The following is a 144179-nucleotide window of genomic DNA, read 5'->3' as shown; positions in this document are numbered from 1 at the left end:
ACACTCTTGTGCTATTCTGACTGAAACCAAGCTCTTTCAATCCCCATCTAGTGATTTTCCTTGCTAAATAAAAAAAGATTTCCCATTATAAAATATACTAAATTTAATAAACTAAAGAGAAATGGAAAGAATATAATATCAACCCTTGTCCTGCTTTCCAGAGGCCACTGCTGCTAGCGGTTGGATACCTCACTCCAGGTTTTCACATAGCTGTTGCACCACAGTGGTCACCTCTTTGGACAGAATTAGGGGCAGGACGACAATGGGAAGAAGAAGAGAAGAAGAAACAGGAGCACATAACTCATCCAGCGTGTGTCGGGGCTGTGGGGGCCAGGAGAAATCAGTCCAGAGAGGAAGTGAGTGTTTATTCATCCCTTTGAGGAAACTTTTTCCTTTTTGAGTTCCAAGTACCTGCTCTGTGGGAACACAGATCCTATCATAAAACAGAGAGTGGGAGGAAGATAAATCAACAGACCATTTCAACTCTGTGTGATAAATGTTAAAACAACAGGAAGCCTGGGGAGCTGAAGAAAGCAGAGGATAGGGTGGGTGTCAGAGCGGGCTCCCCGGGAGGGTGACACCTGAGCTGAACCTTGACCCACCACCTGTAGGGTCAGTCCAGGTGATGAGCGAAGGAGGCATTGTCATGGAGAAAGGGGTTGCAGAATTAGAGATTGCAACAGGAGCGGCAAGAGACAGGAAGGGACAGGTGTGGAATATGAAAGGAATTTTGGCTTCATCTTGAGGGTAACATGAAGCTCTTGAAAGTCTCAAAGCAGGAAACTGACAAAATTGGATTTGCACTCTGATAGGGGCCAAGTCTGGCTGCTGGTGGGGAATACATCAGGAGCAGCCATGGCAGCGGGGAGTCTGGAGCCTGGAAAACTAGGTAGGGCACCGCGGCACACGTCCAGGTGAGAGAACATGGTGACATGAACAAAGACTGTGGTGACCCTAAGGATGGAGAGACCTGGGTGGGTTTTAAAGAGGTTATGGATGTAGATTTAGTGACTGACTGGGGATTAAATGGCTCCCAGACTGAGACTTAGGCATTTTTTCTTTCTTTCTTTCTTTCTTTTTTTAAGATTTTATTTATTTATTTGAGAGATAGAGAGAGGGAGGGAGCACCAGTAGGGGAAGGGAGAGGGAGAAGCAGACTCCCCGCTGAGCAGGGAGCCTGATGTGGGGCTCAGTCCCAGGACCCTGAGATCATGACCTGAGCTGAAGGCAGACGCTTCACCAACTGAGCCACCCAGGTGTCCCAAGACTTGGGCATTTCTTGACTCAAAATTCTGTTCTGGCTCAACATTTTTCTAGAAAAATATTTAGGCTGCTGAGCTTGGCATGCACACCCTCAATGACCTCATTTCAACCTTCCTTTGTAATTCTCTCTCTGTCGCTCTCTCAACTTGTACTTGAGCCATAGCAGAGTGCTGGTGATTCCCCCAGCATGCCCTCCCTTCGCCCAATAGGTGGGTCCTTCTCTACCATCTGGACTTCCGGAAGCCCATCTCATCTTTCAAGCCCAGCTCAATGCCACCTCCTCCAAAATGCCTTCCCAGACCTGCCCTTCCCTTCTTCCCTCTACTCGTTTGGAACAAATCTAGGCTCCAGTAGCACTTTGTTCTCCGTCTGCTGAAACACCACATTCTACATTTCAGTTTTTGCAGAAGTATCTTCTTTGCACTACAAAGTTGTTTTTTGTTTTTGTTTTTTTTTAAGATTTTAGTTATCTATTTGAGAGAGAAAGAGAGAGCAAGCTGGTGAAGGGGCAGAGACAGAGGGAGAAGCAGGCTCCCTGTTGAGTAGGGACCCAGACGCCGGGCTCAATCCCAGGACCGCGAGATCATGACCTGAGCCAAAGGCAGACACTTAACTAACTGAGCCACCCTGGTGCCCCCAAAGTTAAAAGCTTCTTGAAGGCAAGAACCACAACCCCCTTGGAAGCTCAAGGAATGTCTGTTCAATTCAAATGAGCACATACTGGGAAAGTTCAGAGTCAAGATTTGTGAACTAAAGGAGAATCAGTCAGGCACAGGGGATCCATTTGGGTAAACAGAGTCAAACCTATAAGAAGGCTCCAGATACAGGTAGGTTAGGCAAAAACATAGTTAATGTGAAGGCCAAGATCTCAGGCCCAGGACGGAGGCTGATGCCCTGGTTTTAGGTTCCCTCCTTCCACCAAGAAGCAGAGATTCACAAACGTTAGTAGACCTGAATAGAGCAGGACCAGGGGACCAGGTTTTTGGGAGGTGCTTGGAGTCAGACCCCAGCCCCATGGTTTCAGGAAATGCTCTGCTGTAATTCAATACTCTGCCCATCCCTTTCCCAGAATACGAACATGCTCTTTTCTCTTACTCTCCTTGAGAGCTTACTGTCAACTTCTATGACTTATGGGAGCCTACAGTGACCATAGGCCAGACTGCCATGGCCTGGGGCTCCCATAACTCGGTCTCAAAGCAACTCTTTCTAGTTCACCATTTCTTTTTGAAAATCAGGGTGGAGGGTGGGGGAGAGGAAGTGTCCTGAGGACATTCCTGGCTTGAGCAAGGTGCAATGCTTTGAATGCCACCTTATGTGCACGTCCTCAGAGACCAAGGTATAAGTTCTCCCCAGATTGCACCTTCTGATTGAAACAATGAAGGACCAAACAGGAGGAAAAAAGAAGTTCCACAAGATTGTCTCTCAAAGACAAGAGGAGAAGGCAGGTTTGGGAGCTCCATTCTTAAGAGTAAGTACATTCTAGATAAGAAGTCTCAACGGGTTCCAGGAACTCTGCCTCTGGAGGTCTAAGGAACTGCAGACCAGCTGGAGAATTTTGGAACCTTCCATGCATGTTACTTGGCCATCTCCAGAGCATCCCTGGCTGGAGCCCCTCACTCTGTGTGTGGTGTGCTGGGCTGTGAGAAGAATAGTAGAGGAAAGGAGGGGAGTGATTAGTAGAAAACTTGAGAGAAAGAAACAAAGGGCAGGAAGGAGCTTCAGTGCAGTTTGAAGTTGCTCAGTAGTGGAGAAGAGGAAGCAAGACCACTAAAAGAACAACCAATTCTTTAGTCTCTCATTTATTCACTCACTCAAGCACTTAGTGAGGGACAGGCATGGGGGCGGGGGCGGACACAGACAACACCCCCGAGGAGTTGCCCGTCTGCTGTGTGGGAAAGGAGAAACCCACAGAGCTGTAATACAAATGCCATAATAAAGGTGGGAAAGGCCACTGCAGGATTTCCAGTCAAGAGCTTTTAACTCGGGTGGAAGAGATCAGAGAAGATGGCATCGTTGTTGAGCTTTGAAGAATGAGCAAACTTTTGATCTGAAGAGGCTGGGAGAATAATATGAAGAGATCGGAAGGAAGGAGACCGGTAAGGAGGCCAAAGCAACCATCTACAAAAGAGGTTAAGCATTAAAGCAGGAAGAGTAGAAACGAGGGGACAGAGACCTTGTTTGGGAAAACTTCAGCCTTTTCTGAACTAAGACATCCAAGCAAGACTCAGGAGATGGGTGCTGCCTAAGGTAGAACTTGAGGAGATGGTGGAAATGGGCCCCAAGGGTCAGAGGAGGGGGATTTTGTAGCGTCTGATACGCTGTAGGGGCACATCACAGTGGGGGCGGCTCAGGGGTTGGGAAACTCCACCAGAGACCCCCGGACTCTCTTCTCCATTCCTGGAGTTTTCGGTGCAGGCAAAGGTGGGTCCTCCCTCGTAAACCAGCTGCCTCTGAGGCATCCACTGTTCTGTTGCCTCTCAGACTCAGAGACAGGACAGGACAGAGGCTGAACACACCTAAACCCCAGCCCTGTGAAACCTGCCCCTGGGCTTAGTCTGCAGCCCGCCTCCCCCCAAGCTGTGTTAATACCAGCCAGGTTGGCCCAGAGATTTTAGGTTAGCTGCTCAAGGCCTCACAGCTTGTAGGAAGTAGAAGTCAGTTTCGAACACAGGCCAGAGTCTGATGACGTAGTTGATAGTCTTTCCACATATCCTACACCTTTTGATCAGAGCAGGGGAGGCAAACGGGGAGTGGAAGGCCAGCAACCCTGTAGCCAGTCAATTCTCAGGTCTGCCACACACATGCTGGTGACCTTGTGCAAATTACTCACCTGTCCTAAACCTCAGTTCAAGCACTTGCAAAAAAGGGATAATGAGAACCACTTCAAAAGGTTGTTTTGAGATTTACATTATTTTTTAAATCCAGGAGAAAAAAATACAGGTAACCTATCACAGATCCTGGCGCATAGTAGATACTCAGTTAAATTTAGCTTATTCCCTCTTGCTTTTCTGCTTCAGATAATTCTCAGTACCTCCTTTGAGAAAGAGCGTGGAGGAAGAAAGGTGGGAAGAATATCTACTGGTTAGCATTCTGGGTAGTATGCACAGGGGCCAGTTCCAGAGAGCAGAGAATCCTGGAATTCTGGAGGAGAGCTCCTTCACAGGTGAAGAGATGGGAACCCAGGAAAGAGTAAGATTGTTGCTAAGTGCCACATTGTCAGTCAAGGCAGAGTGGGACCACACATCCATCAAACGCCTGTGGTCACTGAGCCTCTTCCATGTGCCGAGGTCCTCTGCAGCTCCGGCCATGCAGGATGGTCCCGACAGATGAGGTATCTGCCCCGAAGGAGCTCACACTTCGGCAGGGAAACTAATTACAAAGAAATAACTGCTGAGCTAAGGAACCCTGGGAGAGAAGGGGGCTCCCATCAAGAAGGTGAGTTGAAGACTTAGAAATGAGAAGGGATCCAGAACATAGGACAGATGAGAAAGGGAACACCCTCCTCACTGCAAGAAAGAGAAGTGTAGTGGACGTGGCAGCACCTAGGACTGCAGGTTTGGGGCCTAGGGACTGAGGGAACCTCCATCTGATGCCTTTTCTGTTTGCTGTGGTCAATTTTCTCTAGCTCAGGGGAAGCTGCTCTTTGTTCCTGTGGTTGCCTCTTGACGCCATTCATCCATGTTGCCGCACACAGTTGTCTTGATCATTGACTGCTTTCAATGAATACAACTTTCATTGCATTTCTTCCATGAATATACCACTTACCCATTCTGTTGTCGATGGACATTTGGGTTCTTTCTAGTCTCGAGCGATTTCAAATAATGCTATGTACATTCATATACATCGTTTTCTTTTCTATGAGCATATTTCAGGGCAGGGTATATATCTAGGAGTAGAATTGCTGAGTCACAGGGTATGAGGATTTTCAATTTTAGGCGACTGCCACAATTTCCCAAAGGGTTTGTTGCAATTTATTCCCACCAGTAATGCATAAAATTTTCATTCTGGAATAGTCAGTTTCTAAAATTTTAGCCATTCTGGCTGGTGGGTGAGTAGTGGTATAATATTGTGATTTAAGTTCTTCTTTTCCTAATTACTAATGAGGTTGAGCATCATCTCAAATGTTTACTGAACATCTGGATTTATGCTTTTGTAAAGTTCAGTCTCTTGCCAATTTTTCTGTTAGGTTATCTGTCCTTTTCTTATTGATTCACAGTACTTCTTTCAATATTCTAGATTTAAGCTCCTTTGTCAGATACAAGGGTAGTTCTCCCAGTCTGTGGCTAGCCTTTTGTACTCTCTTTATAGTATCTTTTCATCAACAGAAGTTCTGAATTTTAAGGTACACAGATGTATCAATATTTTAAAGGAATTTTAGTATTAATGCAAGGTCATGAAGATATTCTGCTATGTTTTATTCTAAAATTTTCATTGCTTTGCCTTTCATATTTAGTCGACAACCTGAATGGGACTGACTTTTATGTACAGTATGAGGTAAGAGCAGAGTTCCATTTTTTCCTTCTGGATGACCAGTTGTTCTGGGATCATTTATTTATAAGTGAATCTTTTCCCACTGCTTTGCAGTGACACTTTTGTCAAAACCTGTATTTGTGTATATTCCAGGATCTGTTTCTGGGATCTCTAGTCTATTCTACTACTAAATACCTATACAATATTGACTTAATGTATAATTTTTTTAAAAAGATTTTATTTATTTATTTGACAGGGAGAGACACAGCGAGAGAGGGAACACAAGCAGGGGGAGTGGGAGAGGGAGAAGCAGGCTTCCCGCGGAGCAGGGAGCCGGTGTTTGTCCTTCTAGCCCTGGAAGGCTGTCGCAATGCTGTTCAGCTACTCAGCCACCTCTTCTGGGCCAGCAAATGTCTTCTCAGCAAAAGCAGTCACAAATGCTAGACTCAATTCTCTGGATTCCTATTTCATCTTGGATCTTATCCTTATAACTTTCCACTATCTTTTTAGTTCCTTGATGTTTTTAGAAAGATTTTTGGGGGCTCCTGGGTGGCTCAGTCAGTTAAGCGTTTGCCTTCGGCTCAGGTCATGATCCCGGGGTCCTGGGATCGAGCCCCACATTGGGTTCTCTGATCAGCTGGGAGCCTGCTTCTCCCTCTCCCTGTGCTGCTCCCTCTGCTCACTTGGGATCTCTCTCTCGCTCTCAAATAAATAAAATATTTTTTAAAAGATTTAAAAAAAATATGTTGTCTAACTTTTTTGCTGGCTTCAACAAGATTGGGGTATTAGGTTGTTCAACTCACACCTAATAGTAGAAGAGAGCCTTTATTTATCCTTTACTGAAAACAAAGTCTTGAACCATGAACCATCTGTAGGCTTAGCTCATACTCCAGAGCATCATTTCCCCCAGGAAGCTGTCTTCGAGCACCCACCTTCACCTTCCATAAAAACCTGTGCATTTTTAATGATCCATTTAATCCTATCAGACTATGAGTTACTTGAAGGCAAGAACGGTTTCATATTTATTCTTCATATCCTTGCTATCATGGCGCCTTGCCCATGGGAGGTGGGCAATAACTGTTACAGGATTGAAGGAATGATTAATCATGGCTTGGTTCTAATTTCTTAAATTTTTGACATTTCCTCCAAAATGCTGATCTTATCCTTGGGAGCAAGAGTTCAATCTGTTCTTCAACAACTGAATATTAAAGGAGAGCTAAGAAACTTGCTCAGGCTTGCTATAGACTCCTGTCTTTCTTCCTTTTTCTCATAGAGCTAATCTCTGCTCCACTGAGAGCTTTTCTTTCCAGGTATTCATGTTTCAGCAAGTCAGAAGGCAAATGATTAGACATTAACTTGGCATCAAAAAGAAAGCAGCCTGGGATCACAAAGTGGATTTTTAAAAAATCCACACACAGAGAATTAATTTACTTTAAAGTGCTTTAATTTTCTTTAAAGTATTTTGGCAAGGACAATATGTAAATGTGTGTGAGTGTGTGTGGGGGGGGCAGTGTTTAAGATGCATGTAAGCAGAAGTCAGTTTCTTTAATCAGGAAACTTGCTCTTCAAAAGCGGTCAACTAACATTTAACCTAATAGCCACACAGCAGAGTCAGCTACTACAAAAACTTCACTACACATATATGCTTTTTTCCCCTGGATTTTTTTTCTCTCTTTTATATATATCTTGATCAATAGCAGAGTCTTTTTTTTTACTAGAAAAATGAATGTCATATATAGGTTTTCATTTGTAAAATTTCTAAACAATATGATGGGGGACATCTGGCTGGCTCAGTCAGTAGACCATGTGACTCTTGATCTTGAGGTCATGAGTTCAAGCCTCATGTTGGTGTAGAGCTTACTTTAAAAAAAATAATAAATAAAACAAAATAAACAATAAGATGGATATCAGAAGTGGGCTCTTTCCCCACAAAGAAAACTTCAAGCCCAGTTTGTTTTATAGGCAAGTCTGCCTATTTGAAGAATAGATCATTCTAATTTATAAAGACTTTTTTAGAGAATGAAGAAGAAAGATTACTCTCCAACTCATTTCATGAGACAAATATAGCTTTGAATTTTTTAAAAAAAATAGTAGGAATAGTACCCTTTAAAGTCAGAAAGGAGAGAAAGATGCCCACGATCACCAGGTCCATTCAACATGTCCCAGCCAGCACAATAAGGAAATTCAAGTCATAAGCACTAAAAGGGAGGAAAGAAAATTAGAATATTTTATGATGATACTTGTCTTCATAGAAAACTGAAAGGAATTAACAAATTACTAGATATAACAGGAGAAAGTTTGGCAAGCTGATAGATATCAGCATATAAACAGTAGTTCCATTTTATTCAGTGGCAACGACCGATTAGAAAATTGAACTTTTAAGAAAACACCATCTCATAGTAACAAAAACCTAGAAATAAATCTAATGAAAGATATGCAAACCCTGTACAAAGTAAATTATACAACTTTATTGAAAATCTTTTAAAAAGACCCAAATAAAGAGAATGATAGTATGTTTACGGTCAGGAAAGTTTAACTTGAAAGAGTCATGCTTCACATACTGATCTATGGACTTAATGCAACTCCCATCAAAATCCACAACAGAGTTTACGTGTTTGTTTTTGTAAAACATGACAAGTGTGTGAGGAAGAGCAAATGTATATTCTAAAATGTGTAAGGAAGAGCACTTCAGAATATCCATAACTCTTCTGAAAAGAAGAGGAAACAGAAGAGCTTAGTTCTGCCAGATATAAAGACTTATGAGAAAGCTACAGTAATTAAGACCAGGATGTCACTGGCACAGAGACAAAGCAACCAATAGAATGAAACAGAGAGCCCAGAAACAGATCTATACATATGAGGGGCATTAATATATGACCAGGGGGTCATGGCAAATCCTCAGGGGAAAGGAAAACTACTCAATGACAGAAAACAGGTTATCCATCTGGAAAAAAAAGGAACATGGATCCTTACCATAAAAACAAATCCTGAATAGATTAAGAACTTGAATGTCAATAGAAAGAAAATGTAACGTTTAGAAGAAACCATAGGTGACTTTTTCTAACCTCAGAGTAAAGCATAATTTTAAAGTAAGCCCTACTCTACAAAATACTTGACCAGTACTCCTCACAACTGTCAGGGTGCAAAAAGCAAAGAAAGACTGAAAAAACTGTCCTATACCAGAGACTAGGGAGACATGACAACTAAATGCATTGCGGTTTCCTGTATAAGACCCTGGAAGAGGAAAAGGGCATTACTGGGAAAACTGGCAAAATCTATCTAAAGTCTGGAGCTTAGTTAATAGTAACATTCCAGTGTTGGTTTCTCCACGTTAACATGGTACCGCGATAAGATAGGATAATGGAAGGGAAAATCGACACTGGTCAGGGGGGTACAGGAAATCGCTACTCATCCCTGAAACTCCTCTGTAAATCTAAAATTATCCCAAAAGAAAAATTCTATTTAAAAAATAAATAAGACCCAAGAATCTCTAATGATAAAACAAAATATTGATGAACTTGACATCGATAAACTTAATAACATTTTTTTACCCAAAATATTCAAATCACTCATTGATAACTGTTAACAAGTGGTGTATTATTAAGCTTTGGGTACTGGGGATTCATTATATTATACTTCAGACTTTCACGTGTTTAAAATTTTCCATAATAAAAAATAAAAACACACAACTAAAAAAACAAACAAAAAAGATCCCCTAAAGAAAGTAAAAAGAAAATTATATACTGGAAGAAGGTATTTGCAGTATACATCACTGACAAAAGATTACTACCAAATATACATAAAGATCTCCTAAAAATCAATAAGTGAGAAAACACAACCCAATAGAAAATAGGCAAAGGGTAAGAACAGGCATTCAGAGAGAAGGAAACACGTGGGAGCCAGTTATGAACGAGGGATTGCCATTCCTAGTGCAGGCCCAGGCAAACATTCTAAACTTTCGGGAGGAAGAGCTTCCTTGTCAAAACGAACTCCCTAGCCCCAATTTCTAAAACAAGTCCCTGACCTAGAACATGTCCCAGCCACATTAAAATGTAAATATCTGTTTGAGATGGGAGATTTGAGGTTGCTTCCTGGGCCAGGCTTCCTGGAAGGGGGTGATCTGCTGGCAGAGGCTCTGCTCCCATAGGACACGGACCTGTGACCAAGGAGACAGACAGTCCTGAGGACAGCAACTTCCACAAAGCTGGGCTTGTTTCCTGTGGGTGCCAGGATGCTGCAGCTCGATGCCTGAGAGTGCTCCAGGGCAGAGTCGGCTGCTGTCCCTGCCCAGGAACCTGTCTCCCTGGGGCCAGATTACACCAGATTTCTCAAGAGAAGGATGGTCTGGTCCAGGGATGACCAAACTGACTCTAGGGTCCCTCTAGCCCACAATTCAGGCCCATGAGAGCTCTTGGACCACAGTTAAGGGAGGTGTATTTAACTGGCTGTTGAAAACCCACCCCAAGCCAAATTATTTTCTAAAATTAAATCAAAGCACCCTAGATCTGCTAGCTTGTATATTCCCCACATTAGGAAAGTACCTGCATGATGAGTCTGAGTCATTTATGGGTCTGTTGACTCAGCTCATTCTCTATAGTTGTGTCTTGCAGTAACGCCATTTGGGCATATCAGACTCGGTTTTACCCTTGGCTTTCTCTTTGTTCTTTTCAAATATAACTGGAAACCTCTAAGCCAACATGAGAATTTGAGTCCCAGTGCAATGATTAGGAAAAAAGGCCAGATCTTCTCTTAGTATAAGTGGCTGGTCCTAGGGCTAAACTCAGAAAGTACAGATGAGATTGAAACATCTTGTTGTCCCAGAAAATAAAGAAAATAAAGAAGTGCTCTAAAAAGGGGAACATGTCAAAAAGACACAGAGACCAGTTTGGAGGAATTCAGCCTGGCCAAATCTGGGATAATTTGAGCATCCAAATAAATGCTAATAATGAATTATAATCCTTTGAATAGAATAGGAAACCACAAGTCCATGCTGATATAAGTAAGGGAATAAATAAAGGGTCGGTGAGAAACAGGGTATTTACGTAGTTTCAAAACACCTGCCCATAACATGCTTTCTAATTCCGAAGGGAAAGGAGTAACCCTACAGCCTGGGAAATACCACCTGCCTCTGTCAACTCAGGCTGCTGCAACAAAACAACCATGTTTAAGTGGCTTATAAACAACAGAAATTCATTTGTCACAGTTCTGGAGGCTGGAGGTCTAAGATCAAGGTGCCAATACAGTCAGGTTCTGTTGAGAACCCTCTTCTGGGTTGCAGACTGCTGACTTTTCATTGTATCCTCATATAGTGGAATGCAAAGAGATGATGTAAAGTCTCTTGTGACCCTCATGAAGGCACCAACCCCATTCATGAGGGCTCCACCGTCATGACCTCATTTAATCCTAATTACCTCCCAAAGGCCCCAACTCCTAATACTATCACATTGGAGGTAGCATTCAACATAAACCTGGGGAGTGGGGGCGGGGAACACGAACATTCAATCCATAACACCATGTTAACATAGTGATCAAAGGCAATGTCACCTGTTATGGGACAAATCAGAATTATAGGCCACCTGATGGGATGCCATGAGGAAAATGTGACATCACTTGTGCAACACTCCTACCAAAGATACACCATAACCAAAGTTACATCAAATGAGAAGGAAACATCAGACACACCCAGACTGAAGAGCATTCAGTAACTGAATAACTGACCCAATAATCTTCAAAAGTGTCAAGGATTTAAAAGTCAAGGGAAGACTGAGAAACTATTTCAAATTGAAAGAGACAATAAAGACATGGCAGCTTAATGCCCCAAGTGATCCTGACCTGGATCTTTTTGTTATAAAGGACATAACTGGAGCAATGGGTCATTCTTAAATGGAGTTTGAGGATTAGGTGGTAGTAACATGTAATGTCAATTTCCTAATTTCCAGGGGTTTATTGAGGTTGTATAGGGAAATATCCTCATTCATGGGAAACACATGCTAAAGTATTTAGAGGTAACTCTAAATAATTAGAGGTAACAGGTCAGCAACATACTTTCAAATTATTGAGGAAAAAAAAGAGGTTTTTGTACTGTATTCAGCTTTCCTGTAAATTTGAGATTGCTTCAAATAAATGAAAAAGAAAGGAAGAAAGAAGGAAAGCCAGACAGATCACAATGCTCCACCACCGTGAATGGGAACAAGGGACAAAAAGGAAAACAATGTCCACATATCACGCTTAGCATATAATTTGTTGTTGTTTTTTTTAAAGATTTTATTTATTTATTTTGAGAGAGAGAATGAGATAGATAGAGCACAAGAGGGGGGAGTCAGAGGGAGGAGCAGACTCCCTGCTGAGCAGGGAGCCCGATGCAGGACTCGATCCCAGGACTCCAGGATCATGACCTGAGCCGAAGGCAGTTGCTTAACCAACTGAGCCACCCAGGCTCCCACACTTAGCATATAATTTGTAATTACCACGTTTTGCCTCACATTTTAAGCCAAGGTGTGACATTAACTAATGGGACTATTGAAGGTCATTCCCCTATTTATCGTGTTCATCTTCCAGTAGTTACCACATGAGTAAAAGCAAAGAGTTAACCGCTCCAGACGACTGACAGAGGAGAATGGAGGAAGAAATGTTCCTGATTCCTGGAAGCTTATCTGGGAAGTGATGGGACTTACAGCAAGGAGTGACAAGTCCTCCTAGTGGCAGGGTCAGGGGTCCCTGGGCTTGGACTGAGGCAGCTGAGGGAGGGTTCCTAAGCCTGCACTGCAGGGGGCTGCTGGTTCCGCCCAGGGCCCCTGTTGTCCCCTGGGATGGCTCTTCCCTGCACAAGTTCCAGTGGTTCTGGCTGTTGGCTGGGTGGGGGGGGGGGGGGGGGGGGGCAGGTGGGCTAGCTGTTCCTGACTAGCAGGAAAGAGGGGGGACAAAAGAATTGCCAGCTGAGATCTGCACCATCTCCCCTCTTTCATCAGCTGCCTTTGCAAACGAGGGTGGGAGGGCTGAGGAACAGACTGGCCAGCCAGGAAACCTGATGCTGGGCCTGGGGAGCCCCCTGCTTCGGGTCCTCCCCAAGTGATATGCCATCCTGGTGAAACTCATTTCTTGAAACTTCCCCTTACTCAGGGTGGGGCACTGGGTGGTTCTCAGTGCCCAGCTGTCTAGGAAACTTACCTGGGCAGTGCTCACTGTTTTCTTCTCCTGCTAAAGGGACGAAGATTCGAAAGAGGTGTTTTCAGATTCTCAAGTCCCTGAAAACACAGACTACACCGAATATTGTTTTTAAGGTCAGTTTCATCCTCATTGGAAACTGTACAAACAAGTCTGGTGTTACTGGGCCTAAGACCACAGTCCCTTTCAGAAGTCAGGCCTTACACCTTTCTGTGAATCCAAAATTTGAATCAATCACAGCATCGGGGACAGCAGTATTGCTGCAACAAAGAAACTGAGCAGCTAGGCTATGCATTAGGCAGAGTCTGCATCCAGAGTCATTATTGCAAGAAATCAAGCTTACCAGTGGATGACAGGTTAATGAGTAACAGGATATTTGACATGGTCTTAGAGTATATCCCCACAAATTGCTTCTTAATTACAAAGGGAAAAATAATAACTAGAGTGGAGAAGCCTGGCAGACCCCACCTTAACCTGAATCTAATCATGAGGAAACATCAAACAAGCCCCAGTTGAGGGGGTCGATGCCCTGCATCAAAGTCTGACAGGAGCATGTCTGTGATTGAATGAGCTGGCTCTCGTCCTAGTCTGGGTGAGGGAGAGTGCACACTCTGTGATGTGGGGCTCTCAGTCAGAGGGTGTTAGCACTTCTAGGACTTGGGCCCTGATAGGGTGGTTTGGAGGAGGGCTTAAGGAAGCAGGGCTTTGCTTTGGATTGGATACTATCAAGAAGCAGGAGTGAGTTGTAACTGGGCATCTTAACAATCTTGTTTATAAGGAGGGCAGGCTAAAGCTGTAATTGGTAAGGCAGCAGTCCTTCATACTGGCCAGAGAGGGAGGTACTTGGTGCTTTGTGGTTTTGACAATGGTCATGTTTTGTCTGTGTTCAGACATGATTATAGGCTAGTTTTGTTTTAGTCATAATCCAGCACGGTCACAGAGTGGCCTCGGTGCTGTGGGTGTTCTGTGAGGTTGCTGGTGTTCAACAGGAGAACACCAAGACCTTCTGGTGAGTGCCCCACCAGCCCAGAACACCACTGGGGCCTAATGACAGTAGCCAGCCAGCGCCTGGTTATCAGGGGCTCCGTTTCTCCTTCTCAGAGACATCCACCAAACTGCCTACTACTCTTCAAGAATATGGTCAAGAAAGACAAAGAAATGTTGAGACATGTTTCCAGATTAAAATAGACTTAACAGAAATGATAGTATATGATCTGGACTTTGATTCTGGATGAGAAAAGTATCAAATTTGAATATGGATTTCTTAATAGTAGTATGTAAATGTTAAATTTCCGGCTTCTGATTATTGTTCCATGAGAGAGAATACACTGAAGTATTTGGGGAGAGGGATAATGTCGGCAACTTATTCTCAATCTGTTCCGGAGGAAAATGTTTACATAAAATGAATAATAAGGCAAATTGGGCAAAATGTAAATAATTGGTGTATCTGAGAGAGGGGCATCACAGGGTTCCCTATACTATGCTCACATTTTTGCATGTTTGAAATTATAAGAAGATAAAAAGTCATTGAAAAAGGGTAAACCTTGAACAAATGATCATTTTTCTTAATTTTCTTCCCTCAAAGGGAGCTAGATCACAACAAAAATATAACTCATCATTTAGAGCCCTGGAGTCTTTTCTTCCCTGGAATGTGGAGGATTCAGGGTGATGGTTTCTCTACTAGGTCAGGGAAGAGAACAGAGCTGGAATCTTTGACCAAGTTTCTATGTTGCTTTGCTGCTTTCCAGCTTGGTAAGTCAGCCAGAAGTGGGATTTTAATCACTCCGTGTGTCTGCGGGGGTCACATAGACCATATTCTTTTTATTTTACAAACATGAAAAAATGAGGAGCAGCATAGTTGAAGTTTGTTCTTTTTTTTTCTTCAATTTTTATTTTTTAAAATTTTTTAAAGATTTTTTTTTTATTTTTTTAAAGATTTTTTTTTTAATTTATTTATTCGACACAGAGAGAGACAGCAAGAGAGGGAACACAAGCAGGGGGAGTGGGAGAAGGAGAAGCAGCCCTCCTGCTGAGCAGGGTGCCCGATGTGGGACTCAATCCCAGGACTCTGAGATTATGACCTGAGCCAAAGGCAGACGCTCAACGACTGAGCCACCCAGGTGCCCCTGTTCTTTTTTATTTTTTTAAAGATTTTATTTATTTGAGAGAGAGAATGAGTGAGAGAGAGAGAGCATGAGAGGGGGGAGGGTCAGAGGGAGAAGCAGACTCCCCGCTGAGCAGGGAGCCTGATGCTGGACTCGATCCCGGGACTCCAGGATCATGACCTGAGCCAAAGGCAGTCACTTAACCAACTGAGGCTACCCAGGCGCCCTGAAGTTTGTTCTTTAACTGACTTCACAGAGATGTGAGAACAAAGTAAGATGATGTTTCTGAAAGAGTTTTGAAAAGAAAGTATGACCATGAAAGTATAAGATATCAAGAGTCGACACGGATTTTTTGTTAGTTTTTGTTTTGATTTTTGTTTTTAGCTCAGATAAATTTGGTATCATTACACTCAAGTACAGTTTTCTTTCATTCTATTCCTATTTTATTCCGGGTTTTTAAGACAATAAATACTGATTATTATCAAATGACTTTCAGCAACTATTGACATTATTATGGAGATTTTTATTCTTTACTTTGTGATTGGATTATATCAATAGGTTTCCTGATATTGAGTCAACCTTGCATTACTAGTCAAAATTTATTATTTTTGATATGCTTTTTGATTGAATTCGCTAATATTTTATTCAGTAGTTTTTGTATCTGTATTCATAAAGGAGATTGATATGTAGTTTCATTCTTTGATTTGTCTATCAGACTTTGATGTAAATTATACAAGATTCATGAACAAATGAATGAATTAGTTTTAATGGCCTGGAATAGTTTAAATAAAATTAGAATGAACTCTTCTTTAAAGATTAGATAGAACTCAATTGTGAAAGCATGTGTGAGTGGCAGATTGTCAATCAGCTCTCCAATTTTTTCTATAGTAATTGTTCCATTTTTCTTGTATAAATTTTGACAATTGTATTTTTCCTAAGAAAACATCCATTGCCTCTAAGTTTTCAATTTTGTCAAAGAATTGCAAGCAATATTCTCTTCAAATTATTTTAATATCTGTGTATATGTGGTTGTCTTTTTCCTTTCTCAACTTGTAATCAGGCTCATGAGGGATTTCTCCAATATTGAGTTATTCAAATAGTCTTAGGATTTATTTGTCCTTGTAAAAATAATTTGGTTTTCTATTTTATTGACTTAAGCTTTAATGTTTTTAATTCATTTTTTGCACTTTCTTTTAATTTTATTGTTCTTTATAAGAATGAGAGCTAAGTTATTTTTTATTTTTGTTTTTTATTCTTCAATAATGAAGGCATTTAAAGTTATAATTTTTCTTTGGGATATAGTATTAACTGTGTCCTATATATTTTGGCACAAAGTGTTCTAGAATTTTTAATTTTGATTTTTATTTCTTTTTTGATCCAAAGGTTATTTCAGAGGATGTTCCTCTTTATTTTTTAATTTACCTAGTAAAATTCATTCTTTTTCACATACACTCTTTTTCTAGGCATTTTAACAACCACACAATGGAGATACAGAACAGTTAATCACACTACCCTCTCTCCCAGGTAATTCCTTTGTGATACCACTTTGCAGTCAACACCCCTCCCAACACACACACACCAAGTCTTAAACCCTAGCAATCATTGATCTCTTCTCCATCCCTACAGTTTTGCCTTTTCCAGAATGTCATTTAAATGGAATCATATAGTATGTGGGCTTTGAGTCTGGTTTCTTTTACTTAACATAATACATTCAAGATTCATCCACATTGCTTCTTGTATCAATAGTTCATTTATTTTTTTTGCTAAGTAGTATTCCGTTGCATGGATGTACCGCAGTTTGTTTATCCACTCAGCTGTTGATGGACATTTGAGTTGTTTCCAGGTTTTGGCAATTACTTTTTTTTCAGGTTTTGGCAATTATTAATAAAGCAGCTAGAATTATTCCCATAGAGGTCTCTGTGTGAACATAGGTTTTCATTTCACTTCGGTAAATACCCAGAAGTGGGTCATAGGGTAACTATGTGTTCAACTTTATAAGAAACTGCCAAAAAGTTTTCCATAATGTCTGTGCCAGTTTACATTCCCACCAGCAATGTATGAGAGTTCCAGTAGCTCTGCATGCTCACCAGCATTTAGTATTATTAGATCACTGTGGTGGGAAGTGTTTCTTAATTTCCAAGTTTTTAAGATGACATTAGACATCTTTGTATTATCTATTTTTATTATTATCTAATTGGATTGCTATGGTTAGATAACATAGCCAGTAAATTTTCCATTAAAAATTTATCTGAGAGGGCACGTACTGAATGGAGCACTGGGTGTTATATGCAAACAATGAATCATGGACACTACATCAAAGACTAATGATGTAATGTATGGTGATTAACATAACATAATAAAAAATGTCTTTTATCTGAATATAGTTCACACACAATGTTACATTAGTTTCAGATGTACAACATAATGATTCGACAAGGTTATATGTTATGCTCTGCTCACCACAGGTGTAGCTACCATCTGTCACCATACAATGCTATTAAATGTTCCATATTTTTAGTTAAGCTTTTCTCTATTATCAATCTTTCTCATATATATATTTAACTTTTTATTTGAGATATGTTTCATATACAATAAAGTTGAGATATATTTCACATACCATAAAATATATAATTAAATGGTTTTTAATATCTTCACAATGTTGCACAACTAACACCCTTACCTATGAAGATTTTTTAATCTCTCAAAAAAATCCCTCCAAACCCATTAGCAATTGCCCCACATTCCCCCTCCGCCCAGCCCATAATAACTACTTATCTGCTTTCTGTCACTATGGATGTGTTTATTCTGGACATTTCACATAAATAGAATCATAATGTGGCTTTTTGTAACTGTCCTCTTTCACTTAGCATAATGTTTTCAAGGTTTATCCACGTGGTAGCATGTGTTAGAATTTCATTCCTTTGTGTGGCTGAATAATATTCTACTGTATGGATATACTACATTTTATTTATCCATTTTTCAGTTAATGGATGTTTGGGTTGTTGCCCCTTTTTTTGTGGTATGAATTCATAATACTGCTGCTATGAACATTTGTGTGCAAGTTATTGTATGACTATAAGTTTTCAGTTCTCTTGGGTATATGTCCACGAGGGAATTGCTGGGTCACATGGTAATTCCATCTTTAAATGGAATTTAAACCAATAAATTTTCCAGATCAGCCGCACCATTTTACATTTCTACAAGCTAAGGGTTCCTATCACTCCACATCTGCACTGACGTTTGCTATCATAGCCATCCTAGTGGGGAGAAGTGCTATCCCATCTCACTGATTTGCATTTACCTACTGACTAATGATACCGAACATCTTTTCATGTACTGGCTGGGCAGAGGGGGAATGTGGGGCAATTGCTAATGGGTTTGGAGGGATTTTGAGAGATTAAAAAATCTTCATAGGTAAGGGTGATAGTTGTGCAACATTGTGAATATATTAAAAACATTTAATATTTGTATTAATATACAAATATGCCATTTGTATATTTTCTTTGGAGAAATGTCTGTTCAAATATTGTGCCCTTTTTAAATTGGGCTAGTAGTCTTTTTATTATTGAGTTATAAGAATTCTTTATAAATATAAAAATATTTTTGATAATAGACCTTTATCTGATATATGAGTCACAAGTATTTTCTCTCATTCTGTGATGTAACCCTATACTTTTAAATTAAGTTTTTAAATTTTAATTCCAATATTGTAAACATACAGTGTTATATTAATTTCAGGTGTAAAATATAGTGATTCAACAATTCTATACATTACTCAGCACTCATCATGGTAAGTGTACTCTTAATCTACTTCACCCATTTCACCCATATCCCCACCCACCTTCCCTCGGTAACCATGTTTGTTCTCTATACTTAAGAGTTTGTTTCTTGGTTTGTCTCTTTTTCCTTTGCTCATTTGTTTTTTCTTTTTTTTTTTTTTTTAAAGATTTTATGTATTTATTTGAGAGACAGAGAGAATAAGAGAGAAAGCACATGAGATGGGGGGAGGGTCAGAGGGAGAAGCAGGCTCCCTGCTGAGCAGGGAGCCCAATGCGGGACTCGATCCAGGGACTCCAGGATCATGACCCGAGCCGAAGGCAGTCACTTAACCAACTGAGCCACCCAGGCGCCCTCATTTGTTTTTTTTTCTTAAATTCCATGTATGAGTGAAATCATACAGTAGTTGTCTTTCTGTGACTGACTTATTTTGCTTACCATTATACTCTTTAGGTCCATTCATGTTGTTGCAAATAGCAAGATTTTATTCTTTTTTATGACTGAATAATATTTTGTACATATATACCACTCCTTTTTTTTTTTAATATACCATTTCTTTATCTATTCATCTATCTGTGGATACTTGGACTGCTTCCATAATTTGGCCATTGTAAATAATGCTACAATAAGCATAGGGGGTGCATGTATCCATGTTTTTGTATTTTGGGGGTAAATACCCAGTAGTGCAATCACTGGATCTTATGGTAGTTTTATTTTTAAATTTTTGAGGAAACTCCACACTGTTTTCCACAGAGACTGCACCAGTTTGCATTCCCATCAACCATGCAGGAAGGTTCCTTTTTTCTCCACATCCTAGCCAACACTTCTTGTGTTTTTTTAAATTTTATTTTACACATTCTGCGTGGAGCACTGGGTGTTATGCACAAACAATGAATCATGGAACACTACATCAAAAACTAATGATGTATAGTGATTAACATAACAATAAAAAATTTTAAAAAAGGAAGAAAAAAAATTTTATTTCAGCATGTGAGATGATATCTCATTATAGTTTTGATTTGCATTTCTGTGATGATGAGTGATGTTGAGCATCTTTTTATATGTCTGTTGGCCATCTGAATGTCTTCTTTGGAGAAATGTCTGTTCATGTCTTCTACCCATTTTTAATTGTATTATTTGTTTTTTGGGTGTTGTGTAAATTCTTTATATATTTTGGATACTCTTTATTGGATATGTCATTTGTAGATATCATCTCCCATTCAAGAGGTTGCCTTTTAGTTTTGTCGATTGTTTCCTTCACTGTGCAGAAACTTTTTATTTTGATGTCGTCCCAATAGGTTATTTTTGCTTTTATGTCCCTTGCCTCAGGAAACATATCTAGAAAAATGTTGCTATGGCTGATGTCAGAGACATTACCACCTGTGCTGTCTTCTAGGATTTTTATGGTTTTCAGGTCTTACATTTAGGTCTTTAATCCATTTTTTTTTTTAACTAAAACAATGGTTTTTAATGGGAACCAGAGGTATGGTTACAATTACATAGTCCGACACAAAAAACCCGTGGGTGATCAGGAGTTGAAAGGTTACAAAATAATGAGGGTAACACTGGGTACAAGAAGAAAAGCTGTTGCAGAACCTCAGGAGCCAAGCTAATACGGCCTCTCCCTGCGATCCTGTCTGTGCTCACCTCTGGAGTCCATCTTGCCAGGGCCAAAGCCACCTCTGTCCCCACCACCAGCCCCCTTTGAAGCCCCCACGGTCCCCGCCTCAGCCTCGGTAGCCACCCCGATCATAGCCTCCTCTGCCACCACGACGATCATCTCCATAGTTATCCCCCATATGAGAGCCTCCCGGTCCCCCTCCTGGGCCATCTGGTTTAGGGGCCTTACATTGGTTGCATTCATTCCTCCAAGAGAAATTCATGTTCTCACATATAGGATTAGGACACTTCTAGTCACCAGCTCGCTGCTGGCCACCACCACCACCTCCTCCACTAGGGAATCCTCCCCGGCCACCGCCACCACTGCCACCACCTCCATAGCCTCCACGGCCCATGGGTCCTCCTCGCCCTCAGCCTCCATGACCATTGCCACAACCCCGATTGAAGTCTGCTCGCTGAGTAGCAAGTGAGACCTTGATGGGATTCCCAGAGAATTCTTTACCATCAAACCAGTCAATAGCTGCTTTAGCAGAAGGTGGGTCATCAAACGACACTGTTGCCTCTCCCTTCAGCTTGCCGGTTTCCCTGTCTGTGTACAGATTAATCGTGGGCTGTCCTGTTTTCTTATTTGTCTTAATAATACCAATCTGCTTGAAGTAATCAGCCACAGACTCAATTGTAACATTTTCGCCCAAGCCTTGCACGAAGATGGTGTTGTTGTCTGAATTATCCTGTTCAGAGTCATGACGTGATCCCTGGTCCCGAGGGCCACCAAATTTATTGAAGCCATCACGGTCACTTCCGCCCATGTCGCCTCTGCCTCCACGGCCACCTCCACGACCTCTGGGTGCATAGCCACCGCTGCTGTGGTTGTAACCACCGCCACCGCCCCGGCCGCGGCCCCCACGGTCCTGCTGGCCTCCCCCGTAGCCACCGCCTCCACCACTCTGGTCCTGATTGCCATAACCGCCGCCACCACCACTCATGGAGGACTGATCTTGGCCATTGTTACCTCCACCACCCCCTCCGCCACCACCTCCACTGCTACTGTTGTACTGGTTCTGCTGTCCATAGCCTTGAGGGGGATTATAGGAGCTTTGCTGCTGTCCATAGCCTGGCTGCTGTCCACTATAGGTAGACTGCTGGCCATAGCCCCCACTCTGGGGCTGCCCGTAGCCGCTGCTCTGAGAACCACTACCGTAACTTCCCGAAGTGCTGCTAGGAGCTGGCTGCTGGCCATAGCCAGGATAAGAGGACTGTTGCCCATAAGATGACTGAGAACTCTGGCTACTGCCATAGCCACCGGTTGAGCCATATCCCTGGGGACCTGACTGAGTGCCATAGCTGTTCTGGGTCTATCTGTAAGAAGAACCATAGCTGCTCTGGCCATAGCCTGAAGTGTCTGCTGACTGGCCATAACCACTGTAACTCTGCTGTCCATAGGGCTGACTGCTCTGCTGGGAATAGCCCTGTCCAGGCTGGGTGGGGTAGGCCCCATAGCTTTGTGTTGCTTGTTGGGTATAGTCTTTTGAGGCCATGTCCGCGCACGCGCGCACAGGCCGACAAGCAACAAGATTCCAACACCATGGAGCACCGACGCCTGGAGGACCGGTCTTCAATCCATTTTGAGTTTATTTTTGGGTATGGTGGGAGAAAGTGGTTCAGTTTCATTCTTTTACCTGTAGCTGTCCAGTTTTCCCAACACCAATTGTTGAAGAGACTTTTTCCCATTGTGTATTCTTTCCTCTTTTGTCAAAGATTAATTGACCATACAATTGTGAGTTTATTTCTGGATTTTCTATTCTGTTCAACTGATCTATTTATCTGTTTTTATGCCAGCACCGTACTGTTTTGATTACCACAGCTTTGTAATATAACTTGAAGTCTGGAATTATGATAACTCCGATTTTGTTTTTGTTTTTCAAGATTGCTTTGACTATTTGGGGTCTTGTCTGGTTCCACACAAATTCTAGAATTGTTTGTTCTAGTTCTGTGAAAAATGCTATTGGTATTTTGATAGGGATTGCATTAAATCTGTAGATAGATTTGTAAGATATAGACTTTTAAAAGATATTTGTTCTTCCAATCCATGAGCATGTAATGTCTTTCTATTTCTTCGTGTCATCTTCAATTTCTTTCATCGATATTTTATAGTTTTCAGAGTACAGGTCTTTCACCTCTTTGTTTAAGTTTATTCCTAGATTTTTTTTTCTTTTTTGGTGCAGTTGTAAATGGGATTGTTTTCCTAACTTCACCTTCTGCTGCTTCATTATTAGTGTATAGAAATGCAACAGATTTCTGTACATTGAATTTGTATCCTATTACTTTACTGAATTGATTTATCAGTTCTAGTAGTTTTTGGTGGAGTGGTTAGGGTTTTCTATATAAAGTAACATCATCTGCAAACAGTGAAAACTGAAAAGTTTTACTTCTTCCTTACCAATTTGGATGCCTTTTATTTCTTTTTGTTGTCTAATTGCTGTGGCTAGGACTTCCAGTATTATGTTGAATAAAACTGGTGAGAGTGGACATCCTTGACTTGTTCCTGACCTTAGGGGAAAAGCTCTCAGTTTTTCCCCATTGAGTATGATGTTCACTGTGGATTTTTTACATAAGGTCTTTATTGGGCCTTTGTTGAGGGTTTTTATCATGAATAGATGTACTTTGTCAAATGCTTTTTCTGCATCCATTGAAAAGATCATATGTTTTTTATGTCTTTTATTAATGAGATGAATCATGTTGATTGATTTGTGAATAATGAATACCCTTGCATCCCAGGAATAAATCCGTTAATCATGATGGATGATTTTTCAATGTATTTTTGGATTCAGTTTGCTAGTATTTTGTTGAGGAATTTTGCATCCATGTTCAGCAGAGATACTGTCCTGTAGTTCTCCTTTTGCGTGTGTCTTTTCTGGTTTTGGTATCAGGGTGATAGTGGTCTCATAGAATGAATTTGGAATTTTTCTATTTTTTTTTTGAATACTTTGAAAAGAATGGGTATTAATTCTTCTTTAATGTTTGGTAGAATTCACCTATGAAGCCATCTGGTCCTGGACTTTTGTTTTTTGGGAGTTTTTTGATTACTGATTCAATTTCTTTGCTGGTTATTGGTCTGTTCAAATTTCCTATTTCTTCCTGCTTCAGTTTTGGTAGTTTATGTTTCTAGGAATTTATCCATTTCTTCTAGGTTGTCCAACTTGTTGGCATATACTTTTTCATTATATTTTCTTATAGTTTGTATTTCTGTGGTGTTGGTTGTTATTTCTCCTTCATTAGTGATTTTGTTTATTTGGGTTCTCTCTCTCTCTTCTTTTTCATGAGTCTGGCTAGAAGTTGATCTTTTGAAAGAAACAGCTCCTGTTTTCATTGATCTGTTCTATTGTTTTTTCAGTTTCTATATTATTTATTTCTGCTCTAATCTTTATTATTTCCTTCCTTCTGCTGGTTTAGGGATTTGTTTGTTCTTTTTCTAGTTCCCTTAGTTTCAGTTGTTTATTGGAGATTTTTCTTGCTTCTTGAGGTAGGCCTGTATTGCTATAAAATTGCCCCTTAGAACCATTTCTGCTGCATCTCTAAGATCTTGGACCATTGTGTTTTTATTTTCATTTGTCTCCATGTAATTTTTCATTTCTTCTTTGATTTCTTGGCTGACCCATTCATTGCTTAGTAGTATGTTATTTAAGTCCCATTATTTATGCACTTTTCTGACTTTTTCTTGTGGTTGATATCTAGTTTCATACTGTAGTGGCCAGAAAAGATGCACAGTAAGACTTTGATCTTCTTGAATTTGTTGAGACATGTTTTGTGGCCTAATATGTGATCTATTCAGGAGAATGTTCTTTGTGCATTGAAAAGAATGTGTATTCTGCTGTTTTGGGATGGAATGTTATTTTATTTTATATTATGTTATTTGATTTATTTTTAAAGATCTTATTTATTTATTTATTTGAGAGAGAGAATGAGAGAGAGAGAGCATGAGAGGGGGGAGGGCCAGAGGGAGAAGCAAACTCCCTGCCGAGCAGGGAGCCCGATGCGGGACTCGATCCCAGGACTCCAAGATCATGACCTGAGCTGAAGGCAGTCACCCAACCAACTGAGCCACCCAGGCGCCCCCCTATATTATGTTATTTTATTAAGTAATCTCTAAACCCAGCATGGGGCTCAAACTCACAGCTTCAAGATCAAGAGTCATGTGTTCCACTGACTGAGCCAGTCAGGTGCCCCCTAGGACGGAATGTTCTGAATATATCTGTTAAATCTACCTGGGCCAGTGTGTCATTCAAAGTCACTGTTTCCTTGTTGATTTTCTGTTTGAATGATCTGTCCATTGATGTAAGCGGGGTGTTAAAGTCCCCTACTCTTATTGTATTATTATCAATTAGGTCTTTTATGTTTGTTATTAACTGTTTTATGTATTTGGGTGCTCCCGTGTTGGGTGAATAAATATTTACCATTGTTATATCTTTTTATTGGATTGTCCCTTTGTTATTATTATATAGTGTCTTTCTTTGTCTCTTGTGTAGTCTTTGTTTAAAGTCTATTTTGTCTGATGGGGCGCCTGGGTGGCTCAGTCGGTTAAGTGCCCAACTCTTGATGTTGGCTCAGGTCATGATCTCAGGGTTGTGAGATTGACCCTGGAGTTGGGATCCATGCTGGGTGCTAGGTGTGGAGCATGCTTAAGATTCTCTCTCTCCCTGTCCCTCTGCCCCTACCTCTTCCCTCCCTAAAAAATTAAAATAAATAAGTAAAGTATTTTGTCCAAGATAAGTATTGTTACTCTGGCTTTCTTCTGATACCCATTTGCATGGATATCAAGAAATATTAAAGACATGGAGAAAGAAAGAAACATGTAGTTTCTCCATCCCCTCACTTTCAAATCTGCAGGTGTCTTTAGATCTGAAATGAGTTTCTTGTAGGCAGCATATAGATGGGTCTTGTTTTTGTATCTGTCACCTTATGTATTTTGTTTTTTAAGATTTTATTTATTTGTCAGAGAGAAAGAGAGAGTGCACACAAGCAGGGGGAGCAGCAGGCAGAGGGAGAAGCAGGCTCCCTGTTGAGCGGGAGCCCGATGCAAGATTTGATCCCACGCCCCTGGGATCATGACCTGAGCCAAAGGCAGACACTTAACTGACTGAGCCCCCCAGGTGTCTCCTTTATGTCTTTTGATTGATGCATTTAGTCCATTTACATTCAAAGTAATTATTGATATGTATTTATTGCCATTTTGTTACTTGTTTTATGGTTGTTTTTGTAGTTTTTCTCTGATCCTTTCTTCTTGCTCTCTTTCATGGTTTGCTGGCTTTTCTTAGTGATATACTTGGATTCCTTTCTCTTTATTCTTTGCATATCTGTTACTGGTTTTTGATTTGTGGTTACCATTCAGTTTGTATATAACATCTTCTGCATATAGCAGTCTATATTAAGTTAATGGTCACTTAAGTTTGAACCCATTCTTTACTCTCCACCCCAGCGTTTTAGGTATATGGTGTCATATCTTACATCTTTTATTTTATGAATCCTTTGACTTTTTTTTATAGAAATACTATTACTTCTTTTGTGTCTTTTACTTTTCGTACTCTCACTTATGGTCTTTCCACTCAAAGAGTTACCTTTAATATTTCTTGTAGGGCTGGTTTAGTGGTCATGAACTTCTTTAGCTTTTGTTTGGGAAACTCTTTATCTCTCCTTCTATTCTGAATGATAGCCTTGCTGGATAGAGTTTTTTTGGCTGCAGATTTTTTCCCTTTCAGCACTTTGAATATATCATGTCACTCCCTTCTGGCCTGCAAAGTTTCTGCTGAAAAGTTGCTGATAGCCTTATGGAGTTTCCCTTGTATGTAGCTGTCTTCTTTTCTCTTGCCGCTTTTATTTTTTCCTTTATCACTGCTTTTTGCCATTTTAATTAATGTGTGTTTTGGTGTGGACCTCCTTGGGTTGATTTTTTTTGGGATCTCTGTGCGTCCTGGATCTGAATATCTGTTTCCTTCTCCAGATTAGGACATTTTTCAACTATTAATCCTTCAAATAGTTTTTCTCCTCCCTTATCTCCCTTATCTCCTCTTCTTAATCTGGGCCGCCTATCATGCAAGTGTTTTTATGCATGATGGAGTCACTGAGTTCCCTAAGTCTATTCTGATTAATTTCCATTACTCTGTCTTCCAGGTCATTAATTTATTCCTACTCCTCTAGCCTGCTATTTATTCCATCAAGTGTATTTTTAATTTCATTTATTGTGTTCTTAATTTCTGATTGTTTTTTTTTTAATCTCTTTGTTAAGGATCTCACTGATGGCCTCTACTCTTTTCTCAAGTCCAGTATCTTTATGATCATTACTTTGAATTTCTATCATGTGTATTACTTATATTCATTTGACTTAGGTCTCTTGATGTGGTGTGGTCCTGTTCTTTCATTTGGAACATATTCCTCTGTTCTCATTTTGCCTAACTCTCTGTGTCCATTCTCTGTGTTAAGAAATGTCAGCTAAGTCTCCTGCTCTTGAATGTCCTTATGAAGATGTCCTGTAGTGCCCTACAGTGCAGTGTCCCATTCCCTAGGACCTGGCACTTCAGGAAGTGTCTCCTATGTGTGCTGTATATGCCCTACTGTTGAGTCCTAGCTGATTTTTCCTTCAGTTCATTCATCTGCAGAGGCTCTTTCTGCCTGTTTTGGGCAGTGTTTGGTACCTGGCTGGGTGGGGCAAATTTTAAAAAGGTGTGCACTGGTCTGCTTGCTAAATGAGACCTGATGCCACCACTGTTAGAACTGAGGCCCCACAAAAGTCATGGGTCAGGAAACCCATTGCTGGTGAGGTTTGCACCAGTCTTCTCTGAGAGGGGCCCCACAGTGCCGGGATGGAGGCAAGCATGACTGGGAAGGGAGAATTCAATGAAGCATAGGGGTAGGGCTTGGTGTAAGCAAGTTAGGCAGCAAGTGTGGGCACTGTGGTGGTTCTTGCAGGTGGCCGTGTGTTTATGTTGGGGGGTGGGAGAGGGAAATGGCATCTGTCAGCTCCTTTGTTCCTGGGCGGGGGGGGGGGGGGTATTCTCATGATCCGTCTCTCTGGGACATGCTTTGAGATGAGCAAATCACTCTCCCTCCTGTGTGATCCAGGCATTTTTCAAATTGCTCCTTCTACACGGTAATTCTGCTGACTCTATATCATGCTGTCTCTTTAAGGGTAGGACTCCACTTCCTAATGCCCTCTGGACTCTCCTAGATTGAGCACACCAATTTTTTTAGAATTCCAGCCTTTAAATCCTGCTGGTTTTAAGAACTTACAAAATTCAGCCCTTCTCACTATCAAAGCCAAATGTTATGGGGATTCATCTTCCCCATATGGGCTCCCCAGTGTGACAGTCTGTTTCTTGCCCTTCGCTGTGACCCTAGTTCCCTCCTGCCACAGATGCCCATAATTCATTTTGTTCCTAAACAGTGTCTCTGCCCTTCCTACCGTCTTCTATATGGCCTCTTCTCTACCTTTAGTTGTGGAGTTTGTTCTGCCAGTCTTTGAGTCAGTTTTGGGGTTATTTGCACTGACATGAGTGCTACCTAGTTGTATCCATGGGATGAGCCGAGCTTAGGGTCTTCCTGCTAAACCATTTTCCTTAATTACATCTTTTATCAACTTACACTTAAAAAAATTTATTTATTTATTTATTTGAGAGAGAAAGCATGAGTGGGGGAGGGGCAGGGGGAAAAGTACACTCCCCACTGAGCAGAGAGCTCAATGTGGGACTTGATCCCAGTACCCTGGGATCATGACCCGAGCAGAAGGCAGGTGCTTAACCCACTGAGCCACCCAGGCACCCCTACACTTTCTTGATAGTGTTGTTTGACAGAGAAGTTTTAAATTTTGATGAAATCCAATTTATTTTTTTGTTGGTTGCTTATGCTTTTGGTGTCCTATCAAAACAAACAAACAAACAAAAAACACCTGTTGCTTAATCCAGGGTCATAAAGATTTACCCGATTTTTTTTTCTAAGAGTTTTATACTTTAAGTTCATACATTTACATCTTTGATCCATTTTGAGTTAATTTTTGTATATGGTATGAGGTAGGGGTCCAAATTCATTCATTTGCATATGGATATCCAGTTCTCCTAACACCATTTGCTTGGAAGACTATCATTTCTGCATTGAATAATCTTGGCACTCTTGTCAAAAATCAATTGACCATAAAATGTAAGGGTTTCTCTCTGGACTGTCAAGTCTACTCTATTTTTTTTTTTTAAAGATTTTATTTATTTATTTGAGAGAGAGAATGAGAGAGAGAGAGCACGTGAGAGGAGGGAGGGTCAGAGGGAGAAGCAGACTCCCTGCTGAGCAGGGAGCCCGATGTGGGACTCGATCCCGGGACTCCAGGATCATGACCTGAGCCGAAGGCAGTCACTTAACCAACTGAGCCACCCAGGCGCCCTCAAGTCTACTCTATTAATCTATATGTCTATCTGTATGCCAGCAACATACTGTCTTAATTACTGTACCTTTGTAATAAGGTTTAAATTTGGGAACAATGAGTTCCTCAACTTTGTTCTTTTTCAAGATTGTTTTAGTTATTCTGGATCCATATGAATTTGGGTTGGCTTTTTCATTTCTGAAAAAAAAAAAGGCTGTTGAAATCTTGATAGAGTTTGTGTTAAATCTACATATTGCTTTGGGGAGTATTGCCATCTTAAAAATACTATCTTCCAATCCATGAACATAGGATGCTTTTCCACTTATTTAGGTCTTCTTTACTTTTTTTTCAGCAATGTTTTGTAGTTTCCAGTGTACAAGTCTTTCACCTCCTTGGTTAAATTTATTCCTAAGTATTTTATTATTTTTGATGCTATTATAAATTGAATTATTTTCTTAATTTCATTTTGTAATTGATCTTTGTTAAACCACAGGCATACTCTTATTCCAAAACACACACACACATACACACAACTTGTTGAATGCAAAATTCTCTGTATATGAAACTGCATATCTATTAAACTATATTAATTATCTTGTTCAATTTCTCTCCGTTTTTACTTGCTGTTTTATCTAACAGGCCATTCTGAGAAAGATACATTAAAGTCTCTTATAATGTTAATAATCTTTGAAGCTGGGTGATGAAAACATTGGAAAACATAGTCATTACACTAGTCTTTCCTCTTTTATGTATGTTTAGAAATTTCCATACAGAGTTTATTTCTTAGATTTCCAATACAATCATATTTTTACTACATTCTCTTTGCATTTCTAATTATTCTTTGGCTTTATACATTTAGCTACTGTGGTTTGGTGGATACAGATTTATACCAGTTCTATCTTTTTCATAAAGTCTGTCTTTATTATAAGGCCACTTTCTATTTTATTTTCTATTTTTAACCTTAAATACTACTTTGTCTAAGGTTAAGTGGCAACTTTGCACCACCCTTCCCCCACCCGTGCATTTGCCAAGGATAACTTTGCCTATTCCTTTATTTTCACCCTACATTTACTACTTTAAGTGTGTGCATGTGTTTTAGTAGAATGCACATTTTTTTATTTTTTTTAAAGATTTATTTATTTGAGGGCAGGAGGGACAGAAGGAGAGACTCTTCAAACAGACTCCCTGCTGAGCGTGGAGCCTGATGTGGGGCTCAATATCACCACCTACGAGTTCATGACCTAAGCTGAAAACAAGAGTCGGATGCTTAAGTGACTGAGCCACCCAGGTCCCCCTTAAGTATGTTTCTTATAAACAACATATAAGTTACAATGTCTGTCTTCCAATATAATAGGGAATTCAGTCTTATCACATTTAGTGTAACAAAGATTATAGAGTAAGAGTACTTGATTTTAATCCATTCATACTACTGTTTACTCTTTATTTTATATTGTTGTTTCCTTTCCTTGAATTTGCTGATGTGATCACATTCTCCTTTCTCATCTCCCCTTTTTTTCTTGTTAATTTGGAGATTTGCAGGCAAGTCGTGCTCCAGCTGAAAGAATGCTGGTGTGTGTGTGGGGGCTATTGGGGATACATGGGCACTGACTCTGGTCCTAAGGCAAGGACTTGATGGTTCTGATTTTGGTTCAAAAACCAGCAGACCTTCACTTGTATTCATTCATGAAATAGAAGTATTAGGGTTGTTTGTATAAATTATTCCTGAACAGGATTGCAAGTCCTAAAAATAAAGGGTTGTAAGGTATCATAGAATTGAGCCTCTCATATTAAGCAAGATTTTAGCTGCACTGAAATGCACAACTTCTCTGGTTCTGTAAGGTCTCTTCACTATGTTAAGTTTCTGTATTCTTGGCCAAGGAAATGAAGAATTTCCAGTGTATGAATATGGGACTGGGGAGTGGGGATGGAGCAACAAACAGCTGTGTCTTTCTGCCATTCCTTAGCTACCTGAGAGATGCCAAATTTTACTCTAATTTTCCATTCCACTAGGGTAACCATCCTACACCTAGTACACATAAACAAATATTTACTATTCCATGTAAAACCAAAAACACCGTACAAACTACTTCCCTACACCAAGGTCCTCCTTTCACTCACTAATAAGATGAAATCTTGAGAATGCTCTAAGTACCCTATTTCCCCTTTGCCCCAAATGGGACACATGTGTGGGCCATGGCTCTGATCAGATAGTTTAGTACTTCTAGTTTCTGGCTATTATTGGGGTTTTCCTTATAGAATCATTTCTGTTTCAATATCCTTATTTAGCACTCTGTGACCCATTCCTAGTCACTCTTATCATCTTACCCTATATTACACCACAAACACACACACACCAACACACACCAGTTGCCATGAAAACATGACACTCTAGTTGGAGGGACAAAACTTCATGTCCCAAAATAGTAAAAACTCATCCCAATAATTGAATGTCTGAGTTTCTTGCAAAGAATGCCTCTATTTGCCAGAACTCAAACCACCAAAGGGAGATAAAGATCTCTAGCAGAGCACCATGGGAAACGTTTGTTTCCCCAATTCCTGCTTCCTCCCAGTGTCCCTGCCTTTTTCTGACAGTCTCTTGGGCTGATCCTCCCACCTCCAGAACTCTTCAGATGGTCTCCTTCCAACCACAGCTCAAGATTTGTGACCTGACTCCTTTAGGCAGACAGACATATAACCTGTTGGGTTCATCTGGTGGAAAAGCAGAGGCATTCTAAACGCGTGAGCCCTCCCAGAAAACCAGTTCGCACAATAACCAGGAATTTTGACTCAAATCCAAAGGAGTCTTGAATAGAGAAATTTTAGACACTGAGGTGAGGGTGATGTTTGGAAGGTGTTTTTGGTCAGAGATTTTTCCAGACCCCTCAATTCACAGTGGCATAGAAACCTTAATACTTCTTCAATTCTAGAAGAGCAGATTTTTGGTTGTCCAAGCAATTTCAGCCTGGTGTCAAGAAAAAGGCCCTCAGTCTTTTCCTTTCTAGGAAAAAGAAACCAAATCAGGCAGCATTTGTTGTCTCTCGTGTTACCAATTCTTCTGGAGATTCTGGAGGTTCCTTTCATTTGGTTCACAAAGGGAACATCTAGAATGTTTACTCTAACCTGGAGAACTGGAGGTGTCTCCTTGGGTATTTCTGCTGCACATGAAAGACAAAGCTATTCCATTTAAGCCAAAAACATATGGAAGGGGCTTTTTCAGTATGAGGTTTAACTATTTGACTGTTAAGCTCCAACCTAACGCTGTGCATTAATCCTACTGGGGCCCATAAGACACAAGCCTGGGAACTATCATCTCTAGGTCCTCAGTACATACACTCAACTGTCTGTCCTTCTTGTTTGGAATCAGAGTGTATCAGAAACAAATTTCCTTGGTAATCTTGTTAGAATGTGTTAGGCCAGCTTTACTATCACCCCAGTATCTCACAGTCTCTCCAAACTGGGGCCTCTTGACCTCCTTTGCAGGTGTAGCCCCATTCCAGCCTCCAGACCAAATCCCTGCAGGAGAAGAGATATATAGTCCAGCACTGCTAGTTCAGGCTTGTCTGGTGTCCATTTCTGGTGAGTGAACTTCTTCCTATTTCTGAGACCTTTAGGCTGGCTCCACTTGGGTTAACTGAGGTTTTGTATTGCTTCTTGTACATGATCTCTGTTATAAAAAATGCTGGGTCTTGGCTTGCACATTCCCAGACTCATAGCTGGGCCCTGATATCTGCTGACTCCTTTGCTGATGCAGGTTCTGCTTGTCCATACTGCTGAGTGTCCCTTGCCTCCAGTCATGCTGATATGCTTATCTACAGCCTACCCCTTGATACACAGATCTGCTGCTCTGCCAGAATACTGTCATTGTCTCTGGTGCAATCCATCTGCCATTTTCTGAATATGCTCTGAATGCAGAGTCAACAAGTGGGATATGAGAGATAGAGTAAAGGAAACTCTAAGGTTTGGCCTGGGAAACTAGAAGGAGTTGCCATCAATGGAGATGGGAAAGGCTATAAGTAGAACACGTACGGGGTTGCAGAAGACCAGAAGTTTAGTTTTGGGTATGCTAACATAGATACGTTCATTAGCCATCCAACTATGGAGATTGAGTTGGTCATTGGACATACACTTCTGAAGAATGTGGGAGAGAGGCCTGGACTGGAGGTTATTTTGGATGTCACTAGTATGTAGAGAGAATTTAAGCCATTGCACTGGGCGAGATCACCAAAAAAGGTTGATGTAGATAGAAAAAGTCCAAGGACTGAACCAAGAGACACTCCTACATTAGAGAACATGACCATAGATGCATGCTAGGATCTAACCAGAGTTTTTTCTGTTTCTTCACAGTATGTGCCACACTTCACACACAAATAGGATGCTACATACCATTGGCTGAGGCCTTTTTTGTATAGTTCTTACCATGGACTTGGGTTTGCTCCAAGTCTTCCTCATTTTCTCCTGATATGTGTGGGATCAGTAATATGATTTCCATGGAGATGCAGCAGAAGTGATGACTCTGTCCAGAGAGCAGTACAGTTTATAGGTTCACATCAGATTGAATACAAGGTTTAACTACCCAAATATGCTAACCAATCATACCTGCAGGAGAGCATTTGGCTTTTTGTGTACATATTCATCATCTGGTAAATGGTGATTCTTGGGGAACTATTTTCTCTATGTCTTTTTAAGGAAAAACTGGAAAATTTTATGTTTCGTTGGCTTTTATATGAAAGTGTAATCTCCTAACTAAAATATAAACTATTTAAAATATTAAAAGCCCAGAAAAAAATTTTAAACAAACCCATTGAAAAAATGTATAAAGGGAACTGTATTAGTTTTCTAGGGCTGCCATAGGAAAGCACCATAAACTTGGTGGCTTGAAACAACAAAATTTATTCACTCACAATTCTAGAGGCTAAGAAGTCCAAAACCAAGATGTTGGTGCTCTCTTCCTTGTCTGTTTCTGGTGGTCCCCAGCAATCCCTGGTGTTCTTGGCTTGTTGCTTCACATTCCAATCTCTGCCTCTGTCTTCACATGGTCTTCTTTCCTGTGTCTGTGTCCAAATTTCCATTTAATTAGAAGGACACCAGTCAATATATTAGGGCCCACACTAACCCAGGATGGCCTCACTTTAACTTAATTACAAATGCAAAGACCCTACTGACAAAGAAGGTCACATTCACAGATTCTGGGGGAATATGAATTTGGGGGGTGGGGGGGCACTATCCAACCCAGTAAAGTAAGAGTAAACTTACTCAATATGTAGCTAAATACATTATATCATTCTCATAAAAATGAACATACATGTCCACAGCAAATAGTTAACAAAGTAAACACTTAACAGAAGAGGACTTACCCTAACTCCCAGTTCATATCACACTTCGTTGTTTCTCTAGTGTATTTTCGGAAACCATAGCACTCTACTACTGTGCTCCACTGTGTTCCATGAGATTCCTTAGTTGGCCACTTACTTGCCCTTTTATGAGTCATTCGTGATGGGTTTGATAGTCTACTAGGGACAAAAATGAATCAGGTAGCTCTTTGGTTCTTCCTTTATCTCTGCTTCACAGAGAATCCCAGATTAGTTGCCTCAAGCTCTTCCCCCAGGTCTCCAAACTTTTGGATCTAATCAGATTGGATTTATTTTTATTTTATTTTTAAAGATTTTATTTATTTGACAGAGAGAGACACAGCGAGAGAGGGAACACAAGCAGGGGGAGTGGCAGAGGGAGAAGCAGGCTTCCCGCGGAGCAGGGAGCCTGATGCGGGGCTCGATCCCAGGACCCTGGGATCACGACCTGATCCGAAGGCAGACGCTTAACGACTGAGGCACCCAGGCGCCCCTCAGATTGGAAATTAAATTACTGGGCCAGCAGTGAGCCTTACTTCTTCAGAGCTAGTATTGGCCTCCTAAAGGGACAATCTCCTGTGTAATGCATACTGGCTCCCTCCATTCAGACATGGGTCAGTGCAAGTGAAAGCACAAAAAAGTTGGGGTGTTAGGCTATGGACACCTCTTCCTTACTCTGAGTGCCACTCTTCCCTGTTTTGTGGAGCAGTGGACAAGGTGGCCCCAAACAGGGTCAAGCACATAGTTTACAAGTGGGGAGAGCATGCACCTGATTTCTTCTCATACCATATATTTCCAATTTACCAAGTGGCTGGAGATCTTCATCCTGACTGTCAACATGTAGAGATGGTTATTTTAAAATATACAATCTAAACAAGGAATCTCAGATATTTACTTCATAGCACAGATTTAAATTTTGTCGCTTCATCACTATATAAACTAAAACACTAAAACAGCTTTTTTTTTCTATTCAGCATTCAACTTTTCCTTTAATGTCTGAATATTTCTGCTGTATCAGTGGCCTCCTTGGGCCAAATATTAGTTACAATTTATGCTAAGCCAGTTTACTACTACTAAAAGAAGATCTTTGCTTATCATGTCTGTCCTTTCTTCCCTAAGAGACAAATAGGTAAAACCCACCCACTTTAAGAAGTTGAGGCTCTCAGCAGATGACTGAGTGCAGTGTTAGGGGTAGTCTCATGAGCTAGTTGATAAAACCAGAAATTTTTCATCTTTTCCCTACACCACCAAAGTTCTTCCAAGGAAAATATCAATTTGGCTAACCCACTAACTTTACCTGCTCCCAGGACTGCTAACTTAACACAAGCTGTAATTCTTCAACTACTGTAACTATAAATAGTAAGCTACTAACAATGGAGAAAAATAATAAACAAAAATGGAAAAACCCTTCCTTTCATGCTCAAGTTCTTTCCCACAAGTTGGTTCCCAAAGGTTCCTTCTTTTTGCTGAAAAATGGTATCGTTAAGCTTGTCAGGAGAATGCAAAACACTGATATATTTCTCCCTCAAGGGCAGTGTGTAACCAGTAGCTGACAGAGATTTGTGAATATAAGAAATAATCATATGGCAGATTAACTTTTGGCTCAATTACCCCACTGCCATAAATGTGTCCTTGCCTCAAAGTGGGATAACAAAGACCACCCACCGAAGTACAGAAAGACAAATCCTAGAATGGGTATAAACTTCTAAATATTCTCATCCCTTTTCATTCTTGTTTTTATGATTCAAAATGTATGTAATACATTTGTTTGGCAATAAATGTTTATCTCTAACCACATTTAACCTGGACATTGTTGAATTCATGGCAAGAGTCAAGGAAATGAGAATGGATCAAAAAGCCTCAAGGGAATGGTTTCCAAGATTCAGGGCAGGAGCCTCTACAAAGTGGTTTGAGGCTGTAGAACCAACTGCCTGTTCCCTTCGGTTATCTCAAAAGCACATCAGATGCAAGGTGTTATACCCAAGCTCATTATGTTCCTCCCCCATCCTCGTCCTGTTCCAGGCTTCCTCTAACTCACTAAGTTGCATGAGTTGTGAAAGCCAAAAATCTACAAGCCATCTTTGACTCATCCCTTTCGTCATTCACCCGAGCCCAACGCATTACGAAGACATGTCAGCTTCATCTACTTTATCGCTCTGGAGATGGCCACTGCCACCACCACCGTAACTGCTCACCTCGCGGTGGTCTCCTAGGATCCACACTATCCATCATCAGCCCTCTAGAATCTGTTCTTCACATTAACGCAGGTTACCCATTTTCCACTGAAATGTGCAAACAGTACTTTGAAATAGTTCACAAACACTAAAGAAAAAATATAAATATGTACACTATAAAGCATAATAAAATGAATATTCATGCACCTACCACCCAACTTTTTTTTTGCCCTGCATAAAAGCCACGTATTTTAGCCATACAGGTACTTTGGTTCTTAGGTTACGGCTGCTGCTTCTTACCTCAGGATCTTTGCTGTTACTATTTAGAATATGCTCTCCCGCTTTTTCTGCCCTTCTAACTTCTCTTATGTAACTCTCCTTAAGGTACCCAGGGTTTTCCTTCGCAAGCACTTACATTAGAAATGGCATATTTATGACTGATTGTTACAAGTCTAAAAGCTCCATGTTGGCACAGACCATATCTTTTTTGCTTGTCATTGCAACGATTGTATCCATGTAATACCGTGGCACATCCACGTAATACCGTGGCACCAGTACATGTTTGTTAGATGATGAAAGGTGAATTGGCTCAACTATGGACGGAGAGCAGGGGAAGGAAAGATCCTTAGAATTTCCTGTGTTGTATAGTCACTATATATGAAAGGGGCTTTTCTCCCCATCAGTGAATCCTACCTTAATGAATTCTAGCCCATGGGGTAGTATATCTCACATAAGAATTGCCTAATTTAATTGCCTCAGCTTTACATACGCTTCATGAACTTCAACCAGTGGGCCTCTCCATATTATTTCTACTCATTTAGTTACAGTCTATGTACAGCTGCCCTTAGGACTAGTACTTTAAAAGTTCACATCTTTACTTTGACCTTGCTCAACCAAGAATGTGTACTAGAAACCAAAATTAAGAGCTTAATAAATTATCTATTGCTACTACATAGTTGGAGAAATTTTAACTGAACACACGTTTGCATTAAGTATATATACTTGAAATAAATGTTCTATAGCTGTACATGTGAATGTAAGATATTAAATTTGCAAGTACCCTTTGCCACGAATCAGCTATAAGCTGTTTAACAATGTATATATACTTCTTAAATAAGTATCTTAAGAAACTAAAATAGGAAGCGTTGATTCTCACAAATCACCTAGAAACAAATTTTTATTCTTTAAAGTCAGGAAAAACTATTCTTTATGTAAAAACTGAAGTTACTTCTATCTTATATGCTATTTTATATATATAGAGAGAGAGAGAGAGAAGGAGAGAGAGAGAGAGACTGCATTTATTAGGTCCACAATTTTGACTGGGATTTAAATTCAGGTTCTGCAGTTTCTGGCAATGACTCCTGGAAAACCCCTAATTTAGTTTCCTCATCTAGGAGAGAGGAGCATTGCCTGGTTAACAGGATTATCTGAAGTTCAAACGAAATAACATATGAGGAAGCACCAGTCACAGTCTGTACTCAGTAAAGGTTAAAAAAATTAACAGAAACTTTATAGCATTGTAGCATATACAGGTTATAAAATCCTATAAAGGTAGTAAGTTATAAATAAAGCAAAACACAAACCCGAGAAGTATCTCTTCTCTTGTTTATAGTAAAGCAAACTGTCATAAAATCTTGGACTAAACCCCTAGAATAAACCTACAGCAGCAATTAAAATAATCCGGTTTCAAAGAGGACAGAGTGTGAACAAAAGTTGCATGCTGTCTGGCTGAAAAATGTTATCACTGACTCACTGTGTTAACTATCTCAGTATTAATAATAATTTTTTAAAAGCTTCTGAAAGTTTTGCTCACATTATTTTTGTTCCAAGATCAAGCACAGAGAAGCCTTTCCTCTCCTTCCTCTTCTTTCCCTTTTTCAGCTCTGACCCCCTCTGCCCACAGGGCCTGCCAGGTTAGTGCTCTGGGCCATGTGCTAGGGTCTTCTGCAGTAATGACTTCAAATGCTTGACCTAACTTGACCAGACTGTAACCTTCCCTTCACTCTCCTCAGCGGAAGGTGTGTGCTAGACTTCATTTGAAACACTGCTCCCTTTCAGATGGAGACTTGGTCAAATGTGTCTGGCCTCTTCTTCCTCACACACAAGTGTATCTTTAATGTTTCCTTTCAGGTAAAATGAGAAAAAGATGTGAAGAAAACTCTTGCCAGTCATTTCTGTAGACCTCAGCACAAGTATTTTGTCCATTTTTCAATATATTTTCTTGACGATTTAGATATCAAGATAAGACTTAATTTAACATTTATAAATACTAAAAAAAAAGGAATCAATTTGGAAACTTTATCAACAAGTTATCAAAACAAAGGTTTGTTTTCTGACAGTGAATGTACAATATTAATATGGTTTGCCATTACTTCCTCTCTAGGAAGAAAGGTAAAATGAGAAATACAGTATATAAGTAAGTCATCGGAAGTTCAGTAGATTTTTTTCAACACTTAAAGAGACAGGAGTCAGAAAAAGTGCAATCAAACCAACCAACTGTAGAAGCCATTTTGCAACAAATTTGAATATGGACCACATATTAGATGATACTAAGTAATTATTGTTAGGTGTAATAATGCCATTATAGTTGTGTTTTTGTTGTTTTTAAAAAAGATCTTATTGGTCAGAGACACAAACTGAAGTACTGTAAGTAAAATGATTCATGTGGGATATGCATTAAAACATTCCAGCTTAAAAAAATTACATTATGTGTATCATAGTGGTGGTGGAATAGATAGATAATACAATAGACCAGAGTATTCTAATACTGCTGTTAATATATATATATATATATATATAATAAACAAAATAGTGGAATTTCATGTCCATATGTAAGTGGCACCTGGTGTAATGCACCATACAGACAAAAAAAAAAGGTATTTAGGTTATGCAGTGCTAAGCGCACCTATGACTTGTGAGAGTGAATCTAGTGTCAAAATGTTAGGGTGTGTAAGGGTAATATATAGGTAGGAGAATGGAAAGAATACACTGGTATCACAGGATCTCCTATAACCCAGAGAAAGGTAGAAAGGGAGGTATTTGAGAGAGTTGGGGTATTTGTCTATATTAGAATTAATGTATTATGAAAACAGAAGACAACTTTTGAATGAGAAACTCTTTCTATGCTAGACTTGAGGCCACCACATATTCTCCTCGTCCTTTATTTCTGTGGTGTAAGCCTATCACCAGAAACTCTTGATAGAATTAAATCCTCAACATTCAAAACGCTCATAATCCAACACAGTTCCAATCCATAAAAATAAAACATTCTTTATGTTGAATGCATTATTATGCATTCAAGAACAATAATCTAGACATTTTTCACGTAGGACTTAAGTAGGAGTAAAAGTGAATTAAACCATTTGGATAAAAATGCAACTAAAGCTGCATTAGCTGCTTTGATGACTCATGAACATTTATATATATACTATTATGTGTGATACTCCATCCACATAAAAAAAGGCATTCTATTTCTTTATTTTTTTTATTTGACAAGCAGCATTATCATGTTTGTCATTTTAATGTAGATACAATTATTAGGTTATCTGTCATATTACAATATTTAAGTTTTTTATTTTATGTCCTTTAAGATACATTAAAAAAAAAAAAAAACACATCAACTGCAAACGTGAAGGGAGAAAAAGCATGGTACCCAACCAAATTTCCACATTTCAGCAATACTTCACTCATTCTTTTAATAAAGTTTTAAGAAATGTCATAATGACATGAGCTTGAAATATCTCTAGGCATTTTCTCTGACGCTCATGACGTGGCACTGGTGATGTTGTAAACAGCAGAAAAACAGGGGCTGCCAAATGACCAAATTATGGAGGCACAGGCCTGCTTTTTCCCACAGGAACACACCAAATGGTGATGGCAATGATCTTCTCACACCCACACTAGAGGAGAGCGACATCACGCTACGTAACTGTATTCATCTGCTGACGCTTGGCTGCGTTCGATGTACTGTTTGTCTATGAGAACTTCAATACACTTCTTAATCATGCTGATACTAGGATTAAACCTAGCTCTTGACTGGCTAATCACCTGTGTGAGAGAGACATGGATGTCAAACTACTGCTAATCAGTCAGCTATAAATAATTACTTTTAACCAATCAGCTGTGAAGTGCCTCAAATGTACTGAGGTTCCATTAAACAGACTTAATCCATATGGGAAAAAAATACTTAAAGTAGTTACAAAATCGTATTAATTAAAATGACTAAAATCATTCTAAATGGATGGATGTGATACATCAAGCAAGTGAATGCCATGAACATTATTAAATTTTTTAAGCTCAGATGTCAGTGCACAAGGAGAGAGGAAACAATTAGATCAATGGTGATGACAAAAAAAATTTAATGCAAAATAAGGAAAAGGCCTAATGTTTCTGTTGTGAAGGAATTACAAAACAGAACACAGATATAGCAAAATCCAATAATATTCATAAATAACTAAATTAAACTATAAATTAATTCATCTATCTAAATACGCATCCATACTCCCCAGCTTCTATTTAAACTTCACTCACCTTCCAAGTCCTAGCCTTCTCAAGAAAGCTTTCCCCAACATCCCCTAAGTCAGTACTTTTGTGTACATTCTCATACTACTGTAGCTCTTTTCCAGTGCATGTTAATGTAATTTTATATTTTGCTTGCATACTATTTCAATAATGTATTTCTTCCCTATTAGAAGGTGAACTCTGAAAGGGCAGGAACCACATCTTGGGTTGCTCTGCATCACATCCCTAATGACTAGCACAGCACTCTATCACATGTAGACACTCATATATTTATGGAATGAAGATTTGAAATCATCGATTTCCTTCAATAACTGGACAGAAGGCTCAAAATATTGGTGAACTTTAGACCTCTAAATCTAAGCCAAAGCAAACCTGAATTTAATACTGAAATTATAAGTGAGTAACTGTTTTCATTAAGTAATGAGGCACTTCTATACGCTATCTGGGAATCCTATTATTTATGTATCATTTTGACAAAGAAACACTCCTAATCCATTCATTGATAATACCCGTTACCACAAAAAACCTTGAGGGCTTCTCCTCCTTTTACCTCTTGAATAAGGGCATTATGACGAAGTACTTTTCGTGCTTTCATGATACGAACTATAGCAGCCTGGAGATACATTTTCCGGTCCTCATCTACAGCACTTCTCGTCTGCTCCATTTCCTGTTTCACAGGGGGAGGAAAAAAATTAAATGAGACATTAAGTCACTGAACCTTTCATAATTGATTTTATCAGTGAGTTTACATAAATTTCCAATCAATACCGAGCATCAAATTACACAGTTATCATGTGCCCAGTATCACATAACCATTACCAAACGAATACCTACAGTCAATTATTTATAATTTCTTGGGTTAAAGTTGGAAGGTTATTAAAAAAATTAACACTATTGTAAAATGTATTTAATGTAAACAGGCAATAAAGTAGAACTTAAATGACACAGAGCAGTGATTTTCAAGACTTCTACTTGAGATTCTCTCTCGCTCTCCCTCTGCCCCTCTTCCCCTCAAATAAATAAATATCTTTCAAAAAATAAAAGATAAACTATAATCCAAATATTACAAATTATTATTCATTACTCCAGAGAAAAATGGGATCGCAAACATTTTAGGGTTTAAATTTAATTAGCAATTAACTAACCCATCAGTCTCCCCATGGGGGAGTAATTCCTGGAGAGGGCCTAACATTTTTTTTTAATTTTTTATTGTTATGTTAATCACCATATATTACATCATAAAGGGCCTAACATTTTATATAACTTTGCATCCTGCCCCATGCCAAGGATAGGGTGGCACATATAAGGTAATCAAGAAATTTAAGAGACATTACCAGGCTATCCCATAACAAAGCAATAAGCATTAGTGAGTTAAAAGAATCAACAGTAGATGTTCACCTTGCAAACCAGCTCATCTGGTAGTCTGAACCTCACTCCAGACCTATTAGATTACACTGTGAGTATCAACAAGATCCCAAGTGGTTCATTTGCACATGAAATTTTGAGAAATATTTCTAACAACTTTTCTTTGAATAAAATGTTATAAAGCTTTCCCTTATTTTACAAATGAAAAATGTGAGAGATTATATTACTATTCAAGGTAGGAATTTTTGTGAAGAATGCAAGCAATGCTCCACATTTTAATATAGTCTAAAAGTAAGTATGACTATACTGCAACACCTTTTTCCTTAGATACCCATTATATTACTATTTTTACAATCTAAAATACTGGCAGCGGTTTTGTTTGCAAGATTCATAAATTCAGAGAATAAACCAGCAAAAAATGTACCACATTATCAATTTTGATGTGCAAAGTTTTGCATTATCTCAGTTACCACGTGTCAAGTTCAATGCTTAAATATTTCCAAAAGAAATGACATTAAAAATCACTTACCTGTGGTGTGTCTTTCTGCATTGATGTAGTAATTTTAAATTTTGTTCTTTTACTGCTAAAGTTCATATTTAATGAAAATGAAGATTCTGCATCAATGTCTTCCTACAATTAAAAATAATTCATTTATACTTATAAAAAGTAAAATCATTGGAGTTGTGCAAATAATATGCCATAAAATTAAATGACCAAAGAAGACTTAAATTCTCATCATTTTACATTATAAAGATTATTTAAGAGAAAAGTACCTGTCTTCTGTCAAAGAAAGAAAGAAGCAAAAAACAATTCTAATTTTACACTTGAATTTTAATCTGTTTAGATTTAGAAATAAGCTATCTCGTGGCCCAACTATTATTAACCACTGGATAAACAGTCAAAAGCTCATTGGCTTAAACAGAATTTAACATTTTAATTCTTATGAACTACTAGGCTCAGTGTTTTTCTATCACCCCATTTTGAAAAAGTGAGCAACCAAATGTCTTTTAAAGTGTTGCAGTAACATGGAACGCCTGGGTGGCTCAGTTGTTAAGCGTCTGCCTTCGGCTCAGGTCATGATCCCAGGGTCCTGGGATGGAGCCCTGCATCGGGCTCCCTGCTCAGCGGGAAGCCTGCTTCTCCCTCTCTCCCACTCCCCCTACTTGTGTTCTCTCTCTCACTGTCTCTCTATGTCAAATAAATAAATAAAATCTTTAAAAAATTGTTTAAAAAACAGTGTTGCAGTAACAAAATACAGATTATAAATAACTGGATGACAGAAGCAAGTAGTTTCCAGCGCACACATGACCCTGGTGTGGTTCTGATGAAGTTTACCCTTGAACTCATGTTTTATTCAGTCTACCTGAAGCAAGTGGCCTTTTCTCAAGTGTTAAGTTAAGCCAATTTTTATATTCATAACTTCTCTATCAGGCTTAAAAAAGCCACTCTGATCATACAGTGAGTTTTCTCATCAGCAGGATCAAAAAGCACTTGGCAAATGAACTCATTCTCAATACTAAGCTAAGAAGTTCTGCTAAGGAATGTCAGATTCATAATTAAAATTTAACGTGCAAACAAGCAAACTATATTTTGTACATTCCTGGGCAGCAAAAGTAATACATTTTAGAAAACTATACAACTTCTTAAGCCCTTAAAATTTAGCTTGCAAATTTAAACTTAAACTTTAGGTTTTAAAAAATTCATGCTTAACTTACAATTAATTAATTGACTTAATTAAAATCTTAAGAATTTAGTATTTTGTTAGGATGCTGAAGTCAGAAAAATCAATTATTTCTCAGTATTAAGAAAAGCTTCATTTGAATTTCAGAATATATGCCATTTAAAGCTATTCAATTACAAGCTACAAAATATCATCAATTAGGGGTGCCTGGATGGCACAATTAAGCATCTGACTCTTGGTTTCAGCTTAGGTCATGATCTCAGAGTCATGAGATTGAGCCCCATGTTGGGCTTTGCACTCAGTCGGGAGTCTGCTTAGGATTCTCTTCTCCCTCTGCCCCTCCCGCCTCTCAAACATCAATTAAATGAATTGATGACAGAAATAGGTTATTAACTTCACCAAAATAAAAATTATACCTCATTTACAAGAATTTTTTCTTATAGGCACAATCTGAATTAGATTTAACTCACATCTATTGCTTTTGAACCACTTAAATATCCAAGATATACTGTAATAATAACAAAAATTTGTTACTAGGAAAAAAATCTAAAAAGAAAAGAAGTATATTACTGGCTTGCTATTCTTGTGACAGATAGTACAACCATATGGTGGTTATTAGTTGAGTCCTGGAATGAAGGGCCAGGAGACTGAGAGCATTTAGGATGGTCACACAAGCCAAATATGCATACAAATAATATCAATAGGTGGTCATTTCCTATTACAGAACCATGTAATTAAATAAATATCAATTAAACACATGAAAAAAAAAATACGCTACAGTTCTTAACCTCAAATAACCAGAATCCACCTGATAGCAATTCTTTCACAATTTTCAGTACACTGTCACAGTATGGGACAAATGAAATCAAACTATAAAGGGCACATAGGCACCAACTTCTCTGTGATTCCAGAAGCTCATAGTTGTAAGGAGCCTGTAGCATTGTTAGCTGACTCAAGTGCTTTCCAAAATACAAAGGACATTACCAATTACTATCTTACTTTAAAAAACTGCAAACATCTTATGAAAAAGATATATTTATAATGCTTAAATTCCTTGAAATACTACCCCATACCTTTTCTGAATCATGGTTAATCATTTTCACATCAAGTAATGATTTGATTGTTTTTGTCAGTTCCTTTTCATTCATCTGAGTGCTGTCCTGAAGCTCTTTATAGCTGACGGTTTCACTGTTGTTAAAGGCGAGAAGAACTGCCATTTGGTATGTGGTAACCATGGCTACATATGGTTTGCCCAAATAGTTCATTTTAACTTCACCTACAATTAAAACAAAATTGTTGATAATAAACTGATCATTCAAAGAAACATTTCAAAATTACTTGAGTAATAATTGTTTATTTCAGCTACTTTCTCCTGGGAGAATGAACCAAGGATTTATTAAATTGCTATGAAGCCATTCTTGCTAGCAGTGTAATCAGTTTGTTTGTTTGGGGGGCTGGAGGGAGAGCTATTAGTTTTGAGTATGCAGTATAAATCACAATTAAATGATCATACCTCTACCAGTAAGTAACAATGTCTTTAAATGTTACTAGAAAAGCTATGACTTGGGCAAGAAAAAGCAGTTATGAGGAGGTGAGGGTAGGAGGAGAAATGGACAGATAGACAGACAAAGGGAGAGAATGACAGCTTGTGACAAATAACCGCCTCATGTGCTGTCTCCATCTGGCAACGTTCAAGCACTCAGGGAGGTCTACAAGTATACAGGCGATGCTTCTCCAATGGCTCTGTCTAACCCACAGTTTCTGCTAAAATTTAACAATGCTATTTTGTCTCATATACAAACATTATTCTTCCAAGTAACTTCCTAGGGGCAAACAAATGGAAGGAGAGACAAAAAAGACAGATTCATTATTTTGCTGAAATAATTGATAGAATAAAAAAGTTATAGATTCTACACTACCCTGAAAGCTATAAATGATACAGCAGGTTTAGGCACACTATGGTTCTGCAACATCCCAAGGAGAGAGCACACTGAAAAGTTTGTAACAAACAGTATGACAAACATGTATGCACTACATAACATGTAAAATAAAAAGCTAATGCAAGTCAACAAACTGTTTCCTAAAGCATAAAGCTGTGGTTTAGTGACGGTATTTCTTTATCTGTGTCTCTCATACACACACACCCTGAATTATTTGATTGTTAACAGATTATAAAATAAACCACTACAAGATCTGGTTTTAGAGCTCTACATTTTAACTCAAGGAAGCTGTATTTCACATGAACTTACCCTAGAGGCTACATTCTTTCTCCCTATTAGTGGTAATTAGTAACTCTGATGAAGATTTTGTGCTTTGATTTATACATATATAATTAAAAAATTTTAAAGGATATGAAGTCAATTCTCCAACTAACTTATTATCACAGAGATGCCTATTCTAATTTTCATTCTGCCTCAGTCTATTTCAGAAACAAGTTACTCAGATAATTATTTGGAAACACCTTAAGAAAAAATTTGTCTCTGAATCTTCATGAAAGAAGGTTTAATATATTAATTAGAATAATCAATTCGCACAAAGAGTTTAAGTAAAAAGTTAACATCAGGAGTATCCTGCCAACAGTACAAAGAATACTTTAAGGACTCTCATCTCAACATTTAAGTTTGGGAAATGTGGTGAAAAGCAAAATATCACATAAATTGTATCATTTGTGCAAGGACTATTTAATCATATGTCAGAAACAAGTATGAAACAATGCGTCAAGCAAGTAGATGATGAAGTAGGACCATCAGGCCACACATCCAGTGATGTATATATCAGATCCAGTACTATAATATACTGTCATGGGTTGGGACCCAGAATGAGCTTCTTGCCACACCAAATAGTCTTTCATCACCACCAGAACCAAGAAGCATTAGGAGACAATGCCAGTAAAGGGTCAAAGTGTCATTTAGTTATTAAGTTCATTCTGCAACACCAGGAAAACTAGTTAGTACCATATTAAGGCCCTTTCCCCGCCCCTCCTATTTTTTAATTGTTGGCATTAGGGGTATCTGGGCCTCTTGCCCCCCTTTCAGCACCATTTTATTAGCTCACAGTTGAACAGACTGGGATAAGGGTAGAGGGCACATGTGGGGCAGGGAAAGACATCTCTAATTTGATGATTCACTTAATTACTGCCATGTAAACAGAAAAGGAAAATGACAAAACAGGTCATTTAACCTGCAGAATAGGTTGGCAAACTCGATGAAACTCCAAACTAGAATAAAGCATTCTGATACACACTTACTTCAAAAAATACACCAAACATAACTGAAGAGATATTTACAACTACAGGAAGTAATGAGTAGGCAGAACTCACAATAGTTTCACCCAAATTACTCTCCTATTACGGACAGCTCCTTAGTCTCTAAGGGAAAGCCTTTCTTTACAGAAGAATGTCAGTTACTAAATGCCAAATGAATGATATAGTATCACCAATTTGCAGCCAGTAATGGAATAACTGATTCAGGCCATGATCATCAGTGGGTGCCAAAGCCATTAGGTAAGGTTGTTCCTGAAAAAGGGTATTCATATGGGACCTCGGTATCACCCCTTGGATCAACTGTTCATTGAAAAGGGGAAAAGAGTATTTTTACAATAAAGAGATCTGGTGGTCACCACCTTACCAACTTTAGTTCTCTAATAGTGGACAATCTGACATTACATGCCTTCAGATGTAATGCATTACGAAGTATACAGGACTGCCATTTAAAAAGTATTCTTGCTGGGCGCCTGGGTGGCTCAGATGGTTAAGCGACTGCCTTCGACTCGGGTCATGGTCCTGGAGTCCCGGGATCAAGTCCCACATCGGGCTCCCTGCTCGGCAGGGAGTCTGCTTCTCCCTCTGACCCTCTTCCCTCTCGTGCTCTCTCTCTCTCATTCTCTCTCTCTCAAATAAATAAAATCTTTAAAAAAAAAATTAAAAAAAATAAATAAATAAAAAGTATTCTTGCTGACAATATGTAATTTGAATAGAATCAAACTTTTGGACCTAATTTAGAAATACTAATTTAGAGAAGTACACGCAATAGAAAACAAATAAAATACATCACAAGTAAATAATGTGACAAATCCAAACACTGTCTGGTCTTTTTAAAAAAGTATGTCAAGAGGGCTAAAAGGGGTTAGAAAAGAAGTGGTAGGGAAAAGAAGCGGGAAAACACTATAACCAAGCGCAATTAGTGACCTCTGATTACATTAAAAACAGGCAATAAAGTCTCTCTGGGGACAGTCAGGGAAATCTACATATGGACTGGACATTGGATAATGTAAAAAGCCCTCACAATTTTAGCTGTTAAAGTACTTGAAATCAATAATGAAAAGAATTCAGTCAAGGATAGAATAGAACCTTTTAAGGTATGCGCAACAATATGGTGTGACTTTCATTTTGGCAAATAACACTTATAGGACACAGTTCACTAATTGCTAGTGCGATCTAATTATATGTATTATTTATATATTATCTACATATTTATGTATTAACCAAGGAAGTGTTACCTTCCTTGAATTCATTTCTCAACTTCTCTCTCAGCAGCTGACAGGATTCCTACAAAATCTTGATGTGCCGTAAATAAAACTTATTTATATCCAGACAGTGTAAATTTCTGGGTTCCGTATTTATTTCTTCATCCAGTTTTTCTCTCAGAATAATTCTATCCAATATCCTAGTCATAAATCCAATGGAATTTTCATCGTTCTCTCATTCAGTAGCTCTGTCACATCTCCTAGCATAGTTGCTTACTTCTTAAAATTCTTACCTCTGTTGGTAATATGCTCTCAACATCCTTCTTTGCCTATCTTGGCTAAGTCCTATTCACACTTGAAAACCAAGTTTAGATGTTATTTACTCAGAAGCTTTCCTTTACCAGTGGCTGTCTGCTACCACCAATCCAAGGGAAACTAATACCCTGGGCTTGCCTCTCTATTACAACAGTCAAAACATTTATCATAATTATCTACTTGTCTGTCCTCCCATTAGATGTGAGCTTTTTGAGGGCTGGGCCTCTGTATTTTATCTGTACTTAACATACAGCAGTACTAGGAACAAAGAAGATGATTCTCTGAATTGATAAATGAATTTTACAAAGATAAAGATGAAAAAATGGGCTCAGAGAAGTTAAGTAATTTGCTCAAGGTTACAGACGTAATAGGCTAATAACCCTACATGTTCTGATTCTAACTTCCTCCAAATACCACTTGATACCCCATCTCCAACCATTTGTAAAGACCCTTGGATTACAATACAAAAAATACCTGGAAATGTGGAAATGGACTAGGAAAGAGTAATTCTGATTACATGTGTAAATATGAACGATAGGGGTTCTCGAGAAACAGAACTCTGAGTGATCAGTCCAGAATCAGAGCCAATGTTTTAAAGGAGCCCTGGAGCCTCATGACAAATGTGGCGACACCAGAACAAGCATCTTAAAGGTGGATGGTGTTTGAGAACTTTTTGTTAATGAGAAACAAAACCAAAATAAAACCTTAGCCAATGGCTTCACTGATAGATCTCAGGTATTTTCAGTGCTTTCAGTGATTCAAAACAAGAAATGAATTTACAAGGCTAACATCTCTTTTCCAAAGGAATAAGCTCTTTGGCTTTAATTAAGACACATGTACACAACACTACAGACAGACCAAAAAAAAAGAACAAATGAGCTCCAAAAATCTGGTTATTATGGACCAGCTTGGGAATTTAGTACAGTTCAAAAACAGGAAAAGAATGTTGATCTCCTTCCTATTTAAGGTGTTACTGATAACACTTTTCAGGTCAAATTCCAATGGCAAAAACTATGTATATAGTTTTTTCTTTATTTCTATATACAATTAGTTGCTGAACACCAAAAAAGTGAGCCCCTCATTAAAATACTTTAGGAGACAGGCTGATTATTGCTGAGGTAATTAGAAAAACAAAGAGAGTAAACTCCACAAGACATTCAGGGGAAGTAAAACTAAATTAAATTCAAGTACATTAAGTTATATTAGAAATTCTTTTAGTTATCTAGAACACTGGTTGAGTGGGGCACTTGGGTGGTGCAGTCAGTTAAGTGTCCAACTCTTGGTTTCGGATCAGATCATGACCTCAGGGTTGTGAGATCGAGCCCTGTGTCGGGCTCCCTGCTCGCGGGGAGTCTGCTTGAGATTCTCTCTCCCTCTGCCCCTCCCACTTGTGCACTCTCTCTCGCTCTAATAAATAAATCTTTAAAAATAAATAAATAAATAAAAATAAAACACTGGTTGAGCAATTTTTTCCCCTTAAAACCAATTATATTTACTAAATGAAAATAGAAAAAATTCATAACAGATGTAAAACTAAAGGCCAAGTACAAACTGACCACTTATTAAGAATATCGTATCTCTTTATTTCACAAACTGCTGAAAAAAATGTAAATGCCCAATTTAATAAAGATAAACTTGTATAAGTATATATTACATGTACCAATTATGTACTAATATGTACTAACATAATGAGACATTATATTACAAATATAAAGTGGTCAAATAAATGGCACTTAAAAGAAATTATTTAGATGAAGTTTCTCTTAATGAAATTTCTCTTATGTGAGTGAAAGAATTTCCTAACAAAGGTTACGGCACCTGACTGATCAAATATTCTCATGCCATTCCTAGGAGATATATACCCTTTCCTTATACAAAAGGAAAGTTGATTCAATGTACTTTCAAAGCATAGCTTTAATGAAAGTAGAGAGAATTTGAGTGTTTGCTTTGGCTAACATCTTCAGGCAACTCAGAGCAACTGCACAGTCTACAATCATTCAGGTATTAATCCTACTATCAAATAAATGGACCCCACTGTTCCAAAAAGAAGCAAAGGACTGGATTCTGACTAAACTTTTCTAAAACTGAAACTACTGGAAATTAATTGCGACATTTTGCAAAAAGCATTTATTACTGCAGTTCACTACAGTACCACAAATAAAAATCAAATGGTTAAATATCCTTATGATGCTATAATGGTTAAAGAAATTTCTGAGGATTTCTGACATATTTAGAGAAAACAGTTTTTTAGGTGTATCTGACCTGTCAAGTCTTGGTTTCTAGATAAAATTTCTAATGTCTAGATAAACTGGTGTGTTACAGAAATGTAATAAACTATTATAAAATTCAGAAACTTTCTTAATAAGCAATAATAATATAAGCAGCATAAATTTATAAAGCACTATTAAAAAAGTGCTGCCCCGTGGCTCAGTTGGTTAAGCGTCTGCCTTCAGCTTGGGTCATGATCCCAGGGTCCTGGGATTGAGCCCTGTGTCAGGCTTCCTGCTCTGTGGGGAGTCTGCTTCTCCCTCTCCTTCTGCCCCTCCCCCTGCGTGTGCTCTTTCTCAAATAAATAAATAAAAATCTTAAAAAAAAAGTGCTGCACTTAAACTTCATTAATAGTTGCTTTAATGATAACCAGCAGGGTAGACAGAGGAAAAGAGGTTAAAAGCCATCATTAGGGAAAAAAACTATCATTAGGCTATAAGAAATCTTTTCCTAAATTATTAAGATACTTTTATCAGGTAAATTTTACTACACTAGATATAATTAAATGCATGTTACCTGTACAGAGATAATGTAACCATGTCAGTTTCCTTCCACTGAAATGCTGGCTGTAAAATAATTCAAACTGTAAAAAAGAAAAAAAAGTATTTTCAGCTACTATAACATAACTTACTTAGCTATTACTACACAAAAGAAATTGATGTTAGAGAAGACATTATAACCCATCTGGTACACTTACTCATTTTATAGATGAGAAAGCATATCCATGCAAGTCCCTGACCAAGATCATACAAATATTAGTGCAGCTCTTTTCACTTACAACTTTGTCCAGGGTTCTCTCCACTAAACCACAGCCCTCCACATTTGACTTTTTGTATAAATTCAGAAATGAGATAGTCAATGATTATCAGTTTTGAATGATAGCAATTTGGACTTTATAAATACTAATTACTGACCAAAAACACCATCATATAAATTTCAATATGAAAATGCAAATCATACCTTCATTTCTATTTTCCTATTTGCCAACATATGCCCTTGCTGAAGTGACAGGTTAATATTTCTGTGGTTACCTATAAGGTGGTATCTACAATTTAACTTCCACATCCAGCCAAACACTAATACAAACAAAACTTCAAAGTACTCATCTTTGTATCTTTTGTTGATATTACTGTAAACAATTTAACATTCTATTAACGTTGCTTTGAAATTTAAAAAACTCTTTCCCTGAATTGAATGTGTAATTGAAGGACATCAATCCAAAAAATATCTTTTAAAGAGTCAGAACATAAATATATAGTGAGAAAATGATACTGAAATGTAAAAAAAACAAAACAAAACCCGAAACACTCAATTTCATTATTAAACTGAAAAATAAGCAAACACATCAAATCACAATTCAGAATTGTGGACATACTTTCAGCATAATGTGCCACATGTAATATTTACACCTAAAGCTTTTAATTGTATCAAACTTAACCTTCTGTACTCCCAAAACAAAGTTTCAATAAAGCAATCAGCAATGTTTGACCTGCCAGCCAAGAAAATTAGTGCATTTTTTCAGCAGTCTATTCCAAGTTTGCTTAGTCCTGGTAAGCTAACTTGCTGAGCATGCCTTCCCTCCAATGGTGCAAATCCACCAAGTCCCTGGCATGATAGATAGGAAATAACTAACAATTGAAATACTTAGGATTTTCTGCCTGGATCTAATCTAGACAAATGAAAGTCAAAATAATGTCATGAAAGGATCCCAGAAGTAGGCTTTGACTAATTAATAACCTTCAAAGGTGTCAATAAAATTCAATTACTATTATATAACTCCTAATTTAATTATGAAACATTTATAATGACTTTGTGGACAAAAGCAAAATAAAACATTCTGAAATTGAGAAAACCAAACTTTAAAATGTTCTAAATTATTTAAGTGCAAGGATGTATATTTCAGGGATCGAGCCCTGCATCGGGATGTATATTCCAAGCTCTGAAGGCAATGTTTTGCCTCTTTCTACTCCTAACAACTAGTACTATCAATAAAGTTTTATTGATAATGATAACAGATATGCCAACAGAAAACATTCCTTTACCCTTAAATTTAAAATCTGATTAAAGATTTTCATAAATAACTAGTCAAGAACAAAAAGATTGAGTACCAAATGGAAACATTATAAATTCATCTGGTATTCAAAGACAAAAGTTATAAAACCTTGCTTCATTATATCATTAAACAATTATGCTACCAAAGTTTATTAGTAAAAAATATATCTTGCCTAAACTTCTCATTTTAAAATAAATAATAGTCAGGCTAGGACACCATTCTTTAAATACCATTTGAGAGTATTAATTAGAACTCAAAGGGCCTTAAAAATAAACAATTCATATTTACTTCTAATAAAGAGCTGCATTAATACACACTACTTTATATTTCTTCGGTATTATTCAGATTTGTAGACCAGGTACAAAAGAAATACAACAATGAAGATTATTGGTCTAATATGCAAAATAAACTACTTTTAATTAAAGCTTCATTTCCATAGTTTTAAGATTCATATGTGTAAAATGAAAGTCATTTTTGATAAACTGCTATATTTAAGATTAAGATATAAAACATAAATGATCACTAAGGCAAGATGAATTAATTTATATGTGAAAATGTACAGTGTTAAGTACACAGATGAATTTTGAGTCCTATGTAACTGAACACTTGGATTTACTAGGAAAAAAATAGAAGGACAAACTCCCTCTACTGGTAATTAGAAAAAATCCAAATGGAGAGGACAATATTCTTGGAATCATAATTTTATAGTCAGAAAAGAACCCACTTCCTGTTTGCAAATGAAGAAACTGAAACCTGATGAAGGTTATACATTAATAAAAGTTGAAGGGGTTAAAAAACTGTTAATGGAAAATGATTAACTCAAGGGGAGAGAGAACCACAACATAAAATTAGAAGGAAACTATTTCTGGCAGCACCTATTCTCTGCCTTAATTGCAATTCAAAAACTCAGGTTCTTTTAAGAAGTAAGTTTTAGTACTGTTAAAGATGAGTACATCAAAATGTCTTACCTGGCTACCCCATCTCCTGCCCCTAGCTTGCATCTATCCTTTTTACAAAATCCATAATAACCTGCCCACCCAAATGAATGCTTTTCTTCATACAGTTTTTAAGATGGTTGTGCTATCATGCCTTTCTAAAGAAGACTCAAGAAGTTCTTAAGTTAGACTCCTAGTCTGAAAGTCTACCTTATGTTTGGTATCTTGAAATCTACCTGGTTGTTTATACTCTGCTATTATCACTACTACTATAACTATTACTTCTTCTATATCAGCTACCATTTATTGAGTACTTACTATACACCAGGCTAAGCGCTTTACATTATTTCATTTTATCTTCATATCAACACTCTGAGTAGTCCTAACATCAGAAATATCAGAAAGTTATTTGCCCAAAGTCACAGAGCATAGTAAATGGCAGGGCATATGAAACCAGAAATTATGATTCCAGAGCCTACACTGTGTTATTGTCTTTATAATCCTTTTTTTGAAAGAAACAAAAGACACATTTACTTTAAAAAAATGACTCAAATTACCCATTGCAAACATCTGTAGGGAATAGTGTAATGAAATACCATTTTCAACCTCAAGTTACTGCCCAAATGCAATAATGAAGATTTCTCTAGAAAAAAATGCTACCCAAACTTACATCCAGTCAAGAGATAAGAAACCTCTTTTGATGAGTTAGGAAATTAAAAAGGGTTAGTTTCAAGAGAAATGAAAACATGTCCACTCAAAAACTTGTACATGAATGTTCACAGTAGCATTTTCATATACCAAAAAGGTGGACACAACCCAAATGTCCATCAACTGATGAATGGACAAATAAAATTTGGTATATCCATACAATAGAATATTATTTGGCAATAAAAAGGAATTAACTATTGATACATGCTACAACATGGGATAAGCCCTGACATTATGCTGAGTGAATGAAGTTAGTCACAAATGGTAAGACTTTGAGATGTCCAGAAGAGGCAAATCTATAGAGAAAGAAAGTAGATCGCCTAGGGCTGGGAGGAGTGGGGAAGGGAGTTGGGGGAAAATGGGGAATGACTATTAATAGGTAGGAGGTTTTAGAGAGAGAGTTCTGGGGCAATAAGAATGTTCTGAAATTGTGTGGTGGTTGCACAACTGTGAATATACTAAAAATCACTGAAATTATATACTTTGAATGAATGAATTATATAGTGCTATGGTTTGAACATTTGTGTCCCTCTCAAATTCATATACTAAATCCTAATGCCCAGTATGATAGTATTAGGAGGTGAGGCCTTTGGGAGGTGCTCAAATCATGAGGATGGAGCCCTCATGAATGGGATTAGTGCTTACTATAAAAGAGACCCCACAGCCCGTTCTACCATGTGAGGACACAAGAAGTCTGTGACCTTGAGAGGGCCCTCAAGTGACCACGCTGGCACCCTGATCTCAGGTGTCCAGCCTCCAGAACTGTGAGCAATATACTTCTGTTGTTTATAAGCTACCCAGTCTGTGGTATTTTATTATAGGAACCTGAACAGGCTAGGACATATGGTATATTAATTATATCCCAATAAAGCTGTAAAGATATAGTCTCTTTAAAAGCTTTTTGGTAAGCGTTGTAAGGTTTATATTCAGTCACACTTTAAAGCATTTTTTCTAGATTATTTCACATTCCAATACTTACCTAAATTACAGCCCAGAAATAAAAATAACTATTATAGGGGATAAATGTGGGGGCACAAAATTGGCTCCAAATTCAAATGAAAAGTTAGAAAATGACTATTTTAAGTACTGGGTTCTAAATTTTCTTCTAATACCAAAATTTCTGTAATTTAAAACTGCTTAAGAGCAGATAACTGATTTAATAAAAATAAGAGATACACTTTGATAAAGAACCATATGACACACCCTTAGCATTTTAGTTTTAATATTAGGAACTACACTAACTTAACACTTCCTACAGGCAGACAAACTATCATTTGTGCATATACTTTTATATCATATGAGGCCTTAAGACTTTGAAAAAATATTTAAAGTAATATAACATGAAGACAATTATTAAAGTTTCTTTGGTCTTATAACATATTTCCTGCAAACTTACCATCTGTACACTTTTTTCCAATTCCTGGGGAATTGCAAATGTAGATGAAGGAGCCTGAGTAAGAGGCCATGCACCAGCCTAGAAGGAAAGAAGTTAAACAAATAAATACCTAACTTAAAAATAAAAATTTGTAAAATGATTTAAGTGACTAAAGCGCCTTTTTGTTTTACCTTCCTCAAAATGTTGATAAAACCCATCAACACTTCTATCATGACACATTTCATTCCAATTCAATATAACACGTTAACTTTAGAAGCTACCTACCATCCACTGATTGAAAGAAATGTAATCAGGCATCCATACATTAATCCTTTGCATCAGAATATTTGAAGTGGTAAAAAAATGCCCACAATGGAACACATACTCATACCTGCAGAACATATATTTGGAAACTAATTCCCAAATCTATTACTGTGTCTTGATTTTTGATAAAATTGTTAAATTTATTGTTGAGATCGGCACTGACGCTCATATCTGTATACATCCGATGTAGCTTGCTGGTAAACTCATAACCACAGGCTTGCTGTAAAAGAAAAAGTTTTTAAAAATATAAGATTTAAAAAGAAAAATAAAAAACCATACTGATTATTAAGAATGTGTTTCTACTGGGGCGCCTGGGTGGCTCAGTCGTTAAGCGTCTGCCTTTGGCTCGGGTCATGATCCCAGGGTTCTGGGATCGAGCCCCACATCGGGCTCCCTGCTCCGCGGGAAGCCTGTTTCTCCCTCTCCCACTCCCCCTGCTTGTGTTCCTTCTCTAGCTGTGTCTCTCTCTGTCAAATAAATAAAATAAAAAAAAAAAAAAAAAAAAGAATGTGTTTCTACTGATAGGTCTATGGTCAAAGGTCCTGCTTATATATTTACTCCAAAGGCCTTTATTATTCATAATCCAAAGCAGCTATTCAAAGCAAAACCTTTCAAAGATTTTTTCCTTTTCAATGCAGAATAAATGAAAATACAGATTTATAAAACAATAAATTTCCCTTTAAAATAAAAACTTTTCTATAAATCCATGTATCTTATTTCAACACTACAAAATGCTCCATTACTGTATGTAAGATACCTTATAAAATACACATGAAAGATGACTAGGCATATTTGAGTCAGTAGTCAGTTTAAAAAGGAGGGTACTTAGGCATATTTTTAATACCATCTACTGAATAATGAAGAAATCCACTTCCTTGAAATTATTCAAAACTCTGTCATCACCAGTTCAGAACATTTGGATCTCTAATCCTGGGATATAAAATGCTTTGTGTTTACATTATTTTTAAAAATCAAAAGATAACTATTGACTGGTATGTTTAAAAAGGACCACATGGTATATTCAATGTCTACTATGTAGAAATTATCAACTACTAACTCATGATAAATATGAATCAGCTATTTATCTCATCAGTGTGTATGCTAAAATGACATAAAAATGACCTGAAATTCAACTGCACTCCAAAACTTGTACTTAAAGGAATACTTTAGCTGTATTCATTCATTAAGTAATACAAATCTTTTGTAAAGTTAACACTGTTTATATCTTGTGGATGATTCTAAATCAATATAGAGAGATTCTGTCTTTTCAATACAGTATTTGCATATCCCACCACATGAATATACATTCTATATTTTTTAACCAGTCTCCTATTGATGAAATATTTCATTACTACATATAATGCTCCAATGAATATCTTTATGTGCTCATGGAATAATTTCTAGGACATTATCAGATCAAAGGCTTAAATTACCTTTAATTTATTGATCATGGCTTCTTCAGAATCCATAGACATAGATAACCCATGAATTAAACGTTTTGCCAGCATTCTTGCGTAGAACTGTATTAAAAAATATTTTTAAAGATTACTTTCTTTCTGATGATTTGAAGTTCCAAATCAAATCAAAGCTGACTAAAACACAAATAAAGCTTCTCTATTAACAACTTACCTTTTGAAAAACATCCTTATCATCGATATACTTGAAAACGGTAATGAAGCTCGTGAGTTTGTCCTCTACTTCATTCTCGGTCATCCCCTTCGCTGACTTCTTTAATAAGTTGTCACAGTACTTAGCAAGCTCAAGTAGAAATTGACAGTAAATCTTAGATAGGGCCCTTCTGTACATATCATGCCTCAAAGGAGGCAAAGTGGCAACAATACAAAATAAGATCAATGGGTAAGGTCTTTGCCATCCTAAAGCTTATGTCTTAAAAATTATGAATATGCCCCAAAGAACTTAAAATATATTCCATAAGGTTAAAAAAAAAAACTAGAAATAAGTAAAAAAGATCTAATCAACATGTAGAGCCCAATAAAGCACTGATATAAGTAATAAAAGTTTCAAAAGAATATCTAGATGAGTTTTGAGAGGCTCTGGTATTTTTTACATTAAACAAGTACTTTTCAAAAATCTTACAACAACCTTGGTAAGCAAATTTCCTGTAAAGGCTAACAAAAATTTACCATACAACTTCCTTTAGATTTCAGATAAAACAAAATCCCTATGAGAAGTAATGCAAATTATTCCAAAGCACACATGCTTTAAATGCCAAACGTTGTGAAATGGAGTATTTTCCCTGTCAGTTATTCCTTTAAAAAAAGGCTTTAATACATGGCCGATTGCATTCCTTAAATAAATGGCAAATTATAAACAATATACATAATCATTTTTATTTTTAATAATTTAATTTCATCTATTTTTTTGAAAGATACTATAAAACCAAATTAATGTGATGCTTTCCTCAGTTTTCTTTCTCTAATAATGATTGTCTGTAAGATTACTTTTAAGCAACCATCAAAACTTACCAGTTCAGGTGCTTTGCAAACAGACTTGGGTTCTCTGTAATTTACAACTGATGTAAGGGCCTAAATAAGAAAACAGACCAGTAATTAGCCCCCAGTAATGGGGTAAAAGTGCAGCTGGTTCAATATAGTATGCTATAATCTGTACATCCAAAAATTACTGCCTCACACAAAACACGGCATTCTGATGGTAGTGTGTTCCTGCTTTCATATTTAACACAGGGTAAATTTCTAACTGTAACCCTCATGATAATTATATAAAAAATTATATATACTCTTCCTACTGAAAGATATTCTCTATAATTCATTACTGGTTTTTGGACACAGATAAAATAAGACTACATTTTTAAAAATCTTATAATAACCATGTAAACAAATTTCCTTTAAAGGTTACCAAAATCCAAAAGTTTGTAAAACATACTTATTTTTATTTCAAATATTATTCAGTATAGTACCTTAGTATTATATTTAAAGGAAAAATCAGCACTAAAGGATATTAAAATTACACATGCATTTTTTTAGAAGATACTAGTTTATTAGCAATTCCCCCATGTAGCATACTCATGGGAAATTCAATTCCCATATAATTCAAGCATTCAATTTAACCACTCAGTTATTAATCTGAAAGTTGTATTTCTATTTTGACTTTGTCTAGATTAGAAATCACATACACAATCAATTAGGAGCCCTAATTCTGAAACTGCCTAAAGAATGGTGATTAAATAAATTATATATATACATATTAAAAAGTTACCTTATCCAATGCACTCATAAAGTGCTGATCACCATTTAAAACAGTGTTGATAAGTTGAACAAATTTACCATGTACTTCCAAAACTGACTCCACAAATAGTGTTGGCATCTAAAAATGTGAAATACAAAGTACAAAAATCACATTTTAAGAAGTTCAAGGATAAAATGAGGCTTACTAAAAAATTGTTTAATTACGTGTAAAGTTTTCCCCAAGCAAATTAATATTACACACACACACACACACACACACACACACACACACACACACACAAACCCTCAAAAATGTTTTTAGCTAAGATAACCTTAAAAATCTAGAACTTTAATATTGAAATTAGCTTGTCATTCAACCCTAGAGAAATGCAGGACTGGAGTTCTTCTGCCAGAAGAACCCACTAAAAACACTCCTCTCTGTGTTGGAATACCGTATCTTCAGGGTAACATGATACAGCCTCTGAACTACCAGGCCTATCACTTTCATAGAGGATTATATAAACAAAAACTGCCTTCAAAGCTACTGAAGGCCGAGAGAAAAAGAAGAGTTAAAAAGCCAGAGTCTGTGAAAACAGAGACCCCTGAACTAAGCAGTACAATTCCCCCACATCTGAGATGGAAGAAGTATCCAGCAGTGCAAAAGTGAGTTTTTGAACTTAATGGAGGGAACTACGTCAGCTAAAATGATTTGGGTCTCCTACAGATGTATTCTCTTACACTTCCATCCCCGTCCTTGACACCGCACCCTATGGCTCTTTGCCCAATATCATTCAACACCCTGAATCTAAAAGACTAATAATATAAACTAATGGTTTTACTTAATGCATTACTGTGGCAGAACATAAAATCACTGAAGTGATCAGCATTTAATAAATGCTTCTGAATGATGATGTCCATATAAAAATTATTGCAAATGAAGAGCCAAAGCTCTACTTCAGGAAGAGAAATAACTTTTCATATGATGTCTATCTTATTGGTTAAGCCATCACTAAGTAATAACAAAGAAGTTGATCCAACAAGACTTGATGATAGTAACACACTTTGAGAGGAAAGACACCTTGCTGTAAATAGTCATTTGGTTGGCAGGGAACTCTTCAGAAAGATAAGTATTAGAGACATGAGGATCACTGCTGGATATTTTGGGTAGCAAGCATATATTTAGAGAAGACTGTCTTAATTTAAATTTGCTTCTTGGGCTACCAAATTCAGAGCGTATACAAAGAAAGCAAATTGTAACTTGCCTATATTACTACTGATTAATACCATTACCACTACAACTATTAATGCCAATTACACAGAAACACAATCATTTAGAAACAGCAAACATATTTTTCTGTGAGAAGTTAATTAACAACTGCTAAATGAACACATCAATATGACTATGAAGAAGCCTATTTCATTCAATGATTTTCTAATAATACGATAATTCCAGAAGGAGGCCAACAAACTACAGGTTTAAAACATTTTAATAAAGATGTTTCATTTGTTATCATGGACTTTTTTGTCATTGTTTAAAACAGTAAAGTCGTAAGAGAAACTCCATGATAATCTGATTAAGAGAAAAATATCCAGTTCCTTATATAACTCACATTTTCCTGAGTAAGGTTACTGGTTGCTCTAAGGCCCTCATCATGGATATGATTTTGCAGCTCCTGAATCATATGAGGTAAACCAGTGGACACAGCACGAAGTAAGACATACATATTTGCCATGTCTGAAGAGAAAAAAAAATTTTGATTATTAAATTTCCAAAGAGTTCAAAAAATATTTTAATGTATTTGGTAATGTATGGTTCAAAATGCAGAATTATAAGAGAATGCAAAGAAAGTCCCCTACACCCATCTCCCAACCATCCACAGGAAAGCAATATTGTAGTTAATAACAGTTCAAAGATGTTTCATGCACATTCAAACAAATACATATAGTCTTCCCTCTGCCTCTTTTTACACAAATAGGGTAGCATATTTTATGTATTATTTGCAACTGCAGAACACAACATTTTAACTTAGAGATCTTTTTATATCATTACATAAAGGTTATTTTACAATTGCATAGCACCCCCATTATATAGCTATATTATAATTTCTTAAAAATTGATGAAAACTTGGTTGTTTCTAATCTCTTGATATTACAGTATTACAATTAATAATCCTGTATATAGGCAAGAATATCTGTAGTATAAATCCCTGGAAGTGGGACTATTGTGCCAGAGCTTCATCTTATAGACAGATCCTTCTAACACAGCTCCCAGTAGCAGTAAGTTCCCTTGCCAACAACGTGTTATCAACGTTTTGATCTTTCCCGTTGAAAATGATGTCTCAGTGCAGTGCTTTCTATTTTAAACTTTTTATTGAAATATAACACATATACAAAAAGTGTACAAACCATAAGTATATATCTCAATGAATTATCACAAGTGAACACATACACACCCACGACATCACCCCCCAGGGTAAGAAACAGACATTCCCTACACCTAGAAGTTCCCTTCATACCTCCTCCCAAACACTATTCCTCTTGCTCTTCTGCAAAGGTAACTGCTATCATGACTACCAACCCACAGATTAGTTTTGCCTGTTTTGAACTATTTATAAAAATGGAATCATACAATTCCTTCATGTTTGGTTTCTTTCGTTCAACATGTTTATAAGGCTCATCTACATTTTGTATGTAGCTGTAATTGTTCATTTTCACTTCTCTAATAATATTCCATTATAGGAGTATACTGTACTTTATTCTACTGTTAGTGGACATTTGAGTTATTTCTGGTTTGGAGCTAATACAGGTAATGCTGCTATGAACATTGTTTTACCTTTTTGTATTTATTTGCATGCAGTTTGGGCAGGGGATTATATATCTGGGATTGGAAGGGCTGAATCAGAAGATATGCATACATTCAGCCTTAAGAGTCAATGTCAGTTTTTCAAAGTAGTTGCATCAATTTATACTCCGAGCCCAGGGTATATAACAAATTCTTGCTCCTCTACACACTTCCCAACACATACTATATTTGGTCTTTTATTTTTTTCCCCCCAGAATCTCTTGCTTTATTTAACACTATCTAAATTTCAACAATCTCTCCAGTTTTACCCTAGTATTTTTTTTTATGTTATGTTAATCACCATACAATACATCATTAGTTTTTAATGTGGTGATCCACAATTCATTGTTTTCGTCTAACACCCAGTGCTCCACGCAGTACGTGCCCTCCTTAATACCCATCACTGGGCTAACCCATCCCCCACCCCCTCCCCTCTAATGGTCTTTTAAATTTTATATCAAAATGTGAGTTCTCTGATATCTTAGTGTGGATTTTAATTTGCATTCCTCTATTTTAATAAGATTGAGGGCCTCTGTATGTGTTTACTGGCCACTTGGATATCCTCTACTCTGCAGTACCTGTTCAAATTTCTTGACCGTTTTATATTTTGGACATAATCCTTCTTCAGTGATTGCAAATATATTATCCTATGATTGTCTTTTGATGCTCTTAATGGTCTTTTAATGATCCAAAGGTTTTTTTTAAATGCAGTCCACTTGATCAATCTTTCCTTTGTGGTTAGTGTTTTTTGTGTCTCATTTAAAAATATCTTTCCTTACTTCAAGGTCATTAAGTTATTTTCCTGTATTATCTTCTCGAAGTGCTACTGTTTTACATGTAGGTCAAAAGCCTACAATGTATTGACTGATTCTGTATACGGTATCTGAGACAAAGATCAAACGTTACTTTTTCCCAAGTGAATATCCAATGGACTCAGCACCGTGTGTTAAAAAGACTATCTTTCACCTACTGCTCTACTGTGTCACCTTGGTCTTAAATCAAGTATCTATATATGCAAGGGTTATTCTAGGCTATTTTATTCCATTGGTCTATTTGTTTACCCTCGCACCAATGTCTCATTGTCCTAATTACTGTGGTTTTATCATAAGTCATGTTATCCTGCAAAGTCTTCCCATGATGGTCTTCAAGACTGTCTTGACTTTTCTTAGTCTAAGAGTTTAACTTTCACAATTAAAACAAACAAACCAAAAAAACCACTGCAGTTTTGAGTAGATTCTCCTGGATCTATAAATCAATGTTGCTTTCAACAATGTTTCATTTCCTGTGTGGGTCTGGCATGTATCTTGTTATGTTTATTCCCTGTTATTTGAAAATTTTTAGTGCTATTTTCTCCTTTAAAAAAATTCCATTTTGGGACACCTGGGTGGCTCAGCTGGTTAAGCGCCTGCCTTCGGCTCAGGTCATGATCCCAGGGTCTTGAGGTAGAGCCCCACATTGGGCTCCTTGCTCAGTGGGGAGTCTGCTTCTCCCTCTGCCTGCCACTCCCCCTGCTTGTGCTCTCTCTCTCTCTAATAAATAAATAAAATCTTAAAAAAATTCCATTTTTTATTGCTTATTACTAGTATCTCATATCTTTATTTTGTATTTTCTTCTATTTTAAATGAGATTGAGCATCTGCATATATTTAAAATCTATTTATATTTCCTTTTCATCTGTGCTTTTTTTCCTGCTGTTTATTAGAAACTCTTAATGTATTAAGGAAATTAGCCCTTGTGATATGTAAAAATGTGCAAACACCTTTTCCTAGTTTTTCTTTTGACTTTGGAATACACTTTGAAAACATACCTTTCCAAAATAGTCCTTTTAAAGATTAAGAATTGGTAAAAAGGCATATCAAATATTTTAGATTATTACTAAAAATGTCTGAAATCTAAGGAGGCTTGGAGATGATGTAGAAAGTGGGTTTATAATTTAATTTCTATTCACATTCACTGTTTCATATCACTTACCATTTTTTTTCTCTTGTCGGATGATATTATGACATTCTGCATGTAGGAACTGTAAGTGGTCTGCTACCATTCGTTGCTGACATTCATGAATCACTTTAGTATATGAACTTGGATGCAAGTATTTTCGACATCGAATTTCTTCATCTTTTAATCTACCTAGAACCTTTAGAAATATATTCTTACAGTCATGACCTACTATGAGGAAAAACCTGTAATATCAGTAAGTAACTTAGGTAGCCTAATTTTAATGGCTCAATTAAAGATGGCCAGGTAACAAATAAGGATTACATAACCAATTTAAACCCACATTCCATAAATCATTTCAAATTTTTATTTAGGCTATTAGCTATCCCCTACATTTTACCAAAATCTTACGAACACGAACTAAAGTTAAGTGGTCTGCATTTTGTCTTCATTTACTGACCCTGATCATCCTATTATATAGGAAACCTTACATGCAACAGGAAAAGTGAGTAAAAATTATTAAAAACCAGAACAGGTGGTCACTCTATGAATATTCAACTATCAAACTAAAAAATAGTTTATATCAATTGGATCAAGTAGATTAACCTAATTATTTTATGTTGGTCCCTCTTCTTATAAAAAGTAAATGTAATCAGTATATACATGATAATTACCAAATTAAAGATTTCATTAAAATTTTTCAAAGTCAATTATATTTAGTCATACTTAACTATGTCAATCAAGAGCTTTAGTAAAGCTTATCCTATATAAGAAACACTGGGCTACCAACAATACACTGATTAATATTAACAAGAACCAGCTAATAAAGATAAAAGCTAAAGAATCTGGCTAATTTCTACCTCAAAAGAAAACTACATTCGCAATTAAAATCATGCTAGCATAGCACATACACACACAAATGTTTAGACTTTGAAAACATTCTACTATATGAAGCTATGTACCTAGAGTTTCTGAACTTAACTGGTCCCAGAGAACTATATACAGTGAAGCCTTTGGAGAGTACTGCTGACTTTGCCTGGACATAAGAAGGTAATACTGGGAAGGAAGGTGATGTTGAAAGGGGAAATAACACATCATTCCTGGATACCTCTCAGATACCTTTTGATGAAAATGAGGCAAAGACTGAAGAGAGAGGGCGCCTGGGTGGCTCAGTTGGTTAAGCGACTGCCTTCGGCTCGAGTCATGATCCTGGAGTCCTGGGATCGAGTCCCGCATCGGGCTCCCTGCTCAGCAGGGAGTCTGCTTCTCCCTCTGACCCTCTTCCCTCTCGTGCTATCTCTCATTCTCTCTCTCAAATAAGTAAATAAAATCTTTAAAAAAAAAAAAGACTGAAGAGAGAGACTCAAGGTCCTATCTTTCCTACTATGCTCCCTGGTGGGGCCAGAAGTCTAGGGAAAAGTCACAGAAACCAAAAGTAGGCAAGAAGGTACCTGGACTAAAAGATGTTCAGTGCCTATTTACCCAACTAAGAAAGTCATTTTTGTCAAAAAGTTTTTCTTTTAAAAAAGAACTATCCCTTAAAAGGATTATGCCTGTTAGTCATTATAGCGTACTGTAACTTTAATGTTTATCGATTAACTAAATGCAACAGGAATTAGAGTCAGGAGGTGAGGGAGGATGAGAAAAGGGAAAAAATTAATGATAATGGCAGGGGAGGGGTGCACATCAAAAGAAAGGAAGGCAAGAGTGGAGTGTCTCAATGGGGGGCTTCAAAGAGTTATAAAACCACTTACAGCTGGGGAGAAAAGGCCAAAACTACAGGTAAAATAGAGAAAGAGAAGCAGGAAGGCTACATTAGTCTGTTAATTAAATGAGCTAATCTTATAAATGCTACTTCCCAAACGTAATTTCCAATGGCCCTCATTTTAACAGTTTGAGATATAATTTACTTATTGTATGATTTACCCACTTAAAATTATAATTCAATGGTTTGGGGTGTATTACATTAGTGTTTTCAAAATTGTGGTAAAATACATGTAACATAAAATATGCCATTTTAACCATTTTTGAGTGTGCTATTCAGTGGCATTAATTACACTCACAATGTTGTGCAACTATTTCTAAAACTTTTTCATCACACCCAACAAAAACTTTGTAACCATTACAAAATAATTCCTCATTCTCTCCTCCCAATAACTTCTCATCTACTTTCTGTCTCTATGAATTTACCTATTCTAGATATTCCATATTCTAGACAGTGTATGGCTCTATATAAGTGGAACATACAATATTTTTGTCAAGGGCCTCTTTTTGAGAGCCAAATATAACAAGGAGTATATGTATCACTGATAATCCGTGTGCACTTTTCAGGATTGGATCTAGAACCTTTAACGAGAGTTTAAGAAGCATAAAGGGCTTAAAGCTAAGAGCCACTGACTTGGTATAACCTGTACTTAATTAATAGATGGAGAAAATGTCCTAGAAGGCTTAGTTGAGGTCCTAGAGCTAATCAGTTTCAACAGCAGGAAGAGAATTGAACAGCTCAGACTTCCAGACCTGGGCTTTGTGGAATTTATAACAATGTACTGGTATTTCTTGACCTGTGATCTACGGAGGCCACTCTACAGCTATTCCACTTGCAACACATTATCTTCTTGGCTAAACAAACTAACAAAAATCATCGGATAATAAAACGCTTGGAATTCAGTACTGCAAATGAAAAAACCCGGCTAAAAATTTAATACATCTTATATGATGACTGACTTTGTAACACGACTATTCCTTTACTAAAAAAAAGTACACATGGGATTTTAAAAATAGTAATCAATACGTGTTGGTTTAAGGATTAATTAAAATTTCTTGTGGAGTTTTTCTCAGTCTTCCAAAAACTGAACACATCAAAAGAGTAACCTATCTGAGTATCTAGAATTATTATATTTTTCCTTCCGTTGTAAAGAAGGAAAAGATAAAAACCCAAACACCTAGCTTCTAAGCTTATCCTATTCCTCAAACATCTACTAAACACAAATATAATTTATTCTTTTGCCAAGAATGTGACTATTAATTGTAAAGACAAGCAAATCAAGCAATCAGGATTTATCAAGAAGCATCAACCATGATGAAAACTGGATAGAACTTTTCCTCATGGAGAATGCCACAGCAAGAACAATGATTTATCAATAGGTACTGTATATTAACTATAACTCAGAGCGATGATCAAACAAAAAAAACCCTTTTTCCACCAAAAAAATATATTAACTAAGAAAACAAATGTTAAATAAAACCATGCCTGATATATAACAGATGATGCATTTAACATAATATGTTCTTTCTTACCTTTTCCATATACTGTGAGCAGTTTGATTCTTGTAATAAATTTGAAGCTTCTTGTTTGTAATACTCTCCTGTTTCAGTCAGAAAGGGAGACTCAAAGATTTCCTGATAAAACTAAATAAACCAATTAAAATCATATTTAATAAAAAATAAAAAATAAATAAATCATATTTAAAAAATTAGAACAAGCAGTTTAAGAAATTAAAGGTCTGATTATGTTTTTAAAGGAGGCTTTTTACCTTTAAGGGGAATTTTTTCTTATACTGTTCAACATGAACAAAGGAGTTAATAACCCCATGGATTACTTTCTGGTTTGGGTCTTCTCCACCACGATCACTAAAACAAGATATAACAAAAAAATATTGAGAATACAAATTATCTGTGGAAAAATACCAGAGTATGCCAAAATATGGCTGCTTATTTTATTGGCCTAATCAAATTATAAAGCATTTTAAAGGTCAATGCATGCTTGATGCTTAAAAGTAATTTTTTCATATCATAGCTGAATCAATGTTATGATAGTTAATGTACTCATCAGATGTCATTTCAATAAAAGCTTTGATTGTTACATTGATACATTTGATTACATTGACACTAAAATGATACTTCTTTAATTTTAGAGTAGACATGAGCCCATTAAGACTTTAATTATGCTGGTTAAGAATATTTGAATTTCACTTACCACAAACTCTATTACAAGTAGGCCAATTGTGATCTGAGAGTACACATTCCTCAAAGGTACACTTTATATATTATCACTCACTGAAGGGACTAATAGCTGTTGTTCTTTAAGAGATCTGCTAGAGCCACTGAGTTGCTTTCCATTCAAACACAAAGGTATTTTTCTTTTTAGAAATTTAGTGAGATATGTTTTTGTAAGGAATCTAAAATCATCTCAATTATTCATGTGACATTTGGTAAGTTCCTACTTAGCCAAGGCACTATGTGTAATGCAAGTTTTAATCACTATAAGAAATGTACCTGAGTATCAGGCTTTCTAATTACAGAAAGAGGAAAATGAAATCGAAAAAAATAGTTTGCCTAAAGCCAGTCTGGCCCCAAGTTGGGAATTTCTGACTCCAGTACTAATGCTCTAATCAAACCATTATGCAGTCATTTACATTCCTACTGGTAATCTTTCACCTCACTTTAAAATGTTTTTTTTCCTCTGAATTAATGATTATTTTACAAAGAGAGCTACAGGAAGTATATTATCATCATTCCACTGTAAAAGTTTCTTGTTCTTTATAGTAGGATATAGACTTCCAAGCACTGTCCCTCCCTGCCTCCGTATCATCCCGCTAATCCTCTTTCATTTTTCAATTATCTGGGTAATCTGGGAAAAGTTTTTTGTACATGAATTAATATGGGTACAGTAATTCTGTCAGTCATAGAATCTCAGATACAAAGTCTACATTTTGATATTACTAATAAAAACAGTGAGTTTCTCTAAGGTCACACAGAGTGAGCACATTTCCTCTACTCACCTTCCATTAGTTCCTTCCCAAACACAAATTAAATCTGGTAAAATAATGATCTAACCGAGCTTATCTATTTGAAACACACTGTTTTTTTTTTTCTTTTAACTTTGCCTAGGATCAAATAAAAATCAGTCAAGAATGAGAAACATCTGAATATTTGGAAAATCAGGTTACCTAGAATTCTTTTCATGACCAAATCCTATTCTCCTTGCTCTGCACCAGGAAAACTTGCACTACTGATACTCTCAACACTCCTGCCATTTGTTTCTGATCCCAAAAGGCCCAGACAAACTGGAATCAGGCAACATACCGTCTGGAAGAAACACTGATAGTCCCAGTGTTTAGTAACTAAGTTGTCCTCCCTAAAAAGGTAACAACTGAACACAGAAATTCTGAGGCATAATTATTCAATCTTTAAGATCACCACAAATTTTTATAACTGCACAAAAACATTATAAATATACAGCATTTGTATTAGGCTGACAGATAATGAAAATAAACTGAAGGGATGATGCTGTTAGTAATATACAAAAGCACTGACTAAACTGGTCATCTGAATAAACTCTAGTTTAATCTAAGAACAGTGGTCCCAAGAGATAAACCTTGAGAAAAGAATATGAAGAATTTTAGAAATATGGCTTATTATTTGATCCTAAGAGGACTGTGTGGAAAATGCCTAGAGCAATCATAATGAAATTGCCAATATAATGAAACCACTCAGCTGGGATGATGGGGACTAATAGGAATATTTAGCATAGACCTTAAGGCCAGGATTTTGGAGTCAGACTGCCTGGGTTTGAGTTCTGGCTGCATTAATTGTCACCTTGGACAAGCATTTCTTAACCTCTTAGTACTCAGATTTCCTCGTCTGTAAAGTGGGGATAATAAAAGTACCTAAACCTCATGGATGCAAGGATGTGGTAAAGATTAAGCATAATCCAAGAGCATGTAACACAGTCCCTGGTACCTGAGTAAACAATAAACATCACCTATTATTTTAAGTACTGACAGGAGCAAAATGGAACCATTTTTAATATATCATAGAGGAGAATAAAGCAAGAGACCGAAAGAGACCACAATCACTGACTGTGATTTTAAAATCAAGGCTTTTAAAGAAAACTAAATGAGCTTTTAACTCAAATAGCAGGCCAGATTTGTGATAGTCATCAAAAAAGGCTGGAACTCTGAAAAGTCCTGATACTGAAATATGACAATGGACAACTTAATCTGTTAGTGAAACCTTCCCTTACCCTTAGGTTTAAAATGAGACTAGGGTCCCAGGAACTAAATGCAGTCTCCTGCTCCCACTCTAAATCTGAGAAATGACAGGAAAGGATACTTTTCAACACCCCTTTGTTGGCAATAGCCCTTGGATTTACAGAAACTGAAAAAAGATGGAAAGAAGACTGCGTAACATAGGAAAATAAAACTACACACCAAAACACACAAGAGAAGGCTACAAGGAGAGGGTGGGAAGACAGTGGAGGAAGACAGGCCGAGAAGTGGCCGAGCCGGAAAGCTGGATGGCGCACAAAGGATGAGAAAAGCAGCGAGGTCACCAGGAGCACAAGTCAGGCTGTGCAGCGAGGCAACGAGCAGCAGCTGTGTCCACGTCCCTGCTGGAACCGTAGGCGGTGCGTGAGGCAGCGGAGCCCAACAGAAGGGAAACCTCTGCAACCAGACCACTTGCTGCAGCCCTCACCGGAGAACACCTCCTACTCTCCCCTGTTTCCACGCCAGAAGGCACTGGAAAATCAAGGGAATGTTTTCCCTTCAGAGTGGCAAGACTTCATAAGAGCAAGATTGCTGACTGGTAGAGAAAAAGGCATTCTCAGACTCTGCTTATGGAAGAACAAGCACTTCAGAGGGCAAACTGGCAAAATTCTAAATATACATACTCTGTGACTCCAAACAAACATCTGCATTTTGTGCACAGAAAAAGCAAGAGTTGTATTAGTGGAAAAACTGGAAACAACCTCATGAGAAGAGTTTAATAAAATGAGGTGGAACCATATCAAATATTTTTTTAAAGATTTTATTTATTTATTCATGAGAGAGAGAGAGAGAGAGAGGGGCAGAGGGAGAAGCAGGCTCCCAAGGAGCAGGGAGCCCGATGCAGGACTCGATCCCAGGACCCTGGGATCATGACCTGAGTGAGCCGAAGGCAGATGCTTAACCATCTGAGCCACCCAGGCACTCTCAAATATTTTTTTAATAAGATTTTTATTTATTTATCTGACACAGAGAGACACAGTGGGAGAGGGAACACAAGCAGGGGGAGTGGGAGAGGGAGAAGCAGGCTTCCTGCCAAGCAGGGAGCCTGATGCGGGGCTCGATCCCAGGACCCTGGGACCATGACCTGAGCTGAAGGCAGAGGCTCAATGACTGAGCCACCCAGGCGCCACCATATCAAATATTAAGTAGCAGTTTAAAAAGAATGCACTATGTACTAACAAAAAAATTATCAAGATATATAATTGAATAAAAAAAGTACAAGTTATCATTTATGACTGTCAAAAGTTAGAAAAAATCACATGAAAAAGAAAACGATCTCTATATTTTACTTATTTCTGTTTGTAAATATAAAAATTCATAGGAAAGGGTATGTAAAGACAGTTAACCAAATAGTAACAGAGATTACCTCTGGGTAGAGGAAGACTGAGGGAAGAATCTTGTTCATTCAAAGTTTTCCAAGAATGCATCCATGTGTCACCTGTGTATTTAAAACTAAGTTGTTTTTTTTTTTAAAAAGGGGGGGGCACCTGGGTGGCTCAGTCGTTAAGCGTCTGCCTTCGGCTCAGGTCATGATCCCAGGATCCTGGGATCGAGTCCCACATCGGGCTCCCTGCTCAGTGGGGAGCCTGCTTCTCCCTCTGCCTGCTGCCCCTGCTTGTGCTCTCTCTCACATGTTCTCTCTCTCTCAAATAAATAAAATCTTTAAAAAAATTAAAAAATAAAACTAAGTTTTTCATTGAGTAGCTAGCTAATTACAAGGTCCAAGGAAGAAAATGTACAAGATAAGTCTGGAACATCCTGGCACACTAGATAGCAAGGATGACTAGGGTCATATCAAAAAGACCAACTAACTAAAGAGAGGCAATTTATTTCATTTTTTTTTAAATTTTATTTATTTATTTATTTGAGAGAGTGAGAATGAAAGACGGAGAGAGAGCACATGAGAGGGGGGAGGGTCAGAGGGAGAAGCAGAGCAGGGAGCCTGACGCAGGACTCGATCCTGGGACTCCAGGATCATGACCTGAGCTGAAGGCAGTGGCTTAACCAACTGAGCCACCCAGGCGCCCCAAAGAGGCAATTTAAACTTTAATAAAACAGTGAAGAGAAATGAATCAAATGTATTTAGGTTTATAAGTTTATCACAATATAATGAAAAAAAAAGCTAACTGGTCACTTTCTGAGGATCACAGCAAACCAACTAATTGCCTTGACAAGTGAGTAAAGGAAAGAAACAAGCAGTTATTTTATCCTCCCTATATGACTTTTTACCATTGGGTAACCAAATAGTAGAGGAGAGGGAAGCATGTCTTTATAAGATTATTCCAGGTAAAAATGAAAACAAAATGAGAGAATTAAAGTGACAGTTTTACAAACTTCAATAAACAAAAAGATGTCGGTGTTCAACATCAGCGGCTGCTTACATCCAAAAAAGTGAAAAAAACAGACACTATGGAAGAGTATCTATAGTCTTGCCAGAGGGAACCAATGAGTTTGAGTAAGCCTCTGGTCTGCCAATTTGCGGGAAATACAGAGGACAAAGGAACATATTTAAATGTGCCTCATGCAATCAGCAAAATCCAGACAATAGGAAAGTCTAAAAGATCAACTGGCCAGGGTTCATCAACAAAGTACAAGGGGGAAGAAAAGAGTGCAAAAGCAACCTGTTGATTAAAAGACTTAAAAGACATGTAAAGTTCTTTTGGATGGACAAGACTAAACTCTTAGAGACTCTCAGAATACACGTGTGGGTGATAAAACCATAAGAAAAAGAAGAAAGGAATTACCTTGAGAGTCAGGATAGTGGTAAACTTTTGGAGAAAGGGAAGGGATGGGACACAATCAAAGGTTTCAGGGGTGGCTGGCATGGTTCTATTACTTGACTCGGGTGGTAGTAACAAGAATATTCACCTTATAATAATTCATTAGGCTGTACAACTGTGCCGTACAACTGTGCTGTACAGTTTTCTGTATCTTGTATTTTACACTAAAAAAGTTAAACAACAACACACACACACCAAAACCCTCAAAAGTACAAAGAAAACTGATACAACAATATTAGTATGTGCCACAATAAAGAAAAAGTACAAGATGGACAAAAATACTACATAACAATAAAAATAACCATGAAGATGACAATCCTAATATTTATTCAACAACAGAGGTATGAAACAAAAATGAACAATTGCAAGGAAAAAAGTTAATAAATCTAAAAATGAGCTGGGAAATTTTAAAACATATCTCTCAGGAATTGAGAGATACAAAAGAATAAAGACTACTAAGTTAAGATTTTATCTTTATCTAAGACTGTATTTTTCCTCAATGAAATCTCCAACATCTACACAATTTAGAAATAGAATAACACATGGCTATATCAGAGAAAACACAAATCAGCCATAGCAGCCTATGTTACAGTGTTCCAAATTCAAAGGGGAAGAATTTCATTTTAATTTTTACTTTTGTTCAAAGAGTACTCAACATTAGAAAGTTAACTACAGAATTACTGGAGAAAAGAAACACAATTTTGAATTCTTTTAACATTAAAAACTCAAGGGTTTTCAACAGTATCCTTAAACATCTAAGCAATTCTTTTTACCAGCATTTAAAAATATATCTATTTTGTCTGTTTTTATAATTTCATATATCCAGTTTTAATTTTAAAGATTTATTTATTATTTGAGAAAAGGAGGGGGAACATGTGCAGGGGAGGGCGGGGAGAGGGGGAGAGAGACTCTCAAGCAGACTTCACGCTGAGCACGGAGCCTCACATGAGGCTCAATCCCATGACCCTGAGGATCAATGACCTGAGCCAAAATCAAGAGTCGGAAGCTTAACGGATGAAGCCACCCAGGCACCCCTCCAATTTTAATTTTAAAGTAAAACTAAAGTTCTTGCAGAAAATTTATACCATAATATTTATGTTTCCAATTACTTGGTTATGCTTGCCTTTTTATATATCACTGAAAATATTCAAATCTTACACTGTGACATTTAGATACATGAAGTTACAATTTTTATTTATTAAAATTATAAACAACTTTAGGTTGTTACTGCACTGAAAGTCCAGTTGGCAAGTCTACTATATTAATATAAAAGATAGATAAGTTAGCATATGAATAAAATTCATCCTTCCAAGTGAACTAAACACTGAAAAATATGCAGATATACAATCTATGGTCACATCAGGTGTTTTCTTCCTCATATAAGAGGAACACATTTACTTAAGGACTCATCAATTGTATTTTGTGTGTACAGATTTCGTGTTACCATGAAAAAAATTTTTAACCATTGTTTCATCGAATCTCTTAACAAAAAAAAAAAATTTACAACCTACATTTCACTTGTAAATCTAGTATTTCTATAAAACACTTTTTTTTTTCAAAACGCATGAAACTGGGATTATTCCTATAGTGTTTACATATCTCAAGAGAAGCCATCTTTTACAAGAACACAATTAAGCAAAAAGAGACCAGTCCTAGTTTATATCTTAAAAAAGCAGATGATGCACGATCCTTAAGCCATGAGCTCCTCCTTCTCTCCCTTTACATCATTTTATATTGCTGTCTTTTCTGTCTGTGTTCTTTAGACCTTCTTCTTGTCTTTCCTACAGAAATCTCACTGCATCCAATTACAACTTTTCTCCAAAAGTCATGAAATACTAACTGCAGTTTACTAAGTATTTCAGCATTCATGCTCCATAAGAATTTTCACTTAGGAGAAGATACTGATTTCACAAGGAAAAATCCTCCATTAGCCTGACAGATAACTTCTTTAAAGGCTGAAATAGTGCTCAATTTTCTGAAATCTTCCAAGAAAGTACTTTGGGGTTGGGAAATCTTTATGATCTATATATTTCTCTTATAATAAGGAAATTAAGATAGTTCTATGCACAATCATATGCAAAAATTCCTAGAGATATAGGTGGTGGTATAGCATAAAATACACCTAATACACCTTCACATAACCAAACTTACATTAGGAAGTCAGCTTTTCTTTAATGGTACCAACCAAATTAATTCATCTACTGATGAGTTTAAGACTACACAGCTGAAAGAGGGAGAAAGTACATTACTTTGGTTAAAAAAATTATGATCATTATAAAATTAACTGAGGTAGAGATTAATCCAAATTGTAGGAAAACAGCTATCCCCTTAGTATCAGATAACTACCTATGCAGTAGAAGCAAGCATTTTAGCTAAAGGACAGTGCTTAAGGGCTAAAATGAAATGTAGACAGCTGCTGGAACACAGTTTTAAAGTACCAGTACTTAGTAAATGTTGAATATCTAAGTGCAAACAATATACTAAGTATGTAAGAATTAAGAAAGACATGTTCTTTTCTTTTAGCAACTCTTGGCCACTGTGCTAAAAATAACCTTCAAACTACATTAAATAATTTTTGCACTACTAAGTGAGAGCCATCTAAGCAGGAAAAAACTACAGTTCTACCAATCAAGGATTGCTTGCTCGTTATTACTGTCTACTCTGCAGTCTTTTCACTGTATAATCTTCTCTTCAGTTCCATTCATTTTTTTTTCAAACTGTGTTTCCTTGTGCTCTCAGCAATTTACCAGTCTCTTGTCACAGAATATTATCATGTTTTCTCATCATCCTATTTATGACAGTTTAAATCTAATTAGACCTCATATAAAACCAGATATTGCAAAACAGAAATTTCAAGTTGAAAGGGGCCTCCAAAGTCAGCTGATCCAACCTTCCCTATTTTACAGGTAAGGAATCCAAAGAAGTAATTTACTCAGGAAACAGAGTATGTGGACGAAATCAGAATGCCCTGATTACCAATATGTCTGTTGTTCATACAAATGATTCAGAGAGGGCTGCTTAAAATTTAAAAGGAGGTGGGGGTCAAGGAATCAAGAAAGAGTAAGACCATGAAGGCTGAGAATCATTTTTCTGAATATATCTATGAATATTTTGTCAAGAATTTGGGAAGTAAAACAGAGTAACTCCCAAGAGTGAGAAAAAAAATTGATCCAAAAGGCATTTCAACCTGATAAATACATTACAAATTTGAGGTGCCTGGGTGGCTCAGTTGGTTAAGCATCTGCCTTCAGCTCAGGTCATGATCCCAGAGGTCATGATCCCAGGTTCCTGGGACTGAGCCCTGCATTAGGCTCCCTGCTCAGCTGGGAGTCTGCTTCTCCCTCTCCCTCTGCTGCTCCCCCTGCTTGTGCTATCTTGCCCTCTGTCTCTATCAAATAAATAAAATCTTAAAAATATATATATTACAGATTTGAAGAATAGATATAAGTTATCTGCATTCATTAGCAAGTTGTAAGAGGTTAAGCTGTCTTGACAAGCTTTACATAAGAACCTGTTTAAAGAAGAATATCTACATAAGTTGGACTGCTTTAGGGAGTTATAAAAAGTTTTCACTTGGATGTTAATTTTGCTGACACTTATTGTATCTTATTATGCCTCAGGCACTGTAGTAAATACTTTATACAAATCATCTCATTTCAACAACAGCAATATAAAATGGGTATTGTTAACACTCTCTTTTAGGAACCTGATTTAGACAAAATTTTTTGGCATCAAAGGGAAAATAGCAGCTAAAACACAGAAGTGTGTAAAGATATTCCCTGGGGAATAAATTACTCCACGCTGGTATTTGGTAAACTTGTAATTTTCAATCAATTTTCATTTTATTTTACTTCTTACTCCTAATTGCTCATTTTAAAAAATAAATTTCATTATTTTTTAAAATAAATTTCATTATTTACAGTAGGAAATATGGGGAGTTATGCAACTAATATTTCTTATTGTTATTCTTAAATATTTTTAAAAATTAATGGAGTTCTAAGTAATTAAAATAAGCTACAATAAGCTAAGTAAACTATTAATGTCTTCGTTTCCTTAACTGAGATTACCACGTAGAAAATAATTTTTAAATATCCAGAATTCTAAATATTGTCTCACATTAGGAACCCTTCCTCAACCTCCATACTATATATTCATATCTCAACTGAATGAATACCACAAATTACAGTAAAAAATATACTTTGGTTAAAGATTTTGAAGTCTCCCCCTCACCAAAGATTCTACATCCATTTCAGCCCAATCTAAAAACACTCTTGTCTCCCAGAAGAAGGAAAGGAAAGAAAAATAAGAATGGAATAATAAAAGAGAAAGATACAATAGGGAAGATCAATAAGACAAAATTGATTCTCTGAAAAAAATGCAACAAAATACACAAACCTTTCACAAAAGTCATCAAGAAAAGATGCACATAAGCAATATTATGAAAGAAAACATTATTCCAGATGGGGATTAAAAAGAAAATAATACATTAACCAAGTGATTAAAGTTTATCACAAGTAAAAAAAAAAGTACTGTTGATATTCTCTACCTCTTTGATATTTATATGACGAGAAGGAACTATATATCACCATGTGGAATTCTTCCCCCAAACCCATAATCTCAGTCTAATCATGACAAAATATCAGAGAAATCAAAGTTGACAGACATACTACAAAATACCTGATCACCCTAATTTTTTTAAAAAGTGTCAACTCATGAGACACAAGGAAAGGCTAAAAAATTCTCCACCAAGTAGAGGAGACCAAAAGAGACGTGAGAGCTAAATGTAGTGCTGTGGTTTAGACTGGATCTTGGGGCAGAATGAACACGTCAGTGAAAACACTGGGGAAATGCAAATACAATCTGTAGTTTAGTTAACAGTTTTGTACTAATGTTCATAAATACACCATGGGTTGTCAGATGATGATATTATGAAAACAGGAGTATACAGGAACTTTCTGCACTAGCTTTGCAACTCTTCTGTAAATTTAAAGTTCTTTCAAATAAAAAGTTTTTTTTAAAGAAAATACTGTCAACAGCTACTTCCAGTAATTTTGAAAAAAATAATTCACAACTGACTTAGAAGAAATAAATATCTTACTGAAAAAACTACTACAGGCAGTGTAAAAATCTTATTTAAAAAATTCTGAGACAACTGCTTTGGAATCCAGCACTCCTAGAGACTGGAAAGATGGCAGAGTAGGAGGATCATGAGCTCACCTCATCCCATGGACAGACACACCAAGGCAACAACTACATCTACACAACTAACTCTGAAAATAATCTGAAGACTGGAAGAACAAATCTTCCACAGCTAGTTGTAGAGGAAGCCACATCAAAAAAGGTGGGAGGGACGGAGATGCAGTCTAGAACCAAACCTAATCAACTAACTACAAGGTAGGAGAAACATGACAAGCAAGGAGTGAGGGGATCCGACCCTACAGCAGGCACTCCCAGCCCTGGGGACCCACACTAGTAAAACGGGTCCCCATAATGTATGGCTTTGAAAATTATCCAGCTTAACTTCAGGAGCATTAAAAATCAGCAGAGCTTAACCCCTGGAGAGCTGGAGGGTAAAAGGAAATTGAGTCCCTGCCCTTAAAGAACCAGCACTCTAAATAACTTGGCAGAAACATAGCAGAGAAGCAGCAGTTTGAAAAGTGCTTGGGATATATGTGAAGATTTATTGACTAATCTTAGAACATGTGCTGGAGGGGCAGTGATCCACAGGAGATTTCTCAAGGAACTACACTGTTGGTGGGTACCATTTCTATTCTACTCCCTGGTCTAGATAACTGACACAGTTCTAACATTCTCCCATCTACACTGCTTCCACAGCAGGTCCTCCCTGCCCCAGTGCTCCCCTATAGATCTGCTCCACCCAATAAACCCACCTCAGCAGACATCCCTCCAAAGTGGCTCTTGCCCTGTCACACCAATCAAGCTGCCCCTGCCAAGGCCGGTGCCACTCCAAAGTGACTTCTGCCCTGAGAAGTTGGGAGACAACACAATACACTAGCCCACCCCCAGTTCCTACAGCCAGTCCTCTTAGCTGGCTGCACACAGAGCAAGCCCTTGCCCTTCAACGCGCTTGCAGCGGTGGCAGAGGCTAACTGCGGACAACTAGGCTGAGTGCTGGCCCCAACCACCAGTTGCAGCTGGGCCTCTCAACAGTGTGGGGAGCAAATTCTGCCCAGTGTCCCAACAGCAGGCAAAGTGGGTTATAGCAGACAGTTGCCCATAGCAACTATGGCTCAGCCACAATAGGAAGGCACATACAGCTCACACAGGGAATACCAATGGAGCACCTGGTTCTGGTGACCGGGGGTGATTGTGCTACAGGGCAACACAGGACTTCTTCTACACAAGGCTACTACTTTCAAGACCGTGACACAGCTAACCTAACTGATACACAGAAACAGAGAGAGTTAAACAAAATGAAAAGGCAGAGGAGTACATCCCAAATGAAAGAACAAGACAAAGTAACAGAAAAAGAGCCAAGTAAAAATGGAGATCAACAATATTTTTTAGAGTTCAAAGTAATGGTCATAAAGATACCTGCCCTGACAGAAGAGTGGATGAACTTAGTAAAAACTTCAACAAAGAGATACAAAATATTAAAAAAAAGAGTTGAAGAACACAATAACTGAAATGAAAAATATACTAGAGGGAATCAACAGCAGACTAGAAAATGCAGAAGAATGGATCAGTGATCTGGAAGACAGGGTAATGGAAAGCAACCAAGCTGAACAGAAAAAAAAAAAAAAAAGGAAAAAAGAAAAAAAATAGGTTAAGAGAACTCTGCAACATCATCAAATAGTAATAACATTCATATGATAGGAATCCCTGAAAAAAAGGAGAGAGAAGGGGCTGGAAAATTTATTTGAAGAAACAATAGCTGAAAATTTCCCTGATCTGAGAAAGAAAGCAGACATCCAGGTCCAGGAAGCACAGACAACCCTTAACAAGACAAACCTAAGGAGATCCACACCAAGATACATAATTCAAATGGCAAAAGTAATAATAGAGAATTTTAAAAGCAGCAAGAGTAAGGATACCTGGGTGGCTCAGTCGGTTAAGTGTTTGACTTTTGGTTTTGGCTCAGGTCACAATCTCATGGGTCATGAGATCAAGTCCTGGGTCAGGCTCTGCACTCAGCGGAGAGGCTGCTTGAATATTCTCTCCCTCTGCCCCTCCCTCCAACTCACATGCTCTCTCACTCTCTCAAATAAATAATCTTAAAAAAATAAATAAAAGCAGCAAGAGAAAATACTTATATACAAGGGAAATACTTTAAGACTATCAGCTGATATTTTAGCAGAAATTTTGCAAGCCAGAAGAAAGTGGCATGGTATATTTGAAGTACTGACAGGAAAAAGCTACAACCAAAATACCCTGCCTGACAAGGTTATCATTCAGAATTGAAGGAGAGAGAGATTCCTAGACAAAAGTTAAAAGGAGTTTATCAGCACTAACCCAGCCTTACAAGAAATGTTAAAGGGACTTCATTAAGTGGAAAGAAAGGGCATAACTAGAAGAAAATAATAAAAGGTATTTAATTACACAAATAAAAACAAACATATAGTAAATATAGTACATTAATTACTTATAAAACCAGTATGGAGGTTAAAACACAAAAGTAGTAAAATCAGTTATACCTACAAAAATCAGTCTAGAGATAAACAAATTAAAAAGATGTAATATATGACATCATATACGTAAAATGTGGAGGGAGGGTGTAGAAATTTAATGCTTTCAGAATGTATTCGAACTTGAACAACCATCAACTTAATATAGCCTGCTATACACATAGGATGTTATATATGAACCCAATGGTAACCACAAATTGAACACCTATACTAGATACACAAAAAATAAAGAGAAAAGAATCTAAGCATAACACTAAAGAAAGCCATCAAACTACAAGGGAAGAGAACAAAGAAGAACAGAGAACTACAAAAACAACCAGAAAACAATGAACAAAATAATATGTAATAAGTATATACTTATCAGTAATTACTTTAAATATTCAAGGACTAAATGCTCTAATCAAAAGACATAGGGTGATGTGGATAAAAAAAGAAGACCCATCTATATGCTGCTTATAAGACACTCACTTCAGACCTAAAGACACATACAGACTAAAAGTGAAGGGATGGAAAAAAATATTCCATGCAAATGGAAATGAAAATAAAAGCTAGAGTAGAAATACATACATCAGACAAAATAGACTTTAAAACAAAGACTGTAGCAAGAGACAAAGATCATTACATGATGCTAAAAGGATCAACCCAAAAGGAGAATAGAACAATTATTAAGTATCTATGCACCCAACATAGGAGCATCTAAATATATAAAGGAAAAATTAACAGACATAGGGTGCCTGGGTGGCTCAGATGGTTAGGCGTCTGCCTTTGGCTCGGGTCATGATCCCAGGGTCCTGGGATAGAGTCCCACATCGGGCTCCCTGCTCCTTGGGAGCCTGCTTCTCCCTCTGCCTCTCTCTCTCTCTCTGTCTCTCATGAATGAATAAATAAAATCTTTAAAAAAAAATTAACAGACATAAAGGGAGATAGTAACAGTAGTACATTAATAGTAAGGAATTTTAACAACCCCACTTATATCAGTGAGTAGAGAGATCATCACATGTTAGGGTACAAAACAAGTCTCAATAAATTTAAGAAGACTGAAGTCATATCAAGCATCTTTTCTAATCTCAACAGTAAGAAACTAGAAATCAATTACAAGGAAAAAAAATTGGAAAAAAACACAAACACATGTAGGCTAAAAAAACAGGCTACTAAACAACCAATGGGTGAACAAAGAAATCAAAGAGGAACTCAAAAAATAAATGGAGACAAATGAGAATGAAAATATAATAGTCCCAAATCTTTGGGACACAGAAAAGAAGTTCGAAGAGAGAAGTACACATTGATACAGACCTACCTCAAGAAACAAGAATATTGCAAATAATCAAACCTTACAAAAAAACAAAAACAAAAACAAAACCTTACACTGAAAAGAACAAAAAAATATGAACAAAGCCTAATGTTAGAAGGAAGAAAATAATAAAGATTACAGCAGAAACAAATGAATTAGAGACTAAAAAAAAAAAAAAAAAAACCAATGAAACCAAGAGCTGGTTCTCTGAAAGATAAAACTGATAAACATTTAGACTCATCCAAAACAAAAAAACAAAAAAAAGGACTCAAATAAATAAAATCAGAAATGGGGGAGAAATAACAACCCACATCACAGAAATACAAAGAGTAAGAAACTACTACTAATAATTACATGCCAACAAACTGGACAACCTAGATGAAATGGATAAATTCCCAGAAACATATAATCTTCTAAAATTGAATCAGGAAGAAATAGAAACTTTGAACAGACCAATTACTAGTAATGAAAATGAACTGGTAATCAAAAAACTCCCAACAATAAAAAAGTCCAGGACTGGATGGCTTCATAGGCGAATTCTATCAAACCTTTAAAGAAGGCTTAATACTGACCCTTCTCAAACTATTCCAAGAAACTTAGAAGAGGAGGGAAAACGTCCAAATTCATTCTACAAAGCCAGCATTACCCTGATATCAAACCAAGACAAAGACACACACGCACACAAAAGAAAAAACAAACAAAACTACAGGCCAATATCCCTGATGAACACAGATGCAAATTTCCTCAACAAAAATATTAGCAAACCCCATTCAACAATGCATTAAAAGGATCATTCACCACAATCACCATGATCACCACGATCTAATGGGATTTACTCCAGGGATGCGAGAGCGGTTCAATAACTCACAAGTCAATGTGATACCTTGCATTAATAAGAACAAAGACAAAAACCATTTGATCATCTCAACAGAGGCAGAAAAAGCATCTGACAAAATACATTCATTCATGATAAAAACTCCCCAACAAAGTGGATTTAGAGAAACATATAACAAAGGCCATATATGAAAAACCAACGGCTAACATCATATTCAGTGATGAAAAACTGAAAGCTTTTCCTCTAAGATCAGGAACAAGACAAAAATGTCCACTCTTACAACTTTCATTCAACATAGTACTAGAAGTCCTAGCTGCAGCAATCAAACACAAAAAAAGAAAGAAAAGGCATCCAAATTGGTAAGAAAGAAGTAAAACCATCACTATTTGCAGATGACATGATACTAAATACAGAAAACCCTAAAGACTCCATCAAAAAACTATTAGAATAAATGAATTCAGTAAGCTTGCTGGATACAAAATTAATATACAGAAATGCTGTGTTTCTATACACTAATAATAAAGAAGCAGAAAAAGAAATTTTTAAAAAAAATCACACTTACAATTGCACCAAAATAAAATGCCTAGGAATAAATTAACCAAGAAGGTGAAAGACCTACACTCTGAAAACTATAAAATATTGATGAAAGGAACTGAAAATGCACAAACAGTGCTTGTGAATTGGAAAAATCACTATCATTAAAATGTCCATACTACCCAAAGGAATCTAGCAATTGAATGTAATTACTACCAAAATACCAATAGCATTTTTCACAGAACTAGAACAAATAATCCTAAAATTTGTATGGAACCACAAAAGACCTTGAATAGCCAAAGCAATCTTGAGAAAGAACAAAGCTCAAGGTATCACAATCCCAGATTTCAAGATATCCTACAAAGCTGTAGTAATCAGGGAGCCTGGGTGGGTCAGTCAGTTAAGCATCTGACTCTTGATTTCAGCTCAGATCATGATCTCAGGGTCCTGGGATCGAGCCCCACATCAGGCTCCCCACTCAGTGGGGAGTCTGCTTATCTCCTCTTCCCTCTACCCTTTCCCTCACTTGCACTCTCTCTCTCTCCCTCTGAAATAAATAAATAAATCTTAAAAAAAAAGGGCAGCGGAAATCAAAACAGTATGGTACTGGCACAAAAACAGACACATAGATATATAGAACACAACAGAGAACCCACACTTCTATGGTCAATTAATCTATGTCAAAGGAAGCTAGAATATACAACGGGGAAAAGACAGTCTCTTCAATAAATGGTGTTGGGAAAACTCAACGGTTATATGCAAATTAATGAAACCGGACCAGTTTCTTACACTATACACAAAAATAAACTCAGAATGGATTAAAGATCTAAATGTGAGACCTGAAAGCATAAGATGCTTAAAAGAAAACATAGGTAGCCTTAGCCTTAGCAACAGTTTTATGGATATGTCCTCAGGAAAGGAAACAAAAGCAATAATAAACTATTGGGACTACACCAAAATAAAAAGCTTTTGCACAGCAAAGGAGACCATTAATAAAACAAAAAGGTAACCCAGTGAATGGGAGAAAATATTTGCAAATGGCATCTAATAAGGGGTTAATATCCAGAATACATAAAGAACTTACACAAACAACAAAAAAACCAAACAATTTAATTAAGAAATGAACCAAGGACCTGAATAGACATTTTTCCAAAGAGATACAAATGGCCGAGAGACACATGAAGAGATGCTCAAATCACTAATCATCAGGGAAATGCAAATCAAAACCACAATGAGTTATCACCTCACGTTAGTCAGAATGGCTAGTATCAAAAAGACAAGAAATAACAAGTGTTGGTGAGGATGTGGAAGGGAACCCCCATGCATTGTTGGTGGGAATGTAAACTGATGCAATCACTGTGGAAAACAGAATGGATGTTCCTCAAAAAAATGAAAAACAGAAATATCCTATAATGTAGTAATTCCACTACTGGGTACTTATCCAGAGAAAATGAAAACATAAATTCACAAAGATATATGTACCCCTGCAATTATTGCAGCATTATTTACTAGAGCCAAAAGAGGGAAGCAACCACAGTATCTGACAGAATGAATGGATAAAGATGCAGTATACATATACAATGGAATATTACTCAGACATTAAAAATGAGATCTTGCCATTTGCAACATGGATGGACCTAGAGGGTATTATGCTAAGTGAAATAAGTCAGACAGAAAAAGACAATGCTACATGATTTCACTTACATATATAATCTATAAAACAAAACAAATAACAACAAAAAAAACACAGACTCTTAAATACAGAGAACAAACTGGTGGCTGCTGGAGGGGATGTGAGTAGGGCAGGGATAGGCAAAATAGGTGAAGGCATTAAGACATATAAACTTCCAGTTGTAAAATAAATAAGTCATGGAAATGGAAAGTACAGCATAGGAAAGATAGTCAATAATATTAATAATGTATGGTTACAGATGGTGACTACACTTAATCGTGGTGAGCACTGAGTAATGTATAAAACTGTTAAATCATTATGTTGTACACCAGAAACGAATATAACATAGTATGTCAGCTATACTTCAATCATAGAAAATAAAGGCAAAGGTTAATTTGTAAATGTGAAAAAAAAATTCTTCTTACAAACTCTAGACCCAGATGGTTTTGCAGGATGTTTTACTAAATACTCCAAAAAATGATCACCCCATGAACATTAAAGAGGGCACGTGATGTAATGAGCACTGGGTGTTATAGAAGACTGATGAGTCACTGAACTCTTCCTCTGAAACTAGTAATACAATATATGTTAATTAACTGAATTTAAATAAATTTAAAAAAATGATCACTCCAGTTTTATACACTCTTTCACTCAAAAGAAAAAGAGGGAATAGCCCCTAATCCATCCTACAAGGATGAGCCTGATACCAAACCCAAAGACATTATGAGAAAGAATATTTATAGGCCCATGAATGGATATAGATTCAAAATTCTAAATAAAATATTATTTAGCAAATCAAATGCAAAAGTGTTATAAAAATTATTACAGACAACAACCAACCTGGGTTTTATTCTAGTTATATAAGGATAGTTTAATATTAAAAAATCCATAAATGTAACCTACCATACTAACAGATTAATAGAAAAAAACCATGATCACTCAATACAAACAGAAATCATTTTATAAAATTCAATACCAAATTCAAATTAATTTCATCATTCTGATAAAGAGTATCTAATAAAAAAACTAGAGGAAGCATCATTTTAACAGAGGAAATGGTACATGTGTAACCTTTAAAATGAGGAAAGAGACAAAAGATGCTCATTATCCATCACTCCTATTCAACACTGCTGTGGAGGTCCTGGTCATTGAGGTGTGTGTGTGTGCACAGCAAGTGTATGTGCCCACACACAAAAAGGAAACATAACTATCATTTACAGATTATGACAGCTTACATACATAGCACAAAAATAACCACAAATTTTTAGAAATGACATTTTTTTTTCTTGGAGAAGAAGCTAGAAATGATGGAATTTAACAAAGTGGCTGAATTTAAGATTTATATATTAAGAGTACTGTATTTCAATACACTAGCAGAAAACAAATAGAATGGAAAATTATACAAACTTTTTGTATCAGTATCAGAGAATATGAAGTATCTTGAAACAAATCAAACAAAAAGAATGAAGAACCTTTACAAATAAATTTATAAAAATTTTTTTCCATTTGTCACTTAATTCTTGCCTTTGTTTATGATTATATAACAGAGAGAGGATGCTAAAATCATGACTGCTTTGCTGCTGAGTTACAATTTCAGAATAAATAAAAACTTTTCCAATTCAACAAATATTAAGCATAGAGACTTATTTCAGATTACAATTTGCCAAATGATTCTCTTGGGGATAAAGAAGTCCACCATGTAAATTCTAAGGCAGTAATTCTGATCCTATGAATCCATAAACCTTCTAAAAAGTATGTAAAGTTTTATGTGCATATGTATATTCAGTATCTTTATGGGGGGGAGGCTCCAGAGCTTGCAGCATCTTCTTAAAGGAATATAAAGATTCCACACAGAAAAAAAACAAATAAAAACCACTGTACTTAAATAAACAAATATTTAGGTAAAACCATCATCAGTAGTTACTTGGGAAGAGAAGAAAGTTGCAGCTAAAAAAAAACAGGGATATTCACATTTTATGTGCCAGTTAAACTTAAAAAATTTATTTTTTAATTTTGAAATAATTATAGATTCACAGGAAGTTGCAAACATAATGTAGAGTGGTCCTGAAAACAGTCATCTGGTTTTCTCCAGTGGTAACAACTTACGTAATTATGATACAACATCAATCACAAGAAATCAACATTGATTCAACCTACAGACCTTATTCAGATTTTTGACCTTATTCAGTTTTTACGCGCAATTATTTGTGTTTGTATATATGTAATTCTATGCAATTTTATCACATATCCAGATTCATGTTACTGCCACTATATTCAAGATATACAACTACTTTATCACCATAAAGCAACTAACTCCCTCATACTACCACTTTATAGTCTCACAACCACCACTAATCTGTTCTAATTTTTAAGAAAAATATATTTTAAGTATTCTTAATCCTTATGTAAACTCCCCGAGTGCAAGTACATATGTATGTGTGTATATGTAATATATATGAGTGTAGATATATACATATGCACATCCATATAAATGCATGTACACACATGTATATGTGCACACATACAATCTTAAATGCATGGAGAATTTCTATTAGAAAATACTTTAAATCCTTAATAGTGGTTTGCTTCAATTAACAGAACTGAAGGCATCAGGGGAAAAGTGAAAGTCTTTTAATTTCTCTTTTTAACCTTCTTTACATTTTTAAATGTGTACAATCAACATATTTTACTTTTATAATTTTTTTGTAGAAAGTTAATGCTTTTAAACATCCCTTGTGTAAGGCTGATTTTCAGTGGCCAGACTTGTGAAACCATGTTCACAATAATGCCCTTTAGAAACTTGTAGAAAACATCTAGGAACCTAGGGATGATTACAGGGGAAGGAAATTGTGAATAAGTTGACAGGAAATCAAACTTGTAATATGCTCTGCTAGATCTGAAAAGATTTTATTCTGTAAGTTTCCTGCAGCTCTTTCCACAAAGAAGTTGTAGGTACACATAATAAAATACTTCTTTGTTAGCAGCAATGGCAATGAGATGCAACTTCAGCAAACTACTGCTAAGAATATGTAATATATGGGTAAAACCACAGACTCAAGGACCAGAATGACCTAACTTCTGATCCTACCTTCTGATTCTCATTAAGCCATATACTAGATACGTGACCTAAGTTGACTATCCTCTCAAGCCTCATTTTCCCCATTTGTAAAATGAGCCTATGATAATATTCACCATCACATCCCATTATAAGGCTCAGATAAGTTTACCAATGGGGAATACCTACCACAGCCACTTGTCCTTGTAATGGAAGTTATGATATCTGGCCATATTATCTCAAACGACAATGGATAAATAGAATATTAAAGCAATGCAGTGGAAATACCAAAACTGGAAGTTTGTAGGCATGGAGTCTCTTTCCTTAGCTATTTCAAATTCAATAAATCATTTCTACTTACTGAAGTTCAATTTACTTACTTATAAATAAAACTTGCCCTGCCTCCTTTAAGATCAAGTAAAGAACTATGTGTGAAATTACTAGAATATTCAAAGCATTATAAAACTAAAATGTATATAAAAGCTAAAGTACTAGAACTAGGAATGAAAGAAATATTCTGTGAATTTAAAAGATAGGCATAATAGATTTAGAGTTAGCAGAATCCATATTTGAATCCCTGGAATTAAGAAGATAGGGGCTGGACTCAAATCAGCTGTGTTAGAGTACCACCACTGACATCTTCATTTGTAAAAACCGGAATGCAAGTAGTATCAACATCCCAGAGTTAGGAGGATTAAATGGGATAATGCAAGTAAAGCTTTTAGAACACTTCTTGGCACATAGCTCCCATATTTTATTATTATTGTTGTTGTTGTTATGCCTTAGTTTCCTTAGCTGTAAAATGTGGGACTAAAATGTGGGACAACACCTACTTAATAGAGTACACATGAAAAATAAATGAGGTATTAGTAGAGCATGTCAAATAATACTTTCATGGAAGCTGATTATAACAACAAAATTAAGACAAGTTGGCCTAATATCTCTAACCAAATAATCTCTATGTCTTTTCCAGAATAACCTGTATTGTATTATTTTTTAATTTTTATTATTGTTTTATTACTATTGTACTATTTTTCATATACAGTTAGATTTTCTTTCATTTCTCATTAAATTCATTCTTAACAAGCTAACAATCACACTTAAGAAAATTTACTAGGTTGGGACAAACATTAAAAGAGATTTCAAAAAACTACATTTAGAAAATTAAAACAGTATTTTCTTTTTTTTTTTATAAAACAGTATTTTCAATAAACTTTATCTAAAATAGCTGAATTCCAAGTCAAGAAACAAGTTAATATTTCATAGCAAAATAAATACATTAGAACCTACAAATATTGTTGGGAGTGTTCTTTTAGTTAATTATGGTTTAGTAGAGAAAAGAGAAAGAAAAAGAATTTTCCCACCCTACTCCTTCACTATCCTTTTCTCTCCATCTCCCTATCTTTGGAAAAAAATGGAATCATTAAAAGGGTGAGTGACAGTTTTTTAAAACAAAGTTACTAATTGCTACCATCTACTTTCTACTATTTAGCATTAACATTAAATTCTAAAATATTCCCTTATCCTCTTTGGCGGCTTGTTTTTTGTTTGTTTATTTGTTTGGTTTTTTTTTAATGTCCTATGAAGAGCCCATAGAAGGAATAATGCTTTCCTTTTCTTTCCCCTCACATAAAAAAACTCATATTTGGGTATTCTTAAAGAAAGCATTTTCAGACGGAGTAGCCATCATCACACTGCAATTCACTGGTCTAGATAATTCCTACAACATCAGTTCCAGTAAAATGAAATTTATTATACACACATCTGTATGACTGACTTTTAGTGCTTCTGATTCCCCAAAACTGAAGTCTAGTAAGAATTTTTTAGGCCAGGGGCGCCTGGGTGGCTCAGTCGGTTGAGCGTCTGCCTTCGGCTCAGGTCATGATCCCAGGGTTCTGGGATCGAACCCTGCATTAGGCTCCCTGCTCTGCGGGAAGCCTGCTTCTCCTTCTCCCACTCCCCCTGCTTGTGTTCCCTCTCTCGCTGTCTCTCTCTATCAAATAAATAAATAAAATCTTAAAAAAAAAAAAAAAAGAATTTTTTAGGCCAGAGCTGACCCAAGGATCTTCTATTCTGGACTCCACAGGAAAACTTACTCTCTTAAATTCTATTCACACAGCAGCTAGGTAAAGAGTCCACCATGCTGGCCCATGAGTAGAGTGGGAAGCCATTTTCCTACAAACTAACCTCACATATAGACAAGTTATGAATTTAACACTGGGGCTAAGAGGTAACCAACTACCTAGAAAAATTTGTGTTCTCAAATAGGTATGTTATCCTTTCAAGATTTAAACTGAGAGAATATTCAGTTCAATATTCAATATTCAGTTCAATTCAGCTATGCTCTGGAAGATCCAAGAGGTATCAGGCTTGCAACAACAAATGACAGGTCAATTCATGGAAATCAATGAGAACGAAAACACATCGGTCCAAAACCTATGGGATATTGCAAAGGCAGTCCTAAGGGGGAAATACCCATCCAAGCCTCACTCAAAAAAACCAGAAAAACCCCGAATTCACCAGCTAACTTTACACCTTAAAGAACTAGAGAAAAAGCAACAAATGATGCCTAAGCCACGCATTAGAAGAGAAATTAAGATTAGGGCAGAGATCAATGAATTAGAAACCAGAAACACAGTAGATCAGATCAACGAAACTTAGAAGCTAGTTCTTTGAAAGAATTGGTAAGATCGATAAACCACTGGCCAGACTTATCCAAAAGAAATGAGAAAGGACCCAAATTAATAAAATTATGAATGAAAGGGGAGAGATCACGACTAACACCAAGGAAATAGAAACAATTATTAGAAATTATTATCAACAACTATATGCCAAGAAATCGAGCAACCTGGATGAAATGTATGCCTTTCTGGAAACCTATAAATTCCCAAGACTGAAACAGGAAGAAACTGACAACCTGAATAGGCCAATAACCAGTAACAAAATTGAAGCAGTGATCAAAAACCTCCCAAAAAACAAGAGTCCGGGGCCTGACGGATTACCGGGGGAATTCTACCAAACATTCAAAGAAGAAATAATACCTATTCTCCTGAAGCTGTTTCAAAAAGCAGAAACAGAAGGAAAGCTTCCATACTCATTTTTGAGGCCAGCATTACCTTAATCCCTAAACCAGGCAAAGACTCCATCAAAAAGGAGAATTTCACACCGATATCCCTGATGAATATGGATTCCAAAATCCTCAACAAAATCCTAGCTAGTAAGATCCAACAATACATTAAAAGGATCATCCACCACAACCAAGTGGGATTTATCCCCGGGATGCAAGGGTGGTTCAACATTCGCAAATCAATCAATGTGACAGAACACATTAGTAAGAAGAGAGAGAAGAACCATATGGTCCTCTCAATTGATGCAGAAAAAAATATATGACAAAATACAGCATCCTTTCCTGATTAAAACTCTTCAGAGTATAGGGATAGAGGGAACATTCCTCAAGTTCATAAAATCCATCTATGAAAAACCCACAGCGAATATCATCCTCAATGGCGAAAAGCTGAGTGCCTTTCCCTTAAGATCAGGAACACAACAAAGATGCCCACTCTCGCCACTACTGTTCAACGTAGTACTAGAAATCCTATCAACAGCAATCAGACAACAAAAAGAAATAAAAGGTATTCAAATTGGCAAAGAAGTCAAACTTTCTCTCTTCACAGATGACATGATACTTTATGTGGAAAATCCAAAAGACTCCACCCCCAAATTACTAGAACTCATACAGCAATTCACTCATGTGGCAGGATACAAAATCAATGCACAGAAATCTGTTGCTTTCTTACACACTAACAACACAACTGTAGAAAGAGAAATTAAAAGAAATGATTCCATTTACAACAGCACCAAAAACCATAAGATACCTTGGAATAAACCTAACCAAAGAAGCAAAGGATCTATACTCTAGGAACTACAGAACACTCATGAAAGAAACTGAAGAAGACACAAAAAGATGGAAAAACATTTCACGCTCATGGATCAGAAGAATAAACACTGTTAAAATGTCTACGCTACCCAGAACAATCTATACTATACCTTCAATGCCATCCCGATCAAATTTCCAATGACATTTTTTGAAGTGCTGGAACAAACAATCCTAAAATTTGTATGGAATCAGAAAAGACCCCGAATCACCAAGGAAATGTTGAAAAAGAAAAACAAAGCTGGAGGCATCATGTTGCCTGATTTCAAGCTATATTACAAAGCAGTGATCACCAAGACAACATGGTACTGGCATAAAAACAGACATATAGACCAATGGAACAGAATAGAGAGGCCACATATGGACCCTCAACTCTATGGTCAAATAATCTTCAACAAAGCAGGAAAAAATATGCAATGGAAAAAAGACAGTCTCTTCAATAAATGGTGCTGGGAAAATTGGACAGCCACGTGCAGAAGAAAGAAACTCGACCATTCTCTAACACCATACACAAAGATAAACTCAAAATGGATGAAAGACCTCAATGTGAGACAGGAATCCATCAAAATCCTAGAGGAGAACATAGGCAGTAACCTCTTTGACATCGGCCACAGCAACCTCTTTCAAGATACATCTCCAAAGGCTAGTGAAGCAAAAGCAAAAATGAATTTTTGGGACTTCATCAAGATAAAAAGCTTCTGCACAGCAAAGGAAACAGTCAACAAAACAAAGAGGCGACCCACAGAATGGGAGAAGATATTTGCAAATGACACTAGAGACAAAGCACTGATTTCCAAGATCTATAAAGAACTTCTCAAACTCAACACCCAAAAAACAAATAATCAAGTCCAAAAATGGGCAGAAGACATGAACAGACACTTCTCCAAAGAAGACATACAAATGGCTAACAGACACATGAAAAAATGTTCATCATCATTAGCCATCAGGAAAATTCAAATCAAAACCACATTGAGATACCACCTTACACCAGTTAGAATGGCAAAAATTGACAAGGCAAGAAACAACAAATGTTGGAGAGGTTGTGGAGAAAGGGATACCCTTCTACACTGTTGGTGGGAATGCAAGTTGGTAGAGCCACTTTGGAAAACAGTGTGGAGGTGCCTCAAAAAATTAAAAATAGAGCTACCCTATGACCCAGCAATTGCACTACTGGGTATTTATCCCAAAGACACAGATGTAGTGAAAAGAAGGGCCATATGCACCCCAATGTTCACAGCAGCAATGTCCACAATAGCCAAACTGTGGAAAGAGCCGAGATGCCCTTCAACAGATGAATGGATAAAGAAGATGTGGTCCATATATACAAGGGAATATTACTCAGCCATCAGAAAGGATGAATACCCAACTTTTATATCAACATGGATGGGACTGGAAGAGATTATGCTAAGTGAAATAAGCCAAGCAGAGAAAGTCAATTATCATATGATTTCACTTATTTGTGGAACATTAAGGAATAACATGGAGGACATTAGGAGAAGGAAGGGAAAAATGAAGGGGGGGAAATTGGGAGGGAGAGATGAACCATGAGAGACTATGGACTCTAAGAAACAAACTGAGGGTGTTAGAGGGGAAGGGGCTGGGGCGATGGGCTACCCCGGTAATGGGTATTAAGGAGGGCATGTACTGCATGGAACAGTAGGTGTTATACGAAAACAATGAAGTGTGGACCACTACATCAAAAACTAATGATGTATTGTATGGTGACTAACATAACATAATAAAATAAAATTAAAAAAAAAAAAAGAATTTTTTAGGCCAGAGCTGACCCAAGGATCTTCTATTCTGGACTCCACAGGAAAACTTACTCTCTTAAATTCTATTCACACAGCAATTAGGTAAATTCTATTCACACAGCAATTAGGTGAACTCATGCTGGCCCATGAGTAGAGTGGGAAGCCATTTTCCCACAAACTAAGCTCACATATAGACAAGTTACGAATTTAACACTGGAGCTAAGAGGTAACCAACTACCTAGAAAAATTTGTATTCTTGAATAGGTATGTTATCCTTTCAAGATTTAAACGGAGAGAGTATGTTCAAACAATTCAGCTATGCCCTGGAAGATCCAAGAGGTATCAGGCTTGCAACAACAAATGACAGGTCACTTCCTTCAGGGACTTACTTATTTACTAAGCATATTGGGCTAAAGACCAAAGACCTATCAAAAAAAGATTATAAAACAATTTTAAAATATTGGCATTAAGATGGAAAATGAGGCTTGTTTAAGTAAACCAAGGCCTATGTCTAGTTAACAGCCACACAACTGTACACTATTTGAAACCATTTCAAACAACAAATTAAAATTGATTCAAGAAGACAAATATCAGTACTCACTTTTTTATTTCTCGGAGCAACATTCGGATAAGGATGGTCTGAAGTGGTTCAACCATCAATTTCCTCCACATATCTAATGCTAGCTGCCGGGAAAAATAAAAATTATCAAGGATAAATTACCCAGTACTTGTTTTCAACATTTATTAAAATGTTAAAAGACTTTACACATCAAGTATTTACAACTAATATTTCAAAGGTCAAGTGAAAATTGAATATACATAAAAAAATGAATTTCTAATTTAAATTGAAAATGAGTATCAGATTTGTATAAAGAACAATTAAGGCTTGAATTAATTGAAATTGAATTGAATTCAACTGAATAAACTGAAAATCTTTAAGAAATAATTGATTTGATTTTTATAAACTATAACTTATTGATTGTTAAATGCCTGGTATCACGGAAAGGCTGTATAAATGTCAAGACTAAGAGAAACAAAGGAATTACGTTAAAGTGATTTGGCCGTTGGCTGATTTTTAAAATTACAAAACCTCTCATACAAACATAAAGCATAAGTCAATTAAAAGAATAATAAAATAGAATATCCCTGTATTCACCACCCAGTTTAAGAAACACAACTTCCCCATTAGTGTTGCTCCAAATGTCCTACTTTCCCCTCAGAAGTTACAACCCTGAATTTTGTGTTAAATCATTCCCTTGCCTATAGTTCTAGCAAATGTGTACATATCCCATTTTTTTTAATATTAAGTCCAGTATAGTTAATATACAGTGTTATTTAGTTTCAGGTGTACAATATAGTGATTTAGCAGTTCTATGTATTACTCAGCGCTCATCAAGATAAATGTACTCTTAATCCCCTTCATCTACTTCACCCATCCCCTCACCCACCTCCCCTCTGGTAACCATCAGTTTGTTCTCCATAGTTAAGTCTGTTTATTTTGTTTATGTTTTTTTCTCTGACTGACTTATTTCACTTGGCATTATACTCTCTAGATCTATCCATGTTGTTGTAAATTACAAGATTTCATTCTTTTTTATGGCTGAGTAATATTCCTTTGTATAATACAGACCACATCTTCTTTATCCATACATCTATCAACGGACACCTGGGCTACTTCCATAATTTGGCTATTGTAAATAAGGGCACAATATACACAGGAGTGCATATGTCTTTTTAAATTTGTGTTTTCATTTTCTTTGGGTAAATACCCAGTAGTGGAATTACTAATTATAGGATATTTCTGTTTTTCATTTTTTGAGGAACCACAGTTTTGTTTTCCATAGTCATTGCATCAATTTACATTCCCACCAACAGTGCATGGGGGTTCCCTTCCACATCCTCACCAACACTTGCTAGTTCTTGTCTTTTTGATAATAGCCATTCTGACTAGGGTGAGGTGAGATCTCATTGTGGTTTTGATTTGCATTTCCCTGGTGATTAGTGATTTGAGCATCTCTTCATGTGTCTGTCGGCCATTTGTATCTCTTCTTTGGAAAAATATCTATTCAGGACCTTGGTTCATTTCTTAATTAAATTGTTTGTTTTTTTGATGTTGATTGTGTAAGTTCTTTATGTATTCTGGATATTAATCCCTTATTAGATGCCATTTGCAAATATTTTCTCCCATTCACTGGGTTGCCTTTTTGTCTTGTTGATGGTCTCCTTTGCTGTGCAAAAGCTTTATTTTGGTGTAGTCCCAATAGTTTATTATTGCTTTTGTTTCCCTTGCCTGAGGAAACATATCCATAAATACGTTGCTAAAAACAATGTCCAAGGGAATACTACCTACGTTTTCTTTTAGGCATTAAATTGTTCAGGTCTCATGTTTAGATCTTTAACCCACTTTATTTTTGTGTATGGTATAAGAAAGGGGTTTTTCCATTCATCTGCATGTAGCTGTGCAGTTTTCCCAGCACCATTTATTGAAGAGACTCTTTTCTCTATTGCATATTCTAGCCCCCTTTGTCATAGATTAATTGACCATAGAAGTGTGGGTTTGTATGCATGGGTCTTTTATCCTGTTCCACTGATCTATGTGTCTATTTCTGTTAGTACCATTCTGTTTTGATTACTACAGCTATGTAAGATAGTTTGAAATCTGGGATTATGATACCTTCAGTTTTGTTCTTTCTCAAGATTGCTTTGGCTAGGGGCGCCTGGGTGGCTCAGTCGTTAAGTGTCCGCCTTCGGCTCAGGTCATGATCCCAGGGTCCTGGGATCAAGCCCTGCATTGGGCTCCCTGCTCGGCTGGAAGCCTGCTTCTCCCTCTCCCACTCCCCCTGCTTGTGTTCCCTCTCTCGCTGTGTCTCTGTCAAATAAATAAAATCTTAAAAAAAAAAAAAAAAGGATCGCTTTGGCTATTTGGGGTCTTTGGTGGTTCTATACAAATTTCAGGATTATTTGTTCTAGTTCTGTGAAAAATGCTATTGGTATTTTGATAGGGATTACACTGAATTTGTAGATTATTTTGGTAAATCCTTGTGGTTTTAACTGGCATCTTCTTGTGTGAGGCTGGGCATCTTTTTGTATGTTTATTGTACATCTTAGTTTTTTTCTGTGAAATGCCAATTCATCTCTTTTGCCCACTATTCCATAGTATTTATCTTGTTCTTAATAAAAACTAGAAGTTTTTTATATATTGTAGAAATTAATCCCTTGACAGTTTTATATATTGCAGTCATAGTTTGTGACTTAACTTTTGAGTTCCTTTAGTGTTTTTTAGTAAAAATAGATTATACTTTAATGTCTCAAAGTTATCCATCTTTTCCTTTATTGTTTGTATTTTTCTTGTCTTTTAAGAGCTTTCTTACTCTAATGTCAGGGATATGTGTGCTCTTTTATTGCCATCCAAAAGTTTTCAAGTCTTGCTTTTCATATTTAAACTCCAATGTATTTTTCCCATAAAGAGTACAAATTATTCCAGTATCAAAAATTGATTGCTCCTCTGTTGCCAATATAATTGCATCTACACAGCCATTATTCTGGTTTTAGCCCCTCTATTCTATTTCCCTGGGGTAACTTTATCCTATTTCAAATAAGTAAAAGCATCCGCCATCCCACAAGGACCATTCTTCAAGTTTCCCCTTATTTTTTGCTTTTTAAATAGCACAAACAGGGAAAAAGGGTGATAAAGAAAATGAGATGTTATAAGCTATGATAGGAGAACAAACTATGAAGCCTTTTGAAAGCAAGCTGGAGGAGCTATCAAAATTCAGGGTGTGCTTAAGACCCAGAAAATCCACTTTCAGGTACCCACTCTAAGAAAATGTCTGCTTGTGTACAAAGAGATAAATACATAAATGTTAACTCCCTAAGTGTAAGATCTGTGTCTACTTTGTTCACTACTCTATTCTTAGTATATACAAAAGTGCCTGGCACACAGAGGGGTTCAAAAAATTTTTAATAAATGAATAAATGAACAATGATATTCACAGCAGAATTGTTCAAAGCAACAAAGAACTAAAAACTAGGTAGAATAGTTTAATAAATGATTAATAAATTATTCTATATCCCTATTATAGAATACTGAGCTCTCACAAAAATAAACTTATGTGCAAAGAACTAGACACATTAACCAAAAAACAAGCAAGAAATACAAGCTGCAAGATATATGGTATGCTATCATTATGTGTACATACGATACCATTAATGTTTAAAATACAAAATTAAACCATCATGTGCATAGTGTAAGTATTTATATGCAAATGCACAGGTAAAAGTCAGGAAAGACATATTGTTTAGGGTGACTTCCTCTGGGAGGAAGAGTGAGCTTGATGGTATTGGTGATAAGGGACAATTATTAAAATACTCACTAATAGTCCTACGAACTAAAGCAACTACTATTTCCCACTAATCTGTTACTCTACATCCTTTTCCCCCTACAGTTTTATTCCTATTAAACATATAATGTGTCTAAATTTTTTCATGAAATATTTTCCCCTTTATTAAAGTTTCTATGAACTGTTTTCTACTACTAATTTATCTCTTTGCCTTCATAACAAAATCTTACTGTACATACTCATCTATGTATGGTTTTTACTGTTGGATATTAGACATTTAGATGGTCTATCTGTTGGTCATCCTTATTAACAATAATTATTTATTTTGGTGTAGTCCCAATAGTTTATTATTGCTTTTTAGGCATTAATTAAATTGTTCAGGTCTCGTGTTTAGATTTTTAACCCACTTTAAGTTTATTTTTGTGTATGGTATAAGAAAGGGGTTGTTCAATAATATTTCATTTTTAAAGATTTTATTTATTTATTTATTTGACACAGAGAGAGAGTATGAGTATAATAAGCAGGGGGGGCAGCAGGCAGGGGGAGACAGAGAAGCAGGCTCCCTGCTGAGCAGGGAGCCAGATGCGGGGCTCAATCCCAGGATCCTGGGATCATGACCTGAGCTGAAGGCAGACGCTTAATGACTGAGCCACCCAGGCGCCCCACAAGGAACACTTTTAAATATTTAAACTTTTTTCCTGTTATTTATTATTTTCACAGTACAGATTACCAGACATGGGATTATCTGGTTAACAGATATTGCACATTTTAAAGTCTACTGAAAGACAATGACAAATTTCTTTCCAAAAGGATTATTCTAAATAAAATTTCTACTAATGCTGCATCTTAGCTGTTTACTTTTTTCATTAACACTCACCACAATTTCACATTAATTTCTATACTTATTTGGCATTGCTTCCCCATGAGGACAGAGACCTTCTGTTTGTTCACCATTGTATCACCAGTACCTGGCTACTCAATAAATACATATTACATGAATAAACAAACATTGTACTAGAGTATTTCTTTCACAGTGAATATATGCTTTATGTAATTTTCCACATTTAAATTTGTACTGTACCTCAAGAATCTGAAAGAACTACTTGACCTCCACACTTCATTGTTTTACTCTGAACTTCTTTAACTACTTTTTAAAGTTAAATTTGTTATATCCATAAATCTGTATTTCCTCTCTTTTAGGATCTTTTAAGCCTATGACCTTTGCACTTTATTTTTTTTATAGAGAAGGAGCATGCATGCACGTTAGGTGGGGGTAGGGGCCGAAGGAGAGGGAGCGAGAGAAAGAATCCTATGCAGGCTCCACACCCAGCACAGAGCCTGACACAGAGCTCAACCCCACAACCCTGAGATCATGACCTAAGCTGAAATCAAGAGTCAGATGCTCAACTAACTGAGTCACCCAGGCACCTTGACTTTTGCACTTTTTAACTACAAGAATCTCAAGAGTATTTTCTAAATACTCTTACAAAGTATTTTCCAAAAGACTTTTTGTGAGCTTTTTCACACAGTGGAACTATTAACCTGTCATTTATTCATCCATCAACTTAATTATTAAAATAATACTAATCATATCTCTTCTGTTCTCATCTATATGAAGATTCTTAGGAAATCATTGCAGTGTTTTATTAACTTAACATTTAAGATGTTTTAAATCTTGACAATGTTAAGATAGTCAACATGGTGTCCTTAAAAAAAAGGACAGTGAATCAAATTCCCTCAATATATACAAAAACACTCTCATGTTTGCCAGTCATTTAAAGAATTTCCTACCTCTCCTATTTCCATAAGTGGTTCATTCATATCTACACCACCATAGCCATACTGAAGGTCAGCTTCTGTCAATTTATTCTTTTTAATAAACTGGGTGTTGAGATACCTGAAAAACAAATACAGTACCATTGGACACTATGTTAAAATCAGTAGGAAAACAAATAACTTGCAACTTGAAAATAATAATTTTAGGGTTATAAATCAACTACAGAAGAGTGTGGCAATATATCCAAAGAAATTCTGCAGAAGTTAGAAATATAATTTAAAAGGATCAAAGGTATCAGCCGAAGGCTTTAAGAGTGAAAGAATAACCTCTAGAGTAGGGAGAAAAAAACCCTATTACCTCAGTCTCACTTTAAAAAACTCAAGGGTTTTGCTCTAAAAATTTCCAATACTCATACAGCCCAACAGCTCCTACCTAAGGAGCTTCTACAATCCTTCTACAATTTGCTCATTCCCAGGTTCTTCTTAGAAAGTCAGGATAAGTTCACTGTGCAAAGAATTAAACCAAAAAATAGTTAAAAGATAAAACTCAGGTCAGTCCTTCAATTTATATCTATCACCAGGAAAAGATGTAACTTTTCATTTTTAAACAACAAAAAGAGATCAAATTAGTAGGTAAGAAAATGAAATAGACTATTATAGACAGTAAGAAGTATGGGCAAAACTGAGAAACGTAAGATCACTTTGTCTACCAGAAGAAAACAGCTTTATAATGTTTCAACATATTCTAAGACTAGTAACTGTAATGAACTCTACAAATTACTAAGATGAATACAGATTTCTTTAAAGTAAATAAAATGTGTAGAAAGGGCTCAAAATGTTCTAGCACTCACTTTTCACAATCTTAGATTTCAATATAATTCCTATAATGCTCACCACCTAAAAGTACTCACTTGAAAGGCTCTGCCATGTGTAACTAGCTATAGACAACACGAATAGGCAATAGCCACGAAATCTCTATAGTAAAACACACACTTTCTAGTGTTCACTGCATCAAAATGAAAAGTCCACTTCACGTTTACAAATGAAACTGAAAACAAAGACAACAAAAATTTCAACTGCATAACTCCACCAACAACTCTAGGAGACAATGAAAAACACAATTCCTGGAATTAACTCCAAAGCTGTATAGATACAACCATTTACAAAAGTTGCACTCCCACACTAACTACAAGCCTCTAGACTCCAAGGCTTAAAACCTTGGTGCTCTCTTTGACATTTAAGTCTCCTCTACCCACATGTTAAAATGTCCTATTATATTTTTCTTCAAAATGCCATTTCACCCTTCCTTCCATTCTCTCTAGTAGTATAACCTCCTAATTTCATGCTGGCTTTTCAACCATGCCTTCCAACTGAAGAAAAGGTAATAGGACTGAAAGAGACAGAAGAAAGAGGTAGAGAGAGAACATCTGGGATATATGGCCTGAAATAGGGATATATAAAGTGGAGAGATCTTTTAACCTCTGGCCCCTGTCATCAGGCTCAAACACACTTCTCTCAGGCCTGATCTGATACCAATCCAAATGAACTTTAACTTCCCATCCCATTAAAGTAATCACACGCAACTGTTTTATATTTTTCACGGTACTTACTACTTTGTGAAATAATTCAATTCTTTTATTTGCTTACTTACTCTGTACATGTGTTGCCTCTCTAAAATGTAGGAACTACAAAGCAAGGACCCTGCTTACACAGCATCCAGAACCCGCGGCAGGTAAATATGAAGTCCTCAAAAAATACCTCCTTGATGAACGACTGAATACATAAATGGACAGCATTCCCAGACAGCAGGGAGAGCAAAAGCTAGTATTAGATTACAAACTTAGAAAAGCAGCCTGGAGCCAGATCATAAAAGCCACAAACGCCAGGAAATAAAAGTAATCACTAACATTTACTGAGCTCGTGTCATGTGTCAGGCATACCCCTAAGCGTTTTAGGCGGCCGAATACTATGAAGTAGGTATATGTGGTACTACTACGACCCTCCTTTTATATGTACGAAAACTGCAGCTTAGCTTAAAGAACTCGCCAAGGGTCAATCTGCTAGTGGGTGACAGAGCGGGCACAGAAATTTCACAAGCTCTCCCTCTCTCGTTCAGCAAGTATTGACCAAGTATGGGCTCCAAATCAGGCAGTGTGCCAGGCCCCAGGGACAGAAAGATGAAAAACAAAAATGTGGGTTTCCCGCACAGAGTTTACACATCTGGTAGAATATACAAACATAAACAAATGCAATATTTCAACAGTAACATGTGCTCCCTGAGTAGTGGGAATTTAATTGTCATATCTTTACCATTTATATGTGCCTTCCTATAGGGATCCTTTGCACCAAACCAGTTTCTTTTTTGGTCTGTGGTACCATGGCCATCCCAGTAATCCCACTAAAAGATTAGAAACATTTATCTCTCATCCTTCCCTTTTACTACTTTAATCAGCTGCTCTTCACGTCCTCCTAAACTACTCATCATCCTCTCCCATTACTTTCCTTCTCTCTTCCAATGCCTTTTGTTTAATCTCTGCTTCGATCATGTGCAACACTCCCATGACTGGTCTTTATTTCCTGTTTCTGCCATCTCTAATTCATCTAAAAATTACTCACCTATTCAGAATACTAAGTAGCTCCTTTATACCTATAGAGTAAGTATAAACTTCTTAGGATAGCGGTTTGTTAATGCTGAACAACCAGCTGCTAGATCTGCAGAGATCTGGAATCACTATTCTGTTTCAAAGATCTGTATGTATATTCTTGAGCCAGCATACTGCTTTAGTGGAGCTTTATGTTTTATATCTGATAGGACAAGTCACTATTCTCTTTACCTCATGGAAAGAACTTGAACTTACGTTAACTGTATCTTTCTCATTCCAGATTTCTACTCCTGATGTTAAGTTTAAGCCTGATAGACAAGCTTTTAAAATAATTTAAAGATATAACTTAAAATGTAAACAGTGCAATTTTTCATTTTGATGTGGATACAATTCTTAATTTCTAAGTCATTAGAGTATTTTACAGTCAATTTTATTCATCACACATTTGTTTTTAAATAAAGACATATGTTCTAGGAAATCATAAAAGAATCAGGTCCCAATAATTTCTTAAAATATTTTATACTCTACCACACAGGCAATACCTGGCTGTTCTGCTCACATATAATGCAATAGTTTTTATAATTTTTATAATGTTTTTATAATTTATTTCAGCAACAAAGTGTTTCATAAGTATCCTTTGCTTTCCTGGAATATTAGCACTGACACAATTAAAAATAGTACTTGACAATAATGACTAGCGAAAATTTTGAAGCCTCCAAGAAACCAAGCACTTCAATCTGTCTTAGGAAATTCCATTACAAAAATTGTTCTCATGCTAATACCTACTGGATTTCAAGAGTTGTTAGTTCTCCAGCTAATATCTTACGTACTCCACTTCAAGAGCCAGCAGGGTCTAAAGAGATATGTAGTACTGGGAAACGTGACGCAGGAATATCATTATTTTCTTTAAAGTAGAATCCTTAAATTACCTATGCTAATGCATATCCATCTTATAAATCAATCAGAATAAAGAAGAGGGTAGAAATTACTTCATAAAAATATTAAAAAATACTTTTAAAACAAAATTGAATCTTTCCTTTCTATTTCTTTACACAGATTTCCTTACAGAGTATGACTAAAAATGATTAGCTAGCCTGGATAACCTCAGTACCCCACAATTAAAAACTACCATTAAGCAGTTTTCATCTAATTATTGCCAACTATATCCTCTATGAAAAGGATTTTACCATCTATTCTACCAATATAATTAAATAAATGATGATCAGCCACATGATGCCAACATCACAGTGGTCAAATAAAATTCTCTATAAGTGAATCCCATGAGCCATTAGTTCTAAGTCTTTGCTACAGAGAGTGGAAGGTTACTACGTGATTTCAGAGAGTGATCAGATTTGCATGTTAGAAAAAAATAACATGAGTTCAATAAATAGAATAAATCTGAAATAAAAGGCCAGAAGACTGGTTATAGGGACTTTAATAGTTCAGGTGAGAAATGATAAAAAGCTTGCAATGCAAAGGAAATAATGAATTTAAGAGACGTGTGAAGGACCTGACCCATAGGGATCAGGTAGAGAGGACAACTGTAAGTGAAGAAAGGATAACTGAGACTTCCGGCATCTATGTCTGGATGTACAGTATTACTACCAATTAAAATTGGTAATACTGGGGTGCCTGCGTGGCTCAATTGGTTAAGTGTCTGACTCTTGATCTCAGCTTGGGTCTGAATCTCAGGGTCGTGAGTTCAAGCCTTGCACTGGACTCCATGCTGGGCATGGAACCTACTTAAAAAAATAAATAAATAAATAAATAAAAATAATACTGGGGATAGTGTGTATGTAAAAGATAACAAGCTCAGTTTTGAAATCTGCAGTACTACAATGTACCCATGGAATACCCTGAAGGTATAGGCAGGCTAGGTAAAAAAATACTCCTCTGAAACTTAGACCACCTGGGATAAACACGTATTTTGGTGGTTAGCAACATATAGGTTGTAGCTAAAACTAGGAGTAACTGAAATCATTTTAGAAAGAATGCATAGTGTAAGATAAGGGATGAGAACAGAATCTACCTAAATGACTAAAAGAGTGTATCCAGAATGAGACTAAAGTAGAACGAAGAAGTGAAATGGGTTTAATTGGACTGATCTGGGTTTAAATTGTGGGTTTTTTTGTAGCTGAGTGACCTTGAGCAAAGTCTTAAATGACCTCTCTGAGAGCCTGGTTTCCTCAGCTGAAAATTTGGAGACACCAACTACCTCATATGGTTTATATACACACATACATTTGTGTATATAGCATATATATTTAATAAAGTTCACTAACAGTACCAATTTAGTATTAATATTAGTATTAATTTAAATAGTACCAAATTATTGATTTTGATGCAGGAGAAGCTAGAAAACTAAAAAAAGAAAGAAAGAAAGAAAAACAATTTAAATCTTTACTAAAATGTCTCAGCTCAAGAGGGAACCCACAGCACACAACATACTGTATTGGCATATAGTCTAAATACTCATTAAGTCATCTATATACCAGTGGCCCAAGCATGTGGCCAACATCACACATGTGCTCTCACTCTTATCCTTAAAATTCCTCTAATTCACCTCCACAGTTTAGCTAGGGAATTCTTAAAAGTTCTATTTATGACTATCTTACTTTGGTGGATGAGGTAAAAAAACAACCATGAAATGTCAGGATGTTTTATGTATGGCAAACACTGTTTTATAAAAGCCAAAGCCACGGTAAACCTTGTGCTTGTCAGCAACTGCTAGCTTCTGATTTTATTACATTTGGCTCTTCTAAGAAGAAATAAAAGCTAATGGAGGTTGAAATAAGCTCCAGTTTCTAACAGAGGCAACTTACAGTAAGTAAACTCCAGTGTTGTTATAAAAACAGGAACATGAACCAGTGACAAAGGACAAACACGCCAAGAGAACCAAGCCCTGGCCTCGGTGTGGTAGTCCAGCAATGCATGAAATAACTGTACAGATAATACTCTGACACCGAGCTTCGCTCCTCGGTTTCTCACTGGGGAGAACTGAGGACCTGAGGAGTTTCTCCCCAGTGAGAAACTGAGGCAGGGGTCCATCTCTGCCCATGCCACAATGCACAGGCCAAAATTATCACCACCTCCATCACAGGCCACAACCATTTCAAGAGCAGACACTCTCATTCCAAGGGTCAAAGGCCCAGGTGACTTAATGACCCTATTCCTTATTTATCTACTATTCTTCAGTAAATAGGTTTCTGCCTTATGTCCCCAGGAATTTATCTCCATTGTCTATGTGAATGGGTTAGAAAGGATCAGCGCAGAGTACCACAGGAACATGCAGGAGTGACAGTTAACACCAAAGATCTAAGTAGGAGACTGGGTAGAACAAGGAAGAGGGAAGTTCAGAGACAGAATGGTGGAGAAACACATCAGAATTCGTCATTCAGAGAAAGGAGGACAAGCAATCCAGACAGATACAACAGCACAAGGAGAGGCAGGAAAATGTGAGAGATCACAGGACATTGTGACACTGTAGGTAATTTAATATAATGCCTAAAGGATAAGGTAGAACTTCAAGGGAACAACTGCTGAGTGCTTTAACTAATAGTGTTTCCATGAAACATAAAATACTGGATCTTAGAGTCAAATAAGAGCATACGGGAGGGGAACATGGGCTTGGATTTACTCCACCAAGTTTCATCCAAGCTGAAGTTGCACTTTGGAACTCTGTCAAGATCTAACATGTGCCATATATATATATAGAGAGAGAGTCCCAGACAATACGAAAAAAAATGAACTATGAAATTAAATATAGTTTTAGTTTTCAGAGAATAACTTTCCATACACTGCCTGGCTCCCAAAGACTCACATGACCCAGACTACAGACCTTCCCCCATAGCAGACAAAGTCGATTGACTACAGAATGCTTTAGGTTTGTTCATTCATTTAAAAATTTAAAAACAAAAAGCCAAAACCCAAAACTCCTTCAATCACTGAATACAGGCAACACTGTTTAGGTTGTCAAAGAGTTTAAAGGCATACTTACCTATACAAGCAGTCCATATAGTCTGCACCTTTGCTATATTCCTCCCAATACCTATGATACATAACAAGTACTTGCTCTTCAGACTCCAGAACTCTCTATATAAAAGAAGAAATATATTTTTACTTGGAAAGCACTAATGATTTTCATTTGTAAGCTATGAAATTTGTCAAAAATGAGTGTTCTAAAAAGTAGTCTAAATTACATTTACAAATTACATTCTAATTTAACTGCTTTTAGTAAAACTGAAACGACCAGAAAAAAGTGTGTCTTAGATATGAAAATAAAGCATCCATACTAGAGAGTAAACAGTTTCATTCTCTAAAAGGATAAAATGTGATGGTGTGAGGTTGTCTTTGGGCTAGAATATCATATGAAGATCAGTTTAAAAGAGGATGTAATTCTACTGCCACATATCTGTGTGCTTCCTCAAATCCCTCACTTTTGATCATCTGCTAGTTATAAAAATATATCATTACTCTGAATTATTCACTTATGTCAATAAGACTATTTATGAAAATTGACACCTTTTCTATATTCCCCAAATAAGTTGTTTTATATTTACTTAACAGAAATCTATTACTTTTTGAAAAACAAAAATCAAGCTTAAACCTGAGATCTAACTTTTTTAAAAGTTATTTTTGAAGGAAATCTAGTCTAACAGTAAAAATACACTGGACTGATATTCAAAAGATATTAGGTTCTTCTATCTCAGTTCTTTCATTAACTCTCCATATGACTTTAAGCAAGTCATGACCTCAATATCCATCTAATTAATTCTCTGCTGAAATGCTATGCTTTTAAACTTGGAATTGTAATAATTAAGGCTCAAGAGACAGAAATAACCTATAAATAGTATCTTTTTTGCCTGTCATATTAATAAATTAATTAAAAATAGCAACTACTATTAATAATGCTGGGGGGAAAAGCACACTTAGAAACTGCTGCTGCTGGGTGAATAAATATAAGAACAATTTGTTACTGTATGTCAAATCAATAAAAAATGTTCATGACCTATGGCTTAATAATTCTATATCTAGGTATTTATCCTATAAGAAACTCAGCTACACAAAAATAATTTAGCTACCAGGATAGTCACAGAAGCACTCATTGTTTATAAAAACAAATTATATATATTGCAAATAATCCATATGCCCAGCAGTATGACAATATTTAAACAAATTGTAGTATCTCCACACAATGAAAAATTTTACAATCATTGCCAGGATTATAAAAGTCCATTTAATGACAAAGAAAGAGACTTATATTATTATTAAAATCAAAAAGATTATAAAGTGTATAATATGATTCCATTTTCTAATAAAAATGGACGTCTACACAAAGCAAAAATATGCTAAGGACAAATATCAAATTTTATATATATATATAGACATATGCCAAAACAGATGTATTTTAAGTATAGATAATCAAAAATATAGTAGTTAATACTGTAAGTATGTTATGAGTATTGTTTCAGTGATGATTTTCTTCTTTTTGCTTATCTGTATGTTCTAAATTATCTAAAACGGCAATGCCGGGATGCCTGAGTGGCTCAGTCGGTTAAGTGGCTGCCTTCGGCTCAGGTCATGATCCCGGGGTCCTCAGATCAAGTCCCTCATCAGGCTCCTGCTCAGCGGGGAGCCTGCTTCTCCCTCTGCCTGCCGCTTCCCCCTGCTTGTGCTTGCTCTCTCTGTCTCTCTCTCCTTCTCTCTCTGACAAATAAATAAAATCTTAAAAAAATAGAAAATAAATAAATAAATAAAACGGCAATGCAATACTTTAGTAATTAAAAAAGTTCCCTCCCCCAGTCAAATAAAATTTTCTTCTCACAGGTGAAACTGCTTCAAATCTGTTGGCTATGTTAATAATTTATTTGTCATCAACATATTAGCCAACTTCTTTTTTGTCACAGGATCTGAGAAAACATATGGTATACAATTATATAAGTATTCTAAACATTTGTAAAACTATTTCACATCATTTTAAAGTGCAATTATACCAATGTTAATTTCCTAGTGTTAATAAATGTACCACTGTTATACAAGATGTTAACCTTAAGAGGCTGGTAAAAAGGATATAGGAATTCTGTATTATTTTTGCAACTTTTTGTAAGTCTGAAAGTATTTCAAAATAAAACATTTAAAAAAACACAACCCATGCTAAAATATAAAACTGCAAAATTTGTAAGTGCCTTACACAGGTAACGATTATGGTATAACCAAAGTTCACTAGATTATCATAGCAGAACTTTAAAACTAAATTATTAAACACTGTAAGAACAATTTAAAGTACCTGTTATCAAAACTGCTTTCATGAGCTGACAAATGCACATATTAGAACACTAAAATGTATCTGCCATGTATAATAAAAAATAGAGCATTTCCTTCAAAAGTTTTAAAAGGGAACTATCACATGATCAATTGCACTCTGGGGTTATCACCACTTTAAAACGTATCTGCACCTAGCCACATCCAAGGTTAGACACAGTATTATATAGTGTTATTGTATCTCCAATTTATTTTTATTTTATTTAAATTCAATTAACATACAGTGTATTATTAGTTTCAGAGGTAGAATTCATTAGTTCATCAGTTGCATATAACACCCAGTGCTCATTACATGAAGTGCCCTCTTTAAGGATCACCCAGTTACCCCATCCCCCCACCCTTCTCCCCTCCAGCAACCCTCAAGTTTGTTTCCTAGAGTTAAAACAGTCTCTTATGGTTTATCTCCCTCTCTGATTTCGTCTTATTTTATTTTTCCCTCCCTTCCCCTATGATCCTCTATTTTGTTTCTTAAATTCCATGAGTGAAGCCATATGATAATTGTCTTTCTGACTTATTTTGCTTAGCATAATATCCTCTACTATATCTCCATTTTAAAGATAAAGAAACTTAAATTTTAATCCATAAGGGAGATTAAGTGAGTTGCCTATGGTCACACAGCTAATGAAAGGTACAGTCAAGTTTCTAGCCCAGACAATAAGTGATCTCTTCCAGTTCCTGATCAGATCAGTAGTCCAAAATAAGAAATACTGTCTAAAGCCAAATCCCGCAAATTCTTTGTTCATACACAGATCAAGTCCATGGTGTTGCCCTTGTACATATGGCATACTAACTAAAATAAGTGGTCACAGGGACAGTTTCTATCATGCTTTTTAATTTGCCATTTCCCTTTGTCATTTTAGGTTTTTGTAAGGTTTTATGTAGGATATGAAGAGGCAGCTAAATGGCCGAAAATAATAAAGATAGAAAACGGTTCTAATAAACACCATCCAGAGGACATAGAAGCAAATTTTGAAGTTGAACAAACCTTGATTTGAAACCCCACTATTTCAGTTACCAGTTATATGATCCTGAGTAACTAAACTGAGAATCTAACAACATAATGCTTAACTCATAAACCTTAAATATATATAATCAGAAAAATGCTATTTAGGAAACAAAGCAAATAACCTTAACGTGATATAAGTTCTGCACTGGAAAACAGTGAACTAGTCTAATAATAACTACCCAGCTAGAAACATATTTATATCATGTAGGTACCACTCCTTACCTTGTGCAAATGCCGTACATGATTTTCCAAAAAAATCTTAGTTTCTGTATAAAGTCTTTCTCCAAGGGGTTCAGGATAGGCCACACATAAAGCATAGATATCTCTAGTTAAATTGTTAAGGTTTTCATATCCATTGGGGAGATATTACTTTAAAATAAGAGATTTAATTCAAGTTTGCCATTAAAAAATGAAAAATCCTTTCAGGCAATTTAAGATTATACAGATATAGAAAAAGTAAAAAAAAAAAAAAAGCCATGCTTACTTTAAAAAGCACTATAAGTGTTATTCATTTATTCATTCAACAAATATTTCTTGAGGATTATTAGACAGTATTGTAAGGAAAACTGTTCTTCTCAAAGAGCTTAAAATTCAGAGCGGCATTCTGGTAAATCAAGTTACCAAGAAATCTACAAAATAAGGTTTATGTAAGGATGGACATAAGCATAATATCAACAAAGGGCTATGGAATATCACAAGCAGATATGTCTATGCAATTCTGAGAAACAAGTTACAAAAACTACTCACTTGACACATTTTCCCACATCATAGTACTTATAACATCCTACAACCTACACACTATCCTTCAGTATTTATTCCATTAGAAAGAATTACAGTATGAATAGTATTATCAATTAATTTTTTGAGTACCAACTGACTACCTTGCTAAGTATCACAAGTCATAGATATGCTGTAGCAGACAGCTCTTAATCAGGAGACAGAGAGTGCCTGGGTGGCTCAGTTGGTTAAGCGACCGCCTTCGGCTCAGGTCATGATCCTGGAGTCCCGGGATCAAGTCCCGCATTGGGCTCCCTGCTCAGCGGGGAGTCTGCTTCTCCCTCTGACCCTCCCTCCTCTCATGTGCTCTCTCTCTCTCAAATAAATAAAATCTTTAAAAAAAAAAAAATCAGGAGACAGAGGAAATGGGATCTGTTTGAGACTTTAGTTTTACTAGCCAGTGATCCTGACCAAGTCTCTTCACCTTTCTGCATTGCCATTTCCTCATCTCTAAGCTAAGAGTAATAAACCCTCTCTTGATATCTCTAAAGAATCCTTTTAAGACCCAAATAAGTTCATGAATGTTAAAGTGCTTCATAAACTATGCATCACTGAACAGATGCTGAAGATAAAGCATACCTGAAGCAATTTGAGAACAACCTAATTAGAGTTGCAGATAAAAACTGAAAATAAGGTTATTTGGGATGGAGTCAAGTATTTAATATACTTAATATACTTTTATTTATATTATAAATATACTCAATATACTTAATATAAGGATCGGGAAATATTTCAAATAAAATTTTTGCTTAAAAATATGGAGGTAGGGGGGCGCTGGGCTGGCTCAATTCGAAGAGCATGTGACTTCTGATCTCAGAGTTGTGAGTTCAAGCCCCATCTTGGGTGTAGAGATTATTACTACTACTACTACTAATAATAATAATCTTAAAAAAATTTTAACAAACTTTCATTATAAAAAAATATACAGAAGTAGGAGGAAGATTGTTCCTCTATCTCCATAACATTTTATACATTTTTCTTCTATAGAATTTACTTTAATACAAGAAATTACTTATACCTTTATCATCCACATTCGCCTGTTCTTAATCATCTCTAGAGTCCCAGCTCCAAAGCACAATTCCTGGCACATAAGAGGCACTTATTAAACACTCGGTGATAGAAGGGAGGTAGGGAATTAATATGTGCTCTGTTTACCTAGTATCCTTACTCCAGAAAGAACAAGCAGCCCTCTCCATATGAGGTCAGGGATGGGTAGATTTTGGTCAGACTTTGCCAGGATCCTTCTAAATCCTTTTGTTTTTAATTATATATAATTAGTAAATAAAATATCTTCATGTGTATATGTATACATTCTTCAGTATACTATTGTGCTAAATATAAACTGAAAAAAATGTTTACAGTAAAAAAAAAAGCAAAAATATCCATATAGTGTAATACTGCTGTGCCAGGTTTTTGTTTTTTGAAGATTTTATTTATTTGAGAGACAGAGACAGCATGAAGGGGGGACAGAGGGAGAGGGAGAAGCAGACTCCCCGCTGAGCAGGGAGCCCAACTCGGCGCTCAACCCCAGGGCCATGAGATCATGACCTGAGCTGAAGGCAGATGCTTAACCAACTAAGCCACCCAGGTGCTCCTGTGCCAGGTTTTTTGTAGAAAAAAAAATATACAGTAAGAAACAAACTATTACGATTACTTTAAATGAGATATAATGAACCTTTATAAATAGATTAAAAAAATAGTATATAAGAACTATTTACCAACAATAACATAAAAATATTAACATACTACAAAGAAAATGAAATTTTAACATACATCATCTAAGAAAGAATTTAGAAATTTATCTGGACACAAATTTTAAGAGAATTGGTAATAGTTTGGGGAGAGGAGAAGGAGCAAGGTATGAATACAGAAGAAAGGTGCTCCAAAATAATGTATTAGATGAGCTCCTGGATCTAGCTTGGAGGTTTCAGCTATAAATTCCTCAGGGGAAAAAAAAAAAAAGTCCTAGTTCACCACATAAGAGATTTGTTTTGTTTTATCATATATTTATATTCAATCTCAATTACTCATCACAATCTTACCCTAGTAAAGACAAATATAAAATTGTTGTCAGAATTAAGCATTTTAGAAGTGAAGAGAGGGGCGCCTGGGTGGTTCAGTCGTTAAGCGTCTGCCTTCGGCTCAGGTCATGATCCCAGGGTCCTGGGATCGAGTCCCACATCGGGCTCCCTGCTCAGCGGGGAGCCTGCTTCTCCCTCTCCTGCTCCCCCTGCTTGTGTTCCTGCTCTCGCTGTGTCTCTCTCTGTCAAATAAATAAGTAAAATCTTAAAAAAAAAAAAAAGTGAAGAGAGTAGTTACCCCTAGTGACTGAGGGGGAATGTGGGGTGCTTCTGGGATGCTAGGAGTGCTATTTATTGGGTACATGGGTACGTTCATGTTATGAAAATTCACCTGTGTGTTACTGTCAGTGTGTATACTACACTTAAATTTAAATTTTTTTTAATAAAGATTAAATTTAGGCAGGATCTAGATCAACAATTTTTTTGGCTTAGGTGTTGATGCATTTAAGATCTTTAAGTTCTGAATACTTACTTCAAGAATTTTCATCTATCATATTTGCTCTTTTTTTTCCTGAAGCCATAATACTTATTTCTAGAATACACAACTTGATACTGAAAAATTAACATGATTCAATACCATAATTTCAGCATGATATACTAATTATGTGCCCAAATGTTTCGTATCACCAAAATTAGTATCTCAATACAACCACTGCATGTACATGTAAACAAAATTGGCTGAAAGGACACACTACAGGACTTACCTTCTTCCCACTTAGGGAAAAAGGATCTCTGCAGGGCAGGGAATACAGGGAGACTTTCCCATTTCAATCCATATACAGGATTTATATACTGTTTGACATCATCAGTGAGGACGTACTTGCGTGTTTTTCAGTGGAGTCTACCTTAATAAATCTTTTAATTTTTTAACTCACCATAGTTTGGGGTCTCAGTTAACCACTGTATAATGTCACTTAACTGTCTAAAAGATATTTCTAAATATGCTGTTTTTCTCTAACCTATTCAAATATCTAACCACCCTGGAAATATTTGGGCCTTAGGAAGAGCACCTAACCCCTACAGGATTCAATTATGATTTGGTTTTAGACAAGGCACTTTAAAAAACAAAAAATGGGAAATAACTGGAGGAGGCCAGTTTTAGATTTAAACACTGTCTTCTCCAAAGTCATCTTTTCCTTAGGTTACTCTTTTGGGAGCCAGGATATACAAATTCCTCTATTAGGAACTTTCCACTTACAAAAATTCTCACAAAAAACAAAACTGTTCCAGAGCAAAAGTTCTGAACTCTGTCACAACCAAAAGACAGTGTCGGCCAGCAGCAAAATCATTTATTTTGGTTCATTTTCTCTATTAAAGGTGCTACCTATGCTTGGGTTTAATTTTTAATTTTAACACTATTAATTCTATTATGTAGTGGGTCCAAAACAATGAGTTCTACAATGGGGATGTAAAGATTATCCACAGCAGCAGGACACACACCATCAACCATTTTCTAAGAAAGAAAACTGCCCACCTGGAAAGGAGGAGTAACACTGTATTATTATTTTGGAGGTCTTGACACTGGGCTGCAAAATCTCCCTTCCTTTCTTCTGTCTCTGCTCCCCCTCAACTCTTGCTGTCTAGTCTTTTTCCATCTGGGCCCTCACCTCCCCCTACCCTAGGCCCTCTCATCCTGTGTGTCCTGGTCCTGCTGAGGGCCACTGCAGATGACTCTCATTAGAAACGAGAAAAAGAGGAGCAGTTTACTGGCTCGGTCAGTGGAACATGAAACTCTTGATGTCAGGGTTGTGTGTAGAAATTACTTAAAAATAAAATCTTTAAGACAAACAAACAAACAGAAGAAAAAAAAAACAATGACAGAAAACCAAGCCATGGGAAAAGAAGTACACATTGCATGTTTATGGGTTCTTATTATGAAGGTTTAGCTTATAGGAGATTCATATGGATGTGCTTTTAAGTTATGTATATTACATATAACAGGAAACAAATTTTTAAACAGTGCTGGTGAATTTAAAAAAAAAAGGAAAGCTTATCTTAAAATTGAAAATGGTACAATGACCAAAAAAGTATTGACAATAAAAAATAAAGATCTTTATTGATATTTCTGAAGAAAAAGAATAAACATGCAATATGTAAAAGATGCAGTATCTATGAAATCATCAACTAGCAAGCAAGGATATAAAATTATTGGTTAAAATGGAAACACTTTAAAGTGTATATAGCTACAGAATCACAATAATCAAATATTCACCTGATTTAACGTGGAATAGAGGGAAAATGTTACTGATGCTTCAAGCAGAGAAAACTACAGATAAGACCTTTCCCAATCTGTACAATCTAAGAAAAAATGATGGACTACTAAGTGCAGACGCCAAGGTTAATAAGAAGTTCTCCTAAAATTTGTGAGGATCATCAGGGATGGAGATGACCTACTTCAGTACTTTTCAATGTAGTCAAAACTGGTCTATGTTTGAAAAGATGCCTGACAGAATATATATTAGAAATGAGGACAACAGTACGCTTGGTTTTAAAACCTGGTTTTTCTATCTGGGAGAAATACATTCATGAATGCATTTTAGATTTCCGCTCACTTAATCACTTTGGACTTACATAAAACCATTTAGAATCTAACTTGCCCTTAAGTAGGAGAGCTTCTATACTATACTGCAGGGTTTGGGAATTGTCTTAACAGCCACCAAAAGGCAGAAAACCGTGACTAAAAGTAAACCAAAACAGTCAAAGAACTCCAACCCAGAAAAACACAACAGTAAATCTAGATCTATACCCAGCCTTACTGTAGAAAAGCACTTGACAGAAATCCTCAGTAAAGAGTAAATCCCAAACCACCCTAAGCTGTCAAACGTTTCTGTTAGGAAGTATTATTACTTGTGTTAGGGAGAATTCTAAAAATGGCCTCCTAAGATTTTCCACCCTAACACCTGGGACTGCTACTTTACATGGCAAAAGGGACTCAGAGCACAAAGTCAGAATTATGATTACTAATCAGCTGACCCCAATAGAGAGAGTAGCCTGGACTTTCCAGGCGGGCCTAATCCAATCAAATGAGCCTCTTAAAAGCAGATCTCCATCTGCTTCTAGCCCTCTGTGGTTAACTGCAGAAGGGGAAGTCTGAGAGAGCACAGGAAGATTTGCCATGTCACTGCTGGCACTGAAGACGGAAGGGAGTCACATGCAAAACCTGAAGTGTAACAAGTCACTGAGAGCAGTTCACAGCCAAGAAACAACAAAAATGGAGACCTCAGAACTAAAACTGCAACAAATTGAATTCTCCCAATTAACAGCAATGGGCTTTAAAGAGGCCCTGAGCTCTAGATGAGAGTTAGCCAGCCAACTCCTTGATTTCGGCTTTGTGAGATCCTGAGCAGAGAACCCAGTCACACCGTGGACCTCTGATCCACAGAACTGTGAGATAATAAAAGGATGTTTCTCAAAGACACTAAATTTGTGGTAATTTTTTATGTATTAAAAAACTGAGGTCTTTTATTTACACTGCCTATCAACCAGAACGCCTTGCATTGTACCTGGACGCAGTACATTTATGAAGGATGAGTGTTAAGAAACCTGCTTATCAACACAATAAAAGAACTACCTAAATATTAATGTTATTTATTTCATCTGTACAGTATACTTAATGACATTTGACAGTAGCTATTCACTCCCCAAATATTTACTGAATGCCTACATGTGCCAGATGTTGGGAATACAGCAGTGACCAAAATGGCCAAGAATCCCCGCCCTTATGGAGTTTATATTTAGTAAAAAATGCTGTGGACAGGGTTCCATAAATTCTGTACTTACACATGTTAAACACTTCAACTGACAGACCAAGCTTCCTTAATGCCCACTTCAAGAGCATAAGGAGACTTGAGCATTTTACTTCCGCATTCTATCCTACAATATGAGTAAGTCATCTTATCCCATCACTAAACCACGACATCCTCAGCTGTAAAATCGGGCTATTAATACATATTTTACAACGTCACTGGTAACAAATTAATCACATACATGTATAAGTTGAAAGAAAAAATTATGACACAGAAATATATACACAGCATGATTCAATTTATATAAAGTTCCAAACACAGAAAGAACCAATAATTGTTAGGGCTGTATACATAAGCAGTTATACTATTTAAAAAAAACAACAAGGAAACAATAAGTGCAAAAGTCACAAGAGTAGTTCCCTCTAAGATAAGCAGTGGGCTTGTGAACTGAGGTGGACATGTAGTAGGGGAGAGTTGGTGGATCCTGGCAGTGTTCTAGTTCTCAACCTGTGCAGCGATTATGCAGGGGTTTGCTTTCTAACTATCTGTTCAACCCCACATGTACATCTTATGAATTTTTCTACACATGTACCAGTTAACCCTTGAACAATGAAGGAGTGAGGGGTGCCAAACCCCAGCAGAAGGAAATCCACGTATAACTTTTGACTTTCCCCAAACTGAACTACTAATAGCCTACTGTTGACTTCACCTTAATTGAAATAGAAATAGTTGATTAACACCTATTTTGTTTCTGTATTAGATATTGTATTCTTACAATAAAGTAAGCTAGAGAAAAGACAATCTTATTAAAGTCGTCAGGAAGAAAAAATACATTTTCAGTACTGTATTTGTTTAGAAAAAAGTGGGGAAGGGGTGCCTAGATGGCTCAGTTGGTCAGACACCTGGCTCTTCATTTCGGCTCAGGTAATGATCTCATGGGTCCTGAGATCGAGCCCCACATCAGGCTCCATGCTCAGCAGGGAGTCTGCTTGAGATTCTCTCTCTGTTCTCCCTCTGCCTCTCTCCTCCCCAGCTCTAAAATCTCTAAAATAAAATAAACCTTTCCCAAAAAAACCCACGTATAAGTAGATACATGTAGTTCAAACCTGTGTTCAAGGGTCAACCACATTACACTTCACACACCCCAAAAAATGCTTTATAAAAGATCAATTACTATCATATACAGTGATACACAATTTGGAGTAGGCTTTTCATTTTCAAAAGATTAAAGTTTTATAGTTTCTAAAATTTTTACCTAAGATACCTAAGAGTCAGAAGTCAACCTCGTATTTTTGGGCAAATTAACAGGGAAAGGGATTTTACTTCAAAACAGTTAGTAATACAGTCCTTTATTTTCCAAAATAAAATTTAAAGTAAGAAATTCTCTTAATTTTATTGTTTTTGCAGATATTCTTTATTTTAAAGAGAGGAGAAGAAAATTCATGAACAGGTAACTGGACTATCTTAAATGAATCAAAAATAAACATTTTAGAAATAAATGACCGAAGCGACACTTTCCAGGGAAGTCACGTATTTCTATGACCAACTCCTTCTTTCTCTGTTCATATTTTAGTTGAAATAGCCTTAAAACTACCTATGTACCTTGTCTAGTAACCTTATTAACACACAAGTAACTTTAACATTTTCCATTTTTTTAAGATTCCTATGCAAAACAACCCATGATGTTCCATAAAAAAATTAGACTAATTCAATAATAAGCTCTTCAAAGGCAAAATCCGTATCAATTATCCTCTAGATATACTGGCAAGTATAGGGAATTAGATGTTAGAAATCTCATATTTAAGTCTGTGCTCCTTCGGTTACTACCGGCATGATGTGAGTATCAATTTCCTCCTTTGTTAAATAAAGACAGTTATTACCTGCCCCACCAATCTGACAGGCTTGTTTGAGGTACCAAATAATATAAAAAATATAAAACACCCTTGCAGACTATAAAGGCTTCCAGAAACATTACCATCATTTTATTTATCTTTAGTGCCTAGAACATAGGTAGCCTAACACATTTCTTAGTAGTGAGTGCAAATGTAATGAATGAGATGGTTTGCTGTTGGTCTAAAAGAACCTCACCGTTCTTGCATCAACATTCAGCTTAATATAAAAACTGAATTAAGCATTAAGAACAAGTTGAGTCACTGTTATAAAATCCAAGCTTTTCTAAAGAGCATATGCCCACATTATGAGGGTAGCCATCCCTTAGACCCAGAAGACTGCTAGAGGGCAGCACAGAGTTGGAAAAAACTGTGAATCTCCACACACATTTTGGTTAATACCTTCACATATTAATTTCCCTCTCTGGAAGAAGAATCTCTGGTTCCTACAATATCCATCCAGTCCTCAAGGTCTCCTGCAAGGCCCTGGGGCACTACCTTGCCATTTGGACCCAGAGACACCCAGGCCTCAACCTTACCCCCTTTCTTTACCCTGAGACAGGACATGTATGGTGTTACCCATGGTAAAAGACCGAGGCAGTTCAGAAGTCTGCCAGTGAACATGTTCCAATGTACCTACGTTTTCCCCATGCCCACCCAGCCTTGGTCCCTGGGAGACATTGGTAGAGTTGATGAGACTACCATCCATGGCTTTGCCCCAGGTACCTGTGGCCAAGGGTTCCTAGAGACCCCTTTAACCTTGCAAATACTAAGAAGCTGAAGTATTTTAATATTTGGGATTTTTTCTTGGTGCCAGAGTTTATATACAGAATGCCGGGGTGCACAGTGTTTTTTATATATAAGTAATATATACAGTATGTATATATTAAAAAAAAAAAAAGGTTGCTGTCATGTAGGAATGCAGGACACTGGGATTCAGATTATTCTAGAGAAACCACAAATTTGTATTTTCATATAAAATTGCTAATTCACAAATATAGACAACCCAATTAAAAAACGTATTTCTAGCTATCAAGTCATTAAACTTGCCATTCACTCTCTACCTGGAACATTCTTCCCCCAGATATGACTTGTTCCCTCGCTTTGGTCCAGTCTCTGTTCACATATCACCATCTTCCTCAGAGAGGCCTTCCATGATCATCCAACCTAAGAGAGCTGCTTACACACATACTCCAACCATTCTCCATGCCCTTACCCTGCTTTATTTTTCCCTACAGAGTCTATCACTACCTGCTAGTAGAAGCAGTGGCATTAAGTTTTTTTAAATACCTGTTTATTGTCTGTTTCTCTTAATAGAATGAAGGGAAAGTGGTTTTGTGTACAACTGTATTCCCAAAGCCTCGAACAGTACCTGACATATACATGAGTGCTCAGTATTGTTAAATGAAAGGTTCTCAGTTGTTGACTGACACATACAGATGAACTTGGAAATGTAAACAATATATGTGAAAGTAGTCACACTGGCATTCTCTTTCATTTATATAAGCATAAACCTGTTCTCACTTTTCAACAAGTTTATCAATTTTAGGACATTTACCAATTTTCACTGATACAGTTATTGATACAATATCACTATCAATACAAGAATATTTATCAATCCTCACTAAAAGGATACGAGAAACGATCGTTCCATGTTGCTCTTTCGACGTATTCCAACATGACAACAGCTTTGATTGTCGTTAAAAGTTTGTTCCATGTTTCATCAAAATCTACTACTCTTGGTTTCAAAGACATTGTGCAAGTTTAGTGTTGAAATCTGTTAATTGAAAACAATAGTAATGTTAGCATGAATTCTACAAACAAGTTACTTGTTTTTAAAGCATCACATAATTCAACAGCACAATAGACAATAGGGGTGAGAACAGAACCTGGCACATAATAAAAACACAATAAACACTGGCCACTATCTTTTCATGACTATCTAGACAAGGAATTACATAGAATATTTACATTCATTACAAACTCTAGGAAATGGAAAGCTTTTACTACAAGTTATTTATGATCAAGTGTGTTGTTTCAAGGATTCAGAAGGCTCAATGTGTTGAGGGGAAAAAAAAGCTGGGGCCCCGTTAGCCAAAAAGCCAACTCCCATCATAAGAAATATGCAAGAGACACTCAATAAAAAGGTTTTGGCTCCAAATCCTTGTATGTACTCTTTAAACTGGGGAGTGAGGGTAGTATGTGGGTGAATATGAGAAGACACAAGAAAGTAAAAGGGTTTATCTTCCCAGAGCCTTAGTTGAGGTAAAAGATTAGGGAGGAAATTCACATTTCTATCAAAACAAATGAAGTGTAAAGTAGAATGCAAAATCCACGTGAACCTAAAAAGATAAAAATATTTATAGATTTCGAAGACTTCTCAGGGTTGTAGCAGAGAGCTGAGGCTCCATCTTAGATTCTCAGAGTATCCAATCCCACTCCCCTAATGAAAGCATGGCTCTAGCATGAAACCTCTGGTTCTGGTGACCTTAACCAGCCTAGAAGTGAGCTAAAAGAATTCTTTTGCCTAGGCAGACAAGCTATATTCTAGAAGTTAACTGGTTTCTGAAACAAAAGGGTCCTAAGGATAGAGAAACTTGGCTCAAGTGCTAGATTCCAAATGCTTCTCAATATCACATCAGAAAAACAGATTAAAAGAGAACTCTTTTAAAGTCAACTTTAATTGAAGAAGGGAATCCTTTTCTGACATGTGTTTTAACATCCTCCCCAAAGTTTTCCATAATTACTAGAACTGTGAACACCAAGCTAGCCTGAAGACAAGGCCAAATAAGGAGGAAATCCCTTCTCTTGTCTCTCCTACTGTGTAAGAAAATAGGGGGTGGGAAAACAATGGGGAGAAGGGGAAGAAGCATAAAGAAAAAAATGAGACACGGGGAGGGAAGTGGCTACACACCCCCAGCCCACCAACTGGAGGTGGATCTAAACCCTTCTTACATTTCTGTCCTGAGAAGAAAAGAACTCAAGGAGTCCAAGGAAGAAACTTCAAGAAAGAGAAAGAAAAGGAATCAGAGAGAAGCCAAACAAAATCCAAGAGGATGTGCCACACTGAATCAACAGTCTTTCCTTAACATACCAGAAACTAACCACCAGGCTTTATTTAAACTTCCAGTACTAACTAGAATGGATGAGCGCTAATCTGAGAGTAAGAGTGAGTCAGTGTAAGCGTATGTGTGTGTGTCGTGTATGCATGTTGTGAGTAGGGGTAGGGGAGAAACAGGAAGGGAGGGAGGTAAAGCTCTAGCTGTACAAAGGGACTTAACCTTAACTCCTCTCACTCTTATTTACCACATCCTATCCAACCGTGTTCCTGAATATTTCTTAAATTCATCCATTCCTATAATATTTACATAGTACTTACTATGAGCCAAGCACTATTTTAAGTGCTTTATATAAACTAATTTAACTCTCAGAACTATCTGATTAGGTAGGTCCAACTATTCTCTCCATTTTCCAGATAAGAAAATTGAGTCATAGGGTGATTAAGGAACCTGCTTAAGGTCACAGCACTATTTAATGGTGGCCTCAGAAGGATTCAGACCTGTGGTGGATCCCATGCTCCTAACTGCTATATGCAACTATACTGCCTTACTAGCATCTTTGGTGAATCTTAAATACTTGCCAGGCACCACTCTAGCCTCTGAGGATATAGTGGTCAATAAATAAAATTTGTGACCTTCAAGGTTAGAATCTCAGAACAGGCAAAGACAAAGACAAAAATAACCTACCTACCAAAAAGGTGACCATGTCACTCTTGTACTTAAAGCCATTTGGTATTTTCCACTACAGATAGCACAAAGCTTAAGCTCAGACAACCTGGCACACTAAGCTTCTATGATTTGACCTTATTAGTATAAGCACCTCTCCAGCTTCCTCTTCTCATGGGACTCCCTTCCTTGACATCATAATCCAGTAACTTCTCTCTGCTTAGAGGTCATTGAACTCAACAGGCTGATACATACACCCAGCCTTTACTTTTTTTGTGTTCTTTACCTAAAATTCTTCTCTTTTTCTTCCTCCCTCTTTCTACCCACTCACCTAACTCTTAACTGATATTATAGGCTTGGTCTAGTATATCTGTCTTTAAAAAACTTTCCTGGGCTCAGTTAAACCAGGTGAGGTATCCTATTTTATGTAGCACTTGAGAAATGCTATACTTACCACTGTTAGAGCATTAACTAACCTGAACTGTAATTATCTGAGCGTTTCTTGAAGATAAGGCCTATTTTGTTACTGTTTACCAAAAGTTGTCAATGTTCCCTTCACAATAGTTTTTTTCCCCTTATAAAAATGGCATTATGCCCACTGCTTGTAAATTATTTTAATAGCTACATAGATTGCCTTTTACCTTTATTCAGATTTTGACAATTAGAGTGACACTGACTTCTTTGCTGAGACCAACAGGTTTATGGTAGAGTGGGTACATATGCAGTGATAATCCATTTTTAGATGGATGGAGAATATGAAAGTTAAGGTGAGAAAAATACTAGCTTAGTGAAACATACTGGAAATTAATGAACCAATAGCTGAAAGTATGCTGAAATTCTTAAATTCTCTGCCTGCACAATAGAAAGCTCATATAACTAAAAATCTAAGTTCCTTCAACTTATTTAAATTGTTTACATGGTAATTTATTCATGAGGAATTTATTTAAGAATGATACAGAGCAAATAAAGAAACAGGACCACGATCACTGCACTATTCTTCTACATCACTCAAGCTGTCTGGTAATTCGTAAAAACAAATGAGCCTTCTTCATCCCTGTGCTTTACTAAAGACCACATCATGGTCCTATGCCTGACATCCTGCCAAGACCATTTCCATCCCCACTTAGATTATGTCCCACTGAGTATCCACAAAGTTCTCACATTACCAGCTTAGCTTTTTTCTGGGTTCCACCCAGGCAATGTTAGGATTTTGTTTTGTTTTTAAAGATTTTGCTTATCTATTTGAGAGAGAGAAAGAGAACACAAGATGGCAAGCAGCAGGGAGAGAGAGGCAGGCTCCCTACTGAGCAAGGAGCCTGATGTGCGACTTGATCCCAGGAACCTGGGATCATGACCTGAGCCAAAGGCAGACACTTAACAGACTGAGCCACCCAGGCACCACAATGTTAGGGTTTTTAACACTTAGGCAGTACACAGGTACTATGCCTAAGGCCCATGAGTGTTATGAACCCTAAAAACAAATCACAGGCTCTAAATACAAAAAAAAAAAAAATTCATGTGTCATTACATTTCCAAATAACATTATGTCAACATTAATTATAATACCTATAAAATTTTCACTACATTTGGAAACAATTTATAGACTAGATTTTCTCAGAGAACCATTTCTAAATATATATGATTATCAACAGTAAATTAATTACGAGGGATTTATAGAAACATAGAGTTATCATATGACCCAGAAATTCCACTCCTACATATATACCCAAGAGAAAACATGGCCACACAAAAATCTGTACACAAATGTTCACAGCAACATTATTCATAAAGGCCAAAAAGCAGATATTAAGATATCAAACATCTATCAACAGATAAATGGATATATAAAATGCAGTATATCCATACAATGGATTATTCCACATGTAAGAGAATGAACTACTATAGATGTTACAAAATGGATGAACCTCAAAAACATACTAAGCGAATGAAGTTGCTCAAAAAAAAAAGGTCGTCTGAATGCATTCTATGCTATACATGTTATATATTCAAGCATTACTAACCTTCGACCTACAAGTCAGCAAAATCCAGACTGTAGGAAACTAACTGGATAACCAGTTGGAAAGTCTTTAAATTTATCAAGAGCCACACTGGAAGCTGGAAGGTAATATAAAGTTATGCCTTCAAAATTCTCAGGGAAAATGGCTAACCACCTAGAATTCTCTTATCAAGAGTGGTATCAATTTACTTCCCACACAGCCTTTTTTCACAGGAAAATAGAAGATATATTCTATCAGGAGGGAATGAAACAAACCAAGAAAGACTTGGGATCCCAGAAACAGAGGGATCTAACAAAGGAGGAACAGGAATTTCTCAGAAGAGCAACTATACAGAGTTTAAAAACAACCTGTCCAGAGAGACACATAAGAATAAAGGGCTCCAGGAGAGTTATCCCCAAGAAATGGGGAAAGAGGAACTAATAGATTGTCTCAGGTGTCAACAAACTTTTCTTGTAAAGGAGTAGATAAATACTTTAGGCTTTGAGAGCCATTTAGTCTCTGTTACAACTAACTCAATTCTGCATTGCAGCACAAAAGCAGCCACAGACAATAAGCAAATGACTGAGCATGGTTGTGTTCCAATAAAACTTTACTTACAAAAAACAGGGAGAGGGAAGGATTTGGCCCCTGAGCCGTATTTTGACTCCATCCCTTCCTTCCTCACCCCTGCCCACTTTGCATAACATGTTTGGACACTGCAAGGAGTTAGCAGCTCTGGTGGAGAATAAGGGGATAATTTAGGTAGATCACATTAAAAACTAAGCAAAAGATTAAGCAAATATTTCCTAGTTATGGCACAAAAAGCCTGAATCATAAAAGAAAAAGCTGATAAAAAACTGGACTTCATCAATATTAACAACTTCTGGTCTTGGAATAAAATAACGCTGGCAAGAAAATGATAAATATATAGCAAAGATAGTGGATTATTGCTTATAAAGGTAGTTATAAAGGTTAAAAAACAAAAGTAGTAAAAATAACTATAACTGTAATAATTGGTTAAGCAATACACAAAATAAAAGGATGTAAAACATGACTTCAAAAACATAAAATGTGGGGGAGAGTAAAAATGAAGATAGAGTTTTAGAATGCGCTCAACCTTAAGTTGTTATCAACTGAAACAGTTACAAATATAAGTTGTTATATGTAAGCCTTATGGTAACCATAAAGCAAAACAAAAGATACACAAAGATAAAGAAAAAGGAATTTAAGCACACCAGTAAATAAAGTCATCAGACCACAAAGGGAGAGAGCAAGGAAAGAAATGAATGAAGAGGAGCTACAAAACAGCCAGAATACAATTAGCAAAAAAATGGCAGTAAGTGCATACCTATCAGTTACTTTAAATGTAAACGGACACAACTCTCCAACCAAAAGACAAAGAGTGACAAAATGGATTTAAAAACAAGACTCATCTATATGCTGCCTATAAGAGACTCACTTCAGATATAAGGATACACACAAACTGAAGGCGAAGGGATGGAGGATAGTCCTTGCAAATGGAAACAGAAAGCTGGGATAGTTATATTAGACAAAATCAATAAGGAAACAGCAACCTTTAACATGTTAGACCAGATAGACTTAATAGACATATTATAGACATGTTCTATATAGAACATTCTATCCAAAAGCAACAGAATACATTCTTCTCAAGTGCACATGGAATATTCTCCAGGACAGATCATAAATTAGGCCGAAAAATAAATCTTAATAAATTTAAGAAGACTGAAATCCTATCAAGCATTATCTCTGACCACAATGGCATAAAACTAGAAATCAGTATTAAGAAGAAAACTGGAAAATTCACAAATACATGGAGATTTAACAACATACTACTGAACAACCAAAGAGTCAAAGAAGAAATCAAAAGAGAAATAAAAAATGACGGAAAGGGGTAGAAAATGAAAAATACAACATACCAAAACTTGTGGGATGCAGCAAAAGCAATTCTAAGATGGAAATCTGTAGCAATAAATGCCTACAAGAGGAAACAAGAAAAATCTCAAATAAATACTAGCTTCACACCTCAAGCAACTAGAAAAAAAGGAGCAAAGGAAGCCCAAAGTTAGCAGAAGGAAGGAAATAGCAAAGATCAAATGGAAATAAGTGAAATAAAGACTAAAAAGATAATAGAAACGATCAATGAAACTAAGAGCTGGTTCTTAGAAAAAATAAACTAAATTGACAAACCTTTAGCTAGACTCACCAAGAAGAAAAAACAAACTCAAAATCAGAAATGAAAGAGAAGACATTATAACTGATACCATGGAAATATAAAGTATCGCTAAGAAATGACTATGAACAAATAATATGCAAACAAATTAGATAATGTATAAAAAAACGGGTAAATTCCTAGAAACATACAACTTACCAAAACTGAATTATGAAGAAATAGAAAATCTAACCAGACTGATTACTAGTAAGGTTGCATAAGTAATCAAAAACCTCCCAGCAAACAAATGTCCAGGATCAAATGGCTTCACTAGTAAATTCTACTAAACATTCAAATAATTGATACCAACTGTTCTCAAACTCTTTCAAAAAAATAGAAGAGGAAGGAACCCTTCCAAACTCATTTTACATGGCCAGTATTACCCTGATACCAAAATGAGACAAGGATGCCACAAGAACAGAAAATTATAGGCTGATATCCCTCATGAACACAGATGCAAAAATCCTGAACAAAATATTAACAAACCAAATTCAACAATACATGAAAAGGATCATACACCAAGATCAAGTGGGATTTATTCAACATCCTGAACTCAATCAGTGTGATAGACCACATTAACAAAATCAAGGATAGGGACGCCTGGGTCGCTCAGTTGGTTCAGCATCTGCCTTCAGCTCAGGTCATGATCCCAGGGTCCTGGGATCAAGTTCCACATCAGGCTCCCTACACAGCAGCTCCCTGCTCCTTCTGCCCCTCCCCCCATGCTCACTCTCTCACCCTTTCTCGTGCTCTTTCTCCCTCTCTCTCTCGAAAAAAAGAAAATATTTTAAAAATCAAGGATAAAAATCATATGATCATCTAAATAGATGCAGAAAAAGCATTTGACAAAATTTAACATCCATTTATGAAAAAAACTCTTAACGAAGTGTGCTTAAAGGGAATGTACCTCAACACAATAAAACCCATATATTACAAGCCCATGGCTAACAGTGTAATCAACAGTGAAAAGCTAAAAGCTTTAAGACAAGGTATCTACTCTCACTACTTTCATTCAACATACTATTGAAAATCCTAACCACAGCAATTAGACAAGAAAAGTAAAAGGCATCCAAATTAGAAAAGAAGTAAAACTGTCACTTTTTGCTGATAACAATATTATATATAGAAAATCCTAAAGGCTCCACCAAAAAACTATTAAAAATAATAAACTAATTCAGTAGTGTTGTAGGACACAAAATCAGTATACAAAAATCTGTTGTATTTCTATACACTAATAACTAACTACCAGAAATAGAAATTAAGAAAACAATCCCATTTACAATTGCATCAAAAAGAATACCTAGGAATAAATAACCATAGAAGTAGAAGATCTGTACACTTAAAAATATAAGACACTGATTGAAGAAAACACAAATGAAAAGATATTCCATGTTAAAACGTCCATACTACCGGGGCGCCTGGGTGGCTCAGTTGGTTAAGCGACTGCCTTCGGCTCAGGTCATGATCCTGGAGTCCCGGGATCGAGTCCCACATCGGGCTCCCCGCTCAGCGGGGGGTCTGCTTCTCCCTCTGACCTCTTCCCTCTCATGCTCTCTGTCTCTCATTCTCTCTCTCTCAAATAAATAAATAAAAAAAAAAATCTTTAAAAAAAAAAACGTCCATACTACCTAACACAACCTACTGAGTCAATGCAATCCCTATCAAAATTCCAATAGTATTTTTTTTTTCCACAGATAGGAAAAAAAATGATAAAATCTGTATGGAACAAAATAACACAAAATCATAGATACAGAGAACAGACTGGTGGCTGCAGAAGTGGGGAGTAAAGGGTGAACAAATAGGTGAAGGGGGTCAAAAGGTACAATCTTCCAGTTATAAAATAAGTCCTGGGGATATGACGTACAGCATGATGACCACAGTTAATAATACCATATATTACATACTTGAAAGTTGCTAAGAGAGTAAATCTTTTAAAAGTTCTCATCACAAGAAAAATTTTTTTCTAACTATGTAACAGATGTTAACTATACATACTGTGGTAATCATTTGGCAATATATACAAATACTGAAATCATTATGTTGTAAACCTGAAACTAATATGTTATACGGCAATTATACCTCAATAGAAAAAAAAATGAACAGAAAGAAAATGAAAAGCTGCAGCCTGGGAGCAAATATTTGTGAGATGTAGATCTGATACAGAACAGATACACAACACACACACAGGATTAGTACCCAGAACTCTCAAAGAACTCTCTGTAAAGAACCCTCAAAGCTCAGTAATAAAAAAACACAATCCAATTAAAAACTAGCCAAAAGACCCAAAGAGTTCAGAAACATTGATAGCAAATGAGTACATAAAAGATGTTCAACATCATTAGTCATTAGAAAAATGCATATTAAAGATACCACTGCACACCTACTGTAATGGGTCAAAAATCTGACAGAATCAAATGAGTATGTGGAGCAACAAAAACTCTCATTTGTGCAAGTGGGAATTTAAAATGAAATAACCACTTAGGCAGTTTCTCTTAAATATACACCTTTCATTTAACCCACCAATCCCCCTTTTGAGTATTTATACAGTAGAAATAAAGATACAGATTTACAAAAAAACCTAAACACAAATTTTCACAGCACCTTAATTCGTAACTGCCCCAAACTGGAAACAACCCAAATGTCCATCAACTGGTGAATGGAAAAACAAAATATGGTGCATCCATGCTGTGGTATACTATTCAGCAATAAAATGGAATACATTACTGATATATGGACAATAGATGATTCTGAAAAGCATTAGCTAAGTGAAAGGAAAGACTCATTTGACTAAATACTGTATGATTCAATTTACATTACATTCTGGGAAAGGCAAAAATACATGGACATACATCAGAACACTGATTGTCAGAGGCTCAGAAAGACTACAAAAGAGCAATAGGAAACTTATGGGGTGATATTAATTGTGGTGGTACCTACAGGATCATATAAATTTGTCAAAATTCAAAGAAGATATTTTTCTATGTCTAAGTTATACTTCCATAAACCTGACTCCTCAAACTCCAGATGCCCATCCTTCTGCAGTATTCCACATCTCAGTAATGATGATATCCAGAGTTCCTCAAGCCAGAAATTTTATTAGTCATCTTGATTTCTCTTACTCTCCTCTACAAATCAATCCAATCAATAAGTCCTGTCACCTCTATCTTCTAACCATTTCTTGAATTCACCCACTTCTTCCCATTCCCATTGACATCACCCTAATCCAAACCACCGCCTCTTACCTGATCACTGCCATAGCTTCCTAAGTGAGTTGCCTGTATCCTTCGACCCCTTGATACATGTCACATGCCATAACCAATGTAAACTTGCCAAAATGCAAATCTGATTATTTCATACACTGCTTAAAATTCTTCGAAGACTCTTACAATCTTTAGTATGTATCATATATTAACAAAAAAAATTCTGTTATCTAATTTATCACTCTGACATCTTTCCCATAAAAGTTGGTAAATATTTTAATAATATTCTGATGACAAAGATTTTAAAACAAGTTATCAGTTTTAAGAGAATAGCTAAGTAACCTACGGTAAAGATGAGTATAAAAAAGTAATCAGGAAAATCAAACTGATGAGCTATCTACATTTCCAATAGAAATGTTCTAAAATCTCTTTTAGAAAAGTTTTCTCCTCACTACACATACGTCATTCCTCAGAACACTAAAAGCTGACCTGTCACTAAGAATCTTAACTTTCCAGTGAGTTTTAGGTTTCTGACGCTGAAAGAGAGCTCCAAATGAACATGCTACTACCTAAAGTATGATGTGTTAACATAGCCTGACAAAATTGTTTTAAAAACAAATTTATGAAAAATAGCAGAAATAAAAAACATATAACTTTGCCAAGATCAGAAGGATCTTAATTTGAAGCAGTACTGTTCTTCATTTGGACATTTTTTTTTTTAAGATTTTATTTATTTATTAGAGAGAGAGAGCAGAAGTAGGCAGAGCGACAGGCAGAGGGAGAGGGAGAAGGCTTCCCACTAAGCAGAAAGCCCGATGCGGGGCTTGATGCCAGGACCCTGGGATCATGACCTGAGCCGAACAAATGCTTAACCGACTGAGCCACCCAGGCACCCATGAACATTTTTCATTTAAAGAACTGTTTTGGATAATTACATTTCAGCAGGTAAAGAAGTAACAGAACCTCAAAACATTCCATTTTAGGTACACAATTGACATATATATTAGATAAATATTTTATTTGCAGTATAAACTATTTTTGGAAAATGTATAACCACGTTTAACATCTTGAGGAAGGTGACTATAGCTTAACTACTGATAAATGCTTTAGTACGCCACATTTTTTTTTTTTAAGATTTTATTTATTTATTTGACAGAGGGAGACACAGCAAGAGAAGGAACACAAGCAGCAGGGGTGGGAAAGGGAGAAGCAGGCTTCACACGGAGCAAGGAGCCTGATGCAGGGCTTGATCCCAGGACCCTGGGATCATGACCTGAGCCGAAGGTAGACACTTAACAACTGAGCCACCCAGGTGCCCCAGTATGCCATATTTTTTCACTTCCAAAAGTATGATTTATGAATAATGTAAAAGGCTAAACACATAATACTGTAATTCTCTTTTTTAAAATGTATTTGAGAGAGAGAGAGTCAGTCCATACACACACGTGCATACACACGTGGGGGGAAGGGGTAAAGGGAGAGGTAGAGAGAGTCTCAAGCAGACTCTGCACTGAGAGCAGAGCCCCATGCAGGGCTTGATCTCATGACCTTGAGATCATACCTAAGTAAAAAGCAAGAGTCGGAGGCTTAACCAACTGTGCCACCCAGGTGCCCCGTGACTCTCTTTTTAGTAAAAAAAACAAAACTAAACTACCAAATGATGACTTATTTCAGTATTGATCACTACTGACAATAATTTGGTCATTCCAAGAATTACCAATAATATAATACTGGGGCCTAAATTAATTTCAGATAGTCAATATACCATAGTTAGTTTTTCAGATGCCATTTAATGGGCTTAGAGCAGGTTATATTCTAATTAATATCATTATAATTAATATAATTTGAATACTTAAGGCCCAATACAGAACATTAACTTTGCAGTATTTTCCATTTCCATAGGAAATGCTTCCTCTACTACACACTGACTAAAAATGCTGTCATTTCATATAAAATAAGCTATAAGATTGCATCTAAACAATTTCATCTTACTGTATTCAAATGAGTGAGCCAATAGATAGAGCCAAATGATATCTTTGTTACTTGATGAGGCATAGGGTACAATGCTTTTTGTTGCAGTAAGATTTGATCCATGGAGCTCTAAGTACTCCACAAATGTCATTTCCATCTTATGTTAAAAAAGGAAAAAAAAAAGACAAAGTAGGGGAAAAACGGTAAAGAGAAATACAGCAGTCTCTCATCAATCTCAGTTGGCAAAACATACATTGCAGGAAGAAAACAAGGCCATAAGTCTCAAAAAAAGGGAGGACAGCGGGGAGTAAGGAATGTATTTATGCTACAATAGGTAAGTTATAGAAGGCAAGTGCTTCCAAAATAAACCCACCTGACCAGAATTAAAGACCCTTCTCTCCTCAAAGAACTTGAGATTCTCCCCAAAGTCTCTACAGACTGTACCTTTTTTTCTCAAGTTTTCACACTGCTCTTATCAGCATGAAGTTTAATGTCCCTTTTACTAGCTTTCTCACTTTTTTCTTAATAATTTAGGCAAGGAATTTAAGACACCAACCAGCCTTAAAAAAAGAAAAGAAAAAGAAAACCATTCTCATATACTTATCTCAAATGAGTTAGAGAACTTGAATTTGTCTAACTCCCTCAAAGGTAGGCAAGCTCACACTGGCATGCATGCTAAACAAAGCTGTGACCAACCAGCCTTTTCACAAATAATTACAAGATCCAGAGCACAATTCCTAGACCTGATCTTCTACCCAAATATTAAAAAGGGTTACCCTAATCCTCCTGTCTTTGCACTACCCAAAGAATTGCAATATTTGTTATCCTATTCTTTTGAGAGCTAAATTAAATCACATATATTTAAAAATCTTGGATTTAAATCTTTTCTCACAAATACAGGCTAAGATGCTAAGATTAATAATTTGCTTTATCTGATTTGTTTGTTATGGGTTACCTAGCTTTTCTGGAGGAGGGGATCACATACTCATCAGTTTCTACTGGTTCATTATTAGCTAGAATAAAATTCAGAGTCTTTGCTTCATCTTCCAATTCCTATCAACTTTATCACTATTTCTCAACTGGTCCTTTTTTCCATTCACATTAATATACTTGTGAGCTGCTAAATATATTAATTCCCACTTAAATCCTGGCACAGCTACAGAAGACAGAGACACGGAAGAATAAGAAAAGGTGACACAGCTATGGAGGGTACACATCTTTGCTGACCACCTCCTGTTTAAAATTCCAAAAACAGCATGGACAACACAACCTCTTACAATCCCATTCTTTCACTTAAGTGTCCCTTAAGGTAAAGAATAAAGACAATCCAGTGGCACCTGGGTGGCTCAGTCAGTTGAGCATACGACTCCTGATTTGGGCTTGGGTCGTGATCACAGGGTCGTGGGATTGAGCCCCATGTCAGGCTCTGTGCTCGATGGAGAGTCTGCTTCTCTCTCTCCCTCTGCCCCTCCCCCCTGCTCTTGCTTGCTCTCTCTCTCTCTCTCAAATAAATATTAAAATTAAATATTAAAAAAATAATAAAGAAAATCCAACACAGCAAGTTATAAAAAAATGCAAAATAATGACACCAATTTTCCTACAGGAGGGACCCTAAGCAGGATGTACTTTGCCCATTCCTTACAATCATAACAGCATCTAATTAGAGTTGTCAATAATAATAATAATAGTAATAATGATGATAGCAAATCTTTATTGGCTGCATATATTCCAGAAACCATGCTAAATACATTTTAAACATTATCTCATCAATTCTTCAGAATAACCCTAAAATGGCTATTATCATTCTCCCTGTTTTAAAGATGAAGAGACTGACATTTAGAAAATTTGGGTATATTAACTAGCAATCCCTGAATCTGAATCCAGATTCATCTGGCTTCAAGATGAAGCTCTTATCTACTGTCCTCTACTGCATTTATTATTTGCCACTGTAGAAACTAGAGTTGGCTCAGAGGAAGTGGATGGCATGATAGTTCAGCCTTCTAGAAGAAGGCAAGTCCCACCTAAAAAGCTGAATGTCTTAGCATGATGGAGGAAGTTTCTGCCAGATGTCAAAACATAAGAAAGAGGGGCACCTGGGTGGCTCAGTCAGTAGAGCATGTGACTCTTGATCTCAGGGTCAACTCTTGATCTCAGGTTGAGAGTTCAAGCCCAACACTGGGAGTAGAGTTTACTTAAAAAACAAAACAAAACAAACAAGCTATGAGAAAGAAAGAGAGGAAGGAAATAAGGAAAATACTGGTCTCAAAAATGAAAAGGGGTGAATCAAGAAACTAATAATTCTAAACTGGCCCTGTCAATGACAGTGTGATCCTAGGCTAGCTGCTATTTCACTTTCTCTATCTGCACAACATAAAAACAGTATAAAAAGACAATATTTATAAATACATCTCAAGTTTGCTGGACAATGCTAAGTTTAGTTAGTATTATTTTCTACTCTTTTCTGTAATTTAAGTTTTCCATCCATGTTTTTGAATCTAATGAAGACCAAAACTATACCATTGCTGAAATCTTTATGCCTTTACCTTTCTCATACTTTATTCCCATACATCAATTTAAAAGGCTTTCTTTCACTCTATTTTTCTCATAAGCAGTTCATTTTAATGTTTACCCGTTTCAGATAGGAAAAAATTCAATTCCTTTCATCATAATGCCACACAAGTTTCTTAATCCTCAATTACCTTCTTTATAACTGATTTTTAGCCCTCTAAAATTTAACTTCCAAGCTAGTCAAAGTTCGGAGATAACTAAGTGCCAACATAAAGCATCTATTGATAGTCCACACAAAAGACACTGTCCTTACTTACATTATATGCAAAATTTAACTCAAAATGGAAGATCTATACTTAAGATCTAAACATATAAAAACAGAAAACTCATACAAGAAAACACAGGGGAAAGCTTTGACGTCGGACTTAGGAATGATTTCTTGGATATGATAGCAAAAACACAAACAAAAGAAAATACAGATAACTGGTCTTCATCAAAATTTAACTTTCATGCATCAGAAGACACATCAAGAGTGAGACAATCCACAGAATGAGAGAAAACATTTACATCTCATGTCCAAAAAGAGATTAATACCCAGAGTATATAAAGAATACCTTAACAACAAATTTTTAAATGGGCAGAAATCCTGAACAGACATTCCCCCCAAAGACACACAAATGGCCAACAAGCACATGAAAAGATGCTCAACATCACAAGTCATTAGGGAAATGTAAATCCAAAATACAATGAGATACCACTTCACACGTGGTAAGATGTCTATTATCACAACAAGCAAAGATGCCAAAAATGAAAAATGGTGAGGATGTGGAGAAATTGGAATCCTTGTGTAATGCTGGTGGGAAATGTAAAATGGCGCAGCCACCACGGAAAACATTTCAGCAGGCCCTCAAAAAACTAAATGCAGAATTACCATATAAGAGCACCAATTGCCAATTGCTCTTCCAGGTATATACCCAAAGGAAATGAAAAGCAGAGAATGAGAAAGATAACTTGTGTTAGAATGTTCACTGCAGCATTATTCACAATAGCCAAAAGGTGGACAGAACTCAAGTGACCATTAACAGAAGAATGGATAAGCAAAATGCAATACACATAAAAGGAATATTAATAATTCATAATAAAGGAGTAAATTCTGATACATGGTACAAAATGGATGAACCCCCAAAACAGTATGTCAAATAAGATATACCAGACACAAAAGAACCAATACTGTATGATCTTCCTCTTATAAAGTACCAAAGGAGACAAATTTATAAAGACAAAAAGTAGCCTATAGGTTACCAGCTGCTGGCAGGAGAGGCAATGGTGAGTTATTGCTCAATGGTTGCAGTTTCTATTTGGGATAATGAAAAAGTTTTGGAAATAGTGGTGATGGTTGTGAAGACACTGTGAGTACAATCACTGCTAGTAAACTGTACACTTAAAAATGGTTACAATGGGAAACTTTGTTATGTATATTTTACCACAATAAAAAAAATACAGAAAAAGGTAGTGTCCTTGTAAGTGTTTAAAATCCAGATCATATGGACAACAAAGTTCTGATGCAAAAGAAAGTATCTGAATCTCAGTGCAAAGTGATCTCTAAAAAATTTTAAATGTAATTAAAACAATACTTACAACTATGAAGACAAAATGTGATTACTTTTGGTTTATACAGACTTTTACCAAATAAAAGAAATATTTTGAAAGCTTAACATGTTTCTTAAGGTTCAGGACTATTTGGGGATCTTCTTGTTACATTCATTATTCTGGTAACTTCATACCAAAATATGTTCTATTTTCACTGTCAGAAAATAGTAATTATAAACAAAGGGGGATGGCTAGCATAAACTCTACAGTGCCTGGAATCAGAGTTATCAGTATGAACTCGTGGTTTAATAACACAGATAAAAAGATACAGAAATAAACATGGATGTTTGTGTATATGTGGATTCATGTGTACACATACATTTATTTCTAGCTCTGTCTGCTGAGAGGGCCTAATAGGAGCAATGGCACCTCAGTAGCAATAAGCACACATCACATCCAGAACTTGGTTTCTAAATATCATCTCCAATAGAAGGAACCAGAGCTCCTTGGACAAGTGACTGATTCCAGGGTCTCGGCAGAGAAATATAAGATAAACCTAGAAAGTGTTATCATGCCAGAAAAGAAGTACTTTCCTAAAGAAAAGACCAAGGGGGCATATTGAAAAGACAAAGAGCCAACCTGAAGACCACACCTGGAACAATTTGAGCAACAAAATAATGACAGCATTAAATATATTATAAACCATAGAATAAAACAAATATCTATGACTCAATACTAATATAAACAAATTACTAAAAAAATAAATAAGGGGCAGTTCTTCCCTACAGAAAAATTCCAATCAATAAATGTAGAAGGAAATGAGTAGAATAAAATCACCATCAGGCAAACACCACTATTTTAATTTTTACAGGCAAGATCTACTAAAGAATACTGAAAACAACTGGGCAAAATTTGAGAACTGGGATATCTGCACAGTTTCAAAGAATCTTCCCAAGATACCTTGTAATTACAAAGAGAAAAATGGTGACTTTACAAGTAGAGAAATTTGACAGACATGAGGTCCACCAAATGAGAATTCATATCATCTCAAATAGGATATACTGACATCCTGTACTCAACACTAGTAATGTTGAATGTAGGACTCAACATTACACTCAACGTTACTTCTATAGTATTTTTGCCAAAAATGCAAAACTTCAATAAATCAAGAAAACATCAGACAAACCCAAACTGAGAGACATTCTACAAAATAAATGACCACACGCTCATCACAAGCATGAGGCTCATGAAAGAAGAGAAAAGACTATCACAGATCAGGTAAGATTAGGGAGACACAACAACTAAATGCAATGTGGGATTCCTGAAACAGAAAAAGGATGTTATTGGAAAAACTGGTGAAATTCAAATAAGGTCTGTAGTTTAATTAATAGTATTGTACCAATGTTAATTTCTGGTTTGATCACTGTGCTCTGGTTGCATAAGTTATTAACATTAGGGAAAGCTGGGTGAAAGGTACCTGGGTGAAGGTATATTTTTCAAAATGAAAAAAAAATTTTTTTAAGTATCCTATTATACATTCTCTCCCTCAAGTGAGTTAAAACAAAGTTGAGAAATTCAAGAAGTATTTACACAGGGTAGGTAAATCCAACATTTCAGTATTTGAAAAGCAACCTACGTTGAAACAAGACTTAAGTCATTAAGAGATACTTATGTATTTACAGGTGCTAGAGATGCTGCCTTCAAGAAACTTACAGCTGGTAAGAGAAACAAAAACGATAAATAGTCAACTTTGTTGATAAAAAAAATTCTGACACACACACAATCAGGCTATAATCCAATGATTAAATAACAAGAGTAACATCATTTATGATGTTAAAGTACGTAAGTGAAAATCATTTAGATAACTAAAATCTTCAAAGAGAACATTAACACTTATACATTTACAGAATTTAAGTTAAACACACTCACTACACATACTTCAAATGGTAGTCATACATAATTAGTGTCTAATGCTTCAAAAAGTACTATTAAATATTTTCCATCAAAGATTATATTTCTCCAACCTAAAAACTAGTAGCTTAATCTCCAGCAAAAAAGAATATAAGAGAAGTAAAGATAACAAAAACGACCACAAAAATAAAACCAAACAAAACAATTCTTAAGTCAGAACAATCTCAGGGGTGCCTGGATGGCTCAATCAGTTAAGCATCTGCCTTTGGCTCAGATCATAATCCCAGGGTCCTGGGATCAAGCCCTGCCTTGGGGTCCCTGCTCAGAGGGGAGCCTGCTTCTCCCTCTCCCTCTGTGCTCTCCTTCTCTCTCTCAAGTAAATAAATAAAATCTTTAAAAAAAGAACAGTCTCAGAAAAAAACAGGTAGATAAAGCTACATAGCAAGTCACTGGCTAAAGACAGCTAACTGAAAATCAAAATGTCAAAACCCAATATATAAAGCATTATAAATTCATTAAAAAATATTGCATCGTCCCTCCTCCAGGTAGGTCAATCAACAGGGTTCAACTGCTCCCCAAAAGTTATAGAAGATGCTAATGATTTTAACACTACTCACTGTCTCAAAACTTTTAAGGATCAAAAGACCTACACTGTTCTAGTATCTCTAATAAGCCTTCCCAAACACAAAGTAGTAACATAGGATGACGCTAAACATTCTTAAAGATAATAATACAAGGATTATGCTAACATCTGCAATATAATAGAAACATTACTGTTAAGATTCAAACCCAGGCAAAGAGCCAGATCACTCTGAACAGATATTTTGATCAACTGATTACTGAGCAAGGATTCAGTCACACATCTCAAGTATCAAAAACTTGTTATAAATCTCCTAACATTCCAAATTTCTACATTCCCAGACTTAACAATAACCAGTCAAAAGTCTTCATAATATTAAGATTCCAGGGCTGGTCCTGTCTTCAATTTTCTTGAACTTAACTGACAGTATATACATGAAAACACTGCCTTCAATTATAATCAGACATTTTCAGGTTTATAACGAGAACAGGCAGATAAGAAAGGTGGAACACAAAAGAAACTTTTGTAAAAAGGCTCACAAAAAAGTAACAGCTCTTTGAACAACTCCACATCTGTAGGTCCAAAACTCAGAGAGCAGGGACCAACTTAGAAAATGCTGCAGTATTCCAGGGCTTTCTCCACTTCTCTCTACATTCTTTGCTTAGGTGGTCTCAACCTGTTTCATAACTTAAAACACCATTTCATACTCTAAAAAATACAAGGGGTCAAGACAGGTGAAGTATGCTACCACTCCGGCAAAGTGGGGAGAAGAATATATACATATTTGCTTATATGTGCATAAAATATATCTTTGGAAAAGTATGTAAGAAAACACGAACGCTGTTTAGCGCTACAAAAACTGGGTGTAACGGAAGACAAGAAATAGGGGAGATTTTTCACTCTACCCCATCAAACATTTTAGATTTTGAATCATGTGAATGTAGTTTTTATTCAAAACATAAATAAACCAATAGGTAAGTGCTGATGACGCCCCATCTCCTTCTCTCCTCACTAGAATTTAAGTCCCATGAAGACAGATTTTTGTCTATTTTTTCACTACTATAGCCCCACGGCCAGGTCCACTGCTGGTGCCTGAAAAACATTTGAATGAATGACTTCTTAACCTCTTCACTAAACTCCAGATTGTATATCCACCTGCCTACTTCTCACCTCCACTTGAACATCTAACAGGTCCTACTTAACATGTCTACCTATCCAACCTTTCCCGCATATAACATACTTCCCTCACCGCCTTCTCATTACATGGCATCACCATCCTCCAGGTGAAGTCCAAAACCCAGGAGTCACACCCCTGTCTCAACCAACTGCACTTTCATGCAAGGCACAAGTTCAATCCATACTTTTAGCTCCAAAATATACCTCAAAAATCTTTAACTTGTCTCTAACACGCCAGTCACTACCCCAATCTACCACGGCCTTCTAACTGGTCTCTCTGCTTCTTTTCTCCTCTTATCCCATCTCCCCTGCAGTCAGATTGTAAATCAGACCAGATCACTTCAGTTTCACAAAAATTCCAAAAGGTTTTCAATGTACTTTAAGAATAAAAGCCAAACTCTTTTGGACAATAAGACCTCACCAGATCTGGCACTTGGCTATGACCTAACTTACCCTCACTAAGGTCCACAGGCACTGAGCTTCTTTCAGCTTACTGACCCCAAGCCTGACACCACCCCTGGGAACTTCCCTGTGCTATTCCCTCACATATTAATACTCTTCCCTCAGACTTCCAAAGGCTAAACTCTTCTGACTTTTCAGATATCAGGTTAAAGGTCACTTCAGACACGTCTTTCCCAACCACAGCATCTGAAATGGTCTTCTCTCAGTCACTACCACAACTTCCCATTTTATTTCCCTCATTGCACTTAATGATTCTCTGAAATTACTTTTATTTCTTATGTCTTATCTGTCTCTCCCTCTCCAACCAGAATTGAAGTTCCAGGAGGGCAGAACTTCACATCTTGCTTACTGTGGTATCCTTAATGCCTGTGATAATACTTGACATACAAACCAAGTACTTAATATTTAACTGATAGATAAGACAAAACTGACTTTAAAGAAGGCCCACAACGTTTAATTTAATGACAAACTGGTGAGGATAAAAGACATGGATAAACCATCTTAACTTTCATAAACCACTGAAAATCACCAGAGGATGGAGTGAAGTAAGATTATTTCAGATGCATCTGAACGTTCAAATACATAGGAAAGGTATGTTTCACACTCTATGTGCATGCACACTGTAGAAATGTTCCCCCCAATTATAAACAGCATCTAAAAAGAAAAAAGGGATAACTCAAAACACTGTGTCCATTGTAATTTCACCTCTCACTCTTTTGGAAGGGTCTTCCAAACACTGTATTTGGGTAAAAGAGGCAAAGTATAACCAATTTGTCTGCCTTGGAAAGTAATGTGTGATTCTAAAGGGTAGGGTACAGCCTTTTGAGTGCTTTTAAATATCTATTAGGTAGTTGGTAGTCAATGAGAACAAAGTGATTATTTCCCAAATTTTACTGTGAATATACATTTGGGACAGATCTGGTTCGAAGATTTTTATATTGTCAAGTCAAAGCGCCTACAGTGTATGTTAATATCTTCAAATCTTATCTATTCTAGTTATCTAATCTAATTATGTTCAAAATGTAAACTTATACAGTGCCGCCCCTCAACTGGTAATAGTAATCCCTGAGGGAAAGGGGATGATTTAACAGGAACACTGTGCAATTCACAGATGTTTTATTTACATGCACGTATCTGTGGGGTTGTAGGGAATGGTCCAGACTCCCTAGTGTGTAAGTGCTCTGAGGAGTCTAAGGATCTTATTTCACCAGACCCTAAGCGTAGAGACAGGTCTGGAGTGCACGTAGGTTACTCCTCCCCATAGCTATCAATCTTCGCTGTCTGCGGAAACAAAAGTGAAAACACTCGTGGTAAGGATGTAAGAGATTGATGCCCCCCCAACACACCCCCCAACACAGAGTTGTGTATCCGTGTGAGCTCGTAAACAAGCAGAAGAGTACACGCACTCTCACCTTCCCTCCTTCGGAAGAAAATGGGGCCGAGGGAGGGGCGGCCAAGGCCGGGTAGGGGAGGCCCGGGATCCAGTCCAGGGGGTGGCCGGGCTTAGGGGTCAGCGCTCCGGGGAGCCGGGGTCACTTACAGGACACCATCTTCCCTCGCCGCCCCCCTTCCATCCCTTTCCCTCCCCCCTCCTCGCCCCCAACTCCTTTCCTCCGCCCCATCCCCGCCACCCTTTAACCGGGAAGGGAAGTTTCCCGGCGCCTGCAGCCCGGCTCCCCGACCCTCAGCGGGGTTACCTTCTGCAGAAGCGGGACTAGGGACAGGGGACAAGGGGAGGGGGAGGCAGCCCGAAGGAGTGAAGGACGAAGCCCCCGGCGAGGAAGGTGGGCGGCGGCGGCTGTCAGCTCGCGTTCCCCAGCTCACAGCGCTGCCATTACTGTGCGCGGAGGCCGCCTCCCCGGCCGGCCGCCGCCACCCGCCCAGGAGACACGGGGGGTGGGGAGCGAAGCCCGGGGAGCCCGCGCGCCGGACGCTCACCTGCCACCGCGGGAACACAGCAAAGCTCAAGGCCGCCGCCGCTCCCGGACGGGACAGGGGCGGCGGGGAGAGGGGAAAGGGGAGTAGGAGGAGCTGGTTACGGGATCCGTAAAACAACCGTCCTCCGGAGCGCCCGGCTTCCCCCCCCCCACCCTTCGGGCTCCTTCTTCCGCTACCTCCAAATCCCCCCTCGCAAAGCAATGGTAGAGTCCGCGTTACGGCAAGCGCAGAGAGCCCGATTTAGTGCCATTGCGAAAGGCCACGGAAATCAGTATTCGAAGTGACTCCTTGCGGTATTCCCTGTTAATGAGACAATCACGGTTCACTGAGCTCAAGCGACTCAGTACCCACCAAGTTTTGGCACTAGTAGTAACAATATGTCAGAAAGGTGTTTTCAACAAAAGTACTTTCCCTTTGAGTTGTTTCAGACCTATGTGAATATTCTGAGACCTACAATCTCCTTGCCAACTGTTCCATGGGCTTTTCAAATTGTCAAAAATGTATTAGCAAAACTATGTTCCCCTCTGACATACTCCTTTTCTAGTGGGTTTTTGTCTATAGATAAATTCTGAGACATAAATGTATTTTAAATAAAGGAACTTCTCTTCACAGCCTTCATCACTGAGTCCCCGCCTCCCCAAAGCCCCCACCACATCAATCTAAAAGGTGTTAATTTCTTAATTTTAACCGGTAATGTTGACAAAAATGTAGGTTCACCCATCACTTCCTCGTATACACAAAACCGCAAGGAACAAAAGGCTGACTTTATTCTTTATTTGCCTTTCATATCCACAAGATCTTAGAGTCTTGTTCTTCAAACTTCTTCCCTTCTAACCCTCTTTCTTAAAACTATTTGTACCAATCCTTTAAGGCCATTAAAAATCCTGTTTGCTTGCTTATCCACGATTACAACTCTCTGATATTCTCAAATAAACCCATCTTTTGCTGGTAAAATAACTGGCAGTTTGTAAAGTTAATAACTTAAAGACTTTAGTGCTATTAATAAATGGGACTTTTTGATAATGATGAGATATGTCAAGGTATGAGAGATCTACATGACACAGTGAACCAATATTTTCCAAACGACCAATGCAGGCCATTAAAAAATCATTCATGGATAAAAAATCCACTCAAAGAGCCGGATAGACCAATGGATAGATCAATATATGCATGTGCGTGTGTGTGTTTGTGTGTTGCACACACATAAAAACAAAGTACAAAAGATTCCTTGATATGGTTTCAGATTCTTCATTGCAAATAATCTTTAAGAAATTATCACTTATCAAATTTTCTGTAACATCAGAGAAGAATATCCACACTTAACTGAAAAGACTATTAAATTCTCCTAAGGCCTCCTATTTTCTTCATATACTTGAATCACAGAAAATGCTTTTTTTAAGTCAGATATTAATGAGATATGCAAAAAATGTAAAGCCATGTCAAGATAAGTAGAATATCTTATTTTTTTGAAAGGTTTTATTTATTTATTTGACAGAGAGAGACACAGCGAGAGCAGGAACACAAGCAGGGGGAGTGGGAGAGGGAGAAGCAGGCTTCCTGCTGAGCAGGGAGCCCGATGCAGGGCTCGATCCCATCATGACCTGAGCCGAAGGCAGACACTTAATGACTGAGCCACCCAGGCGCCCCAAGATAAGTAGAATATCTTAAAATGGTTATTTTTCATACAAACACGTGATGTATGTTAAACTGTGTTTGCATTTATTACTTTTTAAGTTAATAATTGGGTTTTAAAACTTCTTTTTAATTCTAACATGGTGACTATTGCTAGCTATAAACCACATAAATATAAGCTCTTTGAGTCCCTCAATAATTTTTAAGAGTGTAAAGAGTTCCAGAGACCAAAAATGTTGAGAACAGATGCCCTAAGTCATGAACTTCCCTGGTCTTTCCACTTTCCTTTCAAACTCTAGCTGGAGACTGGGTGGCTCAGTTGTTAAGCATCTGCCTTTGGCTCAGGTCATGATACTGGGGTCCTGGGAATGAGCCCCATGTCGGGCTCTCTGCTTAGCGGGAAGCCTGCTTCTCCCATTCCCCCTGCTTGTGTTCCCTCTCTTGCTGTCTCTCTCTGTCAAAAAAAAAAAAAATATCTTAAACTCTAGCTGGAGATATGAATTAGCATGAAGGGTGCTAAACATGAATCACTATAACAACCCCTATTTCTTTTTTTTTTAAAGATTTTATTTATTGGGGTGCCTGGGTGGCTCAGTCAGTTAAGCGTCTGCCTTTGGCTTGGGTCGTGGTCCCGGAGTCCTGGGATCCAGTCCCGCATCGGGCTCCTTGCTCTGCTGGGAGTCTGCTGCTCCCCCTGCTTGTGCACTCTCTCTCTCTTTCTCTCTCTGATAAATAAATAAATAAATAAAATATTAAAAAAATAAAAGTTTTATTTATTTATTTGCCAGAGAGAGAGAGAGAGCACAAGCAGAGGGAACGGGAGAAGCCGGCTCCCTGCGGGGCTTGATTCCAGAA

The 144179-nt window shown here is 36.8% G+C and overlaps 1 protein-coding gene and 1 pseudogene across 4 annotated transcripts; both read right to left on the bottom strand.

Annotated features, from left to right (window-relative positions):
- Window positions 1-20218: 20218 nt before the first annotated feature.
- LOC112834402 (RNA-binding protein FUS pseudogene) lies at window positions 20219-21995 on the bottom strand (annotated as a pseudogene).
- A 17792-nt stretch (window positions 21996-39787) lies between these two features.
- Window positions 39788-141864, bottom strand: CUL2 (cullin 2). Of its 4 annotated transcripts, none has more exons than XM_025885849.2 (21): window positions 141693-141864; window positions 120041-120181; window positions 110134-110236; window positions 106582-106676; window positions 99997-100102; window positions 94467-94549; window positions 67848-67944; window positions 67612-67722; window positions 64351-64513; window positions 61149-61273; window positions 59570-59677; window positions 58819-58878; window positions 57962-58090; window positions 57766-57852; window positions 56400-56552; window positions 56030-56107; window positions 51454-51520; window positions 44964-45166; window positions 42738-42839; window positions 41394-41510; window positions 39788-40369 (listed from the first exon to the last, which is right to left on the bottom strand). In XM_025885849.2, the coding sequence occupies exons 2-21, from the start codon at window positions 120157-120159 to the stop codon at window positions 40238-40240; spliced, it is 2238 nt and encodes a 745-aa protein (XP_025741634.1). In that variant the 5' UTR covers window positions 120160-120181; window positions 141693-141864; the 3' UTR covers window positions 39788-40237. The 4 variants fall into 4 exon arrangements, with proteins under 4 accessions (XP_025741634.1, XP_025741633.1, XP_025741635.1 ...); XM_025885848.2 differs by lacking the exon at window positions 141693-141864 and adding an exon at window positions 141452-141624; XM_025885850.2 differs by lacking the exon at window positions 141693-141864 and adding an exon at window positions 141167-141319.
- Window positions 141865-144179: the final 2315 nt, after the last annotated feature.

The sequence above is a fragment of the Callorhinus ursinus genome, unplaced genomic scaffold (assembly GCF_003265705.2).
Source record: "Callorhinus ursinus isolate GAN/ISIS: 27379988/994484 unplaced genomic scaffold, GSC_fseal_2.0 scaffold62, whole genome shotgun sequence".
Taxonomy (NCBI): Eukaryota; Metazoa; Chordata; class Mammalia; order Carnivora; family Otariidae; genus Callorhinus; species Callorhinus ursinus.
The sequence above is the reverse complement of the archived record's forward strand: the minus strand, read 5'-3'. Positions and strand labels throughout refer to the sequence as shown.

Excerpts from the sequence above, each read along its gene's own strand:
- CUL2 (XM_025885849.2), bottom strand. The coding sequence starts at position 120,159 with ATGTCTTTGAAACCAAGAGTAGTAGATTTTGATGAAACATGGAACAAA. Across the intron at positions 100,103-106,581 it reads TATATGGACTGCTTGTATAG|GTATCTCAACACCCAGTTTA; the intron begins GTAAGTATGCCT and ends TTTGTTTTTCAG. Across the intron at positions 57,853-57,961 it reads ATAAGGATGTTTTTCAAAAG|TTCTACGCAAGAATGCTGGC; the intron begins GTAAGTTGTTAA and ends TTTTTAATACAG.